General features: G+C 46.1%; 2 protein-coding genes across 4 annotated transcripts; one reads left to right on the forward strand and one right to left on the reverse strand.

Annotated features, from left to right (window-relative positions):
- Nucleotides 1-6,454: 6,454 nt before the first annotated feature.
- LOC142385642 (rho GTPase-activating protein 8-like) lies at nt 6,455-34,746 on the forward strand. 3 transcript variants are annotated; one of them, XM_075472332.1, is made up of 13 exons: nt 6,455-6,560; nt 6,803-6,844; nt 13,417-13,557; nt 14,716-14,803; nt 14,880-15,011; nt 15,457-15,543; nt 15,627-15,725; nt 15,796-15,906; nt 15,986-16,059; nt 18,098-18,175; nt 18,370-18,498; nt 18,581-18,684; nt 22,251-31,777. In XM_075472332.1, the coding sequence occupies exons 2-13, from the start codon at nt 6,805-6,807 to the stop codon at nt 22,446-22,448; spliced, it is 1,281 nt and encodes a 426-aa protein (XP_075328447.1). In that variant the 5' UTR covers nt 6,455-6,560; nt 6,803-6,804; the 3' UTR covers nt 22,449-31,777. The 3 variants fall into 3 exon arrangements, 2 of the variants coding, with proteins under 2 accessions (XP_075328447.1, XP_075328446.1); XR_012770218.1 differs by lacking the exon at nt 6,455-6,560 and adding an exon at nt 31,821-34,746 and having other exon boundaries at nt 6,595-6,844; nt 22,251-26,662; XM_075472331.1 differs by lacking the exon at nt 6,455-6,560 and having other exon boundaries at nt 6,595-6,844.
- phf21b (PHD finger protein 21B) lies at nt 24,417-118,821 on the reverse strand. Its single transcript, XM_075472330.1, has 14 exons — nt 118,489-118,821; nt 72,374-72,418; nt 46,045-46,302; nt 32,966-33,058; nt 31,858-32,178; nt 31,052-31,180; nt 30,924-30,975; nt 30,624-30,700; nt 30,491-30,545; nt 29,322-29,344; nt 29,083-29,241; nt 28,936-29,002; nt 28,757-28,860; nt 24,417-28,255 (listed from the first exon to the last, which is right to left on the reverse strand). Exons 1-14 carry the CDS (start codon nt 118,540-118,542, stop codon nt 28,010-28,012), a joined length of 1,683 nt encoding a protein of 560 aa, XP_075328445.1. The 5' UTR covers nt 118,543-118,821; the 3' UTR covers nt 24,417-28,009.
- Nucleotides 118,822-143,663: the final 24,842 nt, after the last annotated feature.

The raw sequence follows: 143,663 nt of genomic DNA on the forward strand, positions 1-143,663 counted from the left end.
GTGCTCTCCTCTCCTCAGTGATGTCAGACGTGGGAAAGACGGAGTTATTCGGGGGCTTCTTCATCTTCCTCTTTAAGTGTTTTTGGGTCAAGTCCCTGCAGCATTTTCTGTTGTTGGAGCTCAAAGGAGCCGGATTGATTTAGCTCTCTTTCATTTTCTTATAAAAAGATTTTTATCAATAAATATCCTTATTTGAAGCATAAACCAGAGGAAATGCTGAATTCAAAGAGTGACCTTCCTCCTCTGACAGTTCACGAAATGCATCCACAGCAGGGGGTGTTTGTCCTCCTCCTGTTGTTTCCCAGTCACACAACATGTGGAGGTGTCAACTATCTTCTGCCTGTGATTAAGCTCATCATTATTCTCTTCCATATTTGGGTCATGTAGTCCCTCTGTACCCGCCTTATTTGCATAATCATAGAATACCATATCAGAACCCTCTTTTATATTTGGCGTCCTCCCCCCGCTGCTCACAGATGCACGGCGGTGGTGTGTACTTTCAGACTGTTACTGAGCGTATCTCCAGTGTTGCACAGCTCTTATATGTGAAGTGTTTCTCATTGTGAGAGCATTCAGTGGACTAAATAGTTGCTGCTGCTCTGAGCTGATAAGCAAAGAATTCCATTATTCAGGTTCAGATTAACAGCAAGGAAATTAAAGCTGCAGTGTAAAAGCATTAAAGTCAATATGACCACAACAGACTGTGCACAACATGCAGACAGTGGAGAGGGTTTGTAATAATAATGTCATTTCCCTTATGTGTGTGGGAACTTCCTGTCAGTTGGCTGAAGCAGAACTGATAAAGTAACAATTTAGTAGGTTGGCTTTAACGCACTAATTCATATTCTGTATTACCGTGTTTAAATTTACCAAGTCAACCAATATATAACGATTCAGTCTCAAGAATTAAATTACTAATTATCTTTCAGTATTTCTCTGTATAGCAACAAAAACATGTGAATAAAAGGCATATAATAGCAAAAATAACAGCAACAGCATGTACCTGGAGACCAAAAATGTTGAAAATCATCTCAAACATCAGTTGAAAATGATAAAAGTGTGATTGAAAACTGGAATAAATGAGGCCTGGTTCTGTTTAAGAACACGAACAACACGTCGAAAAGCTATCTGACGCTGGCAGGAGGCTACATTTCTCACATTTTCTGCATTTTTCTTTGGTACAAAGAGAAAATAATGTGGCAGTTATGTTAAAATGAAGGGAAAAGGTGATAGTTTTACAGCATTTATTGGGAAACTGAAGCTTTTGACAGACAAGCTTCAAGCAGACTTTGTGTTAGCTTAGCTTAGCTTAGCTTAGCTTAGCTCAGTATATCCTCAGTTACCAGCTTCTTTGGCTGCAGATTGTTTCTAATTGTTCAGCTTTATTTTACAATCCTCATGTAACATGAAGTGTGTGATGGACAATAAGCACTATGTGACTGTGTTTTGATTACACACTGTCTAAACTGTCTAAGAAGATTAACTTGGACCGTATGAATAAGTGTTTCTCTATCTCTATTTAGCTCTCCCTTTACTGCCTAGCCTTGATGGTGTTGGGACACTCTCTTATGACAGTAAACGACAGGTTTTGCAGGTTTTGGAGTTTCCATTTTCACTTAATTCATGTCCTCTGTGATTGTTCTGACACAAGAATTGTTGTGGAAATTCAGAGATTCCTTGTGTGGTTCAGCGTTCGAGCTGAGGATTGACAAGTCTGAGGTATGTTCTGCCTAACTCTTTGGGCAAATATTAGGTACAAATGTGAAAAGAAGTAAGCAACTATTCTACCCAGTTCAGTTTTATTTGTGTTCCATTAAATCCCAACAAACTAAGAGCATTTTATACTAAAAGTCGAGACCTCAACATGTTATTGTGTTAGATCGCAGGAGCCAACAGGTCCAGCAGGGTAACCCAGACATCCCTGTCCCCAGCCCCCCTCTCCAGCTCCTCCTGGGGGATCCCGAGGCGAAGGTGAAGCTTCACCTTCCAGCTTCACCCTCCAGCTTCACCCTCCAGCTTCACCTTCCAGCTTCACCTTCCAGCTTCACCTTCAAGCTTCACCCTCCAGCTTCACCTTCTAGCTTCACCCTCCAGCTTCACCTCCAGCTTCACCTTCTAGCTTCACCCTCCAGCTTCACCTTCCAGCTTCACCCTCCAGCTTCACCTCCAGCTTCACCTTCTAGCTTCACCTTCCAGCTTCACCTTCCAGCTTCACCTTCCAGCTTCACCTCCAGCTTCACCTCCAGCTTCACCTTCCAGCTTCACCTTCCAGCTTCACCTCCAGCTTCACCTTCCAGCTTCACCTCCAGCTTCACCCTCCAGCTTCACCTTCCAGCATCACCCTCCAGCTTCACCCTCCAGCTTCACCTTCCAGCTTCACCCTCCAGCTTCACCCTCCAGCTTCACCTTCCAGCTTCACCTCCAGCTTCACCTTCCAGCTTCACCCTCCAGCTTCACCTTCCAGCTTCACCTTCCAGCTTCACCTCCAGCTTCACCCTCCAGCTTCACCTTCCTTATGTCTGAAATGATGCTTTATTTTCATCATTTTTCAGAACTTTTCTTTGCTCTGATATTTGAAAGGAGACTGTAAATATGCGTCTTATCTCAAGATAATCAGATAAGTTGGGTCATCAGCTGACAGTGTGATAGAATAAAGAAGTAAAATGAGGCAGTTTTACACCCTGAGCACTAATTGCCTCCTCTTTGACACTGAGAATCCCTCTGACACTGTCTGATTCAGTCTTACTGATGTCTTCGCTCTCTTTCCTTTAGTCTCATGTAACTCCCTCTTTGTGCAGCTGCCGCTGTAATGTTGCCGGATTCTGCCCAAAAGACAAAAGCTCTTTCTGTGAAACGTCTCCCCACAGAGTCTGGGACAGCTTTGCATAGAGATGTGTTTGTGAGTAAATCCTGCCCTCCAGGATTTCCTCTTAAACCGTGACGCCTCAGCAGGAGCCGACACAGCGCAGCTCTGAATGTGAGCGCTCAGAATTAGAGTAAAAGCAATAACTGAATTCAAACTCGAAAACAACTCTGTCCTTGAAGATGCCCTCGTCTGTTTGAGAGGTTGAAAACTGATGGTCACAGAGGAGCGGACTGTCAGCATCACGTGATAAACGTGCGATAACAGGTCTGGCTGAGCTTTAACAGTAACCACAGTACAACAGAGTAATAATCATTTATCTTAGGTTGTAATAACAGATTTTATGAACACAGAATAGCCTATAGCGCCCCCCAGAGGTCAGAGTCTCACAGACCAAGTTTTAAGTGTTAAAATTTCACTTTCCTCATATGAATTATTCCCTTTTATTTTTAGTAAGTAGCTCGAAGCTCTTTTCTTTAAAGTGTTTTTGTTCTTACATTTATTTTACTTCAGTTTCAGCTCCACAGATTGTCTAAGGTTTTATGTATCAGAACAAAAGTAAGATAAATAACATCTGCTCCTCCCCAGGTGTTAAACACAGGACATATTACAGCTTCAATGGGTTCCTGTGGGACATCATCAGTCTCTCTCATGGTTGAGGAGGAATTTATATGAATATAAAATGTACAAGGTGTGTACATTTTCTTCTCTCCAGCTGCTTCAGCTCATTGAGGTCTGCAGCTTTGGTTTCTGCACAGCTCTCTGAAGGTCCCACCACAAAGTTTCTCTGACCTTGGGGTGACCTTTAACCTTTAACATGCTAACTGAGGCCTGCGGAGTCTGAGATGTAGCTCTTGGCTTTCTGACCTTGGGGTGACCTTTAACCTTTAACATGCTAACCGAGGCCTGCAGAGTCTGAGATGTAGCTCTTGGCTTTCTGACCTTGGGGTGACCTTTAACCTTTAACACTCTAACTGAGGCCTGCGGAGTCTGAGATGTAGCTCTTGGCTTTCTGACCTTGGGGTGACCTTTAACCTTTAACATGCTAACTGAGGCCTGCAGAGTCTGAGATGAATCTCTTGGGTTTCTGACCTTGGGGTGACCTTTAACCTTTAACATGCTAACTGAGGCCTGCAGAGTCTGAGATGTAGCTCTTGGCTTTCTGACCTTGGGGTGACCTTTAACCTTTAACATGCTCACTGAGGCCTGCAGAGTCTGAGATGTAACTCTTGGGTTTCTGACCTTGGGGTGACCTTTAACCTTTAGCATGCTAAAGATTGTATCTATTACCACTAACACCATATTTTATTTTATTTATTTTATTACCGTAACAAAAAACTGTGCATCTTACACCCTTCCGTTTTTTACATTACTTATATATTTTTTATATTTTTTTATATTCGCACTCTCTTTGCACTGTTTTTGGTGGCTTTAAATTTCGTTGTACCATGTATAATGACAATAAAGGCATTCTGATTCTGATGCTGATAACTGAGGCCTGCAGAGTCTGAGATGTAGCTCTTGGCTTTCTGACCTTGGGGTGACCTTTAATCTTTAACATGCCAACTGAGGCCTGCAGAGTCTGAGATGTAGCTCTTGGCTTTCTGACCTTGGGGTGACCTTTAACCTTTAACATGCTAACTGAGGCCTGCAGAGTCTGAGATGTAGCTCTTGGCTTTCTGACCTTGGGGTGACCTTTAACCTTTAACATGCTAACTGAGGCCTGCAGAGTCTGAGATGTAGCTCTTGGGTTTTTGACCTTGGGGTGACCTTGCTGGGACGTCCACTCCTGGGCAGATTGACAGCTGTCCTGAATGTTTTCCACTTGTGAATAATCTTTCTCTCTGTAGAACGATGGACTCCAGATAGTTTGGAAATGGCCTTCTAACCCTTCCCAGGTTGATGGGCAGCAGCAGCTGCTTCTCTGAGATCGTTGCTGATGTCTTTCCTCCTTGGCATTGTGTTAACACACACCTGAATGCTGACAGAACTTCTGCTTTTATAGAGCTGCTCACACTGATGATGATCAGTGAATCAGAGGACCAGATGAATTCATAGAAACGTGATGAGGATGAGCTGCTTTCTCCTGGTGTTAAACCAAACTGCCCATTTTTGTCCAGCAGATGTCAGACTTCCACAACTTTCCTCCAGTTTGACCTCTGCAGGAAACTTCTTTATAAAGCCGACTGTGACTCTGAGTCCCAGAAACTAAATGCTGCCTCTGAGTCTTTTCTTTAATCTCTTTGAAGCTGAGTGGCAGAAAACTCGGTTTACTTTCAGCTGGCTTTTAAAGAGAAAATAAGAAAAAGTCGGATTTTTAAAAAAGAACAGACAACATGTTGATAGATATATTTACTTTTTTGATTAATTTATTCATTAGTATTCCTTCTATATTTATCATTGAAATGGAAATGTTCTTGACTGAATGCATCTGATGTCATGATCCAGATGTTAGGAGTCAAAGTCTGCAGAAGTCTCCACGTCAGTACTTTTAGAAAGTTGATTAAACAGTTCATTCTACCAGTGAAGCAACTAATGTTCATTAAGGTTAAAGATAAGCAAACAGATCTAACGTGCAGCACGAGGACGAGATCTTTGGATTAATGAATAAATAAATTACTCGTGTTGGATCAGAGGTGATCCAGTCTGATCCTGTAACTTTTATTGCTGCTTTCTTCTGTCGTCCTCATACAACAACAGGTGTTTGTCCCTGGAAACTTCCTCCAGAATGGACATTTTTTAGCTTCTGGCGTCACATTCTGTGCTGTTCTCTCCTTCCCTCCCTGTAGACAGGACAGGTGAACGCTCAGCTACTCACCAACGACCTGAACGAAGGCGTCAGAGTGACCGCAGAGTTCACGTATGAACTCCAGAACCTTTTCCCCTCATTGACCCGATAAACTGGGTCGTTTTATCAGGCTGGCAGTGTGGGATCATTTGAAATAAAGTGAACATCTGAGGGACGGTTCAGATGAATCAGGTGTGAATGTCACACAGCAGGATGATTAAACTGAAGATAGAGCTGGGCCTCACTGTTCAGTCTGTATTTAATCCACAAAACAGATGATGAGTTTAAAAGCTTCGTGTCGATTAACGAACCTGCATAAAGGTTCTGATCGCAAAGAGTTCCTCCTGGTGATTAAATGTAAGTTTATTTCTGTAGCACATTCAGAACAACCAAAGTGGGAAATATTATTATGAATTATGAATATGATATAAATATGATTAACAGCGTTAGAAATTAAATATGTTAATATTACGCTGCAGGAACAGTCCACTTCCGCAGGGAAACTCGTGTTCTGCTTGTTATTTCTGTATTATTCTTACTTTATTTCAAACTAAAGGAAGGAGAAAACTCACATGCACACAAATACCTGAGCAGGTATGAACAAGTCAGTGAACCACTTCTTTGTTTGAATGAGCAGAGCAGATGCTGATCATTTTACATGTGACTAAAGTTTTGCACCTGAAACCTGCTGCTTGGTCTGATTTTGGTGCTTAATTCATAGCCATCATTTTTTTGTTTGGTGTTTTGTTTTTGTAATTTTGACCTGAAAGGCTTTCCATACATGGTTTCATGTTGGAAACCTGTGGGTCTGAGCATGCGCAGAGCGCCAGGCAGCCGACGTTTGTTTCGAGGAAGTTCGGAGCAACTTCGTGCCCGCAGAAAGTGGCTTTTTATCCACGTTAGCTTCAGGTGAGTGTGACGGTGTCACGGCCCCTCACCTGCACAGGTGGAGCTGTGTGTGACGTGGGCGCGTGCGTCCGGTTCCCGCGAGCTTCAGGTGTTAATGAGGCGGCGCAGGTGCTGCTGGTTGGGAATGCCGGACCTGCTGGACCTGCTGCCGGCTTTGTTCAGCTTTATTCAGCTTTATTCAGCTTTATTCAGCCTCAGAGTCGCTCATTCATCGGTTTTCTGTGTTTGTGTTGGTCCATCAGCGATGACCGCCGCCTCGGACCTGGAGCAGCTGGCAGAGATAGGTGAGTTTACCTGGTTTACCTGGTTTACCTCCAGAGCTTCCTCATTCTTTCCTGAGGGTGACGTACGTCCCAACACGCTGCAGAGAGACAGATTAATGGACCTAATGCTATATAATAAATATAGAGAGAGGATAGAGGGAGGACAGAGAGGACAGAGGGAGGACAGAGAGGACAGAGGGAGGACAGAGAGGACAGAGAGGACAGACGGAGGAGAGAGGGAGGACAGAGACCTGTTGGAATGGAGCTGATCACATTTCTGCAGATGTGTTTTTATACTGAAGAGCCATGCAGACATAATTTATTTATATTTGATATAAAACAGGAAGCAGCTGCAGAGATTCACTGAAACATGTTCCAACATGAACATAAACCCAGAATCTGAGGCAGAAGCAGAGTTAGTTCAGTTCTGAGCAGCTTTAAAGTGAATCTCTGCTCTGAGCTCCTTTCTCCTCCAGCACAGCCTGAACCCTCTCAGACGAGCTTTCTGTCCTCTCTTTAAGGAGTCTTCAGGAATAGTTCTCCAGGCTTCTTGAAGGACATCCCAAAGCTCTTCTTTGGATGTGGGCTGCCTTTTGTTGCGTTCTCTGCCAACATGATCCCACACTGCTTCAGTAATGTTGAGCTCCGGGCTCTGGGGAGGATTCATCCCTCCATCAGACCTGCTGCCACTGATTTTCAGCCCACTTCTTGTGTCCTTTGGCACAGCTCAGCCTTTTCTCCCTGTTTCCCTTCCTTAAGAACGGCTTCTTGACAGCCACCCTTCCATGGAGCCCATTTCTGATGAGGCTTGGGCCAACAGCAGATGGATCAGCTGAAGGTCCAGATGCATCTCTCAGCTCCTGTGTCAGGTCTTTGCTGGATTTTTTCCTTTCTTAAGGACATCACTTTCAGATCCTGTTCATCTGCTGGAGATAGTTCTTTAGGCCTGACACTTCTTCTTCTGTCCTCCACTTGTCCAGTTTCCTCAAATGTTTTAAGGACACACTGCACACCATGCTGAGATATGCCAAGTTTTCAGCTAACAGCTCTTTGGGAATCACCTTGTTGCTGCAGAAATCCTGTTTTCTGTCTGTCAGACTGTGTTATCTTTGCTGTTTTTCACACATGCAGCTAAAGAAATGGGAACAAATGATGTGTCTCTGTGACAGGCTGCTGGGAACAAAGTGCCTAAAGATCCAGTTTAAAACGGCTTCTTTGCTAAGTTGGACACAACACTGGTTCATCCCTTGAGTTAGGAGCCTTTTTCCTGCCTGAATGGTTCAGAGTTAAGTGGCTTAACAAAGAAAAAACACATTCCTCTGAAGATGCTCAGGTACAAGGACTGGGCTGAAGATGAGGGAAGAAGCAGAAAATGTCCAAAGAGAAACTCTGAAAGAGCTTCAGGAAGCTGCAGAACTGCAGATCAGGACACTTTGAGTTCTAGAATATGGCGCCATTGTGAGTGGCTGGCCGTCTACCTCTGCTACCTTTTTTTGTGTTTTGTCATGTTTTTATCGTTTTCATCACTACTGGTGTATGATCGCCTGAGTCTCTTGAAAATCCGAGATTCTGTGGACATAGTATCGATTCAGGACAACGATCAGACAAAGCCACCGCCACCTGTTTTGGCGTCTGTACCCTCTTACCTATGGCATCTACCTGGTCGGTTGCCACGCAACAGCGGTCGCAGAAGACGTGGAAAGAGAGGTGAGTAATATGCCGGCTGAAAGCCCACCTGGCTTCGCCCACCTGGCTTCGCCCTCCACGAACCACGCTCGCCATCTGCTGTCGAGTCTCTCCAATGATTGCGCCGGCTACGACATCCGAGGCTCCGTGGTTTACTCCTACCGATGGCTGCTGCCGGTCGTACCGAGGCCGGGTGCCCATCTCCCTGCCGCCGGCCCGTGAGGTCCGCAGATGGGGCCGCACACTGGAGGATCTCCGACCCATTAACCGGGCCTCCCAACAGTCAGATCGGCGTTTTGTTCGCATGGCTCTCATCAACACCAGATCTGTCGCAAATAAGACTTTTATCCTAATACCCAGTAGTACTGTTCTTTTATTGTTTTTATTTGTTTTTACTTATTCTTCTCTTTATTTATTACCTGCAGTAAAGCACTTTGGTACATCATTAGGATTGTTTGTAAAGGGCTTTATAAATAAAGTACATTTACTTTAAAGGTTCCAGGAAAGTCTGGAAGAAATGAGGCTGATCGGGACTCTGGGTGGGGACTCTGGGTGGGGACTCTGGGTGGGGACTCTGGGTGGGGACTCTGGGTCAGGACTCTGGGTGGGGACTCTGGGTGGGGACCCTGGGACGGGACTCTGGGTCAGGACTCTGGGTGGGGACCCTGGGTGGGGACCCTGGGTCGGGACTCTGGGTGGGGACTCTGGGACGGGACTCTGGGTGGGGACCCTGGGTGGGGACCCTGGGTGGGGACTCTGGGTCGGGACTCTGGATCGGGACTCTGGGTGGGGACCCTGGGTGGGGACTCTGGGTGGGGACTCTGGGTGGGGACTCTGGGTGGGGACTCTGGGTCGGGACTCTGGGTGGGGACCCTGGGTGGGGACCCTGGGTGGGGACTCTGGGTGGGGACCCTGGGTGGGGACCCTGGGTGGGGACTCTGGGTGGGGACTCTGGGTCGGGACTCTGGATCGGGACTCTGGGTGGGGACCCTGGGTGGGGACTCTGGGTGGGGACTCTGGGTCGGGACTCTGGGTGGGGACCCTGGGTGGGGACTCTGGGTGGGGACCCTGGGTCGGGACTCTGGGTGGGGACTCTGGGACGGGACTCTGGGTGGGGACTCTGGGTGGGGACCCTGGGTGGGGACTCTGGGTCGGGACCCTGGGTGGGGACCCTGGATCGGGACTCTGGGTGGGGACTCTGGGTCGGGACCCTGGGTTCTGTATTATTTGATAGGACCCCACCAGCTGTAGCCCCTGACCCTTCTCTGTGGCAGCAGGCTGCGTCCCCCCCTCCTGGAGGCTTTCTGGTCATTTACAGCGAAACATCTAGAAAATGATCCCAGGTTTGATGTTCTTCTCGTGTGAAGCCGTTTATAATTATTCCAAAATGACCCGATCGTAATCATTTCACATGCTGGTTTAAAAAGAAAGATATTTTTCTCTTTAATGTTCCCATTTCATGCTGAGCTCACGTTGATGAACTCTGAGTTAAAGAAAAACGGCTGAAGCTGAAAAACGGATTTTATTGGATCTTTTTCTTTATTTATTTTCAGTGGTAATATGTTGATGACATATGGACGGGTGTCGGGCCTCTGCTTCACACCGTCACTGATTCAGTCCTGAAATGTTCAGCTTATTTGTCACGTGTTCACTGGATTCTTCAGTCTGACTTGATGTAATTTGGGGGAAAATGAGGAAAATTACCTCGGTTTTTCCTTCATTGGGCTCAGACACTCGGTTGTAATTCAGCTGCTTTGTTCCAGAGGAGCTGTTTTCTGTCTGTTGGATCAGAAATGACCAAAGAGAGCTTGTGTGTGTATTCAGTACGAGATCTCATTAACTCTGTGAGAAACTGAGGCAAAAAGACAACTTTTTTTTTTTTTTATCACAAAGTTCCCAGTTACCATTGAATGCAGCCTTGGAAGAAAGGCTTTCCAGGAAGTTGGCTGCAAAATCCATCCAAAAAAAAGTCATCAAAAGCACGGTAACTTCCTGCCAGGGAACGTCTCATCTTTGCACTGGCAGTTGATCCTAATCTGCCCAGCAACAGGAGAACAGGATGAAGGCTCACATCTGAGGTCTTCCTCTCCGGGCTGAACCAAACCTTTGTCCACTCAGTTCCTCTCTGTTATTGCACTGTTTACAACAAACTTCCCTCTGAGCCCAGTTTCCTCTCTCTGATGATTTGGGTTATTTTTAGGAAAAGATAAGGAAATCATTTAGAAAGCAACTTACACCGAGTTCATTTATCTTATAAATCCAGTCATTACTGTTTGTATCTGGGTGTAATTTAATTTAATGAGCTGATTTGGGTCACGTACCACAGCAGAATCCGACATGCTGTGACTCCACCAACAGTGTAAACTCTGAGCTGTGTGTTGGGCTAAAGTTAATGTTTGAGTCTGAACTATGTGTTGGTTAAAGCTAATGTTTGAGTCTGAGCTGTGTGTTGGGCTAAAGTTAATGTTTGAGTCTGAACTATGTGTTGGTTAAAGCTAATGTTTGAGTCTGAGCTGTGTGTTGGGCTAAAGTTAATGTTTGAGTCTGAACTATGTGTTGGTTAAAGCTAATGTTTGAGTCTGAGCTGTGTGTTGGGCTAAAGTTAATGTTTGAGTCTGAACTATGTGTTGGTTAAAGCTAATGTTTGAGTCTGAGCTGTGTGTTGGTTAAAGCTAATGTTTGAGTCTGAGCTGTGTGTTGGTTAAAGCTAATGTTTGAGTCTGAGCTGTGTGTTGGTTAAAGCTAATGTTTGAGTCTGAACTGTGTGTTGGTTAAAGCTAATGTTTGAGTCTGAGCTGTGTGTTGGTTAAAGCTAATGTTTGAGTCTGAGCTGTGTGTTGGTTAAAGCTAATGTTTGAGTCTGAACTGTGTGTTGGTTAAAGCTAATGTTTGAGTCTGAGCTGTGTGTTGGTTAAAGCTAATGTTTGAGTCTGAGCTGTGTGTTGGTTAAAGCTAATGTTTGAGTCTGAGCTGTGTGTTGGTTAAAGCTAATGTTTGAGTCTGAACTGTGTGTTGGTTAAAGCTAATGTTTGAGTCTGAGCTGTGTGTTGGTTAAAGCTAATGTTTGAGTCTGAACTGTGTGTTGGTTAAAGCTAATGTTTGAGTCTGAGCTGTGTGTTGGGCTAAAGTTAATGTTTGAGTCTGAACTATGTGTTGGTTAAAGCTAATGTTTGAGTCTGAGCTGTGTGTTGGTTAAAGCTAATGTTTGAGTCTGAGCTGTGTGTTGGTTAAAGCTAATGTTTGATTCTGAGCTGTGTGTTGGTTAAAGCTAATGTTTGAGTCTGAACTGTGTGTTGGTTAAAGCTAACGTTTGAGTCTGAACTGTGTGTTGGTTAAAGCTAATGTTTGAGTCTGAGCTGTGTGTTGGTTAAAGCTAATGTTTGAGTCTGAGCTGTGTGTTGGGCTAAAGTTAATGTTTGAGTCTGAACTGTGTGTTGGTTAAAGCTAATGTTTGAGTCTGAGCTGTGTGTTGGTTAAAGCTAATGTTTGAGTCTGAACTGTGTGTTGGTTAAAGCTAACGTTTGAGTCTGAACTGTGTGTTGGTTAAAGCTAATGTTTGAGTCTGAGCTGTGTGTTGGTTAAAGCTAATGTTTGAGTCTGAACTGTGTGTTGGTTAAAGCTAATGTTTGAGTCTGAGCTGTGTGTTGGTTAAAGCTAATGTTTGAGTCTGAGCTGTGTGTTGGTTAAAGCTAATGTTTGAGTCTGAGCTGTGTGTTGGTTAAAGCTAATGTTTGAGTCTGAACTGTGTGTTGGTTAAAGCTAATGTTTGAGTCTGAGCTGTGTGTTGGTTAAAGCTAATGTTTGAGTCTGAACTGTGTGTTGGTTAACTCATTGGCTGCCAGCCATTTTCAGTGAAGAGACACCCATACTGCCAAGTGTTTTACAGTATTTTGACTGATTTTTCCAAGACCCACAGAAAAGTGTGTCTTATGACTATGTACACACCGAAATTACCAAACGAAAGAGTAGACTCTCTTCTTTCATCAGGAAAAAAAGTTTGTTTCTACCATTTTCAGTCCTTTAGTAATAGACAGTAGAACATAGGTTGGTTTCACCAAAAACAGCTGTTTGACCCAAAAAATGGAGAAAACACGCTTTTTCTTTTTTTGTGCAAAGTGGCACTGCTGCCACCTTGTGGGTAATTTTGCCAGTATATTCTCTGTTTAGTGTTTACAAGCCTAAGATTTAGTGACAAACTCCGCTAGATTGTCCCCCAGCCCGCTCCGTTAAAAAACGCAATTGACGTCTACAGACGTCTTTGGCAGTCAGCGTTTTTTTTTAAATTGACGTCTATAGACGTCAATGGCACCGAAAGAGTTAATGCTAATGTTTGATTCTGAGCTGTGTGTTGGTTAAAGCTAATGTTTGAGTCTGAACTATGTGTTGGTTAAAGTTAATGTTTGAGTCTGAGCTGTGTGTTGGTTAAAGCTAATGTTTGAGTCTGAACTGTGTGTTGGTTAAAGCTAATGTTTGATTCTGAGCTGTGTGTTGGTTAAAGCTAATGTTTGATTCTGAGCTGTGTGTTGGTTAAAGTTAATGTTTGAGTCTGAGCTATGTGTTGGTTAAAGCTAATGTTTGAGTCTGAGCTGTGTGTTGGTTAAAGCTAATGTTTGAGTCTGAGCTGTGTGTTGGTTAAAGCTAATGTTTGAGTCTGAGCTGTGTGTTGGTTAAAGCTAATGTTTGATTCTGAGCTGTGTGTTGGTTAAAGCTAATGTTTGATTCTGAGCTGTGTGTTGGTTAAAGCTAATGTTTGAGTCTGAGCTGTGTGTTGGTTAAAGCTAATGTTTGAGTCTGAACTGTGTGTTGGTTAAAGCTAATGTTTGAGTCTGAGCTGTGTGTTGGTTAAAGCTAATGTTTGAGTCTGAGCTGTGTGTTGGTTAAAGCTAATGTTTGATTCTGAGCTGCAGAACTGCAGAGGGAGGAAGAGGAGGAGGATAAGGAGGAGCAGAGCGGGGACGCTCCATCCCTTCGTCCCAGCAGCCCTGCTGGTCCTGATCCGGCTCATCCTTATTATGATGTGGCTCGACACGGCATCATCCAGGTTTCAGGTCAGTGTTCAGCTGTTCGTTTGCAGATAATTATCTCAATCAAGTCTGTTAAAGTCACTAAAAATGATTCATATTTCCATCATCCACCCAGCAGCTGAAACACCAACATCGCTGCTGAAAGGGGTCAAAACTTCCAGCTGTCAGCCTGAAACGCTCCCACTTTATTACTTCCTTTAAGGTGGAAAATGTGCTCTGAGCTCGTAGCTTTAAATGAGAAAATCAGGTCTTTAAAAGGCAACAATGCACACATTTCTGTATATTTGCAGGAAAAATGGAGTGACTACGTCCTTCCTGTTGTGACTCCATCACCTGCAGAGGAGACTCTGGTGTCAGATGAAGTGGTCTCTGGGCCTCTGTCGGAGCTGCAGCTGCTTGGTGGGCCCAGCCGCTGCACAGGAAGCGGCTGATGTTTGGCTTTGAAGCCCCACGATGCTTAATGCCACTGTAAATCAGCCGTGGCCACAGGGGACTTGGCAGGATGCCATGCTGGGATGCCCATGCCTCCAGCTGCCCTGGGAGGCCAGGCTGCCCACTGTTGCTACGGAAACATCCGTTTTTCTCAGATCTTTGGGATAAAGTGAACGAGATATGATGCTGGAAGTCTTAAACACAGCAAACCTCCCACTTTAACTCCCAGCTCTATGTCTCAGTGCTGCTGAAGTTGAGATATTTGAGAAGATGTGGACTCTGGTGTCAGATGAGACAGATGAGCTGTGTCAGATATAAAAACGTTAAGTTAGAGCGTGTTCAGCACAACCTGTGCGGGCTGCACAGCGCTGTGTTTCCCAGTCTGTGCTGATCCTTCCTCTGGGTTCTGTGAATCAGCCTGACATAATTTCATCCAAACACCACTCACCACTATTCAGATCATCGAACATCTACACTCCCGCTTTGAAGCAGCGGTGTGCCTCCTCCCACAGGTGGCAGCTGCCATTGTGTTTGGGAACATTTTCAGTTGTTCTATCCTTCCTATGAATTGAACAGAAAGCTTCCAGAACGTGTCACGTCGTCCTTTAGGCTGAGGATAAAATCCTCTTTAAAATCAGCCAAAAACCTTCAGTCTGACGGATGAAATCCAGATGATTACCTGGAACAGATTTTACTGACTTTCCTCCATCACACACTCTTCTCTAATCACAAACCGTGTCTCGTCTGCAGGGGATGACAACTACGGCAGGAAGCTGATCGTCTTCAGCAGCTGCCGCCTCCCTCCGTCACACCAGCTGAACCACCGGCGCCTGCTGGAGTAGGTCACAGAGCCCGCCTGCTGTCGGCCAAGTCGCTGTCGCTCTGGCTGGCTCTCACTTTGCTGTCATCTGCAGGTACCTGAAGTATACGCTGGACCAGTACGTGGAGATGGACTACATCCTGGTTTACTTCCACCACGGCCTGAGGAGCAGCAACAAGCCGTCTCTGAAGTGGCTGCGAGAAGCGTACAGCGAGTTCGACAGGAAGTAGGTTAGACGGGAAGTAGGTTCGACAGGAAGTAGGTTAGACGGGAAGTAGGTTCGACAGGAAGTAGGTTAGACGGGAAGTAGGTTAGACGGGAAGCAGGTTAGACAGGAAATTGTTCCTGCACTGGGTTTGAGTATAAATGGTTCATGTGGAGGTTTATTTGAAATGGTTTAAACAAAATGCATGACATCACTGCCCTCTCAGCTTAACGTTGTGGAAAATCCTACAACTTTAAAGTGTGATTGTGAGGAAACGTTCAGCTTCCTGTGAGCTGTTTCAGCTCTGAACGATGCTCCTGCTGTAATGTCTGAGCACTGCAAACATGGCCCAGTCGTCACTGCTTTCAGTAGAATCTCACTGTTTGAGGCATTTTAGCACCTTTAATCATCAAACAATATGCAATAAAACCAATGGATGATTATCTTTCGTCTCTTTGAATTCGAGGTACAAGAAAAATCTGAAGACTCTGTACGTGATTCATCCTACGAACTTCATCAGGATCGTGTGGAACATCTTCAAACCTCTGATCAGGTAAAAACCCGCCTGACGCCCTGCAGGCGGCGCTCCAGCTGCTCTGCGTCATTTCGTCATTTCTGTTTTTCTTTTCCTCTCAGTCGCAAGTTTGGGAAGAAGCTGACGTACGTGAACTACCTGGCGGAGCTGCGGGACCACCTGAACTACGAGCAGCTCTCCGTCCCCGCAGACGTCCTCAGGTAGCAGCTCCGCCTCTGGCCGCCGCCGCCGCTGCCGCCGCATCTTCCTCACTGCGTTTGTGTGTTGCAGACATGACGAGAAGCTGCGAGCAGCACAGAAGGGCGGACCCCCTCCCCCGGTGAAAACGCCCCCGCCTCGCCCCCCCCTGCCCACGCAGCAGTTTGGCGTCAGTCTGCAGTAGTGAGTGTCGCCTCTGTCTCGCCGCTCGTTAGAGGTGATGACCGATCACCTGCTGATCAATAACCCTGTTTCCTGTCAGCATCAGAGAGAAGAACAGAGGAGCCGTCATCCCACCCGTCATGTCTGAGACCGTCGCCTACCTGAAGCAGAAAGGTGAGCGCCCCCCAGATGCTCCACATGTTGGGAGCAGCTGATTCTGGATCAGTTTATCTGACTGACAGCAGAGGATTATGGGTCCTGTAGTTTTACAGAGGTCACAAAACTCGCACTTCCTGTTGGAGCTGACCAATGAGATGTCAGTTTGTACTCGGTGTCGACAGGTTTTTATCTTAAATTGAATGTCAGCTGATCTGTGACTGATGAACGCATCGCAGCAAAGAAGACGGGCCGTCGGCTGGTTCCTCCTCAGCTGACCATGTGACATCCTGTTGGGAGGCGGAGACTCGTGATGAGATTGATCCGAGCAGGTTCTGGAACAGCCATCACAGCAGCTCCATCCAGAACAGGAAGTCTGGGACATCGTCCTCATTAGAAAGTGTCCTGATGATCCACAGCAGCAGCTGAGCCTCATCTTTCACAGATGATCCGAACACCGCCTGATAGACAGCTTTCTGAGCCTATAGGAGCTTCATGCGGTGTCCATAGGCTACAGTAACCAATCAGAATGTGTGTTGTCAGGGATTCATCTTCCTCCTCTGAACCAGCTGTAAATGACACGTCAAACAGATGTTGAAACTCTGAAAAGGAGGATGCATAAAGCAGCATGGCTGCAGACGCTCCTCTGCGAGTTTTCTGCAGTTACAATGTGAAAAACTGATCCTGCACTTCAGGACGTGCTGGAGACGAGTCTGAGGAGGAAATATGAGACGGACAGAGCTGTGTTTCTGTGTGGAGCAGCACCTGGACACGCCTGCAGAGGGAGCTGGAAAATACTCCGTTTTAATTCTGTTGGTGTCAGATTTAGACGAGGCCTTGGTGAGACATCGATCAGGCTGTGGTCTGATCATCTGCAAACATCTGTAACGCTCTGCAAACATCTGTAACGCGCTCTGCAAACATCTGCAACGCGCTCTGCAAACATCTGCAACACGCTCTGCAAACATCTGTAACGCGCTCTGCAAACATCTGTAACGCGCTCTGCAAACATCTGCAACGCGCTCTGCAAACATCTGCAACACGCTCTGCAAACATCTGTGACGCGCTCTGCAAACATCTGCAACACGCTCTGCAAACATCTGTAACGCGCTCTGCAAACATCTGTAACGCGCTCTGCAAACATCTGCAACGCGCTCTGCAAACATCTGTAACGCGCTCTGCAAACATCTGTAACGCGCTCTGCAAACATCTGTAACGCGCTCTGCAAACATCTGTAACGCGCTCTGCAAACATCTGCAACGCGCTCTGCAAACATCTGTAACGCTCTGCAAACATCTGTAACGCGCTCTGCAAACATCTGTAACACGCTCTACAAACATCTGTAACGCGCTCTGCAAACATCTGTAACGCGCTCTGCAAACATCTGTAACGCGCTCTGCAAACATCTGCAACGCGCTCTGCACACATCTGCAACGCGCTCTGCAAACATCTGTAACGCGCTCTGCAAACATCTGTAACGCGCTCTGCAAACATCTGCAACACGCTCTGCAAACATCTGTAACGCGCTCTGCAAACATCTGTAACGCGCTCTGCAAACATCTGTAACGCGCTCTGCAAACATCTGTAACGCGCTCTGCAAACATCTGCAACACGCTCTACAAACATCTGTAACGCGCTCTGCAAACATCTGTAACGCGCTCTGCAAACATCTGTAACGCGCTCTGCAAACATCTGTAACGCGCTCTGCAAACATCTGTAACGCGCTCTGCACACATCTGTAACCGCTCTGCACACATCTGTAACCGCTCTGCACACATCTGTAATGCTCCGCACACATCTGCAACGCTCTGCACACATCTGTAACACGCTCTGCACACATCTGTAAACTCAGTGATTCTAAATGTTTAAGTTTCCAGAGAGACCAAAATCGGACATTTTACCCTGATGCTTCTCAGGTTGCTTTGGATTTCACAGGTTTCAGGACGGTTTCAGCGGGGAGAGTTCACAGAAGAAGCTGATCTCACGCTGCTGCTGCTTATTCAGCAAACTGAGAAGGAAGAACCCATTTCATTTTGTGTGGCTGTGTGTGTTACAGGTCTGAGGACTGAGGGCATCTTCAGGCGTTCGGCTTGTGTTCAGCTCATCAAGGACGTTCAGAAACTCTACAACCTGGGTGCGCGGGGTCTCCCTGCCCCACCTGCAGGGGCTGTGTGTGTGCTCAGACACTATCGGACAGAAAACAAACTTTAAGTGTCTGATGCTGTTTGAGTGGAGGCTGCAGATTTCATTGAAAATGAGTTTTAAGTTCCAGATGTGCTGCAGTGAACTGGTTTTCAAACGGTGACGTTTCATCTGAACCACCCTCAGGGAAGCCGGTGCACTTTGAGCAGTACGAGGACGTCCACGTCCCCGCCGTGATCCTAAAGACGTTCCTCAGAGAGCTGCCGGAGCCGCTGCTCACCTTCAGAGTCTACAGCCAGGTGCAGGAGATCCTAGGTGAGTCCTCACATCTGCATCAGACCCACCACTCAGGTGGAAGCGGGAAGAAATGCTGAAGTGGTTCTGAATGAATTCTCAGGTGTGGAGAGCAGCCTGCGAGTGACGAGGTGCAAACAGATGATGGAAAGTCTTCCTGAACACAACTTCATCGTGGTGAAGTTCCTGATGGGTTTCCTGCACATGGTGGGTCTGACCTAACTTCATTCATGTGTTCATTAGTTGATGATCTTCATAGAAACCGGTTTATTGTTGGCATTAAACTGAGAGTTTTGAACATTAAACGTTAACCATATATATCTGAGCAGGTATAACAGACCCAGTATTTAGAAGTTATAATGGGTCCATCCATCCATTGTCTATACCCGCTTAATCCAGTTCAGGGTCACGGAGGGGCTGCAGCCTATCCCAGCTGTCATCGGGTCAGAGGCGGGGTACACCCTGGGCAGGTTGTCCATCACAGGGCCACAACCATCCACACTCACTCCTAGAGACAATTTAGAGTCACATGCATGTTTTCAAGCAGTGGGAGGAACACGGGGTACCCGGCGAAAGCCCACGCATACACGGGGACAACGTGTTGTTTGACTGTTTACCTATTGGCTGACTGATGCTGGTTACCCGCTGTCTGACTGGTTACCCGCTATCTGACCTGTTGGCTGATTGGTTACCTGTTGGCTGACTGGTTACCTGTTGGCTGACTGGTTCCCTGTTTACCTGACCTGTTACCTGTTGTCTTACTGGTTACCTGTTGGCTGATCTGTTACCTGTTGTCTGACTGATGCTGGTTACCTGTTGTCTGACTGTTTGCCTGTTGGCTGACCTGTTGCCTGTTGTCTGACTGGTTACCTGTTGTCTGACTGGTTACCTGTTGTCTGACTGGTTACCTGTTGTCTGACTGGTTACCTGTTGTCTGACTGGTTACCTGTTGTCTTACTGGTTACCTGTTGTCTGACTGGTTACCTGTTGTCTTACTGGTTACCTGTTGTCTTACTGGTTACCTGTTGTCTTACTGGTTACCTGTTGGCTGACCTGTTACCTGTTGGCTGACCTGTTACCTGTTGTCTTACTGGTTACCTGTTGTCTTACTGGTTGCCTGTTGTCTGACCTGTTGCCTGTTGTCTGACCTGTTGCCTGTTGTCTTACTGGTTGCCTGTTGTCTGACCTGTTACCTGTTGTCTTACTGGTTACCTGTTGTCTGACTGTTTACCTGTTGGCTGACCTGTTACCTGTTGTCTGACTGGTTACCTGTTGTCTGACTGGTTACCTGTTGTCTTACTGGTTGCCTGTTGTCTGACCTGTTACCTGTTGGCTGACCTGTTACCTGTTGTCTGACTGGTTACCTGTTGTCTGACTGGTTGCTTGTTGGCTGACCTGTTACCTGTTGTCTTACTGTTTACCTGTTGTCTGACTGGTTACCTGTTGTCTTACTGGTTACCTGTTGTCTTACTGGTTACCTGTTGGCTGACCTGTTACCTGTTGGCTGACCTGTTACCTGTTGTCTGACTGGTTACCTGTTGGCTGACCTGTTACCTGTTGTCTGACCTGTTGCCTGTTGTCTTACTGGTTGCCTGTTGTCTGACCTGTTACCTGTTGTCTGACCTGTTACCTGTTGTCTGACTGGTTACCTGTTGGCTGACCTGTTACCTGTTGTCTGACTGGTTACCTGTTGTCTGACTGGTTACCTGTTGTCTTACTGGTTGCCTGTTGTCTGACCTGTTACCTGTTGTCTTACTGGTTACCTGTTGTCTGACTGTTTACCTGTTGGCTGACCTGTTACCTGTTGTCTGACTGGTTACCTGTTGTCTGACTGGTTGCTTGTTGGCTGACCTGTTACCTGTTGTCTTACTGGTTACCTGTTGTCTGACTGTTTACCTGTTGGCTGACCGGTTACCTGTTACCTGACTGATGCTGGTTACCTATTGACTGACTGTTTACCTGTTGGCTGACTGTTTACCTGTTGGCTGACCTGTTACCTGTTGTCTTACTGGTTACCTGTTGGCTGACCTGTTACCTGTTGGCTGACTGTTTACCTGTTGGCCGACTGATGCTGGTTACCTGTTGGCTGACTGTTTACCTGTTGGCTGACCGGTTACCTGTTGGCTGACCTGTTGGCTGATCTGTTAACCTGTTGGCTGACCTGTTGGCTGACTGGTTACCTGTTGTCTTACTGTTTACCTGTTGTCTTACTGTTTACCTGTTGTCTTACTGTTTACCTGTTGTCTGACTGTTTACCTGTTGTCTGACTGTTTACCTGTTGTCTTACTGGTTACCTGTTGGCTAACTGATGCTGGTTACCTGTTGTCTGTTTACCTGTTGGCTGACTTTTTACCTGTTGTCTTACTGTTTACCTGTTGTCTTACTGTTTACCTGTTGTCTGACTGTTTACCTGTTGTCTGACTGGTTACCTGTTGGCTGACTGTTTACCTGTTGTCTGACTGTTTACCTGTTGTCTTACTGGTTACCTGTTGTCTGACTGTTTACCTGTTGTCTGACTGTTTACCTGTTGTCTGACTGTTTACCTGTTGTCTTACTGGTTACCTGTTGGCTGACTGTTTACCTGTTGGCTGACCTGTGACCTGTTGTCTTACTGTTTACCTGTTGGGTGACTGTTTACCTGTTGGCTGACTGGTTACCTGTTGGCTGACCTGTTACCTGTTGTCTTACTGGTTACCTGTTGGCTGATCTGTTACCTGTTGGCTGACTGATGCTGGTTACCTGTTGTCTGACTGTTTACCTGTTGGCTGACTGTTTACCTGTTGGCTGACCTGTTACCTGTTGGCTGACTGTTTACCTGTTGTCTGACTGTTTACCTGTCGTCTGACTGGTTACCTGTTGGCTGACCAGTTACCTGTTACCTGACTAATGCTGGTTACCTGTTGTCTGACTGTTTACCTGTTGGCTGACCTGTTACCTGTTGTCTTACTGGTTACCTGTTGGCTGACTGTTTACCTGTTGTCTGACTGATGCTGGTTACCTGTTGTCTGACCTGTTACCTGACTGATGCTGGTTACCTGTTTGACTGTTTACCTGTCGTCTGACTGGTTACCTGTTGGCTGACCAGTTACCTGTTACCTGACTAATGCTGGTTACCTGTTGTCTGACTGTTTACCTGTTGGCTGACCTGTTACCTGTTGTCTTACCGGTTACCTGTTGGCTGACTGTTTACCTGTTGTTTGACCAGTTACCTGTTGTCTTACTGTTTACCTGTTGGCTGACTGTTTGCCTGTTGTCTGACTGTTTACCATTTGTCTGACTGGATACCTGTTTGACTGTTTACCTGTTGTCAGACTGTTTACCTTTTGTCTTACTGTTTACCTTTTGTCAGACTGGTTACCTGTTGTCAGACTGGTTGCCCGTTGTCTGACTGTTTACCTGTTGGCTGACTGGTTGCCTGATGTCTGACTGGTTACCTGTTGTCTGACTGGTTGCCTTTTGTCTGACTGGTTACCTGTTGTTTGACTGTTTACCTGTTTTCTGACTGGTTGCCTTTTGTCTGACTGGTTACCTGTTGTTTGACTGTTTACCTGTTGTCTGACTGTTTACCTGTTTTCTGACTGGTTGCCTTTTGTCTGACTGGTTACCTGTTGTCTGACTGGTTACCTGTTGTCTGACTGGTTGCCTTTTGTCTGACTGGTTGCCTTTTGTCTGACTGGTTACCTGTTGTTTGACTGGTTACCTGTTGTCTGACTGTTTACCTGTTTTCTGACTGGTTGCCTTTTGTCTGACTGGTTACCTGTTGTGACTCTCAGGTGTCTCAGGAGAGCATCATCAACAGGATGAGTCCGTCCAACTTGGCGTGTGTTTTCGGGGTGAACCTGGTGTGGCCTCGCCATGATTCCATCTCTCTGAGCGCTCTGACACCCATCAACATCTGCACGGAGATCCTCATCGAACATTTCCACACGGTGTTCGGCTCCCGCTGCCCACCTGCACAGGTAACTCCCTGATCAGCTGATGCCAGGACGCCGCTGATCCACTCTGACGCTGTTTGATTTGCTGATATTTTTATACAAAAGATGTAAAAATGGATCCAGAGGTTTGGACCCGAGGACTTTTCTACTCCAGAATCCACTTTAACGTGAAGATGTTGCCCGTTCAGATAAGACCGTCATGTTATATGTTGGTTAATATTTTAATAATAATATAATATATCCAGCTGTAATGAAATAATCTTTAACTTTACAAACATTAAAATCTGCACAAACCAAACAGAATGTTTTTAACTGTATGACCATACTTAGAACAGATTGAACTCATTTTAATATTAATTTAATGCATTTTCTGACATTCAAAGCCAATTAATTAGGTTTCCTTTAGTTTGTTTATTGTGTTCTTATTAGAGCTGGGTCAAATAGTCGACGTATTCGACTTATTCGACATCATAAATTCGTCGACATGAATAATTCGCGTCTATGCGTCGCAAATTATTTTCCTAATTAAGTCCCCGTTCCAAAATGACCTACTAGATGAACTCTCATGAGTCGGGACCAGGTCGGGACTGATGCGCCGCGCGCAGCCGTCTGCGTCAGTGACGTGTTACTTTAGCCGTTTAGCGCCACATTCAACAACAAAACAAAACAAAACCCAGTAAAAGTAAGGAGAGAAGAAGAAAACACCACAAAGAAGCTAATATGAGAGCGGGGAGGCCACCGTGTTCATGGTCTGCATGATGGTGATATTAATCGTGGACGATCACATCAGGCGTCTAACATCGAGGCTGGAAGAGCTCACAGAGAGTCAGGAGACGATACTTTTTCATTTCATGAAGGAAGAAAGGAGAGCAGAGCGCCGCAGACAAAGGAGACCAGTGTAAGTTTAACTTATTAAACACCCGCCGGTTGTGTCCGTGTTGTATGAGGAAACATTTCAGCCGTGATAGCATGACATGGGGCGGAGCTACCGACCACCACACACCTCCACCTCAGATGTTAATTTATCAAGCAGTAGCACTGTAGCAGTAGTTGCAGTTGGCTAAACCAAAGATCGTCTCTGAATAAACGCTACGTTAGACTGTTGAGTTGTTGTCTAGTTATATTCCCGTCGTAAAATTTACGTCTTTTAATTACGACTAGAACAGGTCCCGTGTTTGCCTAGTTTAAAGCTGTTAGCGCTACCAGTCCCGACATGTTTCTTCTGTGTTATCTATTTGCTAACACCGGACGGTGGATTTTATACTCTGCCATTATGTAGTTCTGGTCTACCTGTTGACTGTCGGAATTCCACGATCAGGTAGCAACCAGTTCCAAGTAGTAAACGCGCATTACAAGTTGACAATTTAAATTACAAAAATCATTTTTTAAGTTGAGCCTCAATCGTTAGATTAGTCGACTAATCAAAAAATTAATCTCTAGATTAATCGTTTGGGACAGCTCTAGTTCTTATATTTCATAGTTTGGTTCTTTTTATGAAGGAAATGGACAAACTGTGGGTGATATTTAGAAGTAAGAGATTCATTGAGTGGAAATGATCACATGGACCTTCTTATTGATGAGCTTCTGGAGCATTCAGCTTTGATTGAGTTGTTTTATGTTTTTCTTTAAGGAAGTTTCAGGATTCACTAAATCTCTTGACAGTTGAGAAAACGTGTGCTTTGTTGTCGGCGCTTAAACGACCCGATAAAAAATCCTTTATTTAAAGCCTGCTGTTGTTGGGCTGTCAGCCAATGAGGATCCTTCTCAGCACAACAGGAACCAGGAGGCGATTGGTCAAAAGAAGGAACTGCTTCACTTCCTCAGGAACGTTTCTCTGAAAGCTGAAATCAGAGAAATGAAATGGGGTCCCGGGTCCGGACCCACCCACCTCTGAAGGAAGCGTTTGGTCCGAATGCCCCCAAATGCCCCGCGCTGCGTTCAAAGCTGTTTGAATTGGTGACTCTTTAATAATCATGTCATATTTTTTCCCCCTTAATGTTCAGAACAAAGACTCATGACTCGGCTCCTTTTTGTTCTTGAGTTTTGTTTATTAATGATTCCATTTTTTGTAAGAACTTGGTACAAAAAAGTGAGACTACTCTTCAACCATTAATCACCTTCCATCAATCAGCTTTTTAATGCGTCAGAAAGAAGAAAAACTACATTGGCATATTTAAGACAAACACTTTCCTATACACACTATCCACCGGACAGTCCCCTTATTAATGACAGACAGTAACTTCTACACTTTCCCCTCCATCTACACGCCGTCGCCTCCTCGTGGCAAAAAGAACACGTCGAAGTCAGAATGCAGAACCGGCAAACGATAGAAAACCCCAACGCTGTGTTTTCTCTTTGCTCCTCGATAAAAGAATATAAAAATGTTTCTTTGTTCAAATGTTGTGTCGTGTAGTAAAATAGATCTGTTTAAGCACTGCACAGTTTCTCCCGGAGAAGATTTCTAGAAACGGATGGAGAGGTTTGGTCGCAGGGACGGGGGAGGGGTTGCTTTTCCTTTTCTTTTAAAGGGGGAGGAGCATGGACGGAGCGCTGATATGGGTTCCATCTTGTTTTTAGCTCTCAGGTGAGGACTCGATATGCATCACGTTCCCGTCTCAGATTAAACGGCTCCACTGATGATGATGATTTTATTCTCTTATGAAGGCAGGTTGGGCGGCTGGACACGGCCTGGAAGATTCCTGCTGGAATCAAGGTGAAGCCACACGAAGCGGCTCCAGTCGGTAAAAGTGTGACGTTCAGAGGATAAATCTCATTTCAACATCAAACAAACGAGCCCGACGTTCATGCCGACTTTGTTCTTGGTTTTTAGAGGTCTGTGCACCTTTATAAACTGAGGCGTGTTCAGTGGGTGGCGTGTAATAAACTGAGGCGTGTTCAGTGGGTGGCGTGTTCAGTGGGTGGCGTGTTATAAACTGAGGCGCGTTCAGTGGGTGGCGTGTAATAAACTGAGGCGTGTTCAGTGGGTGGCGTGTTATAAACTGAAGCGTGTTCAGTGGGTGGCGTGTTATAAACTGAGGCGTGTTCAGTGGGTGGCGTGTTATAAACTGAGGCGCGTTCAGTGGGTGGCGTGTTATAAACTGAAGCGTGTTCAGTGGGTGGCATGTTCAGTGGGTGGCGTGTTATAAACTGAGGCGTGTTCAGTGGGTGGCATGTTCAGTGGGTGGCGTGTTATAAACTGAGGTGTGTTCAGTGGGTGGCGTGTTATAAACTGAGGCGTGTTCAGTGGGTGGCATGTTATAAACTGAAGCGTGTTCAGTGGGTGGCGTGTTATAAACTGAGGTGTGTTCAGTGGGTGGCGTGTTAAGTGGGTGGCGTGTTCAGTGGGTGGCGTGTTATAAACTGAGGTGTGTTCAGTGGGTGGCGTGTTATAAACAGGCGCGTTCAGTGGGTGGCGTGTTATAAACTGAAGCGTGTTCAGTGGGTGGCGTGTTCAGTGGGTGGCATGTTATAAACAGGCGCGTTCAGTGGGTGGCGTGTAATAAACTGAGGCGCGTTCAGTGGGTGGCGTGTTATAAACTGAAGCGTGTTCAGTGGGTGGCGTGTTATAAACTGAAGCGTGTTCAGTGGGTGGCGTGTTATAAACTGAAGCGTGTTCAGTGGGTGGCATGTTATAAACAGGCGCGTTCAGTGGGTGGCGTGTAATAAACTGAGGCGCGTTCAGTGGGTGGCGTGTAATAAACTGAGGCGCGTTCAGTGGGTGGCGTGTTATAAACTGAAGCGTGTTCAGTGGGTGGCGTGTTATAAACTGAAGCGTGTTCAGTGGGTGGCGTGTTATAAACTGAGGCGCGTTCAGTGGGTGGCGTGTTATAAACTGAGGCGCGTTCAGTGGGTGGCGTGTTATAAACTGAGGCGTGTTCAGTGGGTGGCGTGTTATAAACTGAGGCGCGTTCAGTGGGTGGCGTGTTATAAACTGAGGCGCGTTCAGTGGGTGGCGTGTTATAAACTGAGGCGCGTTCAGTGGGTGGCGTGTTCAGTGGGTGGCGTATGACTGAGTATTGATCGTATTGATCGTGTTTGGCAGCTGATTGATCATGTGACCAGTTTAGAAAAAGGCCTTTAAAACAACCTGCTGGATGTTTGTGAAACGGTTTTAAAGCTTCTCCGGAGCTGCAGACATCACGGTGAGCTTCTTCCTGACGGCGTTTGTAGGAAAAGGTGCACAGACGCCCCGAAGTGTTTGAAACGGACACACGGCTGATAACAAGCTGGGATCATCAGCAGGATCTCAGGTGAGCTGGATATGATTCAAATCAAACGCATCTTCCTCCTCTTTGTTCATGTTTGTGCATCGACGGGCCGCAGAGCGCTGCACCTTAAATAACAATGACGTGGGACCTCTCCGGACCAGCAGGAAGACTAGTGAGACGGACAGATCGAGCAGGACGGGCGGTCCGCCCTGCGGGGCGTCCCGGTTCTGTTTAAAACAAAGACACAAACCCTGAAACCATGTACGAGAGGCAGTGTTCGTCTGTCGCTGTTTGAACGCTCAAAAACACAAAAATATAAAAACAGGCAGGGGGAACCAAACCTGATGATCCAGTACAAAAACAAAGAGACGTTTTTGGCATATTTTCCATACTGGTTAAAGTGGGAGGGGCTGAACGAGTGCCACCTGACAGAACCGTCCCCGTTCATTCAATGGAAGCAACAACTCAACCGTTTTTCTTCAAGACACAGAAAACACCCAGAACTTCTTCATGTGACCCGATTCATAACGTGCACATTTGTTCCTCATCTCAGGCTGTCGGGTTCAGATTTTATAGTTTCTAAATCTAAAGGACCAGCAGAATTATTTCAAATATGGAGAGCCAAGAGAGTCATAATTCACAGCTCTGCTCACTGTACAAAGTGGGGATGCTTGTGGTAGTTTGAGTGGTCCTGATCAGTGAGGCGGGTTTATTTTACACATCAGTCGTTTGTATTTCTGCGTCTCAAAGAAAGAAAGAAAGCCGAGTCCTTGTTCCAGGAGCAGGAGCAGGAAGTCGTCTGTTTCAGATGCGACTCCAGTAAAGGTTTCTTTAAACTAAAAACACCTGCGATGATGATGATGATAATACAACTTATGTACAGTGATCCCCTCAAATACTCCAAACGTACATTTATCAACAGGCATCAGCATGAAAATACTAAAATCTCCACTAGAAAGCTAATTTCTGTAGTTTAATCTTAAATACTTTTTTCTTTGACTTTAACTCTATTAATACTGAAAAAGGTTATTCTCTGCTTTGTTTGAAGGCTCGTCTGTGTTTACATACACATGGAAACGTCGTCCTGAAGTTTTATGGCAGAAACTTTGTTCGCAGGAGGACGAGAACAAACATCTACTCGGATATATCGATGTACGGTCGCTGGGCGCACGATAATCAGACCTGCGTTTAGAAAAGGGAAACGTGTTTTGGACGGCTTGTTCCCCAACGCTGTGTAATAAATACATTAAGGCCAAGAATAAATAGAAAAGAACTTAAAAAAAGAAATCTCGTAAGCACTGTAGGTGTTGGGTTAAAAACACTTGACTCGCGTGGAGGTTTGAGCCTCTTCGGAACAAAAATCGTCATCTCTGAACGCCGGGGGCGGGGCTAGTTGTTCGTGTCGTCCTGGCTCGTCTGCAGGGGCGGGGCCGACGGTCCCGGGGCGGCGGCGGTGCTGGTGGGTTTGATCCACGGCTGGGAGAGCAGGGAGGCGGCGATGGTGGTGGTGGTCGTCATGGTGACCTGGATGAGCTGGTCGCGCTGGATCAGCCTGATGAGCGCTTTGAGGCGCTCCAGCGACGCCTGCGTGTCTCTCTGCTGCCCGAGCAGCCGGGCGCGCTGGTCCATGCAGAGCTGCAGACACGGAATCAAAGAGGATTATTTCCTGGTACGGCTCACTGTAGCTACAGATTAAACCAGTTCTGCGTGTTACTTTTAGCCCAACCCTTCCACTGTGGATGTAGTGTGATGGGAGGAGAGCCTCCACCTTACTCCACCTTACTGCACCCTCATGTTGACATGTTGTTTGAACAGTCTCCTTCATGCTGCTGACTTTTTGTTCACAGTTCTGGCTCAAACATCTGGAGCAGTCCCCGGTAGGGCGGCTACTGCTAACCCAAATTTCTGGAGCAGCTATCGGTAATATGGTAAAAGTTCAAACTAAAACATAAGATCCAAACCCACCTGAGATGTTTTTCTCATCTATCACACTGAATCAACATGTGATGTTACACTGCTGACATGTGTCATTAGAAGAATGAGAAGACAGGTGAGCTCCACATTTAGAAAATGAGCTTCCTGCTGTTGTGGGGACTTAAGTGTCCTCCCAGCTGCAGGATCATTGTTTGTCTTTACTTTGAGTGTCTCGTTCAGCTTCTTGTCCTCCTCCTCCAGATGAGCGCACTCCTTCTTCAGCTCGTTGTTTCGTCTCAGCAGCCGCCGCTTCTCCTCCTGCCGCACTGCTCACACAAACGCTGCGTCAGTTCACGTACGAGCAACACACACACACCTACACACACCTGCCGGCAGCTCACCTGTCTTGTGTGTAACGTAGGACTGAACGAAGTTCTGTGGCCACGACATGTTCTCCTTGTTCAGAACCTGAAACAGACGACAGCAGTTACAGCCTCGCATTCCTGTCGGAGACACAAAAACCGCGCTGAAAGCGTTGGAAACACCACCTTCTTCTGACACTTGGGGCAGTACCAGGGGCCTCTGGGCGGGGTTTTGAGCGGCGGGTGGAGGCAGTCGGGGTGGAAGGCTCGGGGGCAGTTGTAGCAGGGCTGCAGCTCGCCGTCCTCCTTACAGATGGCACAGTGGTCGTCATGCTCCAAGTCCTCCTGAAACGAGACAGGAAGGGAAGGGCCGTCAGTTGGGCCGACGGAACCGAAACGGTGACATCGTGAGTCATGTGACCTACCTTCCAGCAGAAATCCTCAGAGTCTAGCATGTGGGTTGAAGCAGAGCAGAGGTTAGTGGCAGGTTAGAGGCGGAGCCATGCAGGAGGTTAACAGTGTACTGAGACGTGAGTTTCAGTTTGAAATGTGTCGGATGGAAGCTCGTTCCAGTTAAATGTGACGCTTCCAGAATCCACGACAATAAAGTCCTTCATTCATCCAGTGAATTAGTCGGTAACTGTTCTGACTGTAGTCAGTAGATGGAAATGGATCTAATCTGAGCACAGATTATAGATCTAATTTCCACCAGAAACCTGAACAAAGAGCAGCTTCAGATGAAGGAGACTTGGACTGTTTAAATCTGGGCAGGATTACTCTGCAAGTGGTTTAGGTTCTTTAAACCAGATTCTGATTTGTAAGGTTCAGAGGTGATCCGCATAAGTGTTAGGCTGTGTTCGAAACCGCATACTTGTCCTACTACTCATACTAACTTTAACTTTTTTAAGTTCCCGGATGCATACTAGATTCTCCGAAATGTTGGGTATGCATCATGAGGTTACTACTCATACTCAAACTACCCAAGATGCAACATAAGGTGACGTCGCCGATCGTCATTTCCTGTCAAAACGGCAGTTTCAAGCTAGCTACAACGAGGGTAGGTTCACTTCCTGTTTTCAAAACAAAAGCACCAATTGTATGGTAATGGCTTTCCCCATGATAAAAGGCAACGGGTATTTTATTTTGTGAAAATTACCGGAAGTGCGTTGCTCACTGCGGCTAGCTTTAGTAGCGCCAAATTCGTGGGAACATAATTGTAAACAGCCGGTATTTTGTCAGGTTTTCAACACGTTGGGGATCTAAACGACTACTTTCTCTCCTGAAAATGTTTCAAATGTTGCTAAAGTTATATATTTACAGAGTTTATAGCCCGAGCCGAAATCAGCTTCAGGCCGAATGATTTCGGCTCGGGCAGGAGCAAAGTGCACTGTGTGTAAACGCTCTGCATACTGTCTGATCGATGAGTATGCCGTTTGCAAGTATGTAGTAGGCGGTTTCGAACACAGCCTTAGACCTGGTCCAAGGTGGCGTCGACCCTAAAAAAGCAGTGAAATGTTCCTTTTGTGTCGCCTGCAGCTGTGATGAATCGGCCTGATTTCATGGTTTCTGAATGCTGAGTCGTGTGTTCTGTTACCTCGTGCTGACAGGAAGAGCGAGCTGTTCAGGTACTGCGACGTCAGGCGTTTGCGCTGCACAGAAACAGGAAGTGCGATTACAGCCCAGCTCGAGCACAAACGGCACATTTACTCAGTTTGTAGTTTTCTGACCTCCGGTTCGAACAGGCCGCTGTAGGCCGGGTTGGCTGTGCTTCTCCTCTTCCTCTCCTGCCTCTTCATCTGGATTTCTGTTCACAAGGAAAACATCATCGCATGGTTGGTCAGTGTTTTGGTGCCGGTAAGTTTGGTTTATTAAGTCACACTGTAAATAATCCAGTTTCAATGATTAGAAACAACCTCTTACTGAGGACCAGATGGAGACTTAATGTCCTGAGAAAATCAGCTCAGACCCACTGATGGAAAACATGTTGCCTTTCACAATAAGAGCTCAGGTGTTGTGCTGAAACTCACCTTCCAGATGTTCTGTGGTGACGAGGCCGAGCGCGACCATGAAGGCGATTTTCTGGAAGAGAAGCAGAAGATGATGAAGATGAAGGACCGAGCTGGAGCGTGACTAATGATGAAGAGCACAGTCTCACCTCGGGGTCCTCCTCTTTCTTCTGGGGCGGGGATTTGGGGGCGGGGGGAGCCTCCTGTAATGGGAGGTCACCCTGGGCCCCTGGGGCCCCCTCGGTGCTGCTGGGGGTCTGCGGCTGGATTATTATCACCTGGAAACATCACAAACTTAGAGACCGACGGGAACAGATGCTTTCAGGAGATAAACCGAGCGAACCTCGGGATTTTAACCAGGAAGTTAAATGCTTCATAATAAAGGCTCCGCTACATCTTTGTTTAGCTTTATTCTCTGAATGATCGGAGGTGGAATCTATCTTCAGGTGTTCTTTCATCTTTACTTGGTGATGATAAAGTCGAGTTTCATCTGGATGGGATGGAAAACCTTACTGACTGATCGCTGTAACGAGGTGAAACCAGGGGACGTTGGGGGCCCAGTAGGGAGCCTTGTGGCACGCCGCGATTCACGTTATCACAAGATCCGTCACGGAAGTGTGATATTAATGAGAGCAACTAATCCTCGAAATGTTGGAGTAAAAACTTCAGGGTTAAATGAGCTGAAAAGGAGAACTTTGACCCTGAGTTTTACCTCAGACTGTCCACTTGTTGGGGAACAGCTGATACCTGCAGTCGGGACTCGGGACTAAAGTCCACTGATCAGGAGTAAAAACCTCTCAGTTTTAATCTAATAAATCTGTTTCCTTCTCATCAGAACTTTTGTTGAACCTTTTTTTTTTTTTTTTTGTTTGTTTTTTTTTAAACCTGTAATTTTCAAACTTTTTATAGCGCCTGCAGGTGAAGCTTCAGCTCGTGTTGAAGCCAGTCGCTGTACCTTGACGGCCTCGCTGACGGCGGACACCCCGTTGCCGGTGGCGGGGGAGGCGGCGATGATGGCGTACGCAACACCAGGCCCTGCAGAGGCGTGCTGGGCGGGGCTACCGGAGTCGGGCGCTCCTGACGGGGCGCATGGTGGCGAGGCGTCGCTCTGGCCGTAGGGCTGGTGGTCGGGGCTGAGGGTGCTGTTGGCGGTGGGCAGGGTGGGGCCCTGGCTCTTAGGACTGACCACGGCGGTGGCTCTCTGCAGGCTGAGAGGCTGCAGCTCCTGGCAGGGACTGTGGGGGAGGCTGTCGGGGATCTGGGTCTTTGGCCTGACCTGGAGGGAGGCGGCGAGAGGAAAAGACGACACTTAACCCTGAAGCGTCCGACAGTGAAATGAGCACAGAAGAAGAAGCTGCTCCTGAAAAAGGTTTACTTTCCTGAGGTCAAAGAAGAAGTAACTGAAAATAATAAAATAAATAATTAAGCTTTGAAACTGTAAGATTAGATGAAATCATCAATAAAACTCAGCAGAGCTGTAATGCTGCCACCTGCTGGACTCTGACCAACATCTCATGCTGCTGGCTCAGAGGTTTAGATTCACAGAAGAAGAGGATTCAGGTAAAAGACTCCCGAGGTTAATTCAGTTACACAATAAGAAGCTGGTATCATCTGATTCCTTAAAAAGAACATGAACAAGTTGTATGCAGATCAGTCAGGATTCGTTCTGTGATCCGAGAGTCTGAAAATAAAGGAAAAGTCTCCTCTTTATCTGAAACAAATCTGTAAAGCAGCCGTCGATTCATTTATTTACGCGTTATGACGTGTAGAGACTAAAAGCTATCTGGCCAAAATCAAACAGACCCTCAGAAGACACGCGTGTTCAGTCGTCTGCTTTTCAACTGAACAAACACGTGAACGAACCTGTGAAGCTGTTCAGTAATCAAGGCTTTGATTTCAAATTTTCACCGAGGAAGGAAACGGGCCTTTTAATTTTCAGTCCGAAACTAATCTGTAATCAGGTTGTATTTCAGTAGACTATTGATACAGGTCAGTCCGCTTTCCACGCAGTCTGGATCCAGTGTAAACCAGTATGAATCCTCCAGTGGTCATAGTTGTTTTACCTGAGGTAGCACAGTGGCTGCTTGTCCTGCCAGCCGGTGCAGGGAGCTGACTTGAGGCACCTTGATGGGCACAGCAGTGAGAGTTCCCAGCATCTGAAACACACCAGTTAAAAACCAGTTAGAGCAGAAAACACACTGTATATAGTTAGTCTTTTACATATGAAGCAGACCTCGACCAATCATTTGGTCTGTTTCAAATAATCAGTTTGGCTGATTGTTAAAGACGAATACATTTTATTTTAATGGACCAACAGCTGTAGAACTGAAGCCAGAATAGAAACGGATGTAAAATCATAATCAAAACCAGTATGAAAGAAATGAATAATCCAAAACGGCTACAAAACCAATCTAAACCCAAAGCAAAACCAGTTCTAATATCTGTCCTAAATCTAGTCCTGAACTATCCCAAAACCAGTTTAAAACCAGTCCGAAGACTTCTAAAACAAAGTGCACCAACAAACCAAATCTAACACCGTCTGAACTGAAGCACAAAACTGAATCTAAATCCAAGTCTGAAATCAGTTTAAATTCAGACCAAAACAATCCAGCAAACAAAACCAGTTTAAAGAAGAAGTGACATAAAACAAAGTCCATAACAAGTCTGAAATCTGTCTATAACTGGACCAGAACCTGTCAAAATCACCATAAAACCATTCAGAGACTGTCTAAATCAAACCCAAAACCAGTCTAAACTCTGTGTAAAACCAAGTCTAAAATCTGCTGGAAAACTAATTCTTACTCAAAGTCTATAACTGACGTAGAATCCAACCTAAAACTTCTTAAACCAAGTTTGAACCGTGTCCAAATTAGACCAACAGATCTTTAAAACCATATCTGAAACCAGATAGCCCACTGGACTTGTCCAGAACCAACAGGAACCAGAACCCTAACTCTGAGTCTGAAAACATTTCTGAGCAACACTTCAGATCAAGTTAAACAACATATATGTGTGTATGTGGATGTTTTCCTGACCAGACCAGAATCAGCAGAAGTTGTTGCAGTAACAAACATCGACCACAAGGGGAGCCGCTCCCACGCCAAACAATGCTGAACACTGTTGCATGCTGGGAGATGCACGGACCATTTAATCCACTCCTGAAGACAAAAGTCACTGAGGAGCAGAGCAGAAAGAAGCAGCCATCCATTTCCTGGAGAAGTGACTCTTCCTGCATTTAGCGCCGTGGGTTTAACCTCAGAGCGCCCTCATTAAACTCAGTGTAATTAGAGGAAGTCGTCCACCGAGGAGCTCGTTCAGTTTCCAAAAGACTCATTAGCCTTAGATTTGGTTCTTTTCGCTGTGCTGCCTTTAAAAGAAAAGAAAAGCTGCTGAATCCTCAAACTAATGAGGAATTTTTCTTTGTTTAAAAACCTTTTCAGGACAAATTTGTTGCTGATGATGAAAGAAACTCCAAGTTCTCTGAAAGCTTTTCAACATTTTTACAAGAATTAATGAGAAAAACTTTGATTTTAGCCAGCTGTCACATTCTGTACGGAAGCTCAGAGGTGCCCATAATAAAACTACATCATTTAATCAATTTTAAATTAAATTCAGATTTAACAGGAAATCATTTTGCTCTTTGCTTATTTGGACATTGTCAGATCAAAGAATATAAAGACTAGAGAGACTAAAATTGTAGTTGCGTCTAATTCTGAGTTATTTTAATGGAAAAATTAAATATAATTCTGACATTTAATAAACACAGATTAGTTTTTAGAGATTTAATCAACTCTCTGCAGAAAGACAGTTTAAGCATTAAATGTTTTAGTTTCCAGGTACTTATTCAGAAATAAAGTATAAAAAAAACTATTTGAACTTTTTATACTTTTATCAAATTATATGAATCAATAAGTTTTCATTTTGAAATGTAAAACGAAACAAAACATATTAAAGTAAATGTTTTATGTAACAAAAAATATTATAGTTTAGAATTATAGTATTATAGTTATTCATTATTAAATTTGAGTCATACTGAAAAAAAAATATCAATTTACATCTAAGATAATTGATTCTATTTAAGAATAAAAAACAGTATTAACAGCTATTTAAATGACCAATTTCATGGAAATTTAATTTGTAAAAGTGCTTATATTTTATAGAGAGAATTTTCTACAATTAAATGAAGACCAAACTGAGATCATTCTGTTTGGCAGCAAAGAGAAGAGGGTCAGCGTTGGTAAATATCTTGAGACCCGGGACCTTACAACGGTCTTCTCTCTCCATCCGAAGAAAAATCCATGCGCTGACTTTTATTGCTAAAGCCCTAATGGGTAAACTACCTTTATACATTTTTAATTTGTTTTCTTTTCAAAATAGCGTTTACAAGACGAGGTCATCAGAAAAAATACTTTTACATATTCCACTTACAAGAACTGAACTTGGGAAAACAGCCTTTTCATCATATGAACTTTAAGCTACTCTAAATCTTGAAGTTCTTCCATCCATAAATTATTTTAAAGACCTTTTAAAATGATCATTAACTGACCACTGCAATTGTTTTTAATTTCATTCCTTATTCGCTGTATGTTTTTTAGTGTCTGTGTATACTCAGTTTTTAATATGTTTACTTCTGTTTAGATGTGATGTAGTAGTGGTTTTGTCTTGTCTCTTGTGTTTTATTGTAATGTAACTTTTTTAAGCCGCCTTCTTGGCCAGGACTCCCTGGCAGAAGAGTTATTGTAACTCAATGGGACCATTTCCTGGTTAAAGAAAGGTAAAATAAAAAAATCACTGACCAAGTTGGTAACCTCGGAGTGTTGATAGACTCAGATCTGACTTTCAGCAGCCACATCAAAGCTGTCACCAAGGCAGCTTTTTACCACCTCAGAAACATCAACAGAATTAAAGGTTTCCTCTCCAGCAGACTCCATCACTGTAATGCTCTTTTAACTGGACTTCCCAAAAAGAGCATTAAACATCTGCAGCTCATCCAGAACGCTGCTGCTGGAGTTTTAACCCGGACTAAGAGATCTGAACACATCACAGCAGCTTTAAAATCTTTACACTGGCTTCCAGTCAGTCACAGAATAGATTTTAAAAGCCTGCTGATGGTTTACAATCTGTGATGTGTTCAGAGAATATAAACCAAGCAGAGCTCTTAGATCCAAGGACTCAGGTCAGCTGGTCCAGTCCAGAGTCCAGACTAAACATGGAGAAGCAGCATTTAGCTGTTCTGCTGCAAACAAGTGGAACAAACTGCCAGTGGAGATTAAACTTTCACCAAATGGAGACATTTTTAAATCCAGGTTAAAAACATTTCTGTTCTCATGTGTCTATGCATGAAATCTGCACGATATCTTTTAATTTATCTAGACTGTTGCTTGTTTTTAAATGATTTTATTTGTTTCTCTTTATATTGTTGTGTATTTTAATGCTTCTCCCACTCCTGCTGCAATGCTTTTATTTTATGTAAAGCACTTTGAACTGTTGTACATGAAATGTGATATACAAATTTAATTTGATATTTTAAATTACGTCTTTAATCATTTTCTTTGTTTTGCATTTATATTTGATGAAATCATGAGTAAATTTTAAAATTGAGCTACAGTTTAATTCCTCATTGTTTTAATAAAATAAATAGCTCCAATGCACAGAACAGGAGTTCAAAAGAAATATATCATATATATATAATTCCAATTGGCTTGAATTGGACTATACTATTTAAGTGCCTTGAGATGACATTTGTTTTATTTGGCGCTATATAAATAAAACTGAATTGAATTGAATATAATTCAGCTCCATTATTCTGAATGTGCAGCCTCTGTTAAAGATTTCAATTCAAATAACTTTCATGGTGAAGAAAAAGTATTTAGGGAATACATTGATACAAAAAACTAGTTTGAACCAAAAAAAAAAAAGAGTAGAAACAGATGAAAATAAGAACTAGTCCAAAACACTGAACCAGTCAGTCTCTCTGAACCAGTCTCTGATCCATGGGGTCCGACCCCCCCTCCCTCTGTAACTCCAGCTTTGTGTTTGTTGTTGGTGAAGAAGAAAAAAAGGAGGAGGGTGAAACTTTTCTCCTCCCCCCGCCCTTCTTTCTTCTTCTGTGGAAATCCTTTGGTTTGTATTGTGCTGCAGAGCGGCTCAGCCAGGAGGAGGAGACAGCCCAGGCTGGTTCCCATGGAAACTGCAGAGATGGAATTCTTGCAGTGCAAGGTCTTTCATTTCTGTCATTGCTGCCTCTTCTCCAAACCTAAGCACCTTCTCTTCGGGGGTCTTCCTCCTCCTCCTGAATGGGTGATTTCCTGGTTTTTCATGAATCTTCCCCCCTCAGTTTCTGTTTTTCTCCTTCTAAAGTCAGTCTGCCGGGTGATAACCCCGCCCTCCACCTCTCAGAGGAGGATTCACAGGGTGACATTGTGCTAAAGCCACCCTGGGCCTCGAGTCATCACCCTGAGGATGAACACAATGTTTCCTGCTCACAGGGAATGTTTACAGAGTGAGGACTTTGTGATTTATTTAACCAGCTGGCTTCAGGAATCATGGCTCCGACGTTTAAAGACTCTCCAGCTAACTCTGGACTGACGTGTTTCTACAAAGAGGAACCGTCTCAGGACCATCAGCAGGTTCTGCTCGTTAGTTTCAGCCCGACGTTCAGAACAATCTCTTCTGAAACGGATCATAAAGAGAACACTGAAGAGAGCAGATCAGCTTTCTGGTACATGAGTGGAAGCCTTTTCCCTTTTTACAGCATCCATTCTTCTTTAAATCTGCTGGATATAACTCAAAAAGCTGCCATGGAGACCTGGTGACAGAACACCATGATGCTGAAGCAGACTCACGGCTCAGAGAAAAGAGACGTTCATCTTGGATGCAGTCTCCTTTCTTTAAAACACAAACCGAGGCTCCTCCATAGATAGGATCTCCTGTGGTTGCTTCATGAATATCTAATTAATCATTCTGTGGTCAAAGAGAACAAATTCAACGTTTACGTGAAGCTCCTGTAGAGCAGGAAACCCTGAGCACCGTTAATTCCACCTTAAAAGAAGATGTGCTCCTAACGTGAGTTTTAAACAGCCTCTTTCTGCGGCCTGCAGAGGAAAAACAGGTGACTCATCCAGCCTGAAGGAGAAAACCACCTCTGAGTCCAGAGGACAAACGCCGTTCTTCCAGAGGAAAAACGCCGTTCATCCAGAGGACGTCCAGAGGAAAAACGCTCCGTGAGTCCTGATCAACAGTTCTGCAGCTTCCTGAAGCTCTTTCAGAGTTTCTCTTTGGACATTTTCTGCTTCTTCACTCATCTTCAGCCCAGTCCTTGTACCTGAGCATCTTCAGAGGAATGTGTTTTTTCTTTGTTAAGCCACTTAACTCTGACCTCTGAACCATTCAGGCAGACAAAAGGCTCCTAACTCAAGGGATGAACCAGTGTTGTGTCCAACTTAGCAAAGAAGCCATTTTAAACTGGATCTTTAGGCACTTTGTTCCCAGCAGCCTGTCACAGAGACACATCATTTGTTCCCATTTCTTTAGCTGCATGTGTGAAAAACAGCAAAGATAACACAGTCTGACAGACAGAAAACAGGATTTCTGCAGCAACAAGGTGATTCCCAAAGAGCTGTTAGCTGAAAACTTGGCATATCTCAGCATGGTGTATCCAGCAAAGAGCTGACACAGGAGCTGAGAGATGCATCTGGACCTTCAGCTGACCCATCTGCCCTCTTCTTGCTGTTCCTCCTGCACACTGAAGCTCGGCGACAGCTCTGCAGACGTCACCTGGCTCTGAGCTGTTCCTGCAGCGGCCAGCAGAGGGCGCTCGCCTCGGTCTCACCACCTTCCTCCTGGAGGAAGCAGCTCCTCGTCTCACTCATGCTGTGAGCTTAAAGATGAACTCAGCAGAGTCTGGCTGCAAACAAACAGCCGAGTCCTCTGTTCACGTCAAATAAAAGAAGAGAAAACAAAGTCAAGCAGCCTGATAAACACTCATTTCAGTCAACCAATCCATCCATCCATCAGCTCCTCCGCCCGCCAGGCTGAGAAGAGTTCACAAGCTTCAGTGGCCCAACGGAAGACGACTCGATCACCATAGCAACGCTGTTCCTTCATCACATCAGGCACATCTGTCTCCACGGCCCCTGGAGGACAAGTCAGTGTTTTGATGGAGTAAATCTCAGGAAGTGATGGGACCTGGTGCTGAACTCCTGAGACAATAGCCGCTTTCGGACAGACCGTTCTAAGAAAGTAGTTATCAGAACTACCCTCCTCGAATTTCGTTCTGATAACTGTCCTTCCCCAGCGGAACTGTTTCAGTCTGCATTCGCACATGAGTCGGGACCTGATAGGGACTGATGCGCCGCGCGCAGCCGTCTGCTTCAGTGACGTGTTAGCCGTTAGCCGTTTAGCGCTACATTCAAACACAAAACAAAACGGTAAAAGTAAGGAGAGTAGAAAAAACAAGAAGCTAATATGGAGAGTGGGGAGGCCACTGTGTTTATGGTCTGCATGATGGTGATATTAATCATGGACAATCACATCAGGCGTCTAATATGGAGGCTGGAAGAGCTCACAGAGAGAGTCAGGAGACGATACTTTTTCATTTCATGAAGAAAAAAAGGAGAGCAGAGCGCTGCAGACAAATGAGACCAGTGTAAGTTTAACTTATTAAACACCCGCCGGTTGTGTCTGTGTCTTATGAGGAAACATTTCAGCCGTGACAGCATGACATGGGGCGTAGCTACCGACCACCACACACCTCCGTCAGATCGTTCTATAGAACTATGAAAAGACCCGACCTCGGAGAAGGAGCTAAATAGTTATAGGAACTGAGGGAGAAAGCCCCGAGTTCCTGTATGTCCGAACACGGGAGAAAACGGCCCCGCGGATTAAAAGGTTATTAGAACTGCCAAAGGTTCCTACAGTCCGAAAGCGGCTATTTTCCCCGACAACTTACCCAGGAACGAAGCAATCAAGAGGGAGTACTCTCACCTCTTTAAGCCCTTTAACTCACCCTCAAGGACCATTCAATTCTTCTACGTGATTCCTTAATTCAAGCCCCCACAAGGATCCCCAAACCTCCTCAATGACCTCTGAAACAAACTCCTGAACTCTTGAGTTCTAAAGCTTACACATGCCCATTAAAACCATCTCAAGAAGCTTCCCCCGGGTCCAAAGAATTTCCTCATTCGGACCCTAAAACCTGCTAAAAGTCAGAAATACTCATATGGGCCCATTAAAAAACTGCAATCCCCTGAACTTCATCAATGACTCCCAAACCTGATCCAGAAGGCTCCAAAACACTCATCGAACCTCCGTCAGGACAACAAGACTGTGAGCAGAGGTTCTCCATCAACACCCAGATCTCAGAGTCAGACTTCAGAACCACAAGGATCAGAAAAGGATCAAAAAGCTTTAAAAAGGCCTGAAACCCCAGGATGACCCTGAGAGAACCTCCTCTATAATAACCTGCTGATTTCTAAACCTTTAAAGACTTTAATTCTCCTCAGACATCCAGACCATTAAAACCCTCATATAAGCAGAACTCCCAGAACCCCATAAGGAGCCTCTGAACCTTTAGCCAAGACTTTTAGACCTCAAAACAAATGTAAAACCGCATGAATGATGAGGACAGTCAGATTAAGTTCCTTCTGCAGGTTCCTTCAATCTTCTCCTCAGACTTCCAGACCATCAGAGCCTAACCCCCCCTGAATCTGACCCAAAGACTTTCAGATCCATGGGAGCGATGCTTACAGCCTTCTGAAGTTCTCCCGGAGCTCTGCTCAGTGATCCAAAGACCAGAAACAAAGGGCTCCAGGATTCCCAACAGAGCTGGATTAAAGTAGCAGCCCTGCTGACCCAAGACCACCCGACTCCAGAACCACCAAACATAAAAGCTTCCAGGAACTAAAACATCTGGAGGAACCCACACAGCCCCTAAACACCACCAGAACCTCTGTTCAACCTGTTAAATAGGATTCATTCAGGTGTTTGTGAGGTCTGCGGTTCTACATCAGGAAGCATTTGGGGAACTTATTTCTGACTTCATAAATAAATGGTTATTATCAGCTAGAGCAGACTGCATTTTTCACAGTCTGTAGTTTAAAAGTTTTCCCCTAAAAAGCCGGTATTATATCAAGATCAACTCCCTGATTATGTCGCGTGTGAGACAGTGTTCACTGAAAATGTGTCAAAGCTGCTGAAGCGGGAGCTGAAAGCCGGCTCTGAGGTTCTGTTCGGCTAAACGAAGCGACTGAACTGCAGAGTCACGCATGCAGACAGATGGAAGAATCATTCATGTGCCCACACTTTTAATGGGACGCTTTATTCCAGGGGCCGCGCACCTTCCTCTGCTTTAACCAGACTCGGAGGCGGATGGCGGAGGTGACCTTGGCGGCGCTTTAGAGAGGATGTGTTTGGAAGGCAGCTGGATGGAGAGCCATGAAAGGCAGAGGCAGCACACTTTCAAACCCATTTCCCCTCCTCTGAGCCTCTTTGTTCCCCGGCTCCAAGCTCAAACTCCAATCACAGCTCAGCGAAGTAAAGCATTAATTATCTCCGACTCTGCTAATGACCAGGAGGATTTGGCTTTTAATGGCATCCAGCAGCCTTCCCTTTGTATCTGATTCAAATCTGCTCTTTAAAGGTTCTGCTTGGGTTTTTATGAAATACCTAAATACATTTCTCTCCGTGAACACAGTGAAAGACGTGCACAAACTCCTCCTGAGCCAGTAAAATGAACTGGAAATGTGCACTTAGAACAGTTAGAACCTGATGAAAGTTGCAAATCCAACTTTTGATGATAAAGACAGACCTGGAAACGTCCCACCTCTTCCACCTCATCACATTTCTGTTCGATGGTTTAAATTGTTTAAGTTTCTGCTTTATGTTCACACCAAACTAATAAGGAGTTGTCTGCTCTTTGGCTCCCCCTACCGTCGGGGAATGCAACACCATCACCATGAAACAACTGTGTGAGCCCTGCCCACGCACAGCTATACGCATGAATGTGTCGTCATGTTGAAGACACCATGAAAAGTCCACAGAAATGTAAAGTGACTGTGGGGCACGGCCGGAAACCAGAGTCATGACCTGCGGTGTCTCAGCCCCGAGGCGCCCAGGGGCCACAACAACAGTCAGTGGTTTTAAGGCTCCGACTTACAGGGGTTCCATCAATGATCCGATGGAACGATGGCGGTTCTGGTGCTTCTGCTTTAACAGACACTTATCACCCAATAAAACCATGAGACTGTGTGACCAACAAAGTGAGCTGCACACGTGCACTGATCAGGACTTTAGTGTGTGTTGCAGCAGAAGTAACCATGCTGATAAATAACTAAAAACAGAGCATCCGGAAACTATGCAATGAGTTTCACATTTAAATTCAATCTGTTCGCATTGAACCAACGACTGTTGCTCACAGCATGAAGTCTTGGCTTGAATATCCGTTTAGTATCTGCTAACAAGCCCCACGTATTGGGTGGTGAGTACCTAAACTACAGCTGAGGGGCCTCGTGCTGCTCTCTACAAACATCACCCCCTTCCTTTGAATATTTCCCTTCGGCTTCTGGAAGGTTTTTGGATTTAAAGCCACTGACGATGGGAAAAACAGGCCTAAAAGGCATTACCCATGAGCACATAGTGTCGCTTTTATGGCGTCGACTGTTGTTTCCATCAGAGAAACTGAGCTAAATTAGAGAGGCTGATGGTGCTGCAGCACCCCCTACTGGTACCGGCTGTAACTGCAGGACAAACAGATTACTGACACTTTCTTTAAAGGAGCTCATTCACCGCCTCAGCTTCAATGACTTCAGGCTGCAGCATGTGACTGGATGTAAATCATCTTTGGAGAAGGAAAACAGACGGATAATTATCGGGATAATTCTGCATCATGGAGGTATTCAAGCTAATTTCCTGTAGTCTAAAAGCCGAATGAGTGAATGACTCACAAAGTCCCAGTGTTTGAAATCTTTAACAGGTCAACCACAGTGGCCCTATGATTCAGAGCTACTGAATCTTCAATAAATCCTAAATTACAAGCAGAATATTAAGAAAAAACCTGAATTCATCCCGTGAATAAACACATGAGGAGTGAGTCTGTTTACAGTAAAGTACTGTCTGAACAACCAGAGCGCTTCCTTTGGCTGGATGCATGCGTGTGTGTGTGTGTGTGTGTGTGTGTGTGCGTGCGCACGGATGTGCTGAAACAATGCAGCCATAATGTGTGCACTCATGCAGAACAGCAGACCCTTTACACCTTATTATTGATCTCTAGCCAGGTGGCCAGAGGGACCCAAGCCCCCCCCCCCTCATCAGCCCTCCTCAGTTCACACAGCAGCCAGGATGGCCTCTGATTGGCTGAGCCTTTGTGACTCTTTACAGATGGAGGCCAGAAAAAGGCTGTTTCTGTTTTTATGACAGTTGAGTGCAGAGCATCGCTCCGACTGAACAATACGGCCATAAAGAGACCCTCACCTCCACCCCCCAGCACCCCCCAGGAGGGGGCCCCACTGATGAAGCAGCAGGTTTATCACAGCGGGGTTTGTGTCGGAGCTGATCTGCATCCCAGGCAGCTGCAGATCCACATCTGCTTTACAGATGTTTACGATCTGCTGTGTGTCACCTTAAAGCAGTCAGAGCTTTAGATTTGGACTCATCCTGTCCCTGTTAAACAACCAATGAGCTGATGTGGAGCGGTGGGCGGAGCCTGACCAGACCACAGGATCTGACCAATCAGAGCAGCCTGGGATTTTTGAGCAGGTGTCAGCCCCTTTAACTTTGCCCCCCCCAACTAATATACAAACATGTGATAAACTAACTATGTAAAGAACAGAAACCAGAACACGGAAAGCTGCTCTGTGAATGGCTGAAAGCCATCAATTATTGATCGTGTCAGCAGTCTTAAGTGACCTGAAGCAGTGTTGGGGGGGGGGGGGGGCACAGGAAGTACCTGAGATTCATAACGTGACGAATAGAGCAGGTTCAAACTGCTGAGGGGGCAGCTTTTATATAAATAATAATTCACTGGTGCTGCTGCTAATGAACCGGACCCAAGTCACAGTCAGCCTCTGTAACGGCCACGATCCTTCCCTGAAAGCACACGTCTGCACTAAACACTCAACACAAAGCTCCAAAGTTAAAGCAACTAATCTGCAGCCAAGAGCCTCATCCCAAAAACCGCCCTTCTGATTGCTTCCGTTTGCGTTTGGTCTGGTAGTTTCATCTGAGTCCAGACTGCAGTGGCCACAGAAGCAAGTCAGTTTGCAGAATATGAATATGAGTGAACATAAACAGCTCATCCTGAGACTTACTCAACTCTAAGAGACTGTTTCATCATCTTTAAAGCACGAGATCAGGATGAAACAGTGGATTTAAAAGGTGCCGAAGCCTAAAAAACGCGTGGTTCCCTCTAAAGTTTTTCTCCCGGACTCCAACCGGCCACTTTCCCCTCATTTCCAAATCCGTTTGGGTTTTAATGGCGACGTTTTTCCTTCTCTGTTCTTCTGGGAGAAATAAAAACTGACCCTCAGGAGGGAAATTGCTGCGTTGGAGGTTGGAATTGGAAGTTTCCATCAGAAAATGAGAAAAAGCAGCTTCCCACTGTGCCTGATGAAGTTTACATCCCTCTGAAATCATCTGCTGGGAACCTCATCAGCAACGCTCACAAAGTGAACTAAGAGAAGAAGAATCCTGTCCTTTATCCTCACAAACGTCTAAAGCTGGCTTCTGACGGCGACTCTGTTTCCAGGCTTCACAATAACAGACATCATGTGGGACGCATGCTGATGTCCACCATGGACAGAAAGGGGATAGAGCCGGAGCCCGAGGGCCCCAGGCTCGGCCCTCCCCCCTCTGTGGGGCCATACAATTACAGTAATAGTGTGGAGGCTGCCTCTGCCGAGCGAGAAGCTCTGATCCGGCTGTGAGCCGATGGTGCTGAATACAAAGCGAGGAAGAACCGAGAGGCTGCAGCCTGAATCCTAACAAACAGAGAGGAAAAATACTGCTAACAGACCGTTCCAGAAACCACAGACTGAGCTCAACATGTCAGAGATCAGCAGGAAGCTTTAATGACTCTGCTGCAGCTGGAAGTAAAACCAGAGACCATGCTGCAGGAGGTCCTGGTTTCAGGATGATCCAGCAGCCTGTAGCAGCAGGAAGCTGAAGTAATGGTTTGCTGTGGGACGTCATCAGTCTCTCTCATGGTTGAGGAGGAATCTCGGCCCACTCTTCTCTCCAGCTGCTTCAGCTAATTGAGGTCTGCAGCTTTGGTTTCTGCACAGCTCTCTGAAGGTCCCACCACAAAGTTTCTCTGACCTTGGGGTGACCTTTAACCTTTAACATGCTAACTGAGGCCTGCAGAGTCTGAGATGTAGCTCTTGGGTTTCTGACCTTGGGGTGACCTTTAACCTTTAACATGCTAACTGAGGCCTGCAGAGTCTGAGATGTAGCTCTTGGCTTTCTGACCTTGGGGTGACCTTTAACCTTTAACATGCTAACTGAGGCCTGCAGAGTCTGAGATGTAGCTCTTGGCTTTCTGACCTTGGGGTGACCTTGCTGGGACGTCCACTCCTGGGCAGATTGACAGCTGTCCTGAATGTTTTCCACTTGTGAATAATCTTTCTCTCTGTAGAACGATGGACTCCAGATAGTTTGGAAATGGCCTTCTAACCCTTCCCAGGTTGATGGGCAGCAGCAGCTGCTTCTCTGAGATCGTTGCTGATGTCTTTCCTCCTTGGCATCGTGTTAACACACACCTGAATGCTGCAGAACTTCTGCTTTTATAGAGCTGCTCACACTGACTGATGATCAGTTAATCAGAGCATTGATCAGCAGCTGCTACTGACCCTCTGAGTTCCTGTGGAAGCAGGAAGGGTTCACTTAGTTTTTCACTCTCTGCTGCTGTGTTTAGTCTCAGTTCTTGTTCCATAGATGAGGACACAGTGTGACGTGTCAGGTGAGTTTTAGGACCTGGGAGGTCAGATCGTTTTCATTCTTAAACCTGTTCATCTTATTGATGACAGACACGACTCCCACCTGGATATTTGGGGTGTTTAAGTCACGCTTAACGGCACACTTCCTAACCCAATCAGAGTTGAGCCCCTTGTATCGGTTTAGCCCCTCCCGCTGCAGATGAGGTGAGTGTTACCTGGGAGGGGGGCAGCTCGCCGGCTCTCCTGCTGCCGCTGAACGGGTGGACTCCAGCCGCCGCCGCCCTGCCGCCCGTCTGCAGGTTGATGGGGGACGTCTGCTCCGTGCTCGCCGCCTTCTGGCCGTTAATGTGTGCGGTCACCATGGAAACGGGAGCCTTGGCCGGCACCACAGAGATGGCGATGCCCTGGCTGGGAGGCTTGATGAGTGACAGCGGCTTAGCCGTCCCCACGGGACAACTTCGGACCGCCAGCTTCTGCAGGGGACAAACGGAGGCAGACAGGTGTGTGCACGTTACACTCTGATGTCACTCCTCATCTCAAACATCACACACTCAAACCCCTCCCCCACCCTCCTCACTCCAGCCAGCACAGGAAAAATGCATCTTCCAAAAGCAGAGCAGAGCGCTTCATCTCCTGAAAGAAGTGGCTCTCTAAATATTTCATCCTCCCTCCCGCCGCCGCCTTTTTCAAGCCTTCCTGTAGACTTCCCCGTCAGTGTGTGTGTGTGAAACACACATTTCTGTTCATCTGCTGCACACAAATACAACAAAAGAGCATTTTCAGAGCGAGGGTTCTTTCTCTCTTCTGTAATTACCCGTAAAGAGGCGACCTCTGATCAACAGCAAATGTCAAAAAGAAAGAAGAAACTTTGGAGAAAACATTAAGAGGAGGAAGAGGAGAAGCCTTCATCTCATCCAGCCTCAGAGCTGGGGAGGTAAATGTCTTAAACCTGCAGCTTTTACTGTAACTCATCACTTTGTGGCGCTGGAAGAAGCCCGTCATCATGGGCTCAAACACAGGTTTCACCTCTGAGTGAACACTACACTCAGCTGTAAAATCAAACCTCATTGTTTGATCCAGAAATAGAAGCCTTGAGGACACTTGTCTCTAATTTTCACATGGTTCAACATTCCTGCTTCTTCTCCTCAGAAGCAAACTGCTGATCCTCATCCAGATCAACTCAGAGCATCTCCAACAGAATAAACCAGTAGGGCGCTGCTTCCCGCTTCCTGTTTGAATGACTCAAACCTTCCTGCTTCCTGTTTGAATAACTCAAACCTTCCTGCTTCCTGTTTGAATAACTCAAACCTTCCTCTTCCTGTTTGAATGACTCAAACCTTCCTGCTTCCTGTTTGAATGACTCAAGCCTTCCTCTTCCTGTTTGAATGACTCAAGCCTTCCTCTTCCTGTTTGAATGACTCAAGCCTTCCTCTTCCTGTTTGAATGACTCAAACCTTCCTGCTTCCTGTTTGAATGACTCAAACCACAGCCCTTTTTCAGACAGCCGTTCCACTTCCTATTCGCCCCATTATAAAAAAATTTGGCTGCAGTTCAGTTGATTTTGTCTGGGGGCGCTGGCGAGCGAGTGCAGAATGATCATTGGCCATAGGGCTGGCGCTAATAACTCAAAAAATGTCCCCGCTAGCGGCTGAAACCTGAAAATATTACTCTGATTTCTGACAGAGGGATGTGGATTTATATCGAAAGTACAATAACCTGGGAGTTATAGCTTTCTGTTTTCTTACAGGTCTGATATTTGCGAGTCAGTCTCTGCTAGCATCTAGCTAACGGAATCTGAAGAACGCACGGCTGATTAGGACCGGCTGCTTTACGGCACTCGTCCACTGTGCCAGAGTGCTAACCTGGTGCTGCTAACAACAACCAAAGCTAAACCAGAGGCTAGTCAGAGAGTATGTAAAAGGGCTGTGCTGAAATCTGTAACTATTTGAGCTAACACCTCTCTGCTAGCTCAGCGCTAGGACTGACCATGCCGTAAAGTGATGCCACATGCGTGACGTCACTCGGGATGCAATACTGACAATAAATGTGTATTTTAAACAAATCTAGTGCGTCTAAAAAATCAAACAAAGTGCCGTTTGAAAGAATACTTTATCCTGCCTTTAGGAAAATTAAAATGAAAAAATATAAAAAATTCTATCCAAAGCAATGGCTGCATCTAAGGTGGATCTCATAGTATCACCAGAGAGTTCTGCCTGCTCTGCACTGCTTCGTTGGCGCCCCTAGAGTGCAGTACCACCCGGAAAAAGCCGCCAGCTTTCCCTCTCCTCATAATAGAGACTCTCTGCTCAAACCTTCCACTTCCTGTTTGAATGACTCAAACCTTCCTGCTTCCTGTTGGAATGACTCAAACCTTCCTGCTTCCTGTTTGAATGACTCAAACCTTCCTGCTTCCTGTTGGAATGACTCAAACCTTCCTCTTCCTGTTGGAATAACTCAAACCTTCCTCTTCCTGTTGGAATGACTCAAACCTTCCTGCTTCCTGTTTGAATGACTCAAACCTTCCTCTTCCTGTTTGAATAACTCAAACCTTCCTCTTCCTGTTTGAATGACTCAAACCTTCCTGCTTCCTGTTGGAATAACTCAAACCTTCCTCTTCCTGTTTGAATGACTCAAACCTTCCTGCTTCCTGTTGGAATAACTCAAACCTTCCTCTTCCTGTTTGAATAACTCAAACCTTCCTGCTTCCTGTTTGAATGACTCAAACCTTCCTCTTCCTGTTTGAATGACTCAAACCTTCCTGCTTCCTGTTTGAATGACTCAAACCTTCCTCTTCCTGTTGGAATGACTCAAACCTTCCTCTTCCTGTTTGAATGACTCAAACCTTCCTCTTCCTGTTTGAATGACTCAAACCTTCCTGCTTCCTGTTGGAATGACTCAAACCTTCCGCTTCCTGTTGGAATAACTCAAACCTTCCTCTTCCTGTTGGAATGACTCAAACCTTCCTCTTCCTGTTGGAATGACTCAAACCTTCCTCTTCCTGTTGGAATGACTCAAACCTTCCTGCTTCCTGTTTGAATGACTCAAACCTTCCTCTTCCTGTTGGAATGACTCAAACCTTCCTCTTCCTGTTGGAATGACTCAAACCTTCCTCTTCCTGTTGGAATGACTCAAACCTTCCTGCTTCCTGTTTGAATGACTCAAACCTTCCTGCTTCCTGTTGGAATGACTCAAACCTTCCTGCTTCCTGTTTGAATGACTCAAACCTTCCTCTTCCTGTTGGAATGACTCAAACCTTCCTGCTTCCTGTTGGAATGACTCAAACCTTCCTCTTCCTGTTGGAATGACTCAAACCTTCCTGCTTCCTGTTTGAATAACTCAAACCTTTCTCTTCCTGTTTGAATGACTCAAACCTTCCTGCTTCCTGTTGGAATGACTCAAACCTTCCTGCTTCCTGTTTGAATAACTCAAACCTTCCTGCTTCCTGTTTGAATAACTCAAACCTTTCTCTTCCTGTTTGAATGACTCAAACCTTCCTCTTCCTGTTTGAATGACTCAAAACTTCCTCTTCCTGTTGGAATGACTCAAACCTTCCTGCTTCCTGTTTGAATGACTCAAACCTTCCTGCTTCCTGTTGGAATGACTCAAACCTTCCTCTTCCTGTTGGAATGACTCAAACCTTCCTGCTTCCTGTTGGAATGACTCAAACCTTCCTCTTCCTGTTGGAATGACTCAAACCTTCCTCTTCCTGTTTGAATGACTCAAACCTTCCTGCTTCCTGTTGGAATGACTCAAACCTTCCTCTTCCTGTTGGAATGACTCAAACCTTCCTGCTTCCTGTTGGAATGACTCAAACCTTCCTGCTTCCTGTTTGAATAACTCAAACCTTCCTCTTCCTGTTGGAATGACTCAAACCTTCCTCTTCCTGTTGGAATGACTCAAACCTTCCTCTTCCTGTTTGAATGACTCAAACCTTCCTCTTCCTGTTGGAATGACTCAAACCTTCCTCTTCCTGTTCTGATGCTTCTGGAACTCTGCAGCTGATCTCTTCCTGGTTAGCATCCCTCGTCCTGAATCCAAAGTGTTTCCAAACAGCAGATATTGATCAGCTCTCTGCTTCTGTGGATCTGTCCTTGTGTCAGGAACAGCTGTGATTGGATCATGCAGTCAGGTGGTCAACATCCCCAGACCTGCGAGTCTATGAAGACTTTTAGAAACTGAGGCCTAGTGGCCCAAATGGCTAATTACAACCAGTCAACCTTTTCTTTTATCCTGTTTTCAGCTCTGAATGCCAAACATAGACCATCATCAGTGGGTAAATGTAAAGATTTGAGCAGAGCCTCAGTGTGTGATTAGAATAAATGATTCTTTCAGTCGATAAAACCCAAACACCTGCAGTCTCAAAGCCCTCCTGCATCCATTCACTTGTTGCTTCTTATTAATTCCCCTTCAGGCTTCCTGGGGCCTCATTGTTTCAGGGAATCAATGTGAACCACAGGCGGCCGAGCAGCCGCCTGCGCCCAGGACCCGGGGGCCACCGCTTGCCATTCAGAGCCGGGGCCCCTCCGATTGTCTGAAAGGTCACTTATTAAAAGCCTCTTCAGGCTGGAGAGCAGAGACCGGCCCCTCCTGGAGGACAAAGTGAATGAATGCAGAGCGAGACGTCAGCAGGTACAGAGGTGCAGGTTTACGGAGGTTAAGAGGACATTTACGGGTCGCCGTGTCGGCTGAAGCCATCGCCAGCAGCGAGCACAGCAGGAGGAAGCTATTCTGATAGGATGGACTGCATTTTCACAAAATCTTAAGCATGCTCATCCAATTCTGTTCATTTCAATGTGTTTCTAGTCCTTTCTTCTCCTTCTGAACTTTACGTCATCACCATGAAAACATGTTTGCTTTTGGTCTTAAAGAGGCAGGAGCCAAAACAGAGAGCTGTAACATCTTTAAAGCAGCGTGGAGGCCGTACTCTTCCAACAGCTTCCAGCTTTCCAGCCATCACAGCTTCTGCCACTTGATGGTAACAGCTGAACGTCGACAGGATTTCCCCAAATGGCTGATAATCACAGATCTGCACCTCTCCAGCTGCGGATAAACTCTCTCCCGGCGGCATCTCTTTGTGTAACCAAAGTGCTTCGACAAATTTCCACATCTGCTGAGCTACATCTGGGCCGGGTGCCAAACCCCGAAACCCCCCCTGACCCTCAGTAACAGCCCCCCAGGTGAGGATTCCCCTGGTGTACGCAGGGTGAAAACCTCTGCTGCTTCTCATGTCACATTGTGGAAAGAATGCTTTATGATGTGCTGTTTCCTGACAGGTGGTTGATTGTTGATCACGGCTGAGCTTCGGCGCGGCCCGCTGCTGTGACCAATCCGGCCTGACAACAGCGCCAGTTCAACCTGATGTGCAACAATCTGAGAGGAGGCCTTAAGGAGCCATTTTCTCTGCAGCTAAATGAGGAAGCAGCAGCTTTCATCGTGGCTGCTCACCTTTCATCCACACAGAGCCGTTCTAATGACCACGGAGGAAATGGCTTCTGCCATGCGCTGCAGTTTGAGAGCCGACGCTGCACTTTGGTATTCCTCCCAGCTGGACTTCAAAGCGGAGCAAACCACCACCAGTTAGAGTTTCTGAGGAGTGCGGAGCTCACGCAGCACTTTCAGCTACAGGGCGGCTGTTGTGCTCGTGGGTGGTTGCCAAGGCATTAAAAGATGGTTACTAGGGTGATAATGGTCAGGGCAGGCTTTAAGATGTTTGGGGAAGCTGCTGCTGAGGGATGTTGCTGTGGTGAGATGATCTGCCTTCAGCTCAGGCTTTCAAACTTTAGTCCTGAGTCACTTTTCAAACTTTTTCCTTTTTGTTTGGGAACCAACCACCTGGTTTAGCACGTTAAATGTTGGGTGGGCTTGTTTTCTGCGCACCTTGAGCTCCTGCAGTATCACGTGCACTGTGTTTGGCGTCTCCTGCAGGATGAGGACGCTGCACGCTCTGCTGCTCAGGACACAAACACCTCCGTCTCACTAACTTTGGGCTCTTAATGTCTTATTTATGTCCAAATAGTGATGGGCGGTCCACTTCCTATTGTCTGTGTTTAGGTGCCGATGGAAAAGCAGCTGCTCTGTCACCACACTGAACACGTGTGTGCATAGTAAAAACATGCTCCAATGATACGAGAGACATTGTGTTTTAAAGCTCAGGATCCTTTTTGAACTTTACGCACCTGCAGATCAGGACTGTGCAGAGTTTTAGCTCAAAGAGAAAGAAGCTTCCACAAATCACCATGTGACAGGTTGCTCTTCTTTGTTGGTTTTACAGACCTTCTGCTGCTCATTCAGCAGCTCTGGACTGGCAGAACTTAATTGAGAACCCGTTGGCTGCTCTCTGACCAGCGTTGAGGTCATCCTGAGCTGTTTACGGCGAGCGGGCCGGATTATCCGCGCTCATTATGCTCTCTGTTTTGATAGGGTGCCTTTGAGATAACGCGGCTGCTGGAAAACACATTAGTAGCTGTTCAGGTTTCCATCAGTGCAGCTGTCAGACGCTTTCTTTGTTTACTCTCCTTTTACCAACGAGGCCCTTCAGTCCTGCACCGAGTCCAAGAGATGGATGGCTGCCGTTTGTCCTTTTCACTCCCAGACGCACAGAAGACTCGAAACCTTTAACAACAGAGCCACAGAAAGGGCCCAAACCTCTCAGATTTATAGCAGGAAAAGCAGGTCTGGAGCTTCTGATCACGTCCACAGTCTTTGTCGTCCTTGGAAATAAAAAGAGCGTCAGAGCTTTGGTCCACAGCTGAGTTACACAGAGAAAAGAACACCGACCGTAACGTATCACATGGAGCCTCTGAAGGGCAAAACAGACAGGTTTGATGGCTTTTACTGTCTGTAAAGTCCTTTTCAAATTGCTCAGAAACCCACTAACATCTGCCTGTTGAGTGCTGTGAGTCAGTGTCTGATCGGCATACAAGCTAATTTACACTGAGACACAGCAAAAATTAGTACAGCTCACATTTCCTGCACAGAAACTAATGTCTACTGATCCTAACGTCTCACAGGAAGGTTCTGAAAGAGCTGGAAGCTGGCATCCATGCTTCAGTCATGACAATCAGAGTCTGCAGGATACAGTGTGATGTGTTTCCTGGGAGGTGGAGCTTTACTGGGCCGCACAGCACTGATGATAAACCTGCTGCTGAACACAAGGGGAAGGCTTTCCTGGGCTTCTTTCAGCGATTGTACACGTTTAAACTACGCTCATCAGAAACTGCAACGTCCCTGTTGGTCACATCTGCATCAGAATCTTGGGACATAAACTCAGATGCTTCCATTTCCCTCCTCTGAAGTTCAGGCTCTGAGAGCTGGAACTGATCCCTCTCTGTGGCTCAGCTTCTTCAGTCCAGCGTTGAACTGGACCAAGTTATTCAAACAGTGGGATGAAAAGTGGCTGCTGCACATCCACAGTCTGTAGCTAACTCTGCTGGAACATTAGCCTCAGATAGAGTTCATCCACTGGGCTCTGATATCCTCTGAGGCTGCTGCTGGATGGAAGATGCATGCTCCTCAGTGCAGCTGACAGCAGAACATTTCCACCAGAAGCTGGCTTCATCCGTCCAGCAGGGTGGATGTGAGGGGGCGGGGCTTAGCAGAGGAGGCGGAGTCAACTTAAGGAGTGACGTACTTTAGAAATGAAAATCAGAACGGCTCGTTAAATGAGGAACTTTCAAACAAAAAGGGGAACTAAATAAATACCAGGGTTGTGTTTTTGGGGCGTTTTACACCTGCTGGTGACTTCAGACGCCCTGATATATGCTCCCAGGAACAGGAAGAAGGAGTTTTACACCTGCTGGTGACCTCAGACGCCCTGATATATGCTCCCAGGAACAGGAAGAAGGAGTTTTACACCTGCTGGTGACTTCAGACGCCCTGATATATGCTCCCAGGAACAGGAAGAAGGAGTTTTACACCTGCTGGTGACTTCAGACGCCCTGATATATGCTCCCAGGAACAGGAAGAAGGAGTTTTACACCTGCTGGTGACTTCAGACGCCCTGATATATGCTCCCAGGAACAGGGAGAAGGAGTTTTACACCTGCTGGTGACCTCAGACGCCCTGATATATGCTCCCAGGAACAGAAAGAAGGAGTTTTACACCTGCTGGTGACCTCAGACGCCCTGATATATGCTCCCAGGAACAGGAAGAAGGAGTTTTACACCTGCTGGTGACTTCAGACGCCCTGATATATGCTCCCAGGAACAGGAAGAAGGAGTTTTACACCTGCTGGTGACTTCAGACGCCCTGATATATGCTCCCAGGAACAGGAAGAAGGAGTTTTACACCTGCTGGTGACTTCAGACGCCCTGATATATGCTCCCAGGAACAGGAAGAAGGAGTTATACACCTGCTGCTGACCTCAGACGCCCTGATATATGCTCCCAGGAACAGGAAGAAGGAGTTTTACACCTGCTGGTGACTTCAGACGCCCTGATATATGCTCCCAGGAACAGGAAGAAGGAGTTTTACACCTGCTGATGACTTCAGACGCCCTGATATATGCTCCCAGGAACAGGAAGAAGGAGTTTTACACCTGCTGATGACTTCAGACGCCCTGATATATGCGCCCAGGAACAGGAAGAAGGAGTTTTACACCTACTGGTGACTTCAGACGCCCTGATATATGCTCCCAGGAACAGGAAGAAGGAGTTTTACACCTGTTGGTGACCTCAGACGCCCTGATATATGCTCCCAGGAACAGGAAGAAGGAGTTTTACACCTGCTGGTGACCTCAGACGCCCTGATATATGCTCCCAGGAACAGGAAGAAGGAGTTTTACACCTGCTGGTGACTTCAGACGCCCTGATATATGCTCCCAGGAACAGGAAGAAGGAGTTTTACACCTGCTGGTGACCTCAGACGCCCTGATATATGCTCCCAGGAACAGGAAGAAGGAGTTTTACACCTGCTGGTGACTTCAGACGCCCTGATATATGCTCCCAGGAACAGGAAGAAGGAGTTTTACACCTGCTGGTGACCTCAGACGCCCTGATATGTGCTCCCAGGAACAGGAAGAAGGGGGTTTACACCTGCTGGTGACTTCAGACGCCCTGATATCTGCTCCCCGGAACAGGAAGAAGGAGTTTTACACCTGCTGGTGACTTCAGACGCCCTGATATATGCTTCCAGGAACAGGAAGAAGGAGTTTTACACCTGCTGGTGACTTCAGACGCCCTGATATATGCTCCCAGGAACAGGAAGAAGGAGTTTTATACCTGCTGGTGACTTCAGACGCCCTGATATATGCTCCCAGGAACAGGAAGAAGGAGTTTTACACCTGCTGGTGACCTCAGACGCCCTGATATGTGCTCCCAGGAACAGGAAGGAGTTTTACACCTGCTGGTGACTTCAGACGCCCTGATATATGCTCCCAGGAACAGGAAGAAGGAGTTTTACACCTGCTGGTGACCTCAGACGCCCTGATATATGCTCCCAGGAACAGGAAGAAGGAGTTTAACACCTGCTGGTGACTTCAGACGCCCTGATATTTGCTCCCAGGAACAGGAAGAAGGAGTTTTACACCTGCTGGTGACCTCAGACGCCCTGATATGTGCTCCCAGGAACAGGAAGAAGGAGTTTTACACCTGCTGCTGACCTCAGACGCCCTGATATATGCTCCCAGGAACAGGAAGAAGGAGTTTTACACCTGCTGGTGACCTCAGACGCCCTGATATATGCTCCCAGGAACAGGAAGAAGGAGTTTTACACCTGCTGGTGACTTCAGACGCCCTGATATATGCTCCCAGGAACAGGAAGGAGTTTTACACCTGCTGGTGACCTCAGACGCCCTGATATGTGCTCCCAGGAACAGGAAGGAGTTTTACACCTGCTGGTGACTTTAGACGCCCTGATATTTGCTCCCAGGAACAGGAAGGAGTTTTACACCTGCTGGTGACTTCAGACGCCCTGATATATGCTCCCAGGAACAGAAAGAAGGAGTTTTACACCTGCTGGTGACTTCAGACGCCCTGATATATGCTCCCAGGAACAGGAAGAAGGAGTTTTACACCTGCTGGTGACTTCAGACGCCCTGATATATGCTCCCAGGAACAGGAAGAAGGAGTTTTACACCTGCTGCTGACTTACAACTTAAAACTGGAGTTTTACACAATATGTCCCATTTTAAACAAAGGTTTTAAGTTGTTCATCAGAAACAGGAACAAAGAACATCTGTCTGTGATCTCAAATGAGTTATAATTGTTATTTGATTGTAGAAATTCAGAGATAATCCCAAACAGATCAAAGTATTTACCAAAGTTTTACATTTAACTTGTTTTTCTTTTTGGAGTTTGGAGTAAACTTTGGGCTTTTTAAAGAATTGTGCATTGATTGAACATTGCATAGCTCCAACCTCTGAGTGAAATAAACTGAAATGAAAAGCATCAGAGCCACTGAAGCGTCCTTGGCTGCAGGGTTTCAGTGAACGGGCCTTCCTGGCTCCGTCCCTGGCAGCAGGACAGCTTATCAGCCCGGGCACGCAGGACAGCCTGGCCCCTCGCCCACAGCTTGGCTCCATCTGGGAGCTGAGGCTCAGTTCAACACGGCGTCTGACAGGAGCAGGTGGCTGCCAGCCAGCAGGAGTCGGCCCAGAGGTGATCCACCCACCGACGGTCACGTGTCTGCAGCTGTGGATCATGAGATCTCCTGAGATCACGTCAGGTTTCAACTCACGAATGTTTGATGGAGGAGGAAGAACAGCCTCGCGTTCTGATGAATTTTAAACTCTTTTACTACAAATATGAACCACTTTGGAGTCATTTGAGTCTGCAGGTGAGCTCAGGACGGAACAACACGACTTACTAAGTTCACTCATTTCTGCACTTCTGCTCTGAACACATTTGACCTGATAAACACATCTAATGACTCTGGAAAGCTGCGTCACGGTAACGACATCAGAGAGTAACACAGCTTCTGAGCCTTATATATAAACTCCTTTCATATTAGAGCGTAATTACAAACAGTTTTACACACAGATGGTTTATTCTGTTCATCCAGCAGAGCTCCTTTTTTATAGTTCTTGTTCAACGTGACAGCTTTAAAGCAGTTCTTCTGCACAGATGATTAAAATCATTCCGCTTCAAACAGAATCCATTACCCTCCGTGTGCTTCGCCAGTGTTTCAGCCTCCAAATTAAGCAGCGCTGCTGCTCTTTAGCCGGCCTGCCAGCAGATAAGAGTTGCATTAAAATGTTCATCATGCACGCGGCGGCGGCACGAGAAGGTGCCCGGCGCTACGTTCAGGCTGCACGGCTCCCCGCCATGCGGTCAGTCTGCGCCCGTCACGCCGACTGCAGACAGTAAATCCATTTAAATGCAAATCAAACATGCTCCCGGAGTGGTTTTCCTCCTGCGAGTTCACTGGAATGTGACTGCAGGAAACCCTCAGTGTATTGATTAACTGATCGAGTCCTCACAGAAACCTTTGATGTGTTTAAGATTTTACAGAGGAGCCAGATGTGTTCTATATGAACCAATACTTCAAACTTAACTGGGTTCAATAATAAACGCTTTCAGTGTGAAACTCTGCTTTCTCTGGTCTGATGGCTGATTAAACCACCTTCACCTGGTAAAACCATCCTTAAACGGGCCAAAATAGCCGAGCTGTTCTGAGGAGCGGATGCTTGATTCTAGTCTCTTCTGAAAGAAAAACAGTCTGAGGAGCAGATGTCAGAGCATCAGAGCATCAGAGCGCAGCCTGAAGCCTCACCAAGTCCTCCACCAGATCTGATATATGAAGCCTCGACTCCTTCCCACTTCAGGAAGAGTCCTAAAACTCCTCTCCAAAGTAAACAGAGCTGTTGTGGAACCCTCTGGAGTAAATGTCGGATTTTGATCCTCTTTCCAAACACTCAGAGACTGAGTTACATGTAGCATCTGAACGCCATCAGGCCGCAGCCTGAAGCCTCACCAGATCTGACACCAGCGGAGTCAAAAGGGAATATTTACCAGCTTTTCACAGTGAAACCGTCTGAGGACAGAACATGATGCTGATGGAGGTTTAACTGAAGTTAAAGAAGGAGATGCTTTCATTCTGAATCACTCTTTAACTGATCGATGACTCTGCTGCCCTCTGCTTCTTCCACTTCTTTCTCTTTTAATCATGGCAGAGGGTCTGGTTCTGAGAACCCGAGGAGCCCTCAGCTCAAATGGAATGGAAGCCGTGGTGACGCTGACGCGCTGCCTGCTGCTCTCCTCTCAATAAGAAATGGATGATGAAATGTGGTGCTGGATCCTGCCGGGCAGCCCCCCTCCCGCCTTTATTAGCAGTTAAACAGCATGTCAGCTCAGCTCGAGCCTCCTCACACTCGCTCACAGTGATTTCTGTCTTCATTTCATGTTGCTTAAGAGACTGGACCGCAGCAGGAGAGCTGCTACCCCAACCAAACAACCAGTGAAGAAGAAGAACATTTGGAAATCCTCTCAGAGTTTGTCGCAGACTCACAGCTCCACCATCGCTTTTCAAAAGCCACCAGAACTACCATCAAAGTTCCTCCAGTTCTGTTCATATGAAGCTCAGTATGGTTCCTGTCACCTGTCCTCTTTCTCTTTCAAATCTCTTTTAAAATCTGGAACAGCCTTCCAGAAGATGTGAGACAGGCCTCAACTCTGACAATGTTTAAATCCAGGCTGAAAACAGTTCTGCTGAGCTGTGCATATGACACCTGAAAGTATTTTATCTGCACTCTTCACTTTTTGATGAATGAATTAATGATTATTTTTTATATTTTTATTTTTCCCCCTCTTCTTTGATTGCTTTTAACTGTGTTTTAATTTTTATCTTTTAAATGCCTTGTCTTTATGTAAAGCACATTGAGTTGCCTGTAGTATGAAATGTGCTGTATAAATAAAGATGCCTTGCCTTGCCTTAAATAGTTCTTATTGCAAAAAGTATTTCTTATACAGTTACTCGATTAATCGAAGGAACAACTGACAGAAAACTCGCCGACCTAAATAATCCTTTTCACACATCCACGATCAACGTTCAGGTGTGTATGAACGGGATTAAAGCCGGTAAAGACCGATTAAATAAAGTCTCTGGTGTTGGTTCTGATGCTTCTGTATCTTTTCCTCGACTATGTGAACATGTGGCGTCCTTTATGATGCGATGTCCTGCAGATATTCTGCAGACTCACCTTCTTCTTCTCTGCAGTCTGATGATAAAGTATAAAAACAGGTGAACTGGGTCAGCAGGGTCAGACTAAGCTGCTGTTTTTGGTTTTATTAGAATCAAAGCTTTGTAAAAAGGTATCAGAGATAATATCTGTGTGTTGTGTCTTCATTTTGGCTCAGTGGGTTTTGTCATGATGACCAACGTTCACATCCATCTACCTGAAAAAACACCTGCAGAGTCCTGAGGGGCTGTTTCAGAGCAGATTGGGGTAAGGAGTGGGTGGGTTTTAGGGCAATATTCCAGGGTCGGAGGCCTCACAACTGAAACACAAAGGGCTTCCAGCATCAGTCCCGGGCTAAGAGCACAAGTTGGCTCAGAAGAGCTCTAGCTCGCATGGTCTTAGTGTGGGATGTGCTTATAGAAACCAGATTGTCTGCACGCACACACACATTTAGCATATTCTGCTTCCTTAGCCACAACATGCTGGATTTCATGGACTTAACAGAAGGCCTAAACTAGGTAAGAGTGTTCAGAATCAGCCTCGAACACAACCAGCCCGACAAATCTGTCACAGAGTGTCGTCAGCTGATAATCCCGCAGTGGAGGTTTGAGCTCCCATCACAAACTTCTCTCCACAGAAACAGCTGCAGCTGTGGTGCAGGTAGCAAACCGGGAGGGACGTGTTATTCATGGCTGCTGTGGTGATGCAATAGGCAGCTTTTTGAACTGAAGACAGGTGCAGGACGCAAAGACGCATCGAATCATATTCACAGCTCTAATGTCAGTCATTTTCACCTCTTATCCAGCTGAAATGATTCCTACTGCAGTGAACCGGATCTTCACCCTTTAAATCCCTTCCACTGCTCCTCGCTGTCCTTTTTTTACATCAAAACCAAGCTGGTGTGTGAAAATGGCCGACAGAGAAGTGTAAACAGCAACATCCGTCTTTGGAACGCCCAGCTGCAGATACGTGCAACTGAAATCAAGTCACGCTGCAGTTAGCTTTAGCAGCTGGTGTTGGTAGCAGATCCACAGATGAAGAGAGTCCCCTCTTCAGCTCAGTGTTTATCTGAGGCCAAACCAAACCAGACTAAATCACAGACAGCCTGAACCTGAAGGCTCGGGGCCATCGCTGTGATGAAAACATTTATCCACAAAGCTCACACCTTCAGCTGGAGCGGAGATTATTGACCGGCCTCTGCAGCCATCACAAGCCACAGAAAGGTCAAACTCTATATTAAATGAAGAGCTGAGAAGAAATTACAGAGCTGCTGCTGCTGCTTCCACCGATCATCTCCACTCTGCTCTAATCACAGATAATAAGAGGTTGAAAAATGACAGAAAGAGCAGCGGTGGACGTTATTGGAGCTGATTAAATGGCCAGTTAATGTCTGAATGAGAAGCTCAGCTGCAGCTCAGCCACGTTTATGTGGTTGTGCTGAGAAAACACTTCATCTGCACCACATCTGCACCAAAACATACTGTCACAGAGGGAAACCTGCACTAAAATATAACAGGAGGGAAACCAGGACTAAAATATCACAGGAGGGAAACCAGGACTAACATATAACAGGAGGGAAACCAGGACTAAAATATAACAGGAGGGAAACCAGGACTAAAATATCACAGGAGGGAAACCAGGACTAAAATATCACAGGAGGGAAACCAGGACGAAAATATAACAGGAGGGAAACCAGGACGAAAATATAACAGAAGGGAAAACAGGACTAAAATATAACAGAAGGGAAACCAGGACTAAAATATCACAGAAGGGAAACCAGGACTAAAATATCACAGAAGGGAAACCAGGACTAAAATATAACAGGAGGGAAACCAGGACTAAAATATAACAGGAGGGAAACCAGGACTAACATATAACAGGAGGGAAACCAGGACTAACATATCACAGGAGGAAAACCAGGACTAAAATATAACAGGAGGGAAACCAGGACGAAAATATAACAGGAGGGAAACCAGGACTAAAATATAACAGGAGGGAAACCAGGACTAACATATCACAGGAGGGAAACCAGGACTAAAATGTCACAGGAGGGAAACCAGGACTAACATATAACAGGAGGGAAACCAGGACTAAAATATCACAGAAGGGAAACCAGGACTAACATATAACAGAAGGGAAACCAGGACTAAAATATCACAGAAGGGAAACCAGGACTAACATATAACAGGAGGGAAACCAGGACTAACATATAACAGGAGGGAAACCAGGACTAACATATCACAGGAGGGAAACCAGGACGAAAATATAACAGGAGGGAAACCAGGACGAAAATATAACAGGAGGGAAACCAGGACTAAAATATAACAGGAGGGAAACCAGGACAAACATATAACAGGAGGGAAACCAGGACGAAAATATAACAGGAGGGAAACCAGGACTAAAATATAACAGGAGGGAAACCAGGACTAACATATCACAGGAGGGAAACCAGGACGAAAATATCACAGGAGGGAAACCAGGACTAAAATATCACAGGAGGAAACCAGGACTAAAATATAACAGAAGGGAAACCAGGACTAAAATATCACAGGAGGGAAACCAGGACTAACATATAACAGGAGGGAAACCAGGACTAACATGTCACAGGAGGGAAACCAGGACTAACATATCACAGGAGGGAAACCAGGACTAAAATATAACAGAAGGGAAACCAGGACTAACATATAACAGGAGGGAAACCAGGACGAAAATATAACAGGAGGGAAACCAGGACTAAAATATAACAGGAGGGAAACCAGGACTAACATATAACAGGAGGGAAACCAGGACGAAAATATAACAGGAGGGAAACCAGGACTAAAATATCACAGGAGGGAAACCAGGACTAACGTATAACAGGAGGGAAACCAGGACTAAAATATCACAGGAGTAAAACCAGGACTAACATATCACAGGAGGGAAACCAGGACTAAAATATAACAGAAGGGAAACCAGGACTAAAATATAACAGGAGGGAAATCAGGACTAAAATATCAAAGAAGGGAAACCAGGACTAAAATATAACAGGAGGGAAACCAGGACTAAAATATCACAGGAGGAAACCAGGACTAAAATATAACAGAAGGGAAACCAGGACTAAAATATCACAGGAGGGAAACCAGGACTAACATATCACAGGAGGGAAACCAGGACTAACATATAACAGAAGGGAAACCAGGACTAAAATATAACAGAAGGGAAACCAGGACTAAAATATAACAGAAGGGAAACCAGGACTAAAATATCACAGGAGGGAAACCAGGACGAAAATATAACAGAAGGGAAAACAGGACTAACATATAACAGGAGGGAAAACAGGACTAACATATAACAGGAGGGAAACCAGGACTAACATATAACAGGAGGGAAACCAGGACTAAAATATCACAGGAGGGAAACCAGGACTAAAATATCACAGGAGGAAACCAGGACTAAAATATAACAGAAGGGAAACCAGGACTAAAATATCACAGGAGGGAAACCAGGACTAACGTATAACAGGAGGGAAACCAGGACTAAAATATCACAGGAGTAAAACCAGGACTAACATATCACAGGAGGGAAACCAGGACTAAAATATAACAGAAGGGAAACCAGGACTAAAATATAACAGGAGGGAAATCAGGACTAAAATATCAAAGAAGGGAAACCAGGACTAAAATATAACAGGAGGGAAACCAGGACTAAAATATCACAGGAGGAAACCAGGACTAAAATATAACAGAAGGGAAACCAGGACTAAAATATCACAGGAGGGAAACCAGGACTAACATATCACAGGAGGGAAACCAGGACTAACATATAACAGAAGGGAAACCAGGACTAAAATATAACAGAAGGGAAACCAGGACTAAAATATAACAGAAGGGAAACCAGGACTAAAATATCACAGGAGGGAAACCAGGACGAAAATATAACAGAAGGGAAAACAGGACTAACATATAACAGGAGGGAAAACAGGACTAACATATAACAGGAGGGAAACCAGGACTAACATATAACAGGAGGGAAACCAGGACTAAAATATCACAGGAGGGAAACAAGGACTAAAATATCACAGAAGGGAAACCAGGACTAAAATATAACAGAAGGGAAAACAGGACTAACATATAACAGAAGGGAAACCAGGACGAAAATATAACAGAAGGGAAAACAGGACTAAAATATAACAGGAGGAAACCAGGACTAAAATATCACAGGAGGGAAACCAGGACTAACATATAACAGGAGGGAAACCAGGACTAAAATATCACAGGAGGAAAACCAGGACTAACATATCACAGGAGGGAAACCAGGACTAAAATATAACAGAAGGGAAACCAGGACTAAAATATAACAGGAGGGAAACCAGGACGAAAATATAACAGAAGGGAAAACAGGACTAAAATATAACAGAAGGGAAACCAGGACGAAAATATAACATGAGGGAAACCAGGACGAAAATATAACAGAAGGGAAAACAGGACTAACATATAACAGAAGGGAAAACAGGACTAAAATATCACAGAAGGGAAACCAGGACTAAAATATAACAGGAGGGAAACCAGGACTAAAATATCACAGGAGGGAAACCAGGACTAACATATCACAGGAGGAAACCAGGACTAAAATATAACAGAAGGGAAACCAGGACTAAAATATCACAGGAGGGAAACCGGGACTAACATATAACAGGAGGAAAACCAGGACTAAAATATAACAGGAGGGAAACCAGGACTAAAATATAACAGGAGGGAAACCAGGACTAAAATATCACAGGAGGAAACCAGGACTAAAATATAACAGAAGGGAAACCAGGACTAAAATATAACAGAAGGGAAACCAGGACTAAAATATAACAGGAGGGAAACCAGGACTAAAATATCACAGGAGGGAAACCAGGACTAAAATATCACAGGAGGGAAACCAGGACTAACATATAACAGGAGGGAAACCAGGACTAAAATATCACAGGAGGGAAACCAGGACTAACATATAACAGGAGGGAAACCAGGACTAAAATATCACAGGAGGAAAACCAGGACTAACATATCACAGGAGGGAAACCAGGACTAACATATAACAGGAGGGAAACCAGGACTAAAATATCACAGAAGGGAAACCAGGACTAACATATAACAGGAGGGAAACCAGGACTAACATATAACAGGAGGGAAACCAGGACGAAAATATAACAGGAGGGAAACCAGGACTAAAATATAACAGGAGGGAAACCAGGACTAACATATCACAGGAGGGAAACCAGGACTAAAATGTCACAGGAGGGAAACCAGGACTAACATGTCACAGGAGGGAAACCTGGACTAAAATATCACAGGAGGGAAACCAGGACTAACATATCACAGGAGGGAAACCTGGACTAAAATATCACAGGAGGGAAACCAGGACTAACATATAACAGGAGGGAAACCAGGACTAACATATCACAGGAGGGAAACCTGGACTAAAATATCACAGGAGGGAAACCAGGACTAACATATAACAGGAGGGAAACCAGGACTAACATATAACAGGAGGGAAACCAGGACGAAAATATAACAGGAGGGAAACCAGGACTAAAATATAACAGGAGGGAAACCAGGACTAACATATAACAGGAGGGAAACCAGGACTAAAATATCACAGGAGGGAAACAAGGACTAACATATCACAGGAGGAAAACCAGGACTAAAATATAACAGGAGGGAAATCAGGACTAAAATATCACAGAAGGGAAACCAGGACTAAAATATAACAGAAGGGAAACCAGGACTAAAATATCACAGAAGGGAAACCAGGACTAAAATATCACAGAAGGGAAACCAGGACTAAAATATAACAGAAGGGAAACCAGGACTAAAATATCACAGGAGGGAAACCAGGACTAAAATATAACAGAAGGGAAACCAGGACTAAAATATCACAGGAGGGAAACCAGGACTAACATATCACAGGAGGGAAACCAGGACTAACATATAACAGGAGGAAAACCAGGACTAAAATATAACAGGAGGGAAACCAGGACTAAAATATAACAGGAGGAAACCAGGACGAAAATATAACAGGAGGGAAACCAGGACTAACATATAACAGGAGGGAAACCAGGACTAAAATATAACAGGAGGGAAACCAGGACTAACATATAACAGGAGGGAAACCAGGACTAAAATATCACAGGAGGGAAACCAGGACTAAAATATAACAGAAGGGAAAACAGGACTAAAATATAACAGAAGGGAAACCAGGACGAAAATATAACAGGAGGGAAATCAGGACTAAAATATAACAGGAGGGAAACCAGGACTAAAATATCACAGGAGGAAAACCAGGACTAAAATATCACAGGAGGGAAACCAGGACTAAAATATAATATCTCTTGAAAATATAGAAATGGTTGATTTCAGCATTTTTTCCCAAACCTGATACAAAGAAAAGCACAAAAGGAAATCAAACTCATATCAGACCTGGATTTAATCATCTGGAGACAAACTATTCGCCTGAAGGAGAGAGTTAAGTTAGTAAATTAAGGAGAATAAAACGTGATTTTAGGGAAAGATTTGAAGTTTGATGAGACAAACGAATGGTTTAGAGAGGTGATTTATCACCAGCAGAACTCAGCTGTCAGAGAATAAAGCACTTTATTGACTTTGTTGATGGCTTCTGAACAGCAATAAAACAGTTTTCTACTGGTGCAGTTGTCAAGACAACAGAAAAGTGGTTTAAGGGATTTCCCATCAAGAAGTGCCCATCAGAGGCTCAGGAGACACTGTTCTCTACCTGCTGATAAACACACGTTTCATTTCTTCATCCTGCTCGTTTTCCTGATGAGTGACAGAGCCAAGGCCAACACAAACTCTGATGCTTCTTCCTTCTAGCAGATCACATGTCCCTCTGTCATAAAGAACGCCACATATGGACACACGGAGACGCTTTAAAAATTCAGCCGGAGCTTGGCAGAGCGGCGAGGAGCCGAAAGCACTGGACCAGGACCAGAGGGAGTCTGAGGGAGTCCAACCGGCCTGTGGGAAGCGTCGGCGCCAGGGTCGGCGCCCCACGCTCGCTGCAGAGAAAACAAGCATTTAATGTGTTGGATTAGCCGGGATTAAGGACATCTGTTGAGAAAACGCTGGTGCTTCTGTTGGTTTATCCTTCCTGCAGACGACGGGCCGGGCGGGAGGGGGAGAAGTTCAAGAATACTTTACAGCTGAAGAACAGTGAGCTTTGTGAGGCTTTATAAATGATTATTAGTGGTTCTGCTTCCCTTCTCCCGCTCTGTGACGTTTCCTTCTCCCGCTCTGTCACGTTTCCTTCTCCCGCTCTGTGACGTTTCCTTCTCCCGCTCTGTCACGTTTCCTTCTCCCGCTCTGTGACGTTTCCTTCTCCCGCTCTGTGACGTTTCCTTCTCCCGCTCTGTGACGTTTCCTTCTCCCGCTCTGTAACGTTTCCTTCTCCCACTCTGTGACGTTTCCTTCTCCCGCTCTGTGGCGTTTCCTTCTCCCGCTCTGTGACGTTTCCTTCTCCCGCTCTGTAACGTTTCCTTCTCCCGCTCTGTCACGTTTCCTTCTCCCGCTCTGTGACGTTTCCTTCTCCCGCTCTGTGGCGTTTCCTTCTCCCGCTCTGTAACGTTTCCTTCTCCCGCTCTGTGACGTTTCCTTCTCCCGCTCTGTCACGTTTCCTTCTCCCGCTCTGTGACGTTTCCTTCTCCCGCTCTGTGGCGTTTCCTTCTCCCGCTCTGTCACGTTTCCTTCTCCCGCTCTGTGACGTTTCCTTCTCCCGCTCTGTGACGTTTCCTTCTCCCGCTCGGATAACAGGAAACTACATGAAGAGAACCTGAAATCCACAGCTCCATTTTCCAGGGTTTGGATTCGCCACAGCTTTCTGTCCACAAGCCTCTCAAAGATCAATACCCACACTTGTTATTTTGAATTATTGATCCGAATACTTCACATCCAGCCAGTGGTATTTATAGCCCCATGATGTTTCCTTCTATTAAACCCTTTATTGAGTATCACTCTGAACAAACACAGTTACAGCTCAACTGTCTTCATAATCAGGGGCTTTATTAGTCATTTTCTCAACTAATTTATGTACTGATCAGTCTTCATGTGTCAAAAACACAATTACAAATGTCAAAATTTGTGTGTAAAGCCCAAAATAATCTCTCAATGAATCAAAACTTCAAGGCAAAGTTAAGAAAAGTGATTTAAACACAGCTGACAACAGGAGTAAATGTTTTTCCTTCTGTCTGAAAGCTGAAAACGTTCAACTCAGTCAAAGAATCATCATTTTAGCTTAAACAACTCATTTTTAAATATCTGCTGAAAACTAAATGAGCTTTGAGAACAGCAGAGCTGCTGACAGAACAACAAAGATCAAGTTCAGAAAGTTTCTGATGCTCCTGAACACTGAACTTCAGCGATGGAGGGCTGAAAAAGAGGAGGACAGCTTGTTCTGCCGGAGGGTGGGGAGTCGCTTAGAGGGGCCGGGGGGGAGGGGCCGAGCAGATGGACTCCTGCAGACAATAGAAGCAGACAGATGCAGCCACAAAGAGCAGCGAACACACACTTCATCGCACAAACACACTGAGACAAACGGACGCGTCCTGGGGCCGCAGTTCCTCCGACGCCCACCGGGGGCTTTCCCCAACTTCACCATAAAAAGTGAGTTTCTTCCTGCTCAGATGTCTTCTTCTCTGGTTTTAAAGGAGACAACAGTCTGATGATCTCAGAGAGAAAAGAAGTGGCATAACTTTATAAAAGTGGTACTTAACAACAGATTTAACTGATAGCTGATAGAAAGACTTTATTTCCCTGCTCTGCACGTACACAAACATCAACTCATACGAGACGCGGCCATGAGGAGCAAATACAGACTCCCAGATCAGTTATCAACAAGAAAAGAGTTCCACGTGTTTTAACCCGGAGAGAGGAAGGGAGGTTTGTCTTTGTGAACCGAACATCTGTCCACCGACTCGTCTCTGCAGACATCTGAGAACTTCCTGCAGGGCCCCAGGGGCCCCAGGGGGCCGCGACAGGACAAAGGGACGGATTTCTGCCGTCGCCCAAACCCCCCCCCCCCCTTCAGCCTGAGGCTCCCACACGCAGGGGAGGGGCCTCGCTGCCGGGCCGGGCGCAGGTCGATCCACATGATGGAACATGGAGCTGTGGTGGTGGATGCCTCCACCCAAAGAGGAAAACACTCACTTTGGATCTGAATGGCCTGAACAGGCCTCCATACAGAGTCTCTGTGCGTATCAAAGAAAAAGAAGAGCATGAAAGTAGAGCCAGGCGTTTATCTTTTATTCACGCCGCTCCAATCGATAACGCCAGCCGAGCAGCGCGTTGTTTTCTCCACAAACTTCATCAGAAACGCTCAAACGTGACAAAGAAACTGGCTGAAAGGTGAGAATCCCAAACTGAGGAATATCTAAAAGGAATTCTTCTTCACGGCGTTTTCGCTGTTTGCTTTGAGGAGCTCCATCTTCTTCCTCTTCCTCCTCCTCCTCCTTCTTCTTCTTCTTGCCTCACCGATTGTGACAACTTCCAGTATCAGTGCGTTTGGTTGGAGCCAGCGGGCAAATATTGACGGAGTGGATGTCTGAGATGAGTTAGAGGAGGAGGGTGGAGGATATCTGGAAGGCAGCGGGGGCCTCCCATGATCACAAGTCATTTTCTTTCATTTATGCCCCCCCTCCTCCTGCCTGTCCCACTCACATCAGCTCAGCTGGATCCGAGCTGTCATTTCCTCCAGCACCAGCTCAGAAATCTCCTCCTTTCACAACTTCATGCGACTGAATCAGGAAACACACGGCATCGTATGGAGGCCTGAGGGGGAAAATCCTCCCTTTACTAAACCATCAGATTCCCCTTTAAGGTCTCATCGTGTTTTAGATACCCCCCCCCAAGACCATTATTGTGAAACATAATTTCCAGATCCCAGCTTTTAATTTGAAATAAGTTAAACAGAGTCGTATTTCAGTTATTGGGAAATGTCTGCATTAGTTTGGATCCTTTACTTTATCCGTTTTAAAAAAGTTTCTCATTATTTTCAGATATCTGTGAGTTTAAAATGTTCAGGAGCTGCCGAATCATGCGAAGATGACTTTATTTTGAGATGTTGGCACCTCATTATGGGATAATAAGGATGTTTTTATGTTTTATTGTCATTTAAACCGTGAGAAACAGAAGGAAAACCTCAGCTGCTGGCCTAAATAAATAAGATAATTACTTTAAAATAGCAAATAAACTTATTATTTTCAGATACTAACCCACTAAATCAACTTTTTTTTTTTTTTTTTTTTTTTAGTTCAAATGACTTCATGCATCACTTTGTCAGGAACGGATCTCCATACAGAGTGACCCAGCATAAACTAGTTCCCTCTCCAACTCAATGATTCGCTCCATCCAGCTAATCCCCCCCCAGACAAACGGCCGTGTCACTAAAGCCGCCCGCTGAGTGTTTTATTCTGCACCATTATTGCTCATCCGAAATCACTTCAAATTAGATCCAAAAGTCAATACGAGAAGTCAATATTTAATTTGCTCATAGCAGGTAGTGATCAGGCTGGATCCCCGAAACAGGTCGCCATCATTAACATCGTGTCCTTCATGTGACGGCGCCGAGCATCATCCAACCCAGTGAAAGGAGGCGCCGCTAACAACTGGAACAGGTTCTATAAATCTCTGCATATTAATCCGTCTGGATATGAACCCAGCAGGACCACAGAGTCCTGCAGCAGATGGAGTCTGGCTCCTACAGAGTGGGTCCTGAAAGCTCACACGCTCCAAAAGCCTCAGTACCACCGCGCCTGGAAGCCCCTCACAAGACCTCCAAACCCAGTAAACGATCTGATCTCTGAACCAGAATCAGTGTGGATTACTGGGTCCAGCTGTAGAAGGTTCCCCAAGATGCTCCAAAACCATCTGAAAGTAGCTCAGAACCCATTCCAACACCGTTCACATCCACAGCCACCGTTTAACCCATTTAGGCCTAAAACGCCTGGAAAAGAATGCCTGTAAAACCTACGGGCGATTTCAGAAAGACCCCCTAAAACCTGAAGTTTTTCTGGAAATTCAGCAATTGTGTCAACGCCTACTAAATGATTGATTTCTCAGCCTCTGTAGCAGATAGAAACAAAATTCAAAAAATATTTGAGAGCTTACACCTGTGGCTTTCTTTGGAAATTGAGTTTATTTACATACACCTTCACAAAAATAGAAAATGTAAAAAGTAAAGTGCAGGAACAGCACTATTTTCAATAAGAAAACAGTAATAAAATAAAATAAAATTTAATTTTATATTTAAATTATTTATTTATCTATTTATTTTATCGCCAGTAATCTCTTCGTACTGGCAGCACAAGGAGCCCAAACACATTCCAATAAACGTTTCCATCTCCGGCACAGTTACGTGTGACCACCTTGCCATCTTTGCTCGAGCTGGAGTCTGAAGTACCTGCTCACTGTATCTATTCGCCTCAGAAACGAGATGCGCCCAAAGCTCCTCAGTAAAAATATGATTAAAAGCCTGCAACGGTGTGGCATCTGCAGGTAAATCCACTTTCACCCCTGGTGTGCGGTTGAAATCTCTCCGTCGATTACGGTGGTAATTGTCAGTCTTCCACTCACATTCAAACCCTTCAAAATCATCCTCGTCGTTATCGTCATCTTCAAACATATGTGCTCGCCATAAATCTCGATCAGTTGGGTCAGCACGTTCATCAGCATCATCAAAGCCAAGAAACTCCTCACAATCACTCCCGTCTGAAAAAGACGGTTACGCTTTCCCGGCCTTAAAGGTAGAATAACGCAACAGCGCCCCCGGCTTTAAAGGTAGAAATGCGGCAATGCTTTCCCGGCTTAAATGGGTTAAACCATGTTTAAAACGAGTCCCAAACTCTTCTAAAACCTGTTCAAAACTAAAATAACTCGTTACGCCAACTCAAAACCAGACCCTAAAACACGGTAAAACCACATCGAGGCCGGTCCAAAGGAAACCGGTAGAAAACTAGACCAAAACCCGAGTCCAAAACCAAGTCCTAATGCGGCCTAACACCAAGTGCACCATCACAGTAAAGGGTTCAGTAATTAGACCACAGCGAGTCCTTCAACATGCAGTCTGAACCCAGGCTGCTGAGCCCCCTCCACCTTCCTGGGTGGTGTTGGAGGGTCAGAGGAGCAGGGAATGAAGACGGCAGCCTGCCTCCCTTGATGCCGCCTGGCTGTTAAACACCACAGAACCTGCAGAACTCTCCAGAGAATCATTAAACAGCTTCGCTCTGTGTCGTATTATGATGTTGAGAATTGATCTGGTTCTCCGACTGCGTGTAATTACCCCTCAGGGAGGCAACAAAGGAAGGTGCTGCAGAGTCCGCTCTTCATTACTTGGCTGGAGGGGGACTTTGGCAGCGAATCAGTGCGTCTTTAACCACCAAACACAAAAAGTGGAGGAACCGGTGCTTATCAGCTGTTAATCTGAGCACCAGCAGGGATTCGGTTTCTCTTGTGAACAAAGCTCTGCTAATCTTTGCGGGTCTCCTTGAAGTGACAGTTCTGAGACTGGAGAAGCGCTTTTAATCACCTCCTCCAGTTAACAGCGACTGAACGACATCCTCTGATAAACAGCTCTTACAACACGAGCGCCGTCATAACCAGCCGAGCACATGTACGCGGTAAACCTGGAGAACTAATTCAGCCCCAATTACACACACCGACGCTCTGCAACAATTATCCAGACTTCATTTTAATTAGGTTTCCTCTTTCCTGCAGAAAGCCAGAGGAATCGACTTCCACTCCGTAATGAATGGCAGCGCTGAAATTAGCCCGACGTGTCATGAATCTCCGGCTGTTTTTCTCCTCCTCCTCCTGTCTGAGGCCTGAGAGGCCGCTCGGCCTTTAGGTTTCCCTGCAGCATCGGTGAAGAACGCGTTTCAGCCACTTCTTGACATGTTTGAGGTTTTATCTCCAAGCTCACCATCTCTCTTCTGCTCTGATACATCACAGAAAGAGCTCTGACACCTTTAAGCAGCAGATAAAGGCCACCTATCCAACATCTTTCTGTTCGACTCTCTGAACTTTCCTTAAATCTGAGTGAAAACATCCTGAATCCAGAGTGATACCAGCAAATGAGGCAAAACCCTCCTGAAATCAGACTAAATTGATCCTGCTTTGGCTTCGTCCTCCGACTTGTTCATTTTTGCTACATCTCACTGAAATAACAGAAAAAAACGAGGATCGGAACCATCTTTAACACTCAACTGAGTTTTATTTTAGCATTTTAAATAAGTCAAACAGAGCCTTCTTCCAGCCTTCCAGTCCCATCAAACAAACCGATTCCTCTGGTTCTGAAGCACCGGAGCAGAACAAGTGGGTTGTGTTGGAAGGACGGGTTCACGTCCACATGAAAAACAGCCGTAAACACGGCGAGCAGAGCCGAGCCGAGCTTCCACCTACCTGACCGTTCTGAAGCTCGTTCAGGCCTTTGCACAACGTCTGATTCTGCAAAAGAAGGAAGAGAAACATTCAGAAAACCGACACTTCTAATAATCAAACACATGCGTTGAAGATACAGATAATAAAGTCCGTCTTTGGGTCTGAACTGTAGTGGTTTCATGGTGCAGCACTGATGAACAGAAACCTGCTTTCATTGCTGAGGGTTACAGTAGAGACCAGATGGGGAAATGTATGATTAATGCAAACTACAACTTGTACATTCCTACATTTATATGTAAGAGTTGACTCGTTATGTTGCAGATAAATAATGTGAAATATGTTTGTAAATCTTTATATCTCATTAAATAAGAGAGATTGCAGGGATGCAGGCTGAAGCAGAAGCTTGTAAAGTGGCCAAAACATCTTTATTTCTATCTCAGAATCGAACAAACTAAAATAAAAACATTCATATCAACTCAGCTGGAGTTCTCATTCAGTTAATGGACCTTGGTGTAGCTGACTGTGCAGAAAAGCAGGCAGTCAGACACCCAATGCTGACTCGCCTTTGCACACACTTTGGTCACATATAATGCGAAACATATTGTCCTTTAAGTTTCGTGTCCGAGCTGTTAATTCTTCTTTTTGATTTGCTGATTTTATTATCACTGTGTGGCTAATCAACTTTGCATGTGGCTAACTGAACTAGCCAACAATCGACCACGATGACCAACAGCTTTAGAACGTCAGAGACAAGCTTGGCTGTCTTTAAAGGAACTTCTGCAATCAGCTACCAGCGTTAGCCTGTGTAGCATCGATGTAATAAACAGTCTACTTTGGGTTTAATACAGAGGCAGGTAGCACGGCTAATTACCTAGCTAACATCAGTCCTACAGCTGAGAGACCACAAACCAAAGGGGCGTGCAGTTGATTTATGTCAAAAACAGACAGAAGCTCATAGTTTTAAGGTTCACTAACTTCTCTAGAGTTGCTTTAACTCATTGGCTGCCGGCCATTTTCAGTTCAGAGACACCCATACTGCCAAGTGTTTTTCAGTATTTTGACTGATTTTCCAAGACCCACAGAAAAGTGTGTCTTATGACTATGTACACACCGAAATTACCAAAAGAAAGAGTAGACTCTCTTCTTTCATCAGGAAAAAAAAGTTTGTTTCTACCATTTTCAGTCCTTTAGTGATAGACAGTAGAACATAGATTGGTTTCACCAAAAACAGCTGTTTGACCCAAAAAAATGGAGAAAACGAGCTCTTTTTTTTTTTGTGCAAAGTGGCACTGCTGCCACCTAGCGGGTAATTTTGCCAGTATATTCTCTGTTTAGTGTTTACAAGCCTAAGATTTAGCGACAAACTCCGCTAGATTGTCCCCCAGCCCGCTCCGTTAAAAAACGCAATTGACGTCTATAGACGTCTTTGGCAGTGAAAGAGTTAATATTATCATGTCATCAAAATTGATTCACAATTTAACTAGTTTCCTTCAAAAGTTTTAGTTATTGACAACATTTCTATGTGCATCTCTTTCATTTGAATTCATTCATCTATTCTTTACTCCTTTTTAACTCCGTGCTCATCATCATTTCATTTATCTTCCCAATGTTGTCGTTTATTCAATTCATTCATGAAAAAGCTCATTTTCTTTTCACATGAAGCCCTTATTGCTTGTTATTTCTTCATATAAAACCCCTTCCAGGGTGGGTTAGGGTTAAATAAAAGCTTGAAAACAACGAGTTTTTTTTTAGTTTTGTCTGGAGTGAACGTAACATGAATACTTCATTCACGGGGGTTCATTTACTTCTAAAAAGACCCAGTTAGAGATAAGCTTGTTTTGGTTTAGTGGGATAAAGAAATATTTCCGTGTTTGGCTGGAAAACATTTGTAAGCAGCCCAATGAGGTGCAGCGCAGCGGTTCGAGGATTCATTTCCTCCTGATGCAGCAGTGAACCCTCCTCCTCGCCCAGCCTGAAATCTAACAAACAGCAGTGAAACCTTAGGAGGCTCAAACGGCGCCGGGCCCATCCAGCCGCCAGAGGAAGATCTGGGTCTATTTGTCATCTGTAATCTAATGGATACACGTAGAAACGTCAGGGGAGCCGAGACTTTTTCCTTTTATGTCCCTGCAGCAGAGCGGGCGTGTGGACAGTCCTTCAGAGAAAGTCATTGGGAATGCATTGCTTTCCTCGCTGGGGAAATTCATGGGCAGAGTGCGGATAGTTTCCAAATCAGATGCAGCTGAGCGGCGTTGCGTCAGAGGTGGGACACTCTGACGGCGTACAGCGTCAACTCAGCCACCATCACCGCCCTGAGCCCCGAGTCCAGCTTCAGCCGTCACTCGGCGCTGCTGCAGAGGATTCACTCAGAGGTGGAGTCACAACTGGGGATGACCTCTCAGCTACAGCAGCAGCAGCAGCACGGAGCGGGTGCAGGATTTAGCTCAGGATGATTCTCACTCCTTTTTCTGAAAAATCACATCTGTGCTGAGTTCTGTTTGGATGAACGGGTCCAAACGGGGCTCATTTTAGTCATCCGTGTCAGATAATCCCAGAGTGGTGACACACCAAACCACTCCACATCATCTGCGCTTTTCTCCTGATAAAAATGTCGAGCCGAGATCAGAAAGATCTTTTCCCGCATCTTTTACAAATCAGATCTTTTTTTTTTTTATCCCTCATGTGACAATAATCGTTCAACACAAAGTCCAATCAATCCTTTGCAGATATTCACAACATGCGGCCCAACGCAGAGCAGTGATGGTGATACTGTACCTGACGAGGAGAATCTTTCATCTTTCTCCTCGCGTGTCATACAGCGCTCAGCAAGCACGGGAAGGTGTTTACATGTTCGGTGGCTCTGGGCGCTCGTTTGATTGATGAGAAACATGGAGGAAACTCCGACGACAGAGGAAAGCTGGTGCCACAGTGTCACAGTGTAAATGAAAGTGAACAGGAGACAGGACACGTGTGCCTTTCATTCCTAAATCACAGATCTGCTTTCACCAGATGAAGATCGGCTCACTGAGTCGGAGCGCTGCTTCCTGGCTGATTATCACCCTCCCCCCTTTCCCCTGAACGCAACAAAATGAAAACAAACGACGGCGCCCTTATTTACAACCCGAGCATCTGTTCAGGCGGCACGCAAACACAGCCAGCCTCCGCGTCTTTGTTTGCGTTTGGAAGGAGAGGCTTTCTGGGGAGAGCAGCAACTCTGACGGGCTCCATCTCTCAAAGCTGCGACCGTGGAGCCTCATGGGAAACAGCGAACACCTGCCGCCTTCCATCGCCTTCCTCCCACCCCGTTTCTGCTCAACATTCAGCAGCCCGTCACTGGAAAACACGTCTGTGGCGTGGCGGTCTGACCAGGAAGAATAACCAGAAGCAGCTCGGAGAACTTCTCCTGCACGAGTACTTCCTGTGGGCCACAAAGTCAGAGATCACGGGGCCTGCGGAGTCGGCCATGATGGAAGATTTCACTGGGGAGGAAGGACCAGTTGAGTCCCCGGTTGCTATGGAGATTTCAAAGGAAGTGGCCCTTTACATAGAGCGAACCTGTCTGAAAACACTTCAGTGCTGCTGTTTTCAGCTCGTTTGACAGATGTTTGCAGTTTAATAACCAACTGGGTTGTTGTTTTAGGAGGCCTGTTGTTTTCCCTCTTAGATTAACTGATGAAATGATCATTTATCCTCTCATCTGATGCATATAGGCATGCCTGAGCTTTGCTTTGATCTATTCACACTCTCAGTTTTTGTTCCATAAATAAAGACACGGTGTAATCTGTCATGTGCTGCCGTTACTCTGAGGTTTAGGACCCGGTGAGGACCAGATTATTCCAGGTGTTCATTACTTTGTGCCGATGAGTTCAACCTTTGAACTGACAGAGGATGCTCTTTGTTTTTTCTTTTAGAAAATGGGCTCTGGTTTGAGCATGTTCTACGTCCACCAGGCCTGGACAAGTAAGGCTGGAGATGAATTTAGGACACTGGCTGATGTGATGGGAGGTCGGTCAAAGGAGATGGGAGGTTTCTGCCTGATGAGCTGAGGAGGTGTGAGGCTGAGGCCCAGAGAGGAGGAGGAGGAGGAGGAGGAGGAGGAGGAGGAGGAGAAGGAGGAGGAGGAGGAGTCCCTGGAGTGTGAGCAGCTGATGGCAGCATGAGGCTGAAACATGCTCCGACATGCCGGGACTCAATTAGAGGTGTGGCTCTCATATTCACAGCTCCAGCTGGAGAAAAAAATGACTGCTGGAGCATCATTCAAGATGCCTGTAGATACTGTGTCTACATCTTAATTAAAAGAAGAACTTTTAGGGACACAAGACAGCAGTGACCAACCGGATTCTCCACGAGTATCGCTCCGATAAGGCCTTATTTAACAACGAGTATCTGCTGATAAGGAGTCCAATCTCACACTTAATTAGCCTCAACGGTCCAATTTAGACGCCATCATCTCACAAAATGTCCATGATGATGATGAATTCAATCAGATTTATGGCCATTTGTTTTGGCTTCGTCAGAGTTTCAGTGAAGCTTCATCCTCCGCCTCCACCTACTTCCTGTTGGAGGTTTTCATTCGAGGTGTCATGTTATCCAAATTTAAAATGGCTTTTAAATCTTTAAGTGTTTTTAGTAATTATTTAGGCCCATGTTGTCTTATTTGAGGCTGGTCTTAAAGCTTTATGTCAGAGACACTTTAGGTGTAAATAGGTGGTAAAATGGCTTTAATGGGGAATAAGTTGTGACTTAAAAACAGAAAATCTGAATTTATAATCTGGTATTCAGACATTTTCGGGTTTATTCTGGGTTCTATGTCTTTTCAGACTGGTTTCAGACTGGTTTCAGACTGGTTTCAGACTGGTTTCAGACTGGTTTCAGACTTTCTTTAGGATTTAAGATGATAGATTTCAATGTTATGTTTATTTGGACTTATTTGTGTTTGTTTAGAGCTTTGTTTCATTATGGTTTTGAATTTCTTTTGTTATAGTTTTAGACTGGTTTCCGACTTGTTTTTAAATAGTTTTAGAGTTGCATTGAACCTTGTTTCAGACGTAGTGTCATTGTTGTTTGATGACTGGCGAGGATCTGGTTTCCCACTATTTTGAACACGTCACACTTATTTTCGACTTGTTTTGAACTTGGTTTCAGACTGGTTTCAGACTGGTTTCAGACTGGTTTCAGACTGGTTTCAGACTGGTTTCAGACTGGTTTCAGACTGGTTTTCAACTTTCTTTTACTTGGTTTTGAAGCATTTAAGTTTATTAAGGTACATAAATTAGACTTTGCTGTTTGATGTAAGCACATTTGGCCTTTTTCCACCAAACTAGGTATTAATCTGATTCCAATCTGTGGTCTGGTTATAGACTCGGTTTTGGACTAGTATCTGGAAAGATACTTCTTTTTAATGGTTTTAATGGTGTTTGACTTTGTTTGGTTATGATTTGGTTTCCAGTTCTCCTGGACTTGTTTTCAGAGTAATTCTAGAGTAATTCAGGCTTCTATCTGGTTTTTATCTGGTTAAAGTAATACTTTTGGTCTGATATGTGGACACTGGACTTGTTTTTTAATCGTTTTGGACTCGACAGGTTTACGATGGTCAGAAAATTAGCTTGGCTGTTAAAAACTGATGCAAAGATTCTGGATGTTTCAAACTTATTTGAGAAATGACATCCCCATCAGTCTCTATTACGCTAATGTTAGCATGTTAACATGGACGACTGCTAGCGTTGTTCCACATCACGATAAAACTCAACCTCCTTTTTCAGCAAACATGCTTCAAACTGGTCAAATTACACAAATTCCAAAAGCAGAAAGAATCCATTCACAGAGATGTGCGGCCACTCTGCAGACCATAAACCGATCATCACACCCATCTGTCATTGGTTTGATTTCCTGTGAACGCGTCCATGTCAGCCTGAACATAAACTGTGGAAAAACTCTGGCTTTTAGCATTCTGCATCGTCTCTAAATGTCTTTGGACTTGAACTCCTCCTCACCTGCATGAATAGACAAACAACAAACCACTCACTGGATTTTCCTTGCTTTTTACCCTTTGAGTGAATAAAACCGCTCTTAAAAGCCAATGCGCCCACACAAACATCATTCTACACTGAATGGTACGTACGTCTGCAGCTCTGAGCAGTCATTCGTGACAGGAAGGCTTCTTTCCTTTATCTGCCGCTACACTTTCCTGGCTTCCAGTTTTCTACCATCTCACTTCAGTCACAGAGTGTTGGTAGCCAGTTTCCACCGCGTCCCTGCAGAGGAAACCATTTGAGTCTGAGGCTGCAGACGGAGACCGACCGGCCTCTCAGCTTGCCTCAGGAGCTGCAGTTAACTCAGAGTCATTCATTTCAGTTCCGAACCTGCAGGCAGAACGTACCACTCCATCTCCCCGCTATCACACGACAAACTGCCTTTTCATTAGCTGCAGGTGAATGAAATGGTCTTTGGTCTCTGCTGCAGCACATGTGAGAGTCGGCCATGTAAAGACACAAAATCCATCACAGCCTCGACAGACTGAGCTGCACATCAGTGAGGGAGAAGCCCCTGCTCACCACGTTTTCTCTGGAGGAGGAAACACCTCGGGACACTATCAGATATCAGTAAATCCCTGCTTCTCGTTACATCTTTCAGTTCAGTTCTGCTTCCTGGAGAGATGGACCAGATCACACAAGTGCTGAGGAGCAGCCTTTGTAAACCTAAAGGTTAACCAATGCCAGGTCTGCATCGCTCCACCACTTTGGTCCTGACAGAAACATTTAATCAACATCATGATCATATTTGGTTCAGACGTTCATGCTCCAGACAGGGTGGACTGACTTCAGCTAAAGGCATCATTAGGTCAATATTTTGATCCATCCAACAGGTGGCAAAAGCCTTTTAAAATGGTCTTAAACGTGGTTTTGGACAGATTTCCTTTTAAAATGGTCTTAAACGTGGTCTTGGACAGATTTCCTTTTAAAATGGTCTTAAACGTGGTCTTGGACAGATTTCCTTTTAAAACGGTCTTAAACGTGGTTTTGGACAGATTTCCTTTTAAAATGGTCTTAAACGTGGTCTTGGACAGATTTCATTTTAAAATGGTCTTTAACCCATTTAAAGATCCACTTCCATCGTTATTTCATTTACAAATATACATATTACTGTGGTCACCACTATGATTGAATGCATTGTGCATCGTTTCTGTCAAAAATATCGTCCCTGTCTCCTTGTTTCAAGCTGTTTTGTGTGAGCTAGAATTGGCCTGTGTGGCAAACGACTGGCTTTTCCGGTTTTCTGCATGAATATCCGCGACGTGACAATAAGGCACCTCTGATTGGTTTCTAAAAAAAAAAAAACGTCACGTGGGAACACCCCCTCGACCCCAGCTGAGCTGTGCCACTGCCAGCCCGCAGCGCGCTATGTTTGAACTGTGCCCGGAGTTTCTTGCTGCACTGCAACGATTGGCAATCATTGCTGTGAATTTGTGAAAGTTGGCGGATAAAATCATGTCTTCATGTATTCGCACCGCCTTACTCGCGCGAGTATTGCCGCGGGTGTAAATTGAATTTACTCGCCTTATTCGCGCGAGTAAAAAACGAGCGAATAGTGGCTGTGGCAGTCCGAGATTCGTCTGAAACGCACACGCCGTCGTGTCTGGGTCAGTGACATCATCCGGTGGTGCATTCAGCTCGGATAATTTCACCGCCTTCTCCAGGAATTGCTCACCAGGACCCAGTTTGATGACCTGCTCGGGAGGATCGGTGCCGTGATCTCTCGGCAGGACATCACCTACAGGCGCTCCGCAGCTGAAATGGAGCTACGGTGCCGTGATCACCTGAAATCGGTACCGTGATTTCAGGTTTTTTTTTTTTTTATTTAGTCAGGGACCATGTGCAAAGTACATTAATTACAAAGTAAAGAGATGACCTGCACCAGATTGTAGTTTAGAAGCTAATTTCCATCTGCAGTCCGATCTGCATGTCACAGACACGACTCCATTTCAGCTGCGGAGCGCCTGTCCATCAGATTAGCTGTGGCCATGCCATTCAAGGCTATGGGCGAGGCTTACGACCGAGTGACGAATGAAAGTTTCGCCTTCTCTCACGCGCTCATTTGTCTGTGTCTCTAAGTGCGGTGACCCTTCAATGACCAGTGCAGCCCAAGTAGATCGAATTACACTTTCATACTCATATGACTTGTTGTGACCTACCACATTTTAAAATGAGTGACACCAAAGTGGTTTCCAGCGAAAGTTGGCCTTTAAGCCGGGAAAGCATTGCCGCATTTCTACCTTTAAAGCCGGGGGCGCTGTTGCGTTATTCTACCTTTAAGGCCGGGAAAGCGTACACGTCTTTTTCAGACGGGAGTGATTGTGAGGAGTTTCTTGGCTTTGATGATGCTGATGAACGTGCTGACCCAACTGATCGAGATTTATGGCGAGCACATATGTTTGAAGATGACGATAACGACGAGGATGATTTTGAAGGGTTTGAATGTGAGTGGAAGACTGACAATTACCACCGTAATCGACGGAGAGATTTCAACCGCACACCAGGGGAGAAAGTGGATTTACCTGCAGATGCCACACCGTTGCAGGCATTTAATCATATTTTTACTGAGGAGCTTTGGGCGCATCTCGTTTCCGAGGCGAATAGATACAGTGAGCAGGTACTTCAGACTCCAGCTCGAGCAAAGATGGCGAGGTGGTCACACGTAACTGTGCCGGAGATGAAAACGTTTATTGGAATGTGTTTGGGCTCCTTGTGCTGCCAGTACGAAGAGATTACTGGCGATAAAATAAATAGATAAATAAATAATTTAAATATAAAATTAAATTTTATTTTATTACTGTTTTCTTATTGAAAATAGTGCTGTTCCTGCACTTTACTTTTTATTTTATTTTATTACTGTTTTCTTATTGAAAATAGTGCTGTTCCTGCACTTTACTTTTTATTTTATTTTATTACTGTTTTCTAATTGAAAATAGTGCTGTTCCTGCACTTTACTTTTTACATTTTCTATTTTCGTGAAGGTGTATGTAAATAAACTCAATTTCCAAAGAAAGCCACAGGTGTAAGCTCTCAAATACTTTTTGAATTTTGTTTCTATCTGCTACAGAGGCTGAGAAATCAATCATTTAGTAGGCGTTGACACAATTGCTGAATTTCCAGAAAAACTTCAGGTTTTAGGGGGTCTTTCTGAAATCGCCCGTAGGTTTTACAGGCATTCTTTTCCAGGCGTTTTAGGCCTAAATGGGTTAACGCGGTTTTGGACAGATTTCCTTTTAAAATGGTCTTAAACGTGGTTTTGGACAGATTTTTCAACAGTTTGTTTTTTACTCTGTTGAGGCCTTGGTTTCATTCTGGTCTTGAATTTGTTTTGTTCTAGTTTAACTGACCCGGTTTTGGACTGGTTTTCAAGTTTAGTTGGGCTCCCAACACGGCTGAGTCTCTTTGGTAACATCGGTACAAAAATATGAAAAGGTGATGAAAACAGGATCAGGTTCTGTTTGTGAAGTGATTCCCTGCTCTTACATGCTTTTACATCAGCATCCGAAGATCTCATCTGTGCCTGGACCCTGGTGGTGAAGCGCAGCTAAATGAAGCTGCAGAAAGCAGCTCCATGTTTTTTAGAGCAGATTGTTTGGCTTCTCTCTACAAAGACAACACCAGGAATCCACAGATTATCATGTGTAGTTTGTTTTAAAAGCGGTTTTAGGTTGTACGTCTTTATGCGGGTACATTCAGGCTCTCTGTGGGGGAAGATTTCTGACTGAAATCAGGCCTTTGTACTCCTGTTCAGTTTTCTAACAAGAGTAATTCCTTCAGGCTTTGATCATTTCCGTGTAATGTTCCAGCACATAATGTTCCACAGGCTTCCCATTTTCACTGCGAACACTCGTTTCTACTGAAGAAGCAATTTTCTGACTCAATCTCAGCCTCTCTGATTTGTCTTCTATAGAGTTTCTTCTCGGAGCCTGAAAGCTTTAGCTCCTTTCAAAATCCTGTCCTCAACAGCGTGAGAGGAAATTTCATTTTCTTTTCTACTCATTTCATCAGGAACTCTCTCAGATCAGAGAAAGCTGCAGCTCTGCTTGTATACAGGTTGATAACAACAGCTGTGATCTGGTGTCATGATAAAGAGCTCCCAGTTCAGCTGAAGACGATGGCAGACTGAGAGGCTTCAAGATGAAGACACTCGAGTCAAACTCAGCAGCTGCAGCTTCCAACTTCAACAGATTTCCTCCATCAAAAGGTCAAATCAATCTAAGAGCTGCATGTATCTGATGAATATTCATGATCAACTCCAGCTCATTTTCATTTTTACATCCATCCTTAAAGGGATAGTTCGCCTCTTTTGACATGAGGCTGTATGACATCCCACATTAGCAATATCATTTATGAACATACTCTTAATTTCTCTAGTTTTGGACTGGTTTTAGACCAGGTTTACGTTGGTTTTGGATCAGTTTTAGACTCATATTGGGCAGGTTTTGAACCACGATGCTGATCAAGACTCTGTTGTGGTCCAGGACTTCCTGTTCTTTAAAAAGAAGGTAGTTCTGAGACTCTGGCTGGATGTTTGGGCTGCTGTGAGATGAATTTGGAACATTCAGATGCTTTCTGACAGTGACAGAAGAACCTTAACACCTCCAATTCTTGCACAGCACCATACTGTATGTTTACCATGATTATCCTCTCAGCTGAAAAAACAATCCAACCCTCAGAAAGCTGTTGTGTGTTCTGGAGCCTGGATGCCATCAGAGACGAGGCCTGCAGACCTGCTTCAGTCAAACAACCTCACCAGCGCTGCTCGTCTTTATTTTTATGCGGGCACAAGCCTTTTTATATTTGGCATGTTGCTACGGAAACTGGCTTTCTTTTGAGAACTATTGTTGCTGGTTGCATGACAGGAGGAACAAAGTGTGCCGAGGCTTTTCTTTTCATGTCTAAAGTGTCACTCTGACGTGGAGCACAGGCTCATGCCGCGTTAAAGAGACCCGACAAAACAAACTCTGCCAACCGAGTCATTATTTTTCATTAATGCAAAGCGCACAGTAATCACTCTGCCCGATTCAGCTGACTGTTCAGAGCTGTGAACAGAGACTCACACAGCCCAGAGCTGTGCACAGACAATATGGATATGCAGACCTCAGAAATAACAAAGCCTGAAGGCTGCAGCGCCACTTCAGCTCGCTCCAAATAATTGGGTTAATTTGGCCGTTTAGGGCGATGGCGCCCCAGGACGGCGACGAAAAGTCCACAGCAGCAAAACTAAAAAGTAAAAGCGGGCAGCAGCTGGGACTCTGCTGCAGCCTTTATCTCTTTCTCTGAGGCACTTCTGACCAAACTCCATTTATTTTTAATTGCTTTTCACCGTTTGTCCGCATCTTTGTTTACGTCTCTGTGACTTTCGATAAGCGAGGCAATAACAGGAAATTAATTTGAATACATTTACAGAAGGTAGCTAAAAGTTCAGCCTTTAAAACACAGCTCAGAGCGGCCATTCTTCTTCTTCTTCTTCATTCAGCACAAATCCGAACCTCATTCAGCTGCTTCCATTAGTTTTCTGAGCGCTGCTCACATTTCCATACGGCTGCTAACAAAGCAGCTGGTGTCCGGGCAGACTGCATGTAAACACGTGTATGTCAGAGGAGGCACCGAGCTGTGAACCCGGGGTTAAATGAGTCCCACGGAGGCTGAGCTGCAGAAACCTGCACCGACGGAGTCCACTGTGGGCTCTAAGTGTTGATCAGGAGGAGATCCGAGGCCTTCGCTCCCCTGAAGGGAAGCGGGCCACCAAAAGGTCTTCATTATTTTTATTAGAATGGTCCCAGATTCCCCAGGTAACTGGCTGCCAGCTGCTGGTTACTCTCAGATAATCCTGTTTAAACTGACGACAAACCAAACGTGGTGACAGATGGAGGGGTCTGGGTTGGGGTCTGGGTTGGGGTCTGGGTTGGGGTCTGGGTTAGTTAAACATGCTTTTGGTTTGGTTTTGACTAGTTTCAGCACAGTGTTGGAGTCGCTTTTGAACTGTGTAAGTTCTTGATTTTGGACTAGTTTTAAACCAGTTTTTGACTGTTTTTTTGTTTATATCTGAATGGGTTTTAAACCATTTTAAAATTTAGACTAGTTTTTGACCATTTTTGGACTTAGTTTAGGACAGTTTTTAGGCCAGATTTAGGCTGGTTTTTGACCATTTTTGGACTTAGTTTAGGACAGTTTTTAGGCCAGATTTAGGCTGGTTTTTGACCATTTTTGGACTTAGTTTAGGACAGTTTTTAGGCCAGATTTAGGCTGGTTTTTGACCATTTTTGGACTTAGTTTAGGACAGTTTTTCTCCTCACTTTTCTAAGAGTCTTTGACTGTTTTGATCAGTTGGAGGGGTTCTGAACCAGCTTTAGGACAGATTCAGACTGACTTTGAGTAACAGTCTCAGATAAATTCAAGCTACTTCCAGACCAGTGTTGTTTAGACAAGGTTGCATTAGTTTGAATTAGTTTTAGTCCAACATAAACTTTGTTTAGGGTGAGTTTTGTCTGTTTAAGATCGGTTTTAGGTTAGACTTGAACTGGGTGTTAGGCAGGTTTTGACCAGTTCTGGTCTTGGGCGTCCAGCAGAGAAATGTGAAAAACGCTTTAGATCAGTTTCTTCGTGCCCACAACAAAAGGTCGTTACCAGCTTATGGCCAACATCTCAGATCACTAAACAGCTGTCCAATCAGAAACACAAGTTAAAGGTCATATTGGCACATTGATTCAGGTAAATCGCCTTGTTTTTATAGTTTTTAAAATCATAAAGAACCTCTTTTTCACCACATTTCAGCACCTTGAAGCTTTCTGATCCTTAGGCTGGACATCACATCTCTACCGCAGGAGGTGAAACTGACCCACATCAGTGTCTACATGCAGATGGTCACACTAAATACGAGCTTTTGCAACTAATAAATCCACCACAACACTCTTCCTTCATCGTGAGACTGTGAAACTGATTGAAGAAACAGAAGTTTGGTGGAAAACGAACACAGCATCCATAGACACCGTCAGTCTGTTGCCATGAGGACGACAAAGCATCTCACAAACCTCCCTCCTCCCGTTCCGATGCATTCACATGCAGTCGGTCACTTCCTGGTAGATTTAACCAACAGCTAACACTTCACTCTTCCTCACACCTCCTCCTCCTCAGACCAACACCACCCCTCATCGCTGCTTTTCAGCCATCACTCACAGCGACCTTGTCGAGGAAAGACAAATTAAAGTCCCATTTATTATGCCACGCTCTTTGTAAGCGCCTGACTGCCGGAGCAAGGACGCCCCCCCCACCCCACCCCCACCCCCAACACATCTCCTCTGGCTTGATTGTGCGGCTCTTAATCAGCTGTTTGTTGTTTCACCAGAACCAAAGCTCGTCTTTCTCCTGCAAGACGAAGACCAACTCAAACCCCAGCTGCAGTTGGAAATCTTCATCACACACACTGATGAATAAATCATTTTATATTCACAACTTCAGCTGATGTGCTTCAAAAGCATTTATTCCACCAGGCTGCCCTTCATCACGAGGTTAAATAAATACGAACCTCAGAGAGTCTCTTCAGAATTAACCTCCCCAGTGCGTTTTACAATATTCAACAAGGACAAACCTGCCATCGCTCCGAATGCGTTGCCACAAAAACAGCTCCGAACCAGGAGGATTTAGGGCTGGATTTGTCTGTTTATGTACAGCGAAGTCAACCATTTTTATTCATCAGTGTGCTGATCAAAGCTGGAAGCTCAGCTATCAAAACTGGGTGGAAACAACAAGAATCACCATGTTTTAAACACAACTGCAGAGCGATGTCTTTACATATCAGGATGTAATGAATGATCTGGTAAAGGACGCAGAACGGCTGAACAGCAGTAGCTTTCAGGAGGTGGAAGAACCCACTTGACTCCACCCGCTCCAAGCGGTTAAAACCCAGCAGAAGATGGTTGCTTACTAACACCGCTGAGAACTTTTTAATCAGAGTTGTTGCTTATATGATCAATAATTCATCAATGTGTGTTTCTGTAGCTTCTGACTGGATAGAAAAAAGTAAAGACTCCATTCAGAAGTCAGCATATGAAACATTAAACAAGCTAGCACAGCGTTAGCTCATTTATTTCTCTGCGGTCCAACTTTAGGACTAATGAGGAGATCTGATGTTAACATCAACGATCAAGGCAAAAGAGGTTCAGCTTCCACCTCTGAGGTACGTGGATGCAGCATATTTTTACAGACATACAGGAGGTTTACGTGTTGGTGTATGTGAGCCAGGCCCCCGGAAGTCTGAGACCTTTAAAGAAAACCCAACCAGAAGACAGATGCTTGTTCTGCTTGTTCTGTTGTTCGTCTTCCATCTTTAACCCGTAGCACCCACAGTTGCAGATATGCAACAAGCTTTTTATGTATTTACATTGTATTTTTATTTACATTACATTATTTGATTTTTTAAATTTACATACATTATTTACATTCATGTGTAATATTTTTTTACATTACATTTTATGTGCCGACAGCAATCATTTTCTTGGCTCAGTGAATTACACTCTGCTCTGCGGTGCTCTGTTCTAGTTGGTTCTTGTCTTGTTTGGTGTGGTCTGCTTTGTCCACCTTTCACAGCGGTAATGGGAGGTCAGGTCTGGCCTTTTTTGCCAAATGATCTGCAGAGAATGACTTGGTTTTGTGAACAAAATTAATCAGGAAAGCCCACAGTTGCAAATATGCAACATTGCCTAAAATGATCAAAAATAGCCAAAAATTCCAAAAATATTGGTTTATTCCCACCCAAAAAGATGCAAGAGCCAACATGATTTTTTTCAATGATTATTCATATGCTTGGGTGCTACAAGGTTAACGAGAAGCTGTACAAAGGTATTAAAGAATACTCTGAATGCCCAAAGAAAGCATCTGAAGTGAAAGTTAGGTGGAGATACAGGTGGAGGAGGCTGGAGAACTTTGGCCCCGAGTTTGACCTGAAAAGCAGAATGATAATGCATCCAGCCTAAAATGAGCTGAATACAAAGCAGATGAGCACCAACACAGCATATTACATAGTTGGTATGTGGACCGAAAACAGAGTAAACCAAGCAAAGTGTACCGAGAACATAAGCTCCTGATCGCCTTTGTTAAAGGAGGTCTGACTGGGTGCAGTACCAGCCATGCTCAGAGGGTTGTTCATGCCGTTGGGCCCAAACGATTCCTCAAATAACTGGATTACAAAAGCTCCTCCATGCAAATCATTTGCTTCGTTCTGCTGGCGGTCGCCATGTTTCACACGAACAGTTTTTACTGTCGCACGCCGTAAAGAAGAGAGGAAAACCTGCACAGTGCGTCCACTGTAACTCAGTTAGCTTAGCACGATAGCACAAAGCTACAGCGTGCGAGCCGGTTAACCGATGGAATAAAAAGAAGAAAACTCGACCGGCTGATTCATAAAGAGTTCATGTTTACATGTGATGGTTCTGAAAGGTTCTGCTGCGTGAGAGGAGGCCCAGCCCCTGGTTCTGATCCAAAGGGACTGAAGGGCAGTGCTGTATAGTAACAAAGTAAAAATACTTCACTACTGTACTTAAGTATATTTTGGAATACTTTGTACTTTCCTCAAGTTTAAAATTTTTTGACAACTTTCACTTTTCCTTCACTATATTTCCGAACTTAATTGCATAATTTTACTCCGATACATTTTCATTGTTCGCTTTAGTTACTCGTTACAAAAAAAAAAAAAGAGGGAGAGAGAAAAAATGCAACAGTGTTTTGACCCCATGCATGTTCTGCCTGCCCAAAGACGTGGAAATCCTATCTTACAGAAACTCCCCTTTTTTAGGTTTTAAGGTAGTTTTACAAAAAAGCTCTTCCTCTTCAGATGCCAGATAAGCTGCAGTTCCCTCCCAATTTTTTTTCTTCTTTTGTATAATGGCCGGTTGTGTGTGCACCTCCTATAGCTTGTGAAGTACAGTAATGGTAACAGCTTTTTTTCTTGGTGATGTTGGCCGCATTTTCTGTACCGAGTTATTTTATTTATTTTTTAGAAAGCTTTACAAAAGGGGTTTCAAACTGGACTCCCTCTTCAGATGCCAGATAAGCTTCAGTTTTCTCCTATTTTTTTCTTTAAATTTTGTTTATAATGATGGCAATAACAGTAGCAGCCTGTTTTGTTTAATTTTTTTCTTAATGGTGTAATGTACGCCTCATTTTCAGCACTGACCTTACTTGAAGAAGAAAAACTTAAAGGTTCACAAAGTTTGTATTTTCTGTCTAAACCTGGTCTAAACTTTGCCTGCACTTGGTTGTGTGTAGATTTTAAGTGTATTTGACCTTCAAAGTTTACCAAAATATAAAAAATGTCATTCAAACTGCATTTGCCTTGTTTACTTTTTACTTTTCATTACATTACTTAAGTACATCTATTTTTACAGTAATTCTCATACTTAAGTACAAGACGTTTCGGATACTTTAAGACTTTAACTCAAGTAACATTTCAGTCAGTGACTTGGACTTTTACCAAAGTCATATTTTGGAGGGGAACCTATACTTTTACTTGAGTGTGAGATTTCAGTACTTTATACAACACTGCTGAAGTGGGCTGCGTCTCTGACCTGAACAGAACCTTGCAGGTGAAGTTATTCCCTCCTCTTTTCTGAGGCTTAAATCCAGGCTCAGAAATTTACCAGAGACTAAAACAAATTTAGAAGCTTGGTGGGGATTCAAACGCTGCATTCAAGGTCGCTTTGGAGCGATTCATCCTGCCGCTGAACGCTTTTCTGTGAGGTCAAAGTCTGACTTCAGCTGCTAACAAAATCCCCCCAAACAAGCCTCTTAAAGCTTAAAGCACCATCATCCAGAGGATTTGAAATGAAGATAATCAGAAACAAAGCTTCAACACTAACTGCTCCTGAGTGCCTCAGCAGGAGGAAATCTGCTTTTAACCAGTGAACCTGAAGGTAACGTAGCAGCTGACTTCCTGACTCAAACATTCAAGGCCATTTTTAATCCTTGACTATCAGCATTCAGAGACGTGCTCGTGCTGCTTCTGTTATCATGACTCTACGGTTACCAGGCAACTTGCCTGCACGTTTCCACACAGACGTGATGAAGCAAACATGCCGTTCTGCCTCTGAAGGCTCCCTCCATTCCGCCAGAGGCTCGCCTGCGTCTCCGAAGCGCCGGGAACAGGAGCCTGGAATCTGAGCTCCGACCAGGAGATCCCCTTCAGCTCTCATCACCATCAGCAGCCACTCATACGGCAGTAAAGCGTCACATCGCCTAACGTTTGCATCTGCAGCGAGCGAGCGAGGCCCGGCCCGTGCACTTCTGCTGCCTTCCAGCGAGCCGCGGCTTATTTACAGACCCGCATATTTAAAGCTCGGCAGGACTATTAATAGCGAGGCGGCTGCGTACGAACCGTGCCATCTTCTGGCTGCAGCCGAGAGCAAAGAGGAGAATCAGCCAATCCGTGTGGACACCAAAGCAGCGAGGATGAGGCCGCACCGCTGCTCTCAGACCGTGAAGGGCCCGAGCTGCACGCCACGTCCAACCCAACGCCAAACATCTCCACGGAGAAGGTTAAAGCTCTGACCCTAACCCTGAAAACAGTTCCTGACCCACTGGTCAGCTCGTTAAAGTTCTATTCAAACAGACGCAGTAAAACTCCTCCTGCTTCCAACCAAACAGCAAAGATGGAAGAAATCTGTCCGTTTTCATGGAAATCATGAAGCAAAGCATTCATTCATCTCTGCAGACGTCTACACATCTATGAGCTGTGGAAACTATCCTGTTTTCCTAATGTTTCCACACTTTTTGTTTTTTTTTACTTCAACAGTCATTTTTTCCACTTATTTCTGAAATTTTCCAGCTTTTCTCACTTCATTTTAATCCGAGCTGATCAGGTTTGAGCTTCCTACTGAGTGAATCATTCCTCTCACCTTAACCATCTGCAAAATCTTTTTCTGAACACATCTGAGGCAGGAAATGGGCTCTCTAGTAGCTAAATCCTGACTCATATCTCATCTAAAAGGCCCAAATGAATAGTTTGCTCAGACTTGAGGCCCGAGCAGTGAGCGACCTTCCTGTTTGGCTCACAGAGTTTGAGGTGCTGCATTAAAAACCTTTGATGGAAGCGTTTTAGAGCTCTTAAAACAGCAGGCCTCACCAACATCTGATGGAAAAACACACTTAAAACTCTGGTGGAGCGTCCCCGCCTGCTCAGCTGATGTTCGGCTGCTTACAGAACTCTAAACATTCACCAGATTGTTTTAGGTTCCCCTTCAAACTGACACATCTTATGGATTACTTTGTGCATGCTTTAGACTTCGTGCATCAGCAAAGGTAACTGCAGTGATGGTGATGCAACACGTGGATCAGCCCGAAGTGGCGCCAGCGGGTCCATAAACTCGTGTTAAAGATGCTCTTCATACAACCTCCTGAAACACGCACAGAAATAAAAACGCTTCAATCCTTCCATTGCGTCTTCATAGCTGTGAGCGGCCATCTTTAATCATTTAACTTACGTTAGTTTCCCGTTATATAGCCGATTTAACCGCTTCTATGAGTGGTCTTAACATTTCTAATCAAACCTTTTTTACTCTTAAGGTCACAGTTTATTCGTCCAAAAAAAAAAAAAAAGGGGAAACATCAGTAACTAAATGAAAGGTGACGTGCTCCACATTACGAGCCTGCAGCGTTCAACCTTTCAGGGGGCTTTCAGGGGGCTTTCAGGGGGCTTTCAGGGGGCTTTCAGGTCCAGAATCTGATCAGATCACGTCCCAACCACAGCTCTCAGCAGCCATTTTGTTGGGACCTGCTGAAGCCGCCCTGCGGTCCGGCTCGTGTCCCGGCCCGGTCGGCTGGTCCCCCTGAACGCTGAACAGAACCTGCAGCAGAACCGCTCCAGCTGGAGCTCTGACTCACGGGTCAGCGCAGCCCGGCAGAACAGAGGAGGACGTGGCTGGTATTTTTAGGCGGGTGACTCAGACTCGCAGCTCTCGGTTTTCTCCACTGAACGTCTCAGCAGAGCAGGAGTGGTAATGAACGGAGAGAATGAAAGGCGCTGAACGCCGCTCCATGGTGGCGATCTCGTTACCTCGGAGGCAACTGGACCCAGCATGCCTCCCTGCATGGAACACGACTTCAGTTTCAATCCCTTCTTCTTGTCTCAAAGGTGAAAAACTCTGAACTTTGACAGAAGGAGACGAGACCATTCTTTCTTTGACATGCCAGCTGCTACATTTAGGAGCTCTGATGAAGACCTGCACAAAAAGAGGAGCTTACTTTACAGCATTCCCCCGTTTTAGCTGACAGCCCCCCCTCACAGAATGAAACAGGTTGGTTACTGTCGCGGCGCTGAGCCGGCACGTTTCCCCATGCTTCGACTCTTCTGAATGTTCGACCACGGGGACCTGCGTGCTTCACCAGCCTCAGAACTACCACCTCACGTTCACATCGGACATCTGGACACATCCAGACCTTCAGCTGTCACTCAGTCCCACAAAAAAAAGAAATCCAGTTTGTAAAATACAAACAAGAAGCTGCAGCAGACTCATCTCTGCGGGATGTTCAGAGTTCCTGCGGTGACCAAATCAAATGTTCAACAGCTGCCACCTGTGCAGAGTCTGCAGCATCCAGGCTGGATGAGACCATCTGGCTTTGTGCTTCCATGCTTAGATTCAAGAGGATTTCTTTCAGACTTCGCCTCGAAAACAGCATCAACTAATGGCCCTTCCCACCAGGACCGCCTCTGCTCGGAGCACCAGTGTGGGTCAGGGTTAGGCCCCCTGACAGGGTTTGGAGGCGACACCCTCTCGTTTCAGGGGGTTAGGGTTCCTTCCTCAGCACCTCGCCGTTGGACCAGGCCTGCATCCACTTTAAAACTAAAAATATCCCATTTTTGGGAATGCGTTCCAGACCTGGAGCATAAAAACCGGATTGAATAAAAAGAGGCTGATCAGAACTGCGTGCGTTTCATTTTGTTCGGTATAAAACAAGCTCGAGGCCATGCTGATGGTTTCCACTTCAGGAGGCACGCTGCACTGATAGCTCTGTCAATTCTTCCCAAACTGGTGTGCAAATAACCCAAACCTGAGGAAACGTCACAGCGTGTACGCAGGGGTAGGTATCAGCAGCTCAGGGGGAGGCACATTTCCCCGCCACCACATGTGAAACACAAGGAAACTCTGCAGCATTAAGTCTTCACTCGGCTAATGTTTGTCTCACTGTGGCTTTGATTAAAGGGATTTCCAAAGCTTATATTCCCCACAAAGCAGAGAGGCATTATCAGCATTAAAGCAGCCACGCCTGGAGCTGCGCTGAAGATCTGTGGATGAGATCAGATTTGGGAGGGATGGCGGGATTAGACGCAGAGACGTAGACCTGACAGCTCATCACAGCTTAACGGAGGCATGATCCCCAAGATGCGCCGGATATCCTTCCATCTGCCAAACATCTGACCCAGGAGCAGATCCCCGCTGCCAGCAGGAGCCGGGCGGGTCGGGGTGATGATGCAGAAACTCTTTCAGACTACATGACTACATGACTGATGGAGTTTAAAACACAAGTACGAGCCTGTGGATCATCAAAGCGGGTGCGTGTCAACCATCAACTTTCGCTGTAGCCACAAAAACAATAAAGATGAGATGAGGAAGAACATCAAGACAGTGAGATGGTTTTCAACATGAGTCTGACCCAGAAATACTGGATAAAGATGGCACTGAGAGGGCTTATTTAAAGGTTTAATGTCATCCCAACCTGAGTGTTCGGGATCAATACCTTCTTAAAATATTACTTTCTTACCAAGAAGTGGGAGAATAAACAAAAGAAGAGTGGACGGCCCCTGTGTGGCATCACTGTGAGGCAGGAGAATGGACCTTAAAACTGTAGATAATAGGGCCGGCACGGTATATGTATTCGTACCGAACCGTCACGGTACGGGGGTCATGGTTCGGTACGCGCATTTCCACGCAGAATACACACGGTACGGAAGTTTTCTGAACGCGGAACTGTTATTTTGCAAGAGTTTCCTTCAGGACCCATTTAAACACTGCCACATGCAAGCTCTGATTGGTCCGTAGAGATATACACTTTCGGACAGAGTAGTTATAAGAACACAGTTATCAGAACTGTCCTACTCGAATTTCGTTCTGATAACTATCCTTCCCCAGCGGAGCTGTTTCAGTCTGCATTGCACGAGTCGGGACCTGATAGGGACTGATGCGCCGCGCGCAGCCGTCCGCGTCAGTGACGTGTTAGCCGTTTAGCGCCACATTCAACAACAAAACTGAACAAAACAAAACCCGAGAGAAGAAAACACACCACCAAGAAGCTAATATGGAGAGCGGGGAGGCCACCGTGTTCATGGTCTGCATGATGGTGATATTAATCATGGACAATCACATCAGGCGTCTAATATCGAGGCTGGAAGAGCTCACAGAGAGAGTCAGGATCAAGCGCAGGCGATACTTCTTCATTTCATGAAGGAAGAAAGGAGAGCAGCGCGCCGCAGACAAAGGAGACAACGTGTAAGTTTAACTTATTAAACACGCGCCGGTTCTGTGTATGTGATATGATGAAACATTTCAGCCGTGATAGCATGACATGGGGCGTAGCTACCGACCACCACACACCTCCGTCAGATGTGTTCCTATAGAACCATGAAAAGACCCGACCAATTACGTCTCCCAAATGTATTACAACAACCCCTGGATACGAATACATGCAGAGCAAAAAAAATTACCGAAGCAATTGGAATTTACATCGCATCTGCTATGCGCCCATATTCCACTGTAGAAGAGGCAGGATTCAGATATCTATTACATGTGCTCGAACCTCGCTACACGCCTCCTTCGGCACTGTACCGAAAATGTACCGAACCGTAGGGTCCGTACCGAGGTACGTACCGAACCGTGAGTCTTTTGTACCGTTCCACCCCTAGTAGATATGATATCAGGCGGATCTGGATTCATTTACCTTCTGTGTGAGGAGTTTCCTCCTCTTCTTTTGGGACTGTTACAATAATCACACATCAACAATCTATCTGAGAAACTTGTTTTTTTCTATCTGATGGCTGAATGGATTACAGTTCATAGAACTTTTTCCATGACCCTATGACCTGGTAAAGTATCAGAGTACATGTGGGTTTGCTCTGAATCAGTTTGTGGTACCATGGTGCCAGGGAGCAGAATCTGTCGGCCCAAAACTTCTCTACAGCTCTGACAGCTGAGCAGACTTTACTCACTGCTTCTAAACCTGATCCAGAACCAGTTCTTTGCCTTTCAACTGCCTCAGTACCTGCCACCTGCAGAAAAACCTGTTGAACTTCAGCACCAACTCTTAGCTGGTCCTGATCCAAGAATGAATCAGAGGCTGGAGACCAACCAGACCAACTAAAACTTTGAGTTTTAATTTTGTTGCCTTAAACATTATTGTTGATTCAGGTGTAAAACTCCTTCTTCCTGTTCCTGGGAGCATATATCAGGGCGTCTGAAGTCACCAGCAGGTGTAAAACTCCTTCTTCCTGTTCCTGGGAGCATATATCAGGGCGTCTGAGGTCACCAGCAGGTGTAAAACTCCTTCTTCCTGTTCCTGGGAGCATATATCAGGGCGTCTGAGGTCACCAGCAGGTGTAAAACTCCTTCTTCCTGTTCCTGGGAGCATATATCAGGGCGTCTGAAGTCACCAGCAGGTGTAAAACTCCTTCTTCCTGTTCCTGGGAGCATATATCAGGGCGTCTGAAGTCACCGGCAGGTGTAAAACTCCTTCTTCCTGTTCCTGGGAGCAAATATCAGGGCGTCTGAAGTCACCAGCAGGTGTAAAACTCCTTCTTCCTGTTCCTGGGAGCATATATCAGGGCGTCTGAGGTCACCAGCAGGTGTAAAACTCCTTCTTCCTGTTCCTGGGAGCATATATCAGGGCGTCTGAGGTCACCAGCAGGTGTAAAACTCCTTCCTGTTCCTGGGAGCATATATCAGGGCGTCTGAGGTCACCAGCAGGTGTGAAACTCCTTCTTCCTGTTCCTGGGAGCATATATCAGGGCGTCTGAGGTCACCAGCAGGTGTGAAACTCCTTCTTCCTGTTCCTGGGAGCATATATCAGGGCGTCTGAAGTCACCAGCAGGTGTAAAACTCCTTCTTCCTGTTCCTGGGAGCATATATCAGGGCGTCTGAGGTCACCAGCAGGTGTGAAACTCCTTCTTCCTGTTCCTGGGAGCATATATCAGGGCGTCTGAAGTCACCAGCAGGTGTAAAACTCCTTCTTCCTGTTCCTGGGAGCATATATCAGGGCGTCTGAGGTCACCAGCAGGTGTAAAACTCCTTCTTCCTGTTCCTGGGAGCATATATCAGGGCGTCTGAGGTCACCAGCAGGTGTAAAACTCCTTCTTCCTGTTCCTGGGAGCATATATCAGGGCGTCTGAAGTCACCAGCAGGTGTAAAACTCCTTCTTCCTGTTCCTGGGAGCATATATCAGGGCGTCTGAGGTCACCAGCAGGTGTAAAACTCCTTCTTTCTGTTCCTGGGAGCATATATCAGGGCGTCTGAGGTCACCAGCAGGTGTAAAACTCCTTCCTGTTCCTGGGAGCATATATCAGGGCGTCTGAAGTCACCAGCAGGTGTAAAACTCCTTCTTCCTGTTCCTGGGAGCATATATCAGGGCGTCTGAAGTCACCAGCAGGTGTAAAACTCCTTCTTCCTGTTCCTGGGAGCATATATCAGGGCGTCTGAAGTCACCAGCAGGTGTAAAACTCCTTCTTCCTGTTCCTGGGAGCATATATCAGGGCGTCTGAGGTCACCAGCAGGTGTAAAACTCCCCAAAAACACAACCCTGGTATTTATTTAGTTCCCCTTTGTTTGAAAGTTCTTCATTCAACGAGCCGTTCTAATTTTCATTTCTAAAGTACGTCACTCCTTAAGTTGACCCCTCCTCCTCTGCTAAGCCCCACCCACTCCCATCCCCCCTGCTGGACAGATGAAGCCAGCTCCTGGTGGAAATGTTCTGCTGTCAGCTGCACTGAGGAGCATGCATCTTCCATCCAGCAGCAGCCTCAGAGGATATCAGAGCCCAGTGGATGAACTCTATCTGAGGCTAATGTTCCAGCAGAGTTAGCTACAGACTGTGGATGTGCAGCAGCCACTTTTCATCCCACTGTTTGAATAACTTGGTCCAGTTCAACGCTGGACTGAAGAAGCTGAGCCACAGAGAGGGATCAGTTCCAGCTCTCAGAGCCTGAACTTCAGAGGAGGGAAATGGAAGCATCTGAGAAATAATTCCTCATGGTTTATTTATTGATTTATTTTCTCCTTTAGCAGCAGGTAACGCTAACAGCTTAGCTAATGAAGGTGACGTACACCAGCTTATAAGGAGTTATTGCTGGTCCTTTCTGAAAGATGAACATTATTGTTCCAACATTACTTTGTTAGCTGAAGCTTTCTAGCTGAACAGTTCCGTTCTGTAACTCAGCCTGCAGCTGTGTGGATAAGGTGCGTTTCTAGCACAACACCGGTGTACCGTACATCTCAGTAAGACCTCAAAAAGTTAAAAAAGGCAGAATGTCACCTTTAAAGTGACAGAAGTCATGCAAGCTTTATTACTCAGACTGGAACAATAACACAATCCGAATAATTCTGGTTGATTCTCCACGTATAAACATTCTTCTTCTTCTTCTTCTCTGGCTGGTTGCGTTTGTTTGCATCCTGATGTTGAGGCCTCAGTCTGAGATCCACTCTTCAAAGGTCCTTTGAAGTCACCCGTGATGAACGCAGTCTGCCTTCCTTTCATGGCGAGGCCTCTTCTCCTTGTGAGCACGCCACTGAGGCTCAGCGAGCATGAGAAAGAAAGGCATTGTGGGAGTTTGGAAATGAATGCAGGTCGTTCCTTTCAGGTTTTCCTGCAGTTTTGGGGGGTTTTGGGGCTCAGTTGCTGAAATGTTCCTTTTTAATCATGTGATGCAGGAAAAGTGAAAAGCTTTTCACACCATCAGAGCGTGGTGCTGACAGCAGGAGGCCAACTCCTCCGAGCCCAGTTCTGAAAAGGTTTCCATAACAGTCTAATCAGACAAACATTCACATTTATTTCTTTCTTCGTCCTTCTCCATAATTAACCCCTTTGCGCTGATGTGTGTTAAGCTGTCTGAGTGAGTCTATTGTTTGCTCCTGAAAAAGCTTAGATGAACCGACCACTTCTTCATCAGAGTGGTGAATGAGGCCTGGACAGCAGGGCTGACTGCGAACCAGCTGCTGGGAGAGACAAAAACGTCCCCGTTTCCCCACAAAGACCAACGCCGCCGCTCTGCGCAGCACCGCTGCTCTGCGCCGCCTTCCTGCGCCTTTAAGCTCGACACGAAACTACAGAAAACCACGTTTCTAACGGCTCTTCTGACTTATCCTGTGAGTTTTCCTCCAGGAAAAGATGAAAATTAGATTTCAACAAACTCTACAGACTAAACCAAGTTATCTGCATTTAAAAGCAAGTTTTTAATCTTTACAAGATAAACTGATTATGATCTTAATGGGCTGATTTAATCTGGACTGTAATAATCCAGATTAAACCGGTCGCTAATAACCGCAGTATAAATGAGTTTTTACTAATTGATTTGATTGTTAGAATGATGGTAAAAACGCAGAATAAACTGAAAAACACTTAGTTTAAATCATTTAAAACCATTAAACTAGGGATGCAGCGATACCACTTTTTTTCAAACCGATACGATACCGATACTTGGATCTGAGTACTTGCTGAAACCAAGTACCGATGCCGATACTTCTACCACAAAAAAAATGCAATAAATTGGACGACAGGTTTCGGTCTCACTAGCCTAACCAAACTGTTCCTGATTAGCTTGACATCTCCCCTAGCCGCCAATCTCAAAAAAAAAAAAAAAATGACAAGCCACCCTCTGATCGCGGTCTTCATGGAATAAATTGGTATCGGTTCATGGTATCGGTTAACTTTAACGAGTACGAGTATATTAGAATAGTATCGGCCCGATACCAGTATCGGTGCATCCCTACATTAAACTGATCAACTTTTCATTCATTTACCATTTTGTCGGAATAAAGTGAAAATAGCTGAAGATGATGGAACTGATTACCAGATCAACACTTAAAACAGATGCCTAAAAGTTACTCAAATTCAAATAAAAGAACTGATCAAACCTCTGAGCTCGATGTGCCTGATAACCGGGTGTAAATAATTGGTAGAGGCACCTAAAAACACTTTAAATACACTGTAACACTCTTAACTGGGACAAATCTTCTTACTTGATCACATCACCCCAGTTCTCAAGTCTTTACATTGGCTCCCGGTCAGATACAGAATAGATTTTAAAGTTCTGCTACTCGTCTATAAATCACAGAATGGTTTAGGTCCAGAATACATGAATGACATGCTAGCAGAGTATAAACCCAGTAGAGCTCTGAGATCTGCTGACTCAGGTCAGATAGTGGAGCCCAGAGTTCAAACTGGCCCCGCTGAAGCAGCTTTTAGCTGTTATGCTGCACACAACTGGAACAAACTACCAGCAGAACTGAAATCAGCCCCAACTGTAAGCACTTTTAAATCCAGGTTAAAAACATTTCTCTTTCGATGTGCGTATGGTTGAGTTTATATCTTTCTTTTTTCTCCACATTATGTTTAGGTCGGGGGGGATTTCACATCAGCGGGTTTTTTTCCTTGTTTCACACTCTTACTGTCTGTAATATGAACAGAAATCTGACATGGATCACTAGCGTCTGCAGCTTCAAACAAACATCAGAGTCACTTTCACACCTGACTGAAACCTGACCTGAAGACTTTTATAGTTACAACCAGAAGAAGACGGAAACATGTTCTCATGCAGAGATGATCCCTAATGCCAGTTTTCCTTCTGCATGCATGCATCCATGAGGGGAAAACACACGTGGAACGTGTGCAGAATGTTCTTTTCCATGGTCTGCTTGAACAATGCTCGGACGTCCCTGGAACAGATGTGGTCCTGAATAGAGATGTAACGGTATGACGGTAAACCACGATAAAAAGTGTTGACGATAACAATTACCGCGTTCCTTTCAAATATCATTAATATCACGGTTAATAACACGGTATGAAAACCGTGAGTTTAATCCCTCCCAGCCTTATCCGAGTTCTTCATTTGTCGCGCATGCTCACTGCGCAGCCTACAACGTGCATTTCTTGAAGTTGGAATCATGGCCGAAGGTGTAGATGACTAGCCTAGCAAGCCAGACCCGTACAGCAAAAAGCTGTCTGATAAACGGCTGTCTGTCAAGGTCAACGCCACGCAATAGGATGGCGCAACAACCAATCAGAGCGATGAAGAAGTTTTATGTAGTCAACGCGACAGAATGTACATCGTGGTTTGTAGTCTATGGCCTGAAAAGCTGATTTCTCTTAAGCTATAAACTCTGTAAATATATAACTTTAGCAACATTTGAAACATTTTCACGCTAGAAAGTAGTCGTTTAGACCCCCGAGGTGCTGAAAATCTGACAAAATACCGGCTATTTACAATTTTGTTCCCATGAATTCGGCGCTACTAAAGCTAGCCGCAGGGAGCAATGCACTTCCGGTTTGCCGTTTTGACTGCTCTCGTCCCGTTAACGGAATTAGACCGTTCAAATGCCTTACCGGAGAGTTTTGTCAGCTCTGAGACGAAGATCGGCCCGCCGTCTTCGGTACATCATGCTCGCAATCGACTGGGGATTGCTCTCAGGTGTAAGTTTACTTTATTTCCCTATAAATCTAAAGAGAGCTAGCTAATGGAATGCAATATAACATACCCTACTGCCTGAAAATTGGAGTTTTTTCGGCATCCTGTAGCTGGTCATCCATTAGTGCCAAAAGGGGTGACACCACAACCACCAGCGGGTTGTGGAAACCCATGCGTCGTCCCACCAACGGAGCAAGCTGGTAAATTAAACTTTTACCATACCCGGTGGGCAAAACTCCGAAAACGTCCTTTTTAAAAAAAAAAAAAAAAAAAACTTAAGTGCCGTTATCTGTTCGTTTCGCAAAGAAAACTGTATATCTAAATTTTCTAGAGTCGCTGCCAAAGCCAACTCGAAAGACTGTTCGCTGGGCGTAGCCATTGTTTACCTCTCTCTGGAACTTTTTTTTTTTTTTTACCTCTCTCTGGAACTACACACTGAAACGTCGCACCTCTGTCGTCACTAGGTAGCCCAGCCTCAGACCCCGCTCCTCACGATTTGATTGGCTCGATTAAGTTTTGATTTGGAACCTTGCAAAACGACCACAAGTGACTAGACTAGCCCCGGAGCAAATTCCATTTGCGGCCGCTAGGGGCGTCTAGATTTCTAGTCTAGTAGATGACAGCACTCAGAGTCAGGACATTTATCAGCCCTCTAAGAGGACTAAATCCGAAGTATGGGCATATTTTTGTTTTTATAAGAATGCCGGGGGACAGTTGATAGAAGATGGTTATCCTGTCTGCAGAACATGCAGGGAAAAAGTTTCCGCTAAAGGTGGCAATACGTCAAATCTCCTTGCTCATCTCCGTGATCATCACCCACAACTGTATAGCCAATGCAAGGCAAGTTAACATTAATGCTTCAGCTCAAATGCATAAATAAATGCATGGTGTGGGGACATCAGGTTGAAGCAGAATGCAATGATCCGTCTGTCACTTTTTAATAACGTGTCAATAATCTAAACAGATGCCTACGGCACATGCACATGTTCGTTCAGTGGTGTTAGTGTGGAGCTAATTGGGACACATCTTTAACGTTAGCCTCAGAGCTAGACGGGTGCACATTTGAGTTGCGTTTATCATACAGTTGTAGGCTACAGTTTGTAACTTTCAGACGGAAAAATAATTCAAAATCGCCCAAATTCACCTGTGTTTTGCCCTGTAAGATTGTATTTCACCCCGTTAGCCTGTATTTCGCTCTGGAACACTGTATTTCATTTTAAAATAAACACAACAACATTCGCAGTATGAAACTGTGCAGACTTGCCGCGGCAATACGCGGCCAAAACGCATGATAGCGGAGGACTCCACTCGGGGCAGACCACAGTAATATCAGATTCGGAAATAGTTCAAAAGCCGGTATTGCGTGCTCATGTCAACAAACGTATTTCTGCATCAATTCCCATAACCCCGCGATCCGACACCAGCTGGTCTGACATGCATGCTTATCGGACACTGTTGCACTTTTTTCAGCTTGTGTAGGCCTATCAGTGCTTTCGGAACAGATTGAACACACTTTTAAAAATACCGCGATAATACCGAAAACCGTGATAATTTTGGTCACTATAACCGTGAGGTTAAATTTTCATACCGTTACACCCCTAGTCCTGAAGGCAGCACATGTTGCTGTAAAACCTCAGTGAGGTTTTCTGCATCAATGCTGCCATCACAGAAGTGGAAATGAATCCAAGCCCATCCCATCCCAGAGCCTGGCTGCAGGGACTGGGTGCTGACAGCAGGCTGGATGCTCCTTTGGCTCTTTGCTCCATTTCTTCCAACAAAGATCTGGAACACTGATGGCTCTGACCACAGCACACGTTTCCACCGTGTGACGCTCCATCCCAGACGCCTCCGAGCCCAGAGAAGTGGACGCTCCATCCCAGACGCCTCCGAGCCCAGAGAAGTGGACGCTCCATCCCAGACGCCTCCGAGCCCAGAGAAGTGGACGCTCCATCCCAGACGCCTCCGAGCCCAGAGAAGTGGACGCTCCATCCCAGACGCCTCCGAGCCCAGAGAAGTGGACGCTCCATCCCAGACGCCTCCGAGCCCAGAGAAGTGGACGCTCCATCCCAGACGCCTCCGAGCCCAGAGAAGTGGACGCTCCATCCCAGACGCCTCCGAGCCCAGAGAAGTGGACGCCGCCTCTGGACCAGGCTAACATCAGGCTTCTTCTCTGCACAGTAAAGTCTGTGAATGGAACTCTGGATCGTAGTGCTGGACAAAGGTTTCCCACAGTAATCCCTTGTCCGTGTGCTTCTATCAGCTGTTCATGAATGAGGGTTCCTGATGCAGCGCCGTCTGAGGGGTCAGAGGTCACGGGGGTCCAGCTTAGGCTTGCTCCCTCGTCCTTTACACTGAAACTCCTCCAGATTCCCTGAATGCTTTAATGATATTCTGCTCTGCAGAGGGAGAAATATGCAGATCCCTTCCAATCTTTCTCTAAGGAACATTGTTTTAAACCCATTTGTGGACAAACTGGAGATCCTCTGAGCACCTCTGCTCCTCTCAGACTAGAGTTCTTAACGGGTCGGGTCGGCCCGAAAAACCTGACGGGACCCGCGGGTTCGGGTCGAAAATATAAGCAGATGACTCGGGTCGGGTCGGTCCTCAGGCTTACAACAATATTACTGGGCATGTATTGTTGTAATGTTTTAAATACTTGAACGCAGTTTTTCTAGAGAAGACAATTGCTTTGTATATGGGAGCATCGTCCATCAACTGTTTTGGGCTTTCACATGCGCGAGCATACCGACAACCGGTGAGTGACATGCTGTTTATAAAGTTGTTTTGTAACGTCCCCATGCCAGTAATGTGAGAACCATGCATATGGTTTTGATGGTAAGGCTTATGACTTTATTGTCGGATGGTTTATAAAGTGGTGTGACATTTCTGCAGTGTGCAAGTTGTTGTTTTATGTGGAAGGGTTAGCGCTTGCCCCTTAGCCACCATGTATTTGGTTAGCATGACAGGCTGCGCAAACAGCGCAATCGCTTCACAGGGAGCGCCGATTTGCACCTGTCTGTGTCCTACTGTCAGTATTTGACAACCTCTAGCAATGGAAATGTGCTTCAAATGCCCCGGAGTTCCCCTTTAAACAACTGGACCCGTTCCTGAAGCCAACCTCTGCAGCTTTGAAGGGCACAAACTGCTGGAACCTGAGTGAATGTAGAGAATGATCCAGGTGAGGCACATATCCAGGAGAGAACGCTGCGGCTGCTTCCCACCATGAGGTCACGCTGTCTGGCTGCCAGAACAAACACTGCGCAGTGAATCAGTGCACACACGCTCAAAAGATCAAGTAAAACTAATACTAATTAGCAGTAAGCAGTGATTTAAAATTATTCATGCACGGGCACCCGTGGCCTTTCCTTAATTACACATTACACAAAGCTGTCTGAGCCAATCAGGGGTCAGGATGAGGAGGGGCTGATTCAGCAGCTCCAGAACGCACGCCACCCGGCTGGATGGATGACAACGTGCCCATGGTGGCAATAAATTAATAAGCAGTGCTTTAATTACAATGGCAGGCGTCTAATCATCTGTTTCCTGTTAAATGTTATCTTCATATCTTTATGTTTTCAGCGTGTCTGGATTTATTTCAGAGCAGAAACCGTCCGACTCCACGTCTTTCACTCCTGCAGCGCTGCTGCTCAATGTTTCATCGGGGTGGCCTCTTTAGTTTGGGGATGAATTAAAGATGAAAGATGAGCCCAGTTAACACAAAAACAGCAGAAAGTCCCTTTGAACCCAACTCCTGCCTCAGTTTGAGCTGTTGACTCTGCTCCACAACGCTTTCAGCTGCCGTTTTAGCCCATTTGTTCACCTGACTGACAGAAACACAGCTGGAAAAAGTGGAGCAAAAGAACATTTTTTATTCAGAAACTTTGTCTGGTTTAGGTTTGGAAGCTGGTGCGGTGATAAACTCCAACACTTTACTGTGAATAAAACATCCAGAGCCGGAGAGATGAGACGTTTGTGTCCTAAACTGACTGCTGCAACGTTTTCACCCCCCCTCCCTCTAGATCTAGATTAGTCTAGATTTAACCGGTCTAACTATTGTATTTTTTAATTGGAACTGGTCTAAGACTCGATATGTTAAAAAAATAACAGTAAAATGACATTTTCTGCATTTAAAACTGGTTGAATTAGGGTTTCATGAGTCATAAATTATGTTTAAAGGGGTCTAGAGCCTGTGTGGGATAGTCAAGTGTAGATTTCACTGGTATAAATATTGTATTTTTAATTAGAACTGGTCTTTCTTTAGCATTTGAACATGTAGACATAAAGTGGAGTTCAGATAATAAAGTCCAGACCTCAGGCTTCTCGGTCAAACCTGCTCTGTAGATCTGGAAGAATATGTGAAACTGTTTTTTTTACGTTTTCACAAACATCAGGACATGATGTGAGCTCAGGTGGAAGTTGGCGGGCGGCTGGTGGAGAAGAGCTACCACACCTCCACCCACCCTGCAGACATGATGGAGTTCTGCTGTTTTAGTGGGAATGTTGCTCCATCCTCAGCGAGCGCAGCTCTGCATTATGTAGCTTGTTATGTCCTGCAGAGCATGAAAAGATGATGATGGCCATGATGATGCTGACGACTGCAGCCCAACGTTTGTGTTGTGAACGCTGACATCAGCAGGAAGCCTTCAGAACAATAATCACCACTTATTCAGACTTCTGCGGCTCTAAAACGAGGAAAAGTCGGCCTCCAGCTGCGCCAAAGTCACCTGATCGGGTGCAGGGGGCTCCGGTCGGGGAAGCTCTGATCAAACTACGCATCAACTCTGAAGCCGAGGGAGAAGAAATTCAGCTTCATGGAGGTTTGGAGGAGCAGCTGCAGGAATCCCAACATGATGAAAATCCAATGCAACAGTGTCGGGTGGAGGCGGCGCGGCTGCACGCCGAGCGCTCGCTCAGCTGACAGACGGAGGTGAAGTGGGTTACAGGAGCAGCAGGCGGCAGCAGCCCGTCCACACACGCCTCTTTATCTGATCAAAGAGTCGGTCGCAACGAACCCAACGACCTCACTTCCTGTTCAGGGGGTCAGAGTCCGTTCTGAAGGTCAGGCTGCATGCAGACGGGCTGTTAGCACAACATTTCACACTTTATGGTGGTCTCACATCATCCAAGCAACTCATTTAAGGGGGCAAACGCTGGCGAAATCCCCTTTTTTTTATCTTGTTTTGTTCATCCTGGATAACAGACAGAGTCTGTGGCTGTGTTTGAAACCGCCTACTTCTCCTACTACTCATACTAACTTTAACTTTTTTTAAGTTCCCGGATGCATACTAGATTCGCCGAAATGTTGGGTATGCATCATGAGGTTACTACTCATACTTAAACTACCCAAGATGCAACGTAACTTGACGTCGCCGATCGTCATTTCATGTCAAAACGGCAGTTTCAAGCTAGCTACAACGAGCGTAGGTTCATTTTGTGAAAATAATCGGAAGTGCGTTGCTCACTGCGGCTAGCTTTAGTAGCGGCGAATTCGTTGGAACAAAATTGTAAATAGCCGGTATTTTGTCAGATTTTCAACACGTTGGGGATCTAAACGACTACTTTCTCGCCTGAAAATGTTTCAAATGTTGATAAAGTTTACAGAGTTTAGAGCATAAGCGAAATCAGCTTCAGGCCGGCTGATTTCGGCTCGGGCAGGAGCAAAGTGCACTGTGTGTAAACGCTCTGCATACTGTCTGATCGATGAGTATGCCGTTTGCAAGTATGTAGTATGTAGTAGGCGGTTTCGAACACAGCCTGTGTCAACTCGTACGTGTGCGACAGGAACGTTCCTGTGAAACCAGGTAATGTAAGGAGAAAGTAAACCTTCTGAGCCTTTTACACTGAGCAGCTGTGTGTGAAGATATTCTGACAAAATGCTTCAGATCAATAGTTTTAGGGCCTAACCAGCTGTGAAACTGTGGGTTCATCCGGAGTCTTTTTGAGAAAAATTCACCCTTTTCAGGAGGTACGGAGGCCCAACTGCACCAAAATGAACCCCAAACAGAGATCCAGCTCTCAGCTCTGAATGGAAACATAGAGAACCTGTTAGTTTTACAGCCACGTGACATTGTTATCACATGGTACACAGCATCCACCAATCAGCAGCAATCCATTCGTAAAAAGTCAAAATCAGCTCAATGTCAGTGCAAATTAACCCTAAACTCACTCACTGTTGAATCATTGATTTTCTGTCAGTTCATCTGACTTTTATTCTCAGCAAAGACCAGATATAAATGTTGAGATTTTCACAGATTATTCACCTGAAACTCAGGAGCTGTCGAAGTAAAGCAGAGATATTTCATATCCAATGTGAACGATGAGAGAAAGCTGAATCACTCATTTCCCATCAGCAGACCACAGGATGCTGGATGTTTCCATCAGCGGGACTTTAACTCGGCGTTACATAAGTCGTGACCTGCAGGGTTACTGTCGGAGCGGCCGTTTAATCCCATCAGCTAATCCTTCAACATAACCAACCAGCACGACGGAGCATTTACATCAACTCAAGAGGAAACCAAGACGGGAATCAGAGCAACGAGATGACGACATTTAGTTTTCATCTCCGGACCAACCGGAGCCGACCCTGCTCTCTGACTGACAGATAAGGCAAACCGGAACTCAACTTTAATCTCTTGTGCATGAGCGCAGCAGCGCATACGGGCTGAGGAATGTGCTTCAGAAAGACGTTACCGATGGACGGCTGGGACCAGTGGAACCTTTCTGACCCCCCCCACCCTCAGATTAAGAACCGACTCGGACCCACGGACGGTTTGTGGAGAAGCTCTGCGAGGACAACTGGGACACGGAGCAGAGGAAGGAGATAGAAGTGCTGCTGAGCTGAGGAGGAAGTTCATTAAGAGAGGCCTGGGAATGAGGGCGAGCCGAGAGACAGGAAATCAATGAGTCCTGCAGCTCGCTGCGCCGCTCAACCGGGCCCAAACACTTCCTGTGTGCACAGAAACCGTTCCCTCAATAAAGGTTATTCAAAGCAATGCTTACGGCTGGAACTGACCCCAAGTTTACAGCAGCACTGCTGTCCAGAACCGGGCAGGAGCAAGAAAATCCACCAGAGCACAACATGAAACTGCTCACTAACTGCAGACCGGACCAGCACCAACGGACCAGCACCAACGGACCAGCACCAAAGAACCTCTAAATCAGGCGGTAATATCGAGACCGGACCAGCACCAAAGAACCAGCACCAAAGAACCTCGAAATCGGGCGGTACCCAGCCAACCACATTCAGAAACACTAGATCCTGTTTTAATCTCGTTTCCAGTCACAGAAACACATTTTCCCCTAAAGAAGCAGAACTTTCTCTACTATCACACTTGATAATATTATCAGGGGCATCAAGGAGGGGCTGGGGCTTTTAATCAGAGGATGACCTCCCCTGTGACGGGCCAGGGGGTAAAGTAGATTCACCCCGACGCCAAACTCCACTAATCCCAGTAAGTAAGGAAACTCCGCTTCCAGCTGTCTTACAGAGGCAAAATTGATCAATCTCGTCTGGTTTTTGTCCACAAGCTGTTGCCGTCAGTTTCAGAGCCTTCATGTAACACGTTAAAATAGATAAAAGTTTGCTTCTGTAAAGAAAAGCGAGCCGTGTGCATTCCTGTAGCATCCTAACCGAATCAGGAGTTCCCATCAACGCTGATCGGAGCCAGAGCCGATAAGTACCAGTGACTACAGCAGAGTCATCCGACTCAGGACTGAATACTGATTAAACACGCTCAAATTATCAGGTTATTTAACCACTGTGAAAAGGCCGAGCTCGGAACTCAGCATTTTAACTACTTTAACTTGTCTTTGGAACAACTTGCGTACATTTGATCATCTTAACACAAGCTGGATGTGCTTTCAGTGTTGCAGTGATCAGCTGTCTCTCTGTAGCTTGAATTCCCTTTAAAAAGTGTGAGCTTTTATGACTTCACACTGCTTTGTTGTGTTGGGTTGAGTCTCAAGAGCATAAATCAGTCCAAAAAACAAGATTTCTCTCAATTAAATGCCCGTTATTATGAAAGTGGGTTGTTCTTCGGGTTCTAATCAAACATGTTGCAGCTGTGTGTCCTCCTGCATCGTGATGAACATAGAAAGGTGTTGCCTCAGGCCATCATTGTGTTGGATTTACAGAGAATAAAATGGAACTTTTGACCCGTTCAGCAGCTTGCTTCTGGATGATATTTAATAGTTTTCCACCAACAGTGAAAACACATTAATGTCCATGAAACTGCAACAATTATCTTCAGGCTGGTGTGAAATTGAGCGATGACACAGACTCGTGCTGAGAACACCACAAAGGGAAGGAGACGGCTCGCCTCGGCAAACAAACACCGAAGCAAAAGAGGCACTTTGTCTCCGTCACACAAACAAACCTCCGCTCACAACTGAATTATTACAAAGATTTCCACGGCGCCCTGAGGAGGACAGTCCGAGCCACAGGACCGTGTTGTTCCCTGAAGGAAGAATGAGACTGGCTGATGGAGCTGACGGAGGTTTCCACCTGCAACACGCAAAACTGCAGAACCGAAAAACCTCTCAGACACACGGGTGGAGTCATCTACAACCGAAAAACCTCTCAGACACAAGGGTGGAGTCATCTACAACCGAAACCCTCTCAGACACACGGGTGGAGTCATCCACAACCGAAAAACCTCTCAGACACACGGGTGGAGTCATCTACAACCCGAAAACCTCTCACACACAAGGGTGGAGTCATCTACAACCGAAAACCTCTCGGACACACGGGTGGAGTCATCTACAACCGAAAACCTCTCGGACACACGGGTGGAGTCATCTACAACCGAAAACCTCTCGGACACACGGGTGGAGTCATCTACAACCGAAAACCTCTCAGACACACGGGTGGAGTCATCTACAACCGAAAACCTCTCGGACACACGGGTGGAGTCATCTACAACCGAAAACCTCTCGGACACACGGGTGGAGTCATCTACAACCCGAAAACCTCTCGGACACACGGGTGGAGTCATCTACAACCCGAAAACCTCTCAGACACACGGGTGGAGTCATCTACAACCGAAAACCTCTCGGACACACGGGTGGAGTCATCTACAACCGAAAACCTCTCAGACACAAGGGTGGAGTCATCTACAACCGAAAACCTCTCGGACACAAGGGTGGAGTCATCTACAACCGAAAACCTCTCAGACACACGGGTGGAGTCATCTACAACCGAAAACCTCTCAGAGGAAGTATGCAACGTAACTGAAGATACTTACAGAAATTCATTTCAACAAAAACTATTTCAAATCTGTCGGAAAGAGGATACGTAATGATTTAAGGCAGAAATAAGACAATATTTACACTTAGAAGCTGTAAGTTTAAAAGAAAGATTCACTAAAAGGTGAGAAAATGTTTGAAAAGCAAAGTAAATGTTTCAAATTACAGTGGGATTAATAAAAGAAGCCATGTTTAATGGCATATAATATCAATATTGTGTAATAATAACGATAATAATAACAGATACACAGAACATCATGGGTGTTCCCATCTGATCACAAGTGTCAGATCAGGTCAGTTCGTTATTGATCTGAACGTCAGCTGTGTGGACATATGAACCTGAGATGAACCCAAGCCTTTAACACTGGAGGATCCTCAGTCTCAGTAATAATCCCGCTCAGCTGTGTCCACGCCTTCATCACATCAGCTTTTTACCTCATACGCATGCTTCTCCACAGGTTTGGGGTATTTTAACATGTCAGATATCCCGTCCGCACCCGATGAACACATTATGCTGCGGTCTTTAGCCTCGCTGCTAACCCTACAGACGTCTCTGTTTGCTTCAGAGACGTCTGTAGGGTTTTGCATCATGTATTATTTCAAAGAAGTGCACGGCAGAGCTACTGAGGTGTAGAGCACATTTTAATGCCTTTAATGTGCTGAGGAGTGTGAGCTGCATCAAAGTGTGAGACTGAAACCAAAAAAAGAAAGAAAGTGAGCTCCATGAATCAGGTGTGATGGCGCTGATATAAAACGAGTCTTTGGCGCCGCCCACCAGAACAAAGTGAAGCACAGAAAGCGTTTCCTCCTGCGGAGAGAACAGACTCCTCACTTTAACCACACAGCTCCCAACATTTCCTTCTGAGTGTACCTGCAGCTGTTCCAGCATCTGAGGGAGAGCTAACGTGGCAGTGGCCCAGATTACAACGTGCTCATGTGCTGCGTCCAGGAGTCCAGCGGCTGCTGCGCCCCCCCCCCCACGTGCCCCCCACCACCACCCCCTGCACATGGGAAATGTCAGCACATGCCCACAGACTGCAGCAGATCTCATTTAAAAAGCCAGGATGTGTGAGCTGTGCAGCACTTTTCTGCTGCGTCTCCATCCATACGGCCGGCGTGCGCAGAAACATGACGGACGGACGGCGGCGGCCGTCAGCACGGCTTAATCCATCGCAGCCTCTCTGCCCCCGCCGCCTGCCAGCTCAGCTACATCAGCACTTTAGTGCAACTCTCTGGAAATCAGCGTTTGCCGTCGGGTAAGGAGGAGCAGCTGCACAGACCGGCCGCAGCTGCAGGACAACACCAGCCAGGCCCAGTTCGAAGGCCGCGAGCCGTCCGAAGGCCCAGTTCGAAGGCCGCGAGCCGTCCACCAATATTTATTTTTTATTGATTTACTATAACGTTTCTCATTGTAAATGGATTTTATTTACAGTGTACTTAACTTTGTGTTTATTTACCTCTTTATACGTTTATGTTCATCTTTCTTCTCCGATATCGTCTCATTGTTATTTTCATATAAACAGAATCCACATTAGTTCGGATTATTAGTCATGTTTTCTACATTTACTTCTTTTCATTTAGTGCATCATTTTTACTTGTTTTTATGCATCCATGTTTCTTTCTTTTCATGCTTTTATGCATTTTCCTCCTCTTCTACCCCCCTCATTCTCAAATGGTTGTGGTTCTAATTTTCTACCCTCTGACATCACAACCAGGGCTACATTTCTCATATGAGACATAGTCCTGCATCTGATCTCTGACATGTTCTGAATTAAAAACCTGTGTAATCATTGAAAAACACCAGACTGCTCCTTTAAAGCTTCAGCTGGGGGGGTAACAGCCGACGTCCCAGACACACTGAATGGGTGGTAAAAAGTGAGGCTGGAGGCAGACCTCCCTGAGGAGGAGTCATCGCCGGGTTTCCTGCCGTGTTGCTCTTAATTAAAGCAGAGCTGATTAAAACCAGTCTGCATGTAAAGAAGAGAAAATGAGGGGGGGGGGGGGGGGGGGCAGATCTCTACTCCTCTGAGAATGATGGCATGATGATGAGGAAACAAGAGCTCTGATGGGCCAATCAGAGGAGGCCAGTTTGAGCTGAAAGGTGGAACGGTTAGATGACACAAGATGACATTTTTCTTGACATCTGAGAGCTCGACAGTCCAATTTTCTTCCCGGACAGATAGTAAGTCATCCTGTTCCCTCAGCTGCTGTTTCAGGCCCAGAACCCAACTGTTGAAAAGCTCCAAACTGAGCAGGAAAGCCTCACATAGGAGGAGCCGAAGACACTGAGACTTCTGATTGGAGGATGGAGCTGTCAATCATTCAGGAAAACACAAGGAGAACCAACGAGCGTCTGGTTGTGTCCCTGCTCAGAGTGACGGGACTGCAGCGTATCCCAGCATGCACTGGGGCGACCGGCCAGGTGTCCAGTTCATCGCAGAGCGATCACAGACTGGTGCGAGCCGATGGGGCGTGTTGTCAGCTGCTTTCTGATCATCTTTGCTTTAAATAAACTGAAGAAGAAGAAGTTTAGCCCGATAATGTGAGTGGCTGCAGAGCTGCCACAGAACGGATCATTACAGCTTCTTCACTGTTCTCACAGACAAAGTGCAGGTTGTTCATGGATGGGCTCGGATTAGTCCCACAGAAAGCAGGAGTCCGTAATGAGCCGTCCTGGGATTCACGCGGTTCTGTTTCCGTTCGCCGAGGACAGACAGCTGTTTGATGTACGGATGGCGGCGTGCGGCTTACGCAGCATGGGTTGACCTCTGACCCCCGCTGAGTGATGCGTACCACATTAAAACTAAAATGAACACCTCTGGGTTTGTTGAAGACCTGAGAGCAGAGCTTTAATCAGCAATCAGAGGCTGCTGCAGCCCGACTGATCCTCACTGAGGTCTGAGCAGGTGCATGAGGAAAGAAAACGGCCTTCAGTTCAGTTTCTGCTCCGTACATGTGTTACACACGCCTGAATAAATCAGTGTAATCCAATTATTTCACAGTGAACAGTATTCTAAACAACAAGAGGTGGAGAATAAGCAGAGAAAGTGGGTTAAAGCAGCTCATATTCACACTGCCGGTTCACTCAGGAGCGGCAATTTGACTTTATAGTGATGAAGTGGAATCTGAGCCGACTTGATTTTATGAGGCCATTTCCAAACTATCTGGAGTCCATCGTTCTACAGAGAGAAAGATTATTCACAAGTGGGAAACATTCAGGACAGCTGTCAATCTGCCCAGGAGTGGACGTCCCAGCAAGGTCACCCCAAGGTCAGAAACCCAAGAGCTACATCTCAGACTCTGCAGGCCTCAGTTAGCATGTTAAAGGTTAAAGGTCACCCCAAGGTCAGAAACCCAAGAGCTACATCTCAGACTCTGCAGGCCTCAGTTAGCATGTTAAAGGTTAAAGCTGCCGTCGGCAGGTTTTCAAAATTCCGAGTCTTAAGTCGGAAAATTCGAACTGATACAACTTTCAGGTTCCTCCCCCTCTGTGGACGAGGTTGTGCACGTGAGTTCACACCAGTGTGCGCGCACACAAGCTGGGGCAGACTCACGCTCAGCATGGAAGACGTGGTTGGTGACTGTTCTGCTCAGATAATAGATAAATAATAAACCTAACGTGATTGGTTAAAAACAGCCGGGAACGCTCCATTTTTGCAAACACGATTACAGGCTTCAGAGGGAGCTACAGAATTCGGGATTTTTCCTAAACAGCCTATTTAATATTCTACTTCCAGAATCCCATGACAGTTCAAGCTAATAAAACTAAAAAAAAAAAGTTGCCGACGGCAGCTTTAAAGGTCACCCCAAGGTCAGAAAGCCAAGAGCTACATCTCAGACTCTGCAGGCCTCAGTTAGCATGTTAAAGGTTAAAGGTCACCCCAAGGTCAGAGAAACTTTGTGGTGGGACCTTCAGAGAGCTGTGCAGAAACCAAAGCTGCAGACCTCAATTAGCTGAAGCAGCTGGAGAGAAGAGTGGGCCGAGATTCCTCCTCAACCATGAGAGAGACTGATGACGTCCCACAGCAAACCATTACTTCAGCTTCCTGCTGCTACAGGCTGCTGGATCAGGGGTTCACTAATATCTGTACACCATGAGCACAGATTCTGAAGTTTATCCTTTTCTTCTGGAATATTTACATCTGTACGAGTAACTTGGAGATTCATCGCTGTAAATAACTGAAGTGAAAGCTCAGAGTAGGTCTGAATAAGTCACACAAGCCAGAACAGAGCAGGACGCAGCATCATGCATCATTAAAACACTTCCTAAATAAGGTCAGGATCACTTTACGTAAAGCAGGCAGCGTGAGAGAGAGAGTAACCTCCTTTCTGCCGTGGCTGCCGTCTCAAAGCAGCTGGAAGAAAGTAAGTGAAGCAGCTGAGAGTCCAACATGAGCGGAGCCAAAACCAGTTCCTGATACATGAGATTTGCTCTTCAGGCCGAGTTAAAGTCTGCTTCTTTCTCACGGTTTACCCACTTCTTACTCAACTCTTCGCTCCATCTAACCCTCCAGCAACAGCACGTCCCCTCTGTGTGGAAGCGTAAGCAATCAGGACACACGACATTAGTCATGACCTTTAAACACGCCTCAGTCCTGCTTATCCAACCATCCAGAAACGCCACAGCTCTCATTAAAACATTTACTTTAAATTAAGAAGAGGCGCTGCCTCTTCATCGTCTGTCTCTGTGAAACTTCAAAAAGCTTAATGACGTTTACACAGCCAGCCTAAGAAGCAGGCGTATCCATGGTTACAGATGCTGCTTCTGAAAGGCTTTAAGTGGAGGAGCTGCTTGTTTTAACTTCTGCAGAACAGAAACTCTCTGCTCCACCAACGTGTGAATCAAACAGTCCACTCAGAGATAAATCCACACATTCACCTTGATCTGAGGAGGGCGAAGTCGCCCAAAAGCGCTCACCTCCACCTGACGGAGGCCGTGAAACCCGGTGACGCAACAGAGAGCAAGTGGAGCAGAAAGAGGGAGAATCAATGGAGCTATTCATCAAGGCAGAAGGTGGTGGGTTTAGATTCAGACGGACGACAGGGGGCTTAAAACTGATGTCACACACGTGAACGCAGCTCATCTATTCTGTGCTCCCATAGTTAATCTATTCGCATTTTTCTAATCATTCTTCATTTGCATTTCCATCCATCAGAGCAGCCGATAAACAGGATGCACCTCGAGTTCAACACCAAACCGTCACCGAGTTTTTACCCACATTTGGTTCCTCTCGGGAAGAAAACTCCCATCTGCAACTCGGCAAAATTAAACCCGATCTCAGTTACCAGAGCTAATATTTGCTCAGAGAAACTCAAGGTCAAGCAGACGAATGTCTGTCACCCTTTTCTTCCGTTTAGGACGACCAGAAGCATTCAAGAAATGATTATTTCTACATTTCCAACAGCTCACGGTTGAATCATAGAAAAATGACCAAAAACTGTCACAAGACGAACATCAGCAGGAGAGGAAAACTAACCGATTCAGGTGCAACGTGTTGGAGGATACGAGCAGCTCAGAGGGCAGCGTGTGAGGAGGTTTCATGTGGAGGATTTTACAGACACCACCCGGACACCACTGATTTAATGCTGAATGCTTTGAGCCGTTTGTTTCTGCTCAACACATTATATACATGCCACCACATACATTTTTTAGCTAACATTAGCTAAAATACAACAGATGGGAGTGGATTAAATCCAATTTAAATCCCGTCTGGATACTTGTTACTCATGATCTATAGCAGGGATGGAAGAAATGACCAAGAAAAGCTCACACTTTAAGACATGACTGGCAGTACTGGGGGTGTTTCTGCGCTGCAGCAGGTTGCCCTGGCTGTCAGACGCCCCTCCCTCAGTGCAGTGCAACTGATTCACAGACTGGAGAAAGCTACTTTCTTCTGTCAGGGAACGCTGACCTGCACGCATCTCTCTGGGCTTCCACACTGATTGGGATGAAGTTAGCATTAGCTGTGGCTAAATCTGGGCATACGGTCGGTGGATATGGAGTGCAAGAAATTTAGCAGCTAATACAACCAATTTCAGGAAAAAGTTGGTCAAATAAAAGTCAGCACAAATATCTCGACTGCCACTGTGCACCACCTTGCTGGCATCCATCACCTGTTCGTCTACAGCTGAGCAGCAGCATGAGACTACCATGTTTCTGAGAAGCTGGACGTACTTTACAGAGCTTAAGTAGAACAGTGCAAACATGCATCACCTGCTTTATGATCATTAACCATTTCCTAAAGATAGTTCAATGGTTATTCAACACTATACTTCCCGTTTCATTTCACATGTTTGCTATGAAGAACCTGATGGACAATCCAAGCCTGTTTGATTAAATAAACCATACATATATGGTATCATCAAAAGATCAGCGGTTGATATATTCTCTAAAGTGAAGTTTGTTTGGCCTGAAGGTCAGCTGCTGGCTGAGGTGGAGTTGGTTAAACTCTAATCTCCACCCACAGACATCACCACCAATGGCGACAAAGAACGTTGAAATTAGGCGTTAACGCAGGAACCAGACACCATGATCACCTCCTGAGAAACCCAAGCTCGCTTTATCAAAGGTGGACGTTAGGAAATGTAATGATCTCAAGTGGAGAAAGAAAGAGATGAAATAACTTCTGAAGCCACTCAGTTCCTGATTAAATTCAATTAATTGTGACCTCAAGAGTCATGTGACACCTAAATATTCACAGCCCTACCACCTAAAATGTCCCTTTACATTCAGACTATTTATACGTTAGATCCAAGATATGTTGATGTATTCTAAATATAATAGTATTATTCTTATGCATGTAGTACTACATCACCCAGCTCTGCTAATATATATATATATATATATATTTGATAGCAAAAATTACAATTTAAATCAACAGAATCCAATAACAGGAGCATCACTTCATTTAATTTCTGTAAAAAACAACAATTCAGGAGCATCCACATGATGAAGGGACGCCCTCTTTTACAGCTGTGCACACACCTGCATCCATAAGGTGTAAACAAAAAGCTGAGATAATGCAGCTGTGTCACAGTTCATGTTCAGGGGATGTGAAGCAAAGCCGTCTCAGTTAAATATCCCAGCGGAGGAGTCGAGGATACACAAAATGGGAAGAAATGTGGGGGTTTGGAGGCGTCACACAGAAAGAATTGGAGTTGTTTTCAGTCCTATTAAACTAAAATACTCAAAGAAAACCAACTTTTTCTTTGGTCGACTCCAGTATTATTAAGTGTGCTCCACTGCACCATAGACACGTTGGAGTTCTCTCTGCTCCTCATCATGACTGAGCTGTTTTAATAAAAAATGTGACACCCAGAAGCTGCTCGAGCTCAGAGAGTCGAAGCTGAAAATTGAAAAGGAAAACAGCAGCTCATGTATGTGAGATCAGTAGAAGTGTGTAGTGATTACAGACGTGGCCGAGCAGTCAGTGCTGACTGGGCTTTCTGCCTTTCTTCCACCCCTCCCCCCTCCATCCAAACCAAAAACAGCATCAAAGCAATCAAAATGGTAATGTTAGGCATGAATGGGGCCCATCCCCCCTCCTCCACCTCCTGCATTAAACTCTGCAGACTTTTTTCCTCTCCATGTTGTAGAAGGGGGAACTAACCACCCCCCTTTTCTCACTCAAAATGGAAGCTTCCACTACCAAACTGAGAGAAGAAGAAGAAGAAAATACAAACAACAGGGATTCAGTTTTAACATCAGCATCCTGGTTTAAAGAAAGAAAGAAAACTGGGTTATCTGTTAGGAGCTGCCGATGGGTTGGCTTTCTAGGCAAGTTTCACACAACAAATCAAAGCTAACAGCTTAAAGCTGCATTCCACAAGAAAGGCGATCGATTAAAGTCAAGAAGAAGAAAAACAGGAAGCTAAATATTCAGATAAACGCCATAAAAAAAATGGGTGGATGCGTGAACACGGGCTTGAATTCCGCTTGGTAATGTGTGGAAGTTGCTGGGACAGCCGGAGGAGCTGGCCGCGGTGCTGAACACCGCCGCTCAGCCTCCTCCGGCATCCGCCCAGCCTCTGCCTTCCCCCGGCTACACTCTCACCACCGAGCCGCCCCAAAGTTAGCGTAGGACACCGTTTGGTAGCCATGAAAAAAAAAGTGAAAGCGTAATTATGAGCGAATCAGATGCTTCCATCTGATCACGTGGCCGAGAAGAAATAATACCAGGAGACTAAGTGGAAAGTAACAAAACCGGGTTGTGTAATGGTTGTAGAAAAAAGGGGCTAAAAAAGGCAACTTTGAACCGGTTCAGTCGGTGAAACTACAGCCAACATGTTCCCGAAAAGTGCGAGCAGGATAGTTAGCCTTGCTGTTCCTTTATTAGCCACTATCCCCACTCTCCAGAAACATGTCGACCCACTCAAAATGGACGCTAACATTTTTCAACATTACACAACTTTGAGCGATGTGATGAGAACCGGCTCTTCCCCGCAGAGCACGACGAGCACGGGGCCCACTTACGGACAGCCGTGCCCGGAGGAAAGCGTCCACAATGGGCTCAGAAACGACAAAAAACAGCCCCCCAAAGCCTGCCGGGAAGAACATGTGTCCCTCAGCAGCTGTCTCCCATCACACAATTAAACGACCTGGTTCTTGTTTTATTGGACACAACAATGAAAGTTGCCCACAGTGAAGTCACGGCGGGGCTAATTAAAACGCAGCCGGGCTCTGGTCGGTGGGAGCTGCTGGCGTTAACCGACAAAACCGGAGCAGATTTATGCTGATAAAGTTTCTGCTCACTCCCCAACCCTCCTGCCCGGCTAGCCAAGAGGCTGCCGGGAAAAATCCACCTTTCCCCGGGCTTCGGCTCAGCAACTAGTTTGGTTAGCGATGGAGGAGCGAATTGGAAAAGTGTCTTAAGTTTAAGGGAGGAACAAAGCGGCGGTGATAGCTCCAGTTTGTAGCACCTCATAAATATTCAGGTCGCGTCCTGATCGCCTCACGGCACCGTCGCATTTTCACTCAAAATTTCTCGGAGAAAAGAGCCTCGACAACGAGCCAAAGTACCGCTAAAAGTGCACTTAATCATCGGACTTGGAAGCGGACGCCGTGGTTCCGGCGGACATTACGACCGACATGTCGCATAGTTCTCCCCCTCGGAGTGTTCACCCCTCATCCCTTCGCATTTCTCCCTCCTGCTCGCACTTGCTCAAACACCAATAAGGGCAGAATAACACGATGTTTCATTTACCTGATGACATTGGATTTCTACTTTCAGCGCCTCTTGAAGGCCTTGTAGTTCCATGTTCCGGTCGAAAAAGCACTTTTCTCCCACTTTCGATGCGGCCGAGACGAAGTTTAAGTGAATTAAAGATTTTTTAAAGCGACAATAACAATTGAAAGAAGAACTACTCAGGCTGCAAAGCAAGTTCTCGCTTCTTTTACAGGCTAGGACTCATCACCCACTTTCCGCCCGTCTCCAAAAGTGCTCCAAACCCGGCAGGAGGGCCTTAGTCCTCGGATGGATGCTCCCCGGGATACAACCGAACGTCGAGGGGTCCCACCGGGAGGCGGGATGGCTTTACTTTCGGTAATTTTAAGTTAAAAATCGAGGACTATATTTTGTCCGAGTCCGCGGCTTGATTTCACTTTGCCTGGGGAAAAGTTGCGCTTCGGCTGTCAATGGTAATTCTGAAGTTCCCGGATGGAGCAGAGCGAGCAGACCCCCCCCCTGACTGGGCATGCGCACTGAGCAGGGCCAGCCACAGAGCACAGTGAGCAGGACTTCTCATTAAAAAGTCGACTTTTTTCACCTGTAGAAACAACAAAGCACAACTGTGAAAATAAATGGATATCATAGAGGTCGGATTAAAACCTACGGAAGAGTATTAGGGCCAGGCATAAGAAAAAATATTTATATTTTGCCTGTCGCGAATAAAGTCGAAATCTTTATTCTCGACATTTTCGACTTTATTCGCGACATCAATCAATCAATCAATCAATTATACTTTATTAATGTTGACTTTAATCTCGACAGGCAAAATATTATTATTTTTCCTTATGCCTGGCCCTAATACTCTTCCGTAAAAACCTTATTCACAACAGTATTAAGGCATATCACCACACTCTTTTGGTGCTTTAAGCTTCCTTCTATCCACCTGAAAATTTAAATAAATTGGATGTGTTAAGAATTACAGGAAATTCGGAGTTGTTTTCAAGAAAAAGCTACGTCAGTTATGTCAAACCAAACCTAAACCATCACTATATCCTAAAGAGAAGAAAACAGTGGGCTAAAGACAAGCAGTCATGGACTGTGGATGGTTGGGTGAAAGTGACATTCCAAGAGTGGTGATTTTGTAGTTTCTACCACAAATACCAAAAGGTTTAGGAAAAATTAAACAAAATCATCTCCCTGGCCCCCTGGTGACTGGTTACATTGTAGGTCATACGCTCCACCCCCTCCATAATGCACCACTGGCTAAACTAAAATAATTCAAGCACTTAAAATGAATTTTTCTCAAAGACATCTTCTACTTTTGTTGATGGTTCCGATCCTGCTGATGTATGTTCATGTGTCCGGTTTTCAAAAAGAGATTTTTGATGACATAAAAGGGGTCGTGATGCCATGACTGACAGCTGTGCTGAGCTGAGTGCTGTAGAAGAAGAATGTGGAGGGGAGATTATATTTAACACAGTCTATGTTCTGAAGCCTCAAGTTGGACATTTAAACCATCAGCATGTTGGTCCATTTGGAGCTGGAAGTGACCATAGTTAGACCAGGGCGGAGCCGGACGCAGACCGTTCAAATCCGATCAGACACTGGATTTTGAGGCCTAATATCTATGTGATTCTGGATGTTTTTTCAGGAAGAGCACCAGCACGCTGACAACAAGGAATGAATCGAACTATCTAACTAAAAGTATAGTCTTAGTACGGATGAAAGAAAGCGATTACATTCTTGTTCCTTTCACTTTGAAGCACTCATGCACTGGTTTCATATCAGACAGTCAGCAGATGACTATTTTCGTCTGTTTTTCACAGTGTATGGTGAAGTGCGTCAGGCTACAAAAAACCGTGCCCACTGGAGGGGAAAGCAGACAGCTCCACATTATGTAACCCATGGCAGAAACACTTGGCTGGAACTGGCTAAACATTCCCATTTTCACAGGACTGCTTTATCACCCTAAAACTAACAGGTGCATTACAGGTGGGATCCTTTTTGGACCGGCAGCTCGCAGCAGCAACTTACTGAATATCTGCGTTCTTTCTCTGTTTGCTGTACGTCACACCACACAGCAGCTTGTGGGCCTTTTTGGGATCTGAGGTCATAGATGAAAGTGATGTAAAGGATCCTGAGGCAATATCACATCAATGCAGAGCTGTGACGCGTCTGCCTCTCCAGTTCTGCTCTGTCTCTGTGTGTTATAGCCACAATGAACATGAACAAACTGGGGCATCAGCGTTAGTTAGATTCGTCTAAAACATCTACATTTATTCATGAATATAAACATGCATTGATGTGCATTCTGCACCAGAATCCAGCATCGTGGCATCATTGGTTTTTACACTGTAAACAAAACACATGACAGTATTTTAGAAACATGTAGAAACGTCATTTTCAAAGAATAAAACTGATCAATTCAGAGGATTTAAAAAAAAAAACTGACCATGTAGTTTCATTCAACATATGAATCTCATAATTCATATGTTTTTGTTGTGTATTTATCTGCATAAATTCATAAGATTTCTTCCAAAGCAACTGGTGTGAAACTGATTCTGGGGCAACACTTTGACACAACCAGCAACCTTCTGACTGAAGGATGACCGCCCATTTAATGCGATTACGAGTTTGTTCCTTTAATATTTCATCTTTTTGACCCACAAAGCTCTCGTCCACTGATGTTATCATAAATTGTGCAAATAACCTTCTTATAGGAAACAAGCAGGTACTGATTTACTCCTTTTATACTCCTAAAAATGATTGAGTTTACTGAATGTATAAGATAACACAGGCGAGCTCATTGTCCACAGCCTCAGGCAAAAAAACGAGCGATCATTTATTTATTGGATGTTCAAGCTGGATGCCACAAAAGACAGAAAATACCGTTTTCAGCATCAAAACACTCAGACTTTGCACAAAACATCAGGGCAAAACAAAATAAATCCTTATTTTTATGAAAAATACCATGAAAGGTTGTTGTAAGTTGAATTAATGATCATTCCTGACTATTTTCAAGCAAACAAAGTTTATGGTTTTATATGAGTAGTTAAATATCCAAACCTATTGCTGTGGTTAAAACTATTAATGAGCTTCCTGTTCAGAGCAGCGGGTTGCCTGATCGTGTAGTTTACTGCCTTGACAAGACATTTAATTCATGTTAAGGATACTTTGACTGGCTGCCTGGTGAAAATACATCTTTACCTGATCGGACATTCATTTATTTGATGTGGGATTATTTCTTTGAACACTGACTGAAAGGTAGCATAGTTTGGTTTTACTGAATCCACCTTAATCATTCTTGATGTGGGTGTAAAATGTTCTCATTTTGTAACATCTTAAACAGTGAGAAACTTTCTTTACACCCTAAACATGGATGATCTCTGTATAGTAACAGCTGGTTTAAAGATGGCAGCTGCAACATTCACAGCTCTGTAATCTCAACTTCATGAGAGAGACGAAGAAGAGAAAACCTGAAAAATATAGATAAGACGTGGAAAACCTTCAATCAAATCTGTAGAGTTGAATGTGTTGCTTCTTCAAACACAAAGAGGCTAAATGTGGCTGTTTGTTCCCAGTAATCCTGCCTGTTTTCCCCCATTTCTGTCAGCCTGACCCCATCACCTCCTCCTCCTTCCCCAGCTCCTCTTCCCGCCCTTCGGACCTTTCCTGAGCCGTGATTGGTCAACGGTATACACCAGAGAAAATAGGGGCGGGAATAGTGAACCAATCAGGAGTTGCGACTGTGGAGCGAAGGGAGAAAGAACCAATGGGCAGTGGGTAGGCAGCAGGGGGGGCGGGCTTGCACGCGGGAGTATGTGATCGGGGAGTTGATGAGAAGAAAAGATAACCGTTGATGCTTTGATTTCCTGTTGACTCGACAGGAAAAGTGTAAAACTCAACATTTGATCAGAATGAAAGCAGAAACGGTAACGGAGCTCGTGTGAGTGTCTGCGGCTCAGTGAAGCCAGGCGGAGAAACGGAGAGCAGCACCATGGACAGAGGCAGCAGCGCGGGGCCGGTGGAGCGCTTTCCTCCGATTCTTTTCAGCCAATGCGGCAACTCTGAGCCGCTCTGTGGGTGAAATAACCAAACGTGTCCTCTGACCAGGGGCGAGGCTAGGGTATTTTTAGTGGTGCCAAGGCACCACCGTGAGATAGCTCGGCACCCCCTGGATCAGCCCATTTTTAAAATATTATATTATGCAAAAACACTTATTTTTTTTTGTTCAAGGATGCATTATTTTAGTGACCATTTTATTTATTTTCTAGCATTTGTTTTTGTTTTAACTCTTTACTCCCAAAATAAATGTTGAGTTATCTTCAATATTTGTCTCAGGCTTTCTGTTATCCCTGTCAAGCCACAGTCTTTTGAAATGAAGAGGTCATGTTGTAGGGGGAAACACTACTCAAAGCAAAACTAATATGGCTCCAAAATTTATAAATGTACTAGTTCGCCTCAATTAGTGAGAATTAATGTGCCTCTGTGAGCACTGGGGGCTGGGCCCCCCTAAAGACCAGATCCTAAAATCGTCCCTGGTCAAACGTGTCCTCTGACAGACACAGACACGGGCCGAAATCCCACCGCAAAGCTCGCAGTAAACTTGCAGTTTTGTAGGCAGCTTCCTCCGCCGCTAGGCCGCCCGCTGACACCCTCCCCCACCCGGCCGGCTCTGCTGCTACATCAGCTGCTACTTTCCATTTCACGGCTCAGCGAAGAAACTCTTCAAGTCTTTTTCGTGCTGGCATCTCCTCCCCAAGCTGCTCCATGTTGTTCAGGCTTTAATCGTTCTGAATGGAGGCAGACTCCAGATAAACGCAGTTTGTGGGAGCAGCTAAGTCACTCTGAGCCCTCCACCCTCTGCTGATGTGACACAGGGGGACAGGGACAGAGCTTTTGTTTAAATTCACCCTTTATACTTCCACCAAAAGCAAGTAATGAACCACCAGATGGGAAAATACAATGTTCCGAGGGCCCAGAATGACCTGAGAGATAAGAAAAAACAGATGTGATGTGATGTAAAAAAAAAAAAAGACGGTACCACAGAAAGCTTCAAGCGGACACAAAATGACAACATAGATGGTGGAAAATGTTCGATGAAAATGGAAAAAAAACAACAAAAAGATCAAATCAGCTACCAAGGCACCCATAAAGAGACCTGAATAACGTCATAAAGATGTCTAAGAGACATTACCTAACTGTGAAAACACAGAGACAATACATTAGAACAAAGACATCTATTTTAATCACAGAGACATAAAATGTTTATTCTGAGAGACCAGGGCTGCAGTCAGTGTTGCTTTATACTCTACCTACGAGACAAACTGCTGATTTGTGTTACTGAGTGATGCACACTACAAGATAAAAGTCTTATTCATTTATATGTTTCCATAAAAACAGGAAGCAGCTGCAGAGATTCACTGAAACATGTTCCAACATGAACATAAACCCAGAATCTGAGGCAGAACCAGAGTTAGTTCAGTTCTGAGCAGCTTTAAGGTGAATATCTGCAGATGTTTCCATGGTAACAGCTGCAGAGATTCACTGAAACATGTTCCAACATGAACATAAACCCAGAATCTGAGGCAGAACCAGAGTTAGTTCAGTTCTGAGCAGCTTTAAAGTGAATATCTGCAGATGTTTCCATGGTAACAGCTGCAGAGATTCACTGAAACATGTTCCAACATGAACATAAACCCAGAATCTGAGGCAGAAGCAGAGTTAGTTCAGTTCTGAGCAGCTTTAAAGTGAATATCTGCAGATGTTTCCATGGTAACAGCTGCAGAGATTCACTGAAACATGTTCCAACATGAACATAAACCCAGAATCTGAGGCAGAACCAGAGTTAGTTCAGTTCTGAGCAGCTTTAAAGTGAATATCTGCAGATGTTTCCATGGTAACAGCTGCAAAGATTCACTGAAACATGTTCCAACATGAACATAAACCCAGAATCTGAGGCAGAACCAGAGTTAGTTCAGTTCTGAGCAGCTTTAAAGTGAATATCTGCAGATGTTTCCATGGTAACAGCTGCAGAGAGTCACTGAAACATGTTCCAACATGAACATAAAGCCAGAATCTGAGGCAGAAGCAGAGTTAGTTCAGTTCTGAGCAGCTTTAAAGTGAATATCTGCAGATGTTTCCATGGTAACAGCTGCAGAGATTCACTGAAACATGTTCCAACATGAACATAAAGCCAGAATCTGAGGCAGAAGCAGAGTTAGTTCAGTTCTGAGCAGCTTTAAAGTGAATATCTCCTCTGAGCTGCTTTCTCCTCCAGCACAGCCTGAACCCTCTCAGACGAGCTTTCTGTCCTCTCTTTAAGGAGTCTTCAGGAATAGTTCTCCAGGCTTCTTGAAGGACATCCCAAAGCTCTTCTTTGGATGTGGGCTGCCTTTTGTTCCGTTCTCTGCCAACATGATCCCACACTGCTTCAGTAATGTTGAGGTCCAGGCTCTGGGGAGGATTCATCCCTCCATCAGACCTGCTGCCACTGATTTTCAGCCCACTTCTTGTGTCCTTTGGCACAGCTCAGCCTTTTCTCCCTGTTTCCCTTCCTGAAGAACGGCTTCTTGACAGCCACCCTTCCATGGAGCCCATTTCTGATGAGGCTTGGGCCAACAGCAGATGGATCAGCTGAAGGTCCAGATGCATCTCTCAGCTCCTGTGTCAGGTCTTTGCTGGATTTTTTCCTCTTTCTTAAGGACATCACTTTCAGATCCTGTTCATCTGCTGTAGATAGTTCTTTAGGCCTGACACTTCTTCTTTTGTCCTCCACTTGTCCAGTTTCCTCAGATGTTTTAAGGACACACTGCACACCATGCTGAGATATGCCAAGTTTTCAGCTAGCAGCTCTTTGGGAATCACCTTGTTGCTGCAGAAATCCTGTTTTCTGTCTGTCAGACTGTGTTATCTTTGCTGTTTTTCACACATGCAGCTAAAGAAATGGGAACAAATGATGTGTCTCTGTGACAGGCTGCTGGGAACAAAGTGCCTAAAGATCCAGTTTAAAATGGCTTCTTTGCTCTGTTGGACACAACACTGGTTCATCCCTTGAGTTAGGAGCCTTTTTCCTGCCTGAATGGTTCAGAGGTCAGAGTTAAGTGGCTTAACAAAGAAAAAACACATTCCTCTGAAGATGCTCAGGTACGAGGACTGGACTGAAGATGAGGGAAGAAGCAGAAAATGTCCAAAGAGAAACTCTGAAAGAGCTTCAGGAAGCTGCAGAACTGTTGATCAGGACTTTAAAGGTTCCAGGAAAGTCTGGAAGAAATGAGGCAGATCAGGACTCTGGGTCGGGACTCTGACGCCTCAGCTTTTTATATGTTATCCTTCTACAATCAGTCAGGACCACCAAACATTTAGATGCTTTCTGAAAATACTTCAGCTTATCACAAAATGATGGCCGTAGATCATAAAACTCGTTGTTTTTGAGAATCCAAATGATCCTTTATCAGTTTTCATGGTTTGATTTTAAATCAACTCTTTCTTTCTTTCTTCTTTATGCACACATATGAAAGTTCGTGTTTTTCTCTATAGCCGCTTTCGGACTGTAGGAACCTTTGGCAGTTCTTATAACCTTTTAATCCACGGGGCCGTTTTCTCCCACATTCGCACATACAGGAACTCGGGGCTTTCTCCCTCAGTTCCTATAACCATTTCAGCTCCTTCTCCTCAGCTGGGTCTGTTCTGGGTTCTATAGGAACACATCTGACGGAGGTGTGTGGTGGTCGGTAGCTCCGCCCCATGTCATGTTGTCAGGCTGAAATGTTTCCTCATACAACACAGACAGAACCGGCGGGTGTTTAATAAGTTAAACTTACACTGGTCTCCTTTGTCTGCGGCGCTCTGCTCTCCTTCCTTCATGAAACCAAGAAGTATCGCCTGCGCTCGATCCTTCGTCTCCTGACTCTCTCTGTGAGCTCTTCCAGCCTCCATGTTAGACGCCCCATGTGATCGTCCATGATTAATATCACCGTCATGCAGACCATGAACACGGTGGCCTCCCCGCTCTCCATGTTAGCTTCTTTGTGGTGTTTTTCTTCTCTTCTTACTTTTACCGGGGGGTTTTTTTGTTCTGTTTTGTTGTTGAATGTGTCACTAAAGTAACACGTCGCTGACGCAGACGGCTGCAGCGCATCAGTCCCTATCAGGTCCCGACTCATGTGGGAATGCAGACTGAAACAGTTCCGCTGGGGAAGGACAGTTATCAGAACGAAATACAAGGAGGACCGTTCTTAGAACATAGGTAGTACGTTCTACTAGTAGAGGTAGTAGAACCTCAGGAGGAGACCCTCAGGAGGAGACCCTCAGGAGGAGACCCTGTACATCAGGTGGGCAGCTTCCCGCTGGATCTGGATTGATTCTTCCTCTTTCTTAATCCTCATCTCAGTCCCGACCCGTGGAAGACCCGCAGGATCTCGGGCAGATTTCATATCAGCTGGACGTTAGTTTTATCTCACAGTCCACCTCGGGCCAGGCCTGGCCCCACCATCTGTCATTGTTGGCAGAAGCCAGCGAGGCCTGGCCCATCCCGCAGTCAGCCCGACTGGAAATGTTTAACGTGGGATATTTGGAAATCAAACAGCCTGTAGCAGGCGGCTCCAGGGGCCACACAGAAACAGAACATTTCAACTCAGATTTGGGTGATTTCTGGGACTCTGTTCCAGCAACAGAAACACAGTTTGTTGTTTCAGCTGTGGGAGAGAGATGAGAGCAGGTGTTTCTTTTGAATTCGAAGCGTGTGCCAGGATCTCCGCTTTCTCACACGTTCATGTTGCACTGAGCGGTGAAGAGCTCGGTGCTTCTGTCCGCTCTGACAGGTGAGATCATGCAAGAAAAGCCTTCATTTTACTCAGAGAGACGCAACATTTCCAGTAAGATAAAGCGTTAGGCCGAAAACACAGCCTGGAAATGATCAAAAAAGTCCCTAACAAGTCCAGAGAAATGACTTGATGCAGAATGGATCAGAGTGGGGAGGACTGGAGCTCGGGTTTCTGCCTCTCATTTCGGTTGGGAACGTGTCGGTTTTCCCTCGATGAGCTGGAGGAGATGGCTGAGGAGCGGGAGGTCTTTGCTCAGAAAATGGACGAATAACCCTGAAATACCAAGAATACAAGATAATATAATACAAAGACAAAGCAGTGGAGACAGGATGACCACAAACAGGATAACAATCCGTTCAAATCCAGGTCAAACATCAGTCTGCTTTACGTCACTAAAGAGGGATTCAAATTGGTCAAAAGGTATCCAGTTGTAGGGGTTTATTCCACTTTTAGAGGATAAATCCAGCTTTCCAGGCTTTGTCTTGAAGGTGATTGATTGGAACAAGGCCCTATCACCATAAACTTATATTAAGAAACATAACCCACACAAAGTGCTGACCTTGTCTTGGTGCTGATGCTGTGATGACATCAGCTGCTCGGCTCAGTTGGAGACAGTGAGCCGGAGGATCGGGTGAGTTCATCATCTTCCGCTGCCGTATAATCATGAGAGAAAACCCTGAAATACAGAAGTTTCACACAAACGCCAGCAGCAGCGAGGTCAAATGTGTCCCGATAGCAGACAGGGCAGCGCTGACATTTTCATTTGCTCCTCCAAACGGATGCTTGGCGAGCGGCGGCGCTGCCTGCAGACGCCAGCATCGCTCGCTGCCCCGCTGATGAAGAGACACTCTGACATTTGTGAGGACGGTGTCTCTGGGCCTCTGAGAGGTCGATGTAAGTGTCAGCCAGGAGGCAGAGGGAGATCAGAGCAGGGAGACGTACCTGCAGAAGGCCCGGCTGATGCAGGCGTCAGCTGTCAGCGGCCTGTTATTTACTCACTCCTTACAGGTGGAACCCGGGCAGCGGAACACAGAGAGAGTCAGCCGGCTGACACGTCGTCCTTTAAATATCTGCACACTGACACGCTTTAACCTTTTGCATCAGAGCAAACTTTAGGCTTCGGACAGTGAAGGAGCTCAGTTTTAATGACATGTCACAAAGGTCCTCATGGACGCCACCAAGTGACAAAAGGTTTGGTCTCATCAACATTTCATTTTTACCTTTGGCACGGGTGCTGCTGATGAGGTACACACGTGAGGCTCTGTGGGTTCTGGTTCTGTTAGTTCATGGGTTTGGTGTTCAATTCAATTCAATTTATTTTTATTTATATAGCGCCAAATACAACAAATGTCATCTCAAGGCACTTAGATAATGAAGTCCAATTCAAGCCAGTTGGAATTCAATTAATTGTAATCATAATTATTCATAAAATAATCCAATTCGTTCATATAGAGCCGATTCAAAAACAATTTCCTAGCTAAGGAAACCAACAGATTGCACTGAAAACTTTTTTTTTTTTTTTTTGGTCCAATCTCCCACTTCACTCTTTCTCTTCAGTTATCTGATTCTCATCATAGCTGCGTTCTGTTTAAGGCTCTGGGTTAGCTGTTGGATTAGTGTCTGTTCTGTGTTTTTGGTTCAGTTCTGGTACTTTGAGCTTTATTCTTTGGCTTCTCAGCCCTCCTCTGTTGTTAGTTTGTGTTCTGTTTTTATTCTCTTTGGCTTCTAATTGATTCCAGTCCTTGGGTTAACCTTCTATTCCTTGTATGTCCTCAGCTCTCTTGGTCTCAGCACTCACCTGTTGTCATTTCTCCTCTCGTTTGTTGTCGTGTCATTTGGAGTTTTTGGCTTTTCCTCTGGTTTGTTCAGTAAAATGCGTCTTTGGTTCATTGTTGATTTGCCGGCAGCCTTTCTGCATTTGGGCCCATCTCTTTGTATCTTTGAGGGGGAGAAGATGGGCAGAGGATATCCAGTTTGGAGAGAATCACCGACTTGCGTCTGGGTTCCTGGCTCAGGAAACTCATCTCCACAGGATGGAACTTAAAACCATTTCGTTTAGATAAACTCTGCTGTGAAGTGTCACCATAGGGTGGCGGTGTGGGCTGCGTTGGTCATAGTTACAGTTCAGTAGAAGAAGTAGTCGCCCTAACTTATATACGTTTGAAGTAACAGAAGAAGCGAGTCACATGGAATAACAAGGCACAGAGGATGTCTAAGCTTTACATTAACATCCAGTTAAATATCAGGCTGTAACCTAAAGGAAGACTCGGAGAGGGGTGAATACTTTTGGAAGCTGCTGTTAGTCTTTATCGAGCTGTGTCTGAATGAAGCTGCTCATCAGACTGATGAAACCACATATATCCATCTACTTTTATGACAGAAAAAGCACCCAAAGTCTTCATGAATATGATGGAATTTGGAGGATCGTGATGTTTATCGTGAACAGAAGCCAAAGCGACCCTGGAAGCCCGAGTGGAGGTGAAGCTGCTGAGGTTCTTCTCTCTCCAACAATACTGCTGGGAGGCGCTGACCCAGTTCTCTCACTCAAAGATTCTTTTTTTTATTTCACCAAAAATGAACAAACACAAGTTTTCAGCAGAGCCGTCCAGCCGAGCAGATAAAGAGAGCACAAAGGAAAAGCTCAGCTCCTCAGGAAGTGGCTCTGGATCCAAAATAAGGCAGCTGAGAAGGTTGTGAATGGGAGAAACGATAATGTGCTGACAAATTGATGATTCCCTGTGTTTTTGTGTGTCAGAAACACACAGCGACTCTCTGACAGCTCACCGTGCTTCTCTGTGAAAGGAGCTGCACTTTGTGTTAATTCAGTGTTCACGGATCCAGTTCACATGCTGTCATTCTCCAGGAGGAGGAACCACACAAAGCAGCCTGCCTTCATTTGAATCATCTTCATGGAACTGTTGTGACCTTAAAATGAGACATTTATACCCAAACAGCAGCTGTCAGAAGCTGCATTTTGGTCCCAGGGCCTTTTCCAGGACCTTTTCCAGGACCTGTCTGATCCTTTAGGGGGACCTTCTTTGTCCATATTCATTTCCAAGGCAGGAATCAGACACAAAACTCTTTTACTTGTGTTTTTATGTTCATCTATGAAGCTCATTGTATAACTGTTTAGTTTATTCATCTTTTTATATTTGTTTAATTTTGTAGTTGTTTTTATTAATTTATTATCATATTTTCCTTCTTTACTTTTCCATTATATATCTCTGCTCATATTAGTTTGAATATTTATATTTATTTTGAATTAGTCATGAGTTATATTATTCTTTTTTAATTTGATTTAATTTTAATATAATTTGAAATTGAATATTTGTTTAAGCAGTCATCAGTATTTATTCTATTATTATCTATTAATTTCTATTTCTAGCCTCAATTTATTGTTTCTATTTTTACCTTGTTCTATAATAATAAAAAAAATGATTTATCTATTTAATTATTAATTAATTTCCATAACTATTTATTTTGTTATCTATTTAGTTATTGTTTTATTCAGCTATTCTTTTATGAATACGTTTATTCATTAATTTTTCTTTCTTCATCTGTTTCTTTGGTGACTTTAACACGAACCATGGTGTGAACACATGAGCGCTGAATGAAGGAAAGTCAAAGTTGAGGATTTTCTTGAGGCTTCTGCAGCTTTCAGGGTGAAACCTGAACACAAACTAACAGAATGCACTCATCCTTGTTTCTATAAGACACACAACTCTTCGTCTTTTCACCAGGAGGTGTGCAGCGCTGCAGTGAACCCTTCAGAGTTATTAATCAAACGGTTCAATAAGTGCAGATGAATAATGTCTTCTTTTTGTGGCGTCTCCTGCTGTTCGGTTGTTACTCTGACGACTCCTTTAATTCCCTCTCCTGCAGCTCTCTGAGCTCTGTGTTGGATGGGAATTAATTATTAATCAGAATAACTCAGTCATCTCAGTCTGATGACTTTAAAGTCCCCTCAGTGTTTGTCAGGCCTCTTCACATTAGAGCAAACAGACAGTTAGTAATCAGGAGCTTTAAAGAGTCTGAATTCATTCATTAGATGGAAGTTTCCCCAAGTGGAGGATCAGCGCCAGAGCCCCGTCAGCAGCTCTGATCCGGAGCGGCGGGGAGGAGGAACTCCGGAAAACATCAGGCGCGAGCTGTTAGTGCTGCATTCAGCTGCGAGGAATCAAAGACTCGCTTCATGCTCTGTTCCCAGTTCGCTCTGCATCCAGCGGCGATGAATCAAAGACTCGCTTCATGCTCTGCTCCCAGTTCGCTCTGCTCCCAGTTCCACCTGCTCCCAGTTCACTCTGCTCCAAGTTCCACCTGCTCGCAGTTCCACCTGCTCCCAGTTCCACCTGCTCCCAGTTCACTCTGCTCCCAGTTCACTCTGATCCCAGTTCCACCTGCTCCCAGTTCCACCTGCTCCCAGTTCACTCTGCTCCCAGTTCACTCTGCTCCCAGTTCCACTCTGCTCCCAGTTCACTCTGCTCCCAGTTCCACCTGCTCCCAGTTCACTCTGCTCCCAGTTCACTCTGCTCTCAGTTCACTCTGCTCCCAGTTCACTCTGTTCTCTGTTCACTCTGCTCCCAGTTCACTCTGCTCTCAGTTCGCTCTGTTCCCAGTTCGCTCTGCTCCCAGTTCACTTTGCTCCCAGTTCACTCTGCTCCCAGTTCACTCTGCTTCCAGTTCGCTCTGCTCCCAGTTCACTTTGCTCCCAGTTCGCTCTGTTCCCACTTCGCTCTGTTCCCAGTTCATTCTGCTTCCAGTTCACTTTGCTCCCAGTTCACTCTGCTCCCAATTAGCTCTGCTCCCTGTTCGCTCTGCTCCCAGTTCGCTCTGTTCCCAGTTCAATCTGCTCCCAGTTCACTTTGCTCCCAGTTAACGTTGCTCCCAGTTAGCTCTGCTCCCAGTTCACTCTGCTCTCTGTTCACTCTGCTCTCAGTTCCACCTGCTCCCAGTTCACTCTGCTCCCAGTTCACTCTGCTCTCTGTTCACTCTGCTCCCAGTTCGCTTTGCTCCCAGTTGACTCTGCTCTCTGGTCCCAGATCACTCTGCTCCCAGTTCACTGCTCTCCGCTCTCCCAGTTCGCTCTGCTCCCAGTTCACTCTGCTCCCAGTTCACTCTGCTCCCAGTTCCACCTGCTCCCATTTCACTCTGCTCCCAGTTCACCAGGCTCCCAGTTCGCTCTGCTCCCAGTTCACTTTGCTCACAGTGAGCTCTGCTCTCTGCTCCCAGTTCACTCTGCTCCCAGTTCACTCTACTCCCAGTTCACTCTGCTCTCTGTTCACTCTGCTCCCAGTTTACTCTGCTCCCAGTGAGCTCTGCTCCCAGTTCACTCTGCTCCCAGTTCACTCTGCTCCCAGTTCGCTCTTCTCCCAGTGAGCTCTGTTTCCAATTCCACCTGCTCCCAGTTCACTCTGCTCCCAGTTCAATTTGCTCTCTGCTCCCAGTTCGCTCTGTTCCCAGTTCATTCTGCTCTAATTTCACTCTGCTCCCAATTCCACCTAACCTCTGCTCTCAGTTCACTCTGCACCCAATTTGCTCTGCTCCCAGTTCACTCTGCTCTCCGCTCTCCCAGTTCGTTCTGCTCCCATTTCACTCTGCTCTCAGTTCACCAGGCTCCCAGTTCGCTCTGCTCCCAGTTCACTCTGCTCCCAGTTTACTCTGCTCTCTGTTCACTTTGCTCCCAGTTCAATCTGCTCCCAGTTCACTCTGCTCTCTGTTCACTCTGCTCCCAGTTCACTCTGCTCCCAGTTCAATCTGCTCCCAGTTCACTCTGCTCTCTGTTCACTCTGCTCCCAGTGCACTCTGCTCCCAGTTCACTCTGCTCTCTGTTCACTCTGCTCCCAGTTCAATCTGTTCTCCGCTCCCAGTTCACTCTGCTCCCAGTTTGCTCAGCACCCAGTTCGCTCTGCTCCCAGTTCACTCTGCTCTCTGTTCACTCTGCTCCCAGTTAACTCTGCTCCCAGTTAACTCTGCTCTCTGCTCCCAGTTAACTCTGCTCCCAGTTCCACCTGCTCCCAGTTCACTTTGCTCCCAGTTCACTCTGCTCCCAGTTAGCGCTGCTCCCAGTTCACTCTGCTCCCAGTTCACTCTACTCCCAGTTCACTCTTCTCCCAGTGAGCTCTGTTTCCAATTCCACCTGCTCCCAGTTCACTCTGCTCCCAGTTCATTCTACTCTCATTTCACTCTGCTCCCAGTTCCACCTGCCCTCTGCTCTCAGTTCACTCTGCACCCAGTTTGCTCTGCTCCCAGTTCACTCTACTCCCAGTTCACTTTGCTCCCAGTTCACTCTGCTCTCTGTTCACTCTGCTCTCTGTTCACTCTGCTCCCAGTTCACTCTGCTCCCAGTTCGCTCTGCTCCCAGTTCGCTCTGCTCCCAGTTCACTCTGCTCCCAGTTAACTCTGCTCCCAGTTCAATCTGCTCTCCGTTCACTCTGCTCCCAGTTCACTTTGCTCACAGTTCACTCTGCTCCCAGTTCAGTATGCTCCCAGTTCCACCTGCTCCCAGTTCAGTATGCTCCCAGTTCCACCTGCTCCCAGTTCACTCTGCTCTCAGTTCGCTCTAATCCCAGTTCCACCTGCTCCCAGTTCACTAGGCTCCTAGTTCGCTCTGCTCCCAGTTCGCTCTGCTCCCAGTTCGCTTTGCTCCCAGTTCACTCTGCTCCCAGTTCACTTTGCTCCCAGTTCACTCTGCTCCGAGTTCACTTTGCTCCCAGTTCACTTTGCTCCCTGTTCACTCTGCTCTATGCTCCCAGTTCGCTCTGCTCCCAGTTCACTCTGCAATCTGTTCACTCTTCTCCCAGTTCGCTCTGCTCCCAGTTCACTTTGCTCCCAGTGAGCTCTGCTCCCGGCTCCCAGTTCACTCTGCTCCCAGTTCACTCTGCTCCCAGTTTACTCTGCTCCCAGTTCAATCTGCTCCCAGTTCAATCTGCTCCCAGTTCACTCTGCTCCCAGTGAGCTCTGCTCCCAGTGAGCTCTGCTCCCAGTGAGCTCTGCTCCCAGTTCGCTCAGCCCCCAGTTCGCTCTGCTCCCAGTTCAATCTGCTACTAGTTCACTCTGCAATCTGTTCACTCTTCTCCCAGTTCACTCTGCTCCCAGTTCACTCTGCTCCCAAAGAGCTCTGCTCCCAGTTCGCTCTGCTCCCAGTTCACTTTGCTCCCAGTGAGCTATGCTCTCCGCTCCCAGTTCACTCTGCTCCCAGTTCACTCTGCTCCCAGTTGACTCTGCTCTCTGTTCACTCTGCTCCCAGTTTACTCTGCTCCCAGTGAGCTCTGCTCCCAGTTCAATCTGCTCCCAGTTCACTCTGCTCTCTGTTCACTTTGCTCCTAGTTCAATCTGCTCCCAGTTCACTCTGCTCTCTGTTCACTCTGCTCCCAGTTCACTCTGCTCCCAGTTCACTCTGCTCTCTGTTCACTCTGCTCCCAGTTCAATCTGTTCTCCGCTCCCAGTTCACTCTGCTCCCAGTTAGCTCAGCACACAGTTCGCTCTGCTCCCAGTTCACTCTGCTCTCTGTTCACTCTGCTCCCAGTTAACTCTGCTCTCTGCTCCCAGTTCACTCTGCTCCCAGTTCCACCTGCTCCCAGTTCACTTTGCTCCCAGTTCACTCTGCTCCCAGTTAGCGCTGCTCCCAGTTCACTCTGCTCCCAGTTCACTCTGCTCCCAGTTCGCTCTTCTCCCAGTGAGCTCTGTTTCCAATTCCACCTGCTCCCAGTTCACTCTGCTCCCAGTTCGCTCTGCTCCCAGTTCCACCTGCTCCCAGTTCCACCTGCTCCCAGTTCACTCTGCTCCCGGTTCACTCATCACGCAGTTCACTCTGCTCCCGCTTCACTCTGCTCCCGGTTCACTCTGCTCCCAGTTCCACCTGCTCCCAGTTCCACCTGCTCCCAGTTCGCTCTGCTCCCGGTTCACTCTGCTCCCAGTTCCACCTGCTCCCAGTTCACTCTGCTCCCAGTTCCACCTGCTCCCAGTTCACTCTGCTCTCAATTTGCTCTAATCCCAGTTTACCTACTCCCAGTTCACTAGGCTCCCAGTTCGCTCTGCTCCCAGTTCGCTCTGCTCCCAGTTTGCTCTGCTCTCTGTTCACTCTACTCTCAGTTCACTTTGCTCCCAGTTCACTCTGCTCTCAGTTCACTTTGCTCCCAGTTCACTCTGCTCTCTGCTCCCAGTTCACTCTGCTCCCAGTTCCCTTTGATCCCAGTTCACTCTGCTCTCTGCTCCCAGTTCACACTGCTCCCAGTTCCACCTGCTCCCATTTCACTCTGGTCCCAGTTCACTCTGCTTCCGGTTCACTCTGCTCCCAGTTCCACCTGCTCCCAGTTCACTCTGCTCCCAGTTCCACCTGCTCCCAGTTAACTCTGCTCCCAGTTCCACCTGCTCCCAGTTCACTCTGCTCTCAATTCGCTCTAATCCCAGTTTACCTACTCCCAATTCACTAGGCTCCCAGTTCGCTCTGCTCCCAGTTCGCTCTACTCCCAGTTTGCTCTGCTCTCTGTTCACTCTACTCTCAGTTCACTTTGCTCCCAGTTCACTCTGCTCTCTGCTCCCAGTTCACTCTGCTCCCAGTTCACTTTGATCCCAGTTCACTCTGCTCTCCGCTCCCAGTTCACTCTGCTCCCAGTGAGCTCTGCTCCCAGTTCACTCTGCTCTCTGTTCACTCTGCTCCCAGTTTACTCTGCTCCCAGTGAGCTCTGCTCCCAGTTCAATCTGCTCCCAGTTCACTCTGCTCTCTGTTCACTTTGCTCCCAGTTCAATCTGCTCCCAGTTCACTCTGCTCTCTGTTCACTTTGCTCCCTGTTCAATCTGCTCCCAGTTCGCTCAGCCCCCAGTTTGCTCTGCTCCCAGTTCAATCTGCTACCAGTTCACTCTGCAATCTGTTCACTCTTCTCCCAGTTCACTCTGCTCCCAGTTCACTCTGCTCCCAAAGAGCTCTGCTCCCAGTTCGCTCTGCTCCCAGTTCACTTTGCTCCCAGTGAGCTCTGCTCTCCGCTCCCAGTTCACTCTGCTCCCAGTTCACTCTGCTCCCAGTTCACTCTGCTCTCTGTTCACTCTGCTCCCAGTTTACTCTGCTCCCAGTGAGCTCTGCTCCCAGTTCAATCTGCTCCCAGATCACTCTGCTCTCTGTTCACTTTGCTCCCAGTTCAATCTGCTCCCAGTTCACTCTGCTCTCTGTTCACTCTGCTCCCAGTTCACTCTGCTCCCAGTTCACTCTGCTCCCAGTTCACTCTGCTCTCTGTTCACTCTGCTCCCAGTTCAATTTGTTCTCCGCTCCCAGTTCACTCTGCTCCCAGTTTGCTCAGCACCCAGTTCGCTCTGCTCCCAGTTCACTCTGCTCGCTGTTCACTCTGCTCCCAGTTAACTCTGCTCTCTGCTCCCAGTTCACTCTGCTCCCAGTTCCACCTGCTCCCAGGTCACTTTGCTCCCAGTTCACTCTGCTCCCAGTTAGCGCTGCTCCCAGTTCACTCTGCTCCCAGTTCACTCTGATCCCATTTCGCTCTTCTCCCAGTGAGCTCTGTTTCCAATTCCACCTGCTCCCAGTTCACTCTGCTCCCAGTTCGCTCTGCTCCCAGTTCCACCTGCTCCCAGTTCCACCTGCTCCCAGTTCACTCTGCTCCCGGTTCACTCTGCTCTCTTCTCCCATTTCACTCTGCTCCCGGTTCACTCATCACGCAGTTCAATCTGCTCCCGGTTCACTCTGCTCCCGGTTCACTCTGCTCCCAGTTCCACCTGCTCCCAGTTCCACCTGCTCCCAGTTCGCTCTGCTCCCGGTTCACTCTGTTCCCAGTTCCACCTGCTCCCAGTTCACTCTGCTCCCAGTTCCACCTGCTCCCAGTTAACTCTGCTCTCAATTCGCTCTAATCCCAGTTTACCTGCTCCCAGTTCACTAGGCTCCCAGTTCGCTCTGCTCCCAGTTTTCTCTGCTCTCTGTTCACTCTACTCCCAGTTCACTTTGCTCCCAGTTCACTCTGCTCTCTGCTCCCAGTTCACTCTGCTCCCAGTTCACTTTGATCCCAGTTCACTCTGCTCTCTGCTCCCAGTTCACACTGCTCCCACTTCCACCTGCTCCCATTTCACTCTGGTCCCAGTTCACTCTGCTTCCGGTTCACTCTGCTCCCAGTTCCACCTGCTCCCAGTTCACTCTGCTCCCGGTTCACTCTGCTCTCTTCTCCCAGTTCACTCTGCTCCCGGTTCACTCTGCACCCCGTTCACTCTTATCCCGGTTTACTCTGCTCTCCGCTACCCAGTTCGCTCTGCTCCCGGTTCACATTGCTCTCAGCTACCTAGTTCGCTCTGCTCCCAGTTCACTCTGCTCTCCGCTCCCAGTTCACTCTGCTCCCGATTTGCTCTATTCTCTGTTCACTCTACTCCCAGTTTACTCTGCTCCTAGTTCACTTTGCTCGCAGTTCCACCTGCTCCCAGTTCGCTCTGCTCCCGGTTCACTCTGCTCCCAGTTCTACCTTCTCCCAGTTCACTAGGCTCCCAGTTCCACCTGCTCCCAGTTCACTCTGCTCCCGGTTCACTCTGCTCTCTTCTCCCAGTTCACTCTGCTCCCGGTTCACTCTACACCCAGTTCACTCTGATCCCAGTTTACTCTGCTCCCAGTGAGCTCTGCTCCCAGTTCAATCTGCTCCCAGTTCACTCTGCTCTCTGTTCACTTTGCTCCCTGTTCAATCTGCTCCCAGTTCACTCTGCTCTCTGTTCACTCTGCTCCCAGTTCACTCTGCTCCCAGTTCACTCTTCTCTCTGTTCACTCTGCTCCCAGTTCAATCTGTTCTCCGCTCCCAGTTCACACTGATCCCAGTTTGCTAAGCACCCAGTTCGCTCTGCTCCCAGTTTTCTCTGCTCTCTGTTCACTCTACTCCCAGTTCACTTTGCTCCCAGTTCACTCTGCTCTCTGCTCCCAGTTCACTCTGCTCCCAGTTCACTTTGATCCCAGTTCACTCTGCTCTCTGCTCCCAGTTCACACTGCTCCCACTTCCACCTGCTCCCATTTCACTCTGGTCCCAGTTCACTCTGCTTCCGGTTCACTCTGCTCCCAGTTCCACCTGCTCCCAGTTCACTCTGCTCCCGGTTCACTCTGCTCTCTTCTCCCAGTTCACTCTGCTCCCGGTTCACTCTGCACCCCGTTCACTCTTATCCCGGTTTACTCTGCTCTCCGCTACCCAGTTCGCTCTGCTCCCGGTTCACATTGCTCTCAGCTACCTAGTTCGCTCTGCTCCCAGTTCACTCTGCTCTCCGCTCCCAGTTCACTCTGCTCCCGATTTGCTCTATTCTCTGTTCACTCTACTCCCAGTTTACTCTGCTCCTAGTTCACTTTGCTCGCAGTTCCACCTGCTCCCAGTTCGCTCTGCTCCCGGTTCACTCTGCTCCCAGTTCTACCTTCTCCCAGTTCACTAGGCTCCCAGTTCCACCTGCTCCCAGTTCACTCTGCTCCCGGTTCACTCTGCTCTCTTCTCCCAGTTCACTCTGCTCCCGGTTCACTCTACACCCAGTTCACTCTGATCCCAGTTTACTCTGCTCCCAGTGAGCTCTGCTCCCAGTTCAATCTGCTCCCAGTTCACTCTGCTCTCTGTTCACTTTGCTCCCTGTTCAATCTGCTCCCAGTTCACTCTGCTCTCTGTTCACTCTGCTCCCAGTTCACTCTGCTCCCAGTTCACTCTTCTCTCTGTTCACTCTGCTCCCAGTTCACTCTGCTCTCCGCTCCCAGTTCACTCTGCTCCCGATTTGCTCTATTCTCTGTTCACTCTACTCCCAGTTTACTCTGCTCCTAGTTCACTTTGCTCGCAGTTCCACCTGCTCCCAGTTCGCTCTGCTCCCGGTTCACTCTGCTCCCAGTTCTACCTTCTCCCAGTTCACTAGGCTCCCAGTTCCACCTGCTCCCAGTTCACTCTGCTCCCGGTTCACTCTGCTCTCTTCTCCCAGTTCACTCTGCTCCCGGTTCACTCTACACCCAGTTCACTCTGATCCCAGTTTACTCTGCTCCCAGTGAGCTCTGCTCCCAGTTCAATCTGCTCCCAGTTCACTCTGCTCTCTGTTCACTTTGCTCCCTGTTCAATCTGCTCCCAGTTCACTCTGCTCTCTGTTCACTCTGCTCCCAGTTCACTCTGCTCCCAGTTCACTCTTCTCTCTGTTCACTCTGCTCCCAGTTCAATCTGTTCTCCGCTCCCAGTTCACACTGATCCCAGTTTGCTAAGCACCCAGTTCGCTCTGCTCCCAGTTTTCTCTGCTCTCTGTTCACTCTACTCCCAGTTCACTTTGCTCCCAGTTCACTCTGCTCTCTGCTCCCAGTTCACTCTGCTCCCAGTTCACTTTGATCCCAGTTCACTCTGCTCTCTGCTCCCAGTTCACACTGCTCCCACTTCCACCTGCTCCCATTTCACTCTGGTCCCAGTTCACTCTGCTTCCGGTTCACTCTGCTCCCAGTTCCACCTGCTCCCAGTTCACTCTGCTCCCGGTTCACTCTGCTCTCTTCTCCCAGTTCACTCTGCTCCCGGTTCACTCTGCACCCCGTTCACTCTTATCCCGGTTTACTCTGCTCTCCGCTACCCAGTTCGCTCTGCTCCCGGTTCACATTGCTCTCAGCTACCTAGTTCGCTCTGCTCCCAGTTCACTCTGCTCTCCGCTCCCAGTTCACTCTGCTCCCGATTTGCTCTATTCTCTGTTCACTCTACTCCCAGTTTACTCTGCTCCTAGTTCACTTTGCTCGCAGTTCCACCTGCTCCCAGTTCGCTCTGCTCCCGGTTCACTCTGCTCCCAGTTCTACCTTCTCCCAGTTCACTAGGCTCCCAGTTCCACCTGCTCCCAGTTCACTCTGCTCCCGGTTCACTCTGCTCTCTTCTCCCAGTTCACTCTGCTCCCGGTTCACTCTACACCCAGTTCACTCTGATCCCAGTTTACTCTGCTCCCAGTGAGCTCTGCTCCCAGTTCAATCTGCTCCCAGTTCACTCTGCTCTCTGTTCACTTTGCTCCCTGTTCAATCTGCTCCCAGTTCACTCTGCTCTCTGTTCACTCTGCTCCCAGTTCACTCTGCTCCCAGTTCACTCTTCTCTCTGTTCACTCTGCTCCCAGTTCAATCTGTTCTCCGCTCCCAGTTCACACTGATCCCAGTTTGCTAAGCACCCAGTTCGCTCTGCTCCCAGTTCACTCTGATCTCTGTTCACTCTGCTCCCAGTTAACTCTGCTCTCTGCTCCCAGTTCACTCTGCTCCCAGTTAGCGCTGCTCCCAGTTCACTCTGCTCCCAGTTCACTCTGCTCCCAGTTCGCTCTTCTCCCAGTGAGCTCTGTTTCCAATTCCACCTGCTCCCAGTTCAATTTGCTCTCTGCTCCCAGTTCGCTCTGCTCCCAGTTCGCTCTGTTCCCAGTTCATTCTGCTCTAATTTCACTTTGCTCCCAGTTCCACCTGCCCTCTGCTCTCAGTTCACTCTGCTCCCAGTTTGCTCTGCTCCCAGTTCACTCTGCTCCCAGTTAGCTCTGCTCCCAGTTCACTTTGCTCCCAGTTCACTCTGCTCTCTGTTCACTCTGCTCCCAGTTCACTCTGCTCCCAGTTCGCTCTGCTCCCAGTTCGCTCTGTTCCCAGTTCACTCTGCTCCCAGTTCGCTCTGTTCCCAGTTCACTCTGCTCCCAGTTCAATTTGCTCTCTGCTCCCAGTTCGCTCTGCTCCCAGTTCGCTCTGTTCCCAGTTCATTCTGCTCTAATTTCACTCTGCTCCCAGTTCCACCTGCCCTCTGCTCTCAGTTCACTCTGCTCCCAGTTTGCTCTGCTCCCAGTTCACTCTGCTCCCAGTTAGCTCTGCTCCCAGTTCACTTTGCTCCCAGTTCACTCTGCTCCCTGTTCGCTCTGCTCCCAGTTCGCTCTGCTCCCAGTTAAATCTGCTCCCAGTTCACTCTGCTCACAGTTCACTCTTCTCCCAGTTCAGTCTGCTCCCAGTTCCACCTGCTCCCAGTTCACTCTGCTCTCAGTTCGCTCTAATCCCAGTTCCACTTGCTCCAAGTTCACTAGGTTCCTAGTTCGCTCTGCTCCCAGTTCGCTCAGCTCCCAGTTCACTCTGCTCCCAGTTCACTTTGCTCCCAGTTCACTCTGCTCCCAGTTCACTTTGCTCCCAGTTCACTTTGCTCCCTGTTCACTCTGCTCTCCGCTCCCAGTTCACTCTGCTCCCAGTTCACTCTGCTCTCTGTTCACTCTGCTCCCAGTTCACTCTGCTCCCAGTTCACTCTGCTCCCAGTGAGCTCTGCTCCCAATTCGCTCAGCCCCCAGTTCGCTCTGCTCCCAGTTCACTCTGCTACCAGTTCACTCTGAAATCTGTTCACTCTGCTCCCAGTTCACTCTGCTCTCTGTTCACTCTGCTCCCAGTTTACTCTGCTCCCAGTTCAATCTGCTCCCAGTTCACTCTGCTCTCTGTTCACTCTGCTCCCAGTTCACTCTGCTCCCAGTTCACTCTACTCTCTGTTCACTCTGCTCCCAGTTCACTCTGCTCCCAGTTCGCTCAGCCCCCAGTTCGCTCTGCTCCCAGTTCGCTCTGCTACCAGTTCACTCTGCAATCTCTTCACTCTTCTCCCAGTTCACTCTGCTCCAAGTTCAATCTGCTCCCAAAAAGCTCTGCTCCCAGTTCGCTCTGCTCCCAGTTCACTTTGCTCCCAGTTCACTCTGCTCCCAGTTTACTCTTCTTCCAGTGAGCTCTGCTCCCAGTTCAATCTGCTCCCAGTTCACTCTGCTCTCTGTTCACTTTGCTCCCAGTTCAATCTTCTCCCAGTTCACTCTGCTCTCTGTTCACTCTGCTCCCAGTTCACTCTGCTCCCAGTTCACTCTGCTACCAGTTCACTCTGCTCTCTGTTCACTCTTCTCCCAGTTAACTCTGCTCCAAGTTCAATCTGCTCCCAAAGAGCTCTGCTCCAAGTTCGCTCTGCTCCCAGTTCACTTTGCTCCCTGTTCACTCTGCTCCCAGTTCCACCTGCTCCCAGTTCACTAGGCTCCCAGTTCCACCTGCACCCAGTTTGCTCTATCCTCAGTTAACTCTACTCCCATCTCACTCTGCTCCCAGTTCACTTTGCTCCCAGTTCCATCTGCTCCCGGTTCACTCTGCTCCCGGTTCACTTTGCTCCCAGTTCCACCTGTTCCCAGTTCACTATGCTCCCGGTTGACTTTGCTCCCATTTCCACTTGCTCCCAGTTCAAACTGCTCCCAGTTCCACCTGCTCCCAGTTCACTCTGCTCTCAATTTGCTCTAGTCCCAGTTCCACCTGCTCCCAGTTCACTCTGCTCCTGGTTCACTATGCTCTCTTCTCCCAGTTCAGTCTGCTCCCGATTCACTCTGCACCAATATCACTCTGATCCCGGTTAACTCTGCTCTCCGCAACCCATTTCGCTCTGCTCCCAGTTCACTCTGCTCCCAGTTCAGTCTGTTCCCTGTTCACTCTGCTCCCAGTTAACTCTGCTTTCTGTTCCCAGTTCACTCTGCTCCCAGTTCCAGCTGCTCCCAGTTCACTTTGCTCCTAGTTCACTCTGCTCCAAGTTAGCGCTGCTCCCAGTGTTGTGGAGAAATTAGAGTCGAATCCCGCGTTGGTCAGCCGTCCATTGGGGAGTTTATTGAACAAACCGTCACAGCAAATGTGCATACAGAGTGTACAAAATGTCCACCGTCTTCATACTGTGAACCAACTTTATACTGGTTTAATCATAACATGCATGCGTCATCCGGACTCAATCTCTTCCTGCGACGCCGAGCGTCTGCCCTAAATGTAAACAGCCCATACTACCTTTTACCCATATTCATATGAACCAGTCAACAAGGCCCAGGATGTAACTAGGCCAGAAGTCATGAACATGTCATGACATCCTTCTCCCACACCAGTTCACTCTGTTCCCAGTTCGCTCTGCTCCCAGTTCGCTATGTTCCCGGTTCGCTCTGCTCCCGGTTCGCTCTGCTCCCAGTTCGCTCTGCTCCCGGTTCACTCTGCTGTCCACTACCCAGTTCACTCTGGTCCCAGTTCACTCTGCTATCCGCTCCCAGTTCACTCTGCTCCCAGTTCACTCTTCTCCCAGTTCACTTTTCTCCCAGTTCCACCTGCTCCCAGTTCACTCTGCTCCCAGTTCACTCTGCTCTCCGCTACCCAGTTCGCTCTGCTCTCAGTTCGCTCTGCTCCCGGTTCACTCTGCTGTCTACTACACAGTTCACTCTGCTCCCAGTTCACTCTGCTCTCCGCTCCCAGTTCAGTCTGCTCCCGGTTCCACCTGCTCCCGGTTCGCTCTGCTCCCGGTTCCACCTGCTCCCAGTTCACTCTGCTCTCGGTTCGCTCTGCTCCCAGTTAACTCTGCTCCCAGTTCACTCAGCTCTCCTCTACCCAGTTCGCTCTGCTCCCAGTTCGCTCTGCTCCCAGTTCGCTCTGCTCCCGGTTCG

The sequence above is a fragment of the Odontesthes bonariensis genome, chromosome 8, assembly GCF_027942865.1.
Source record: "Odontesthes bonariensis isolate fOdoBon6 chromosome 8, fOdoBon6.hap1, whole genome shotgun sequence".
Taxonomy (NCBI): domain Eukaryota; kingdom Metazoa; phylum Chordata; class Actinopteri; order Atheriniformes; family Atherinopsidae; genus Odontesthes; species Odontesthes bonariensis.

Bases quoted from the DNA above. Each gene is read 5' to 3' on its own strand.
- phf21b (XM_075472330.1), bottom strand. From the start codon at position 118,542: ATGGAACTACAAGGCCTTCAAGAGGCGCTGAAAGTAGAAATCCAATGT. The intron at 32,179-32,965 runs GTAAAACAACTA...GCCTCCCTCCAG, and splicing joins CAGCCACTGTGCTACCTCAG to GTCAGGCCAAAGACCCAGAT. The intron at 29,345-30,490 runs GTAACAGAACAC...CCCACATGCTAG, and splicing joins GCTCTTCCTGTCAGCACGAG to ACTCTGAGGATTTCTGCTGG.
- LOC142385642 (XM_075472331.1), top strand. From the start codon at position 6,655: ATGAGGCGGCGCAGGTGCTGCTGGTTGGGAATGCCGGACCTGCTGGAC. The intron at 6,845-13,416 runs GTGAGTTTACCT...TCTGAGCTGCAG, and splicing joins GGAGCAGCTGGCAGAGATAG to AACTGCAGAGGGAGGAAGAG. The intron at 18,176-18,369 runs GTGCGCGGGGTC...AACCACCCTCAG, and splicing joins TCAGAAACTCTACAACCTGG to GGAAGCCGGTGCACTTTGAG.